The sequence below is a fragment of the Sabethes cyaneus genome, chromosome 3, assembly GCF_943734655.1.
Source record: "Sabethes cyaneus chromosome 3, idSabCyanKW18_F2, whole genome shotgun sequence".
Classification (NCBI taxonomy): Eukaryota; Metazoa; Arthropoda; class Insecta; order Diptera; family Culicidae; genus Sabethes; species Sabethes cyaneus.
In genome coordinates, this window is record NC_071355.1 from 63,016,754 (window position 1) to 63,160,932 (window position 144,179).

At 39.4% G+C, this 144,179-nt stretch overlaps 2 protein-coding genes across 2 annotated transcripts in view; both read left to right on the forward strand.

Annotated features, from left to right (window-relative positions):
• Positions 1–7,305, forward strand: part of LOC128739648 (solute carrier family 26 member 6-like) — a 19,941-nt gene extending 12,636 nt beyond the window's left edge. Inside the window, exons 2-3 of the mRNA XM_053835144.1 lie at positions 6,205–6,809; positions 6,871–7,305. Coding sequence (XP_053691119.1) covers positions 6,205–6,809; positions 6,871–7,305 — 1,040 coding nt within the window. The remainder of the gene's footprint in view (positions 1–6,204; positions 6,810–6,870) is intronic.
• A 17,339-nt stretch (positions 7,306–24,644) lies between these two features.
• Positions 24,645–106,865, forward strand: LOC128744651 (D(2)-like dopamine receptor). The gene is made up of 9 exons (XM_053841809.1): positions 24,645–25,681; positions 73,137–73,628; positions 89,751–90,487; positions 102,997–103,221; positions 103,354–103,552; positions 103,625–103,834; positions 104,101–104,497; positions 104,608–104,831; positions 106,357–106,865. The coding sequence occupies exons 2-9, from the start codon at positions 73,234–73,236 to the stop codon at positions 106,541–106,543; spliced, it is 2,574 nt and encodes an 857-aa protein (XP_053697784.1). The 5' UTR covers positions 24,645–25,681; positions 73,137–73,233; the 3' UTR covers positions 106,544–106,865.
• Positions 106,866–144,179: the final 37,314 nt, after the last annotated feature.

Here is a 144,179-nt window from a genome sequence, read left to right on the forward strand (position 1 = left end):
CGTGTCGAGTTTCTCGCATTTTTGCTTATACGAACATTTCCATCTATTACAACGGAATACTCCGCAGCATTTCCGTGAAATCTTGTCTTTTCACCGCTTTTGCGTTTTAGAGCACTACCAGCGCCACCAGAAGACACATTGTCAGAGCTTAGTGGTGCTACCGTTTGAATTGTTCGACATTTTCTTGCTTGCAAAGATTTATGAACTCCTATCCAACAATTATCCAACAGACGCACTTCTCTGTAGCAACAAAAAATTAACTTCAAACAACGCTAGAGTCGCTATATGTATGCTGGACCCTAAATTAGAAACTAACTGAAACGTCACGCGTGAAGCAAATTGAATGATTTTCCAATGATTCGGAGCCAATTTTATTGAATACAGACAATAAGCTTACGAATGTTTTTTAATGGTACGAAATTATTTTTATCAGCTACGAATTTAGCTTTACGAATGTTTTTGACGTAGGACTACGTCTTACGGCAAGTTTTGAGATAGGGTGTCATTCCAAAAAATCGAAAAATGCGAGCGTCACGAAAAATGAAAGGTTTTGAGCGCTAATAGCTCAGTGGTTTTCCGATCGATTTTCAATATTCTTACATCAATCGATCGGAAAATCTTCTAAGAACTGACCCAAATGAAGAAAAGTATGGATTTTTGATGTTGAACTATTGAAAAATTGAAATTATTAAACCTATGTTTTACCGGAATTCTCGCTTCGTGATTGGTTGGAAGATTCTTTACGATGATCTAAACCTATACCAATTTGATATCTGTGCTTGGGAAGTAAGCCAAAACAAGTGACAAAGTTTCCTCATATCAATAAGATTTCTTAACACCGCGGTTCAACCTAGACCATTTTGATGTCCTTGCTTGGGAAGTACGCCAGAGAGAGAGTGACAAATCCCCCTCGAGCCAACAGATTTCTTACGAACGCGATTAAACCTAGTCCAATTTGATGTCTGTGTTAGGGAAGTGTGCCAGAAAAAATGACACAAGTTCATTGTCCCAACAGATCGCAAATTCTTTACTGCGAGACGATTAAACCTCGGCGAATTTGATATGTGTGTTGGAAAAATGTGCTACAGCTGTAGTGTTCGATTATAATATGACTCTGTATGAATACGCATGCATGTGTTCGCATGTTTCATTAGAAGTGTAGTGAAAAGATGTGCTGTTGATAAAATAGGATTGAATTGGTAAAATCTCTTCAACGTGGGAAACCATGGATAATAAAAACAATCTTTAATTTCAGTAAGGTAGCAGGAAAGTAATAGTTTGTGTTCTTGATTTTGTTTTTGTTGATTTCAAATTCACAATCTTTTTAGAATTGAACGTATGCAATATTACTACTTTGATAAATTTTACATACAACGCATGTAGCATGTATATATGTTGCATATAGCATGTATACATGAAGAATCGAATCATTACAAGCATGAATACATGCTACTATCACTACAAAGAGACTTACGTAGTCCTTCGTCACCTATATATGCGGTCGTGTCTTGTACACAACCTCTCTGATTTTTTTCAAAAAAAAAACTGCAAGGTATACAGCCCTAAGGGTTATACGAAAGGGTGACGTAGGACTATATCAGATCATTAGATCAAAGACTAATGTAAACTGCATTTCTGGCACATGTATGTTTATAAGAATCTGTGAGTGCCATTGTTTAAGTGAATGTTTAAAAGAGAAGAGCTGAATATTTCAGATTCAATGCAGAATGCAATGAGGGCTTTGAAAATACGTATACGAAGGTTCATTAGTACAACGCCTGCAACCATTGAGACATTAAGATTTCTTTCAAAAATCACTTGTGTGCATCATAAAGGTTGAAATAGTAATGAATGACCAGCCAACAGATTATTATATTAAATATTATTATACGTAGCTTGACATGTTTCAATAATCATACTTTGACTCGCTGTGGCCTTTAAAAGCGCCATTGGTTACAAATAACATTAAAGCCAAAGCACGTTCATCGCAAATATGATGTGCCATTCGAATGTCCTACTCTTTTGGCATGAATGGCAACAGGCACGTAAGTTAGCGGCGTCGATTCGCTGTCTTTTGCTTCGACAAGGTTTTACTAGTTTACCTTCACAGCTTACCGCTTGTTACATAGCAGAAAATATGGCACATACGCAAAAATTTCTATTTTGTTTGCATGAGGGTCCTTATCCTCCTACCACAGGGGTAAGGGTTTCAAACCGTCATAAAATAAATTCATGCCTCCAAAAAAAGCTCACATGCCAAATTTGGTTGCATTTGCTTGATTAGTTCCCGAGTTATAAGGAAATTTGTGTTTCATATGTGTGGGAGCCACCCCCCCCCCCCCCCCCTGTTAAAAGACTGATGGGCTTCAGTAACCCATAAAAAAATTCCTGGCTTCTAAAGCCCCCAAATGCCAAATTTGGTTCCTTTTGCTTGATTAGTTTTCGAGTTATGAGGAAATTTGTATACTATTTGTGTGGGAGCCCCCTCTTAAAGAGGGGAGGAGTCTCATTTCACATGCCAAATTTGGTTCCATGATTAGTTCTCTAGTTTAGAGGAAATTTATGTTTCATTTGTATAGGAGCCCCCCCTTCTTACGCCCTCCCTAAAATTGATCTCTTACCTCCCATAAAATTGCTGGTCAATTTATATATCCAACGGTATAAAAATTGTTCAGTTTCGTTAAGTAGTTTAGTAGTTATTAGCATTTGAAATCTTTCATTCAAACGTTACACTTCTATTTTCGTTTTCACAAAGTGCTACCCAGTCCCAGTATAGTAAACAAAGACGTAGTCCTACGTCAAAAAAAAAATACGAAATTATATTCTCAGTGTAGAGCTGTACTACCGGTGAGCTCTACAGGGTGTATAAAACTGCTTTAGCCAGCTCTACGTGAGATATTTCTCTAGCTCTACCTGGAAAACTCTATAGTGGATACATGGCTTAAGACCAAGCCAGCGCACTAGAGAGAGAAAAAAGACGAAGCAAAATTTTCAATGAGAGTGCGCTTTTATTAGGTGGTTTTGAATACTCAACTGTAGTGACATATCATATCAGGTACGGGTTTTACACACAATGGTGTTTTCGAAAAACTATGTTGTTGCGTTATTTAAAAAATATTTAAGATTTTCAAAATGCTATCTTTCTCGATCGCACCAACGCTATTTGATGCTTGCGCTGCTTCGGCCTTAAGAAGTAGTTAGTTCAGTATGTGTCTATATACCAACCTATGATTGTACAACTTTTTGAAGTAGGACTACGGTTTTTTTATTATTTCTAGTAGCACTTTGTGAAAACGAAAATAAAAGTGTAAAATATTTGAATGAAAAATTTCAAATGCTACGCACTTAAAAAATAACAGCGAGTTCTGCAAAATTTTGTCGAAATCTCAACAGCCAAACGTTCGGTAAAAATGTTGATGGTTTATATCGACGTTTACGGATCTTTAGTGACGTTTGGCGACATAAAAAATTTTACCAAATGGTCGGCTGTTGAGATTTCGGCAAAATTTCCCGAGCTCGGTGGTTTTATTGAAGTGTGTAATAGTGAAAATGTATGTATAGTTTTAAGTTCAAATTTCTCCATATCTTTTCTTCATGATTGCCTTGCTTCACAAGCAGGGACGACAGTTAAACACGCCATCTGTTTAGTGTGGTTTCCTTTCACAAAAAAGCAACGAAACTTCCCGTCCCATCAGGTTGAAGATTATTTATGTCGTTTAAACCTATACCAACATTTAAACATTTAACCTAGTCCAATTTGATGTCCTGAAAGTAAATAATTATGTTAAAGTGTAAAATCTTCCCTCTCCTTCAACCGATTTTATTTTCGAACTGAACTAGATTCAATAGTCCAATTTGATGTTCTGAAAGTAAAACGTTACAGAAAATTGAGCGGTCACCCTTTATTTCTGCCAGATTGCATCCATACACTGTAAGAATTTGATTGGAACTGTTGTCTTGCACGGTAGCAGAGCTAAAGAGATATTTGTTTCAATTGTATTTCTGTCAAGTATGCAAATAGCTGTAAAGTAGAGCGTTGAAAGAAACTAGTAAGATGCGTAAGACGTCAGTTAATTGATATTTTAACTGGCTGTCCACATGTTAGTTGTAAAACAATTAAGTATACTTCAAATCAATCTATCAACAGTTTCGTGGAAATTGACGAATGCGAACCAGTGTTGTAAATGATAACCCAGATTTTTTACAATCTATACCTATAGAAGGATTACCTTACCTAAGAAGGATTTCTGTCTGTCTGTATGTTCCTTATAGAATCGAAAACTACTGAACCAATCGGCATGAAAATATGCATGTAGAGGTTTTTGAGGCCAGGAAAGGTTTTAGTGATGGTTAGACACCCCTCCCCCCCACTAAGAGGGGGGGCTCCCATACAAATGAAACACAAATTTCTGCATAACTCGACAACTAATCAAGCAAATAGAACAAAATTTTGCATGTGGGTGTTTTCGGTGACAAGAATTTATTCTATGGTAAATTGAGACCCCTCCCCTCTTTATAAGGGGAATTATAACTCCTCTCCTCTTTAAAAGGGGGGGCTTCCATACAAATTTCCTCATAACTCGAGAACTAATCAAGCAAATGGAACCAAATTTGGCATGTGAAGGTTTTCGAGGGCAAGAATATTTTCTATAGTAAATTAGGACCCCTCCCCACTTTAAGAGGGGGGCTCCTGTACCAAAGAAGCACAATTTTCCTCATAACTCGAGAAGTAATCAAGTAAATAGAACCAAATTTGGCATGTGGGTGTTTTTGGAGACAAAAACTTTTTCTATGATGAATTGGGACCCCTTCCCGTTTTAGGAGGAGGGGATCCTATACACATGAAATACAAATTTCCTCATAACTGAAGAACTAATCAAGCAAATGGAACAAAATTTGGCATGTGAAAGTTGTCTAGGGCAAGAATATTTTCTATGGTGAATAAGGACCCCTCCCCACTTTAAGAGGGGGGGCTCCTATACAAACGAAATACAAATTTCCTCATAACTCGAGAACTAATCAAACAAATGGAACCAAATTTGACACGTGGGTGTTTTTAGAGACAAAAATTTTTTATATGATGAACTGGGACCCCTCCTCACTTTAGGAGGGGGGGCTCCCATACAAATGAACAACAAATTTCCTCATAACTCGAGAGCTAATCAAGCAAATGAAACCAAATTTGTCATGTGAAAGTTTTCGAGGGCAAGAATATTTTCTATGGTGAATTAGGACCCCTCCCAACTTTAAGAGGGGGCTCCTATACAAACGAAATACAAATTTCCTCATAACTCTAGAACTAATCAAGCAAATGGAACCAAATTTATCATGTGGCTGTTTTTGTAGGCAAGAATATTTTCTATGGTATATTTTCTATGGATTTCCCCACTTTAAGAGGGGGGGGGGGTTCCTATACAAATGAAAGACAAATTTCCTCATAACTCGAGAACTAATCATGCAAATGGAACCAAATTTGGCATGTGGGAGTTTTAGATGGCAGAAATTTTTTCTATGGTGAATTACGACCCCTTCCCCTTTTAAGAGGGGAGCTCCCATATAAACGAAATTCAAATTTCCTTATAACTTGAGAACTAATCAAGCAAATGGAACCAAATTTGGCATGTGGGAGATTTTGGAGTCTTGAATTTATTTTACGATAGTTAGAGACCTCTCACCCCTGTGGTAGGGGGATATGGACTCTCATACAAATAAAACAGAAATTTTTGCGAAACTCAAAAACTAATCAAACTCGAGAAATTCGAGACTCTTCCATAAAACATTAGTTAATACCACAAAAACTACCTATAGTAACACTAGATCATTCAGGACGAGACGGTCGCGAGTGTTGCCGGTGACCCGCCGTCGGAAGCGCCGCCCACTGGGGGGCTTGCAAAACTCGAGATTGTGACAAAGATCATCCGAGATTCATGATTTATGTACAACACAGGTTAATTTGTGGCAATACGAAGTTTGTCGGGTCAGCTAGTAAAACTATAAAAAAAATCTTTCTTTTGTGTGAAAGTACCTAAATTCTAGTTCGTAATTAACATAACAGTTTTTCTTCTATTGCTAAATGGAGTAAGCATTATGCCTGCATAGGCCCCACAAGGATTTTATGGTTGTATTGTCAAGTTTAATGTTTGTTTAATTTTTAAGATTGAGACATTGAGATGTGCATTATATTTCATACTCGTTAATTTTCAGCACTTACTCTGCCGAACTGGAACCTATTGCAGTCGATGGTCCTGGACGGTTTCATAGTGGCAATCGTGTCGTACGCGGCCACCGTTTCGATGGGAACCATCTACGCTCAGCGAGAAAAGTACGAACTGGACTTCAACCAGGAACTGCTAGCGATGGCCGCATGCAATCTTTTCGGTTGCTTTTGCTCCTGCATGCCCATAGCTTCGTCGTTGCTGCGTTCGACTGTGCAGTGTCTAACAGGCGGAAAGTCCCAACTGGCCTCTATCATTTCCTGCTGCTTCATGGCCGTGATTTTGCTGTACATCGGACCGTTCTTTGAACCGCTGCCGGCTTGCATTCTGTGCGGAATAATATTGACCGGCATGAGGCGCTTGCTGCTACAGGTGACAGAGTTTATCGACTTCTGGAAGCTAAGCAGCATTGACGGAATGGTCTGGATGGGGACTTTTGTGACCGTGGTGTTGATCGGTATCGACACTGGTTTGCTCGTGGGCATCGGATTGAGCTTTTGTTCTATTTTCGTCCGAGGTTTAAAGTCCTATACTTGCTTGCTGGAAAATGTTCCCGATACCGACCTGTACTTGGATTTCAATAGATACAATGGAGTTAGTTAAACATTTCTTCATATTTAAAACAACATACAAAATTTATTTCATTTTTTTTCAGACAGTAAGCATTCCAGGAATTAAGATATTCCATTACAGTGGCAGCTTGAACTTTGTCACTAGATCTGTTTACAAGACAAGTCTCTGCAAGGCACTCAACATAACGCGAGAACTGAAACAGCACGAAAATAATGTAGACAGTCGTCGTCTGAACTTGCGCTACCTGGTGTTGGATTGTACGCGAATCAGTGACATCGACTTATCCGCAGTTTTTTCACTTAAGTTGCTGATTAACGAGTTGGAAAATCTAGCGATTACCGTACTGATAGCTGGACCGACTTGTTCGGTTTACAATACAATGCGAAAATGTAAGCTCGTTGGTACGGAAGAAGACACCAGAGAGGTTTTTCCGACGGTACATGATGCGGTCATTTGGGCAAAGAACTGCATGGTTCCACGACCGGCTCGGATCAGTGTCGATGTAACGAGGTTCTAGAAGCTAATGCTACAACTAGATTTCAACTTTTAAAATCGAAGAAAAACATTTTATGAACTTCTAGCTTAAAAAAAAGCATTTTGTGCTACATTTCGCTTTCGAACTAGTATATAAATGTCCGATATTTGTAGCAACGTACGGACCAGCTTTTTGAAGACAAATTTTAGAAAATTCTGTTCAAGTGTTTTCCTTTCGTAGAGGGAGAGAATGGTAAAATTATATTAATTACAACAGATGAGCATATCAAATATCTACTACTATAATATAACTTAGTTTTTCCGCAATTAGTAACCATGAACAAACATTGCTTGAAGTAAATATCCAAAACGTGTACTTAGAAACAAATACCTACAGAGTAAACAAATGTAAATGCAGATTTCTTAAAATATTGTTGTTTGGTTCAAGTGAGAATATCAGTTTTATAATGATTGTTGTTTGAATAGCAAAATAAATCATTTATAATAGGTAACAGCTGCATCTTTGTTTAGACATAGACATAGTGATCATTCTGTTAACTGTCGTCACCATCGACGGGCTTTAATGTTCCACTGGATTCTTTTTCCTAAGCGCGGTTATTTTTCGGACGATATAACAGAATTAAAATCGATCATGGTTACTGCATTTCACAGTACCGCGTAATAAAGACGGTTATTTTAACAAGTGTCCCAAGACATCCTATCTTGAAGTAAATGCATACTCACCTTTCCCTAACTAAAACTTGCCCAGACATGCTTGTTAGCTGGAGCAATTAAGTTCTTTATGAGAACATGGAACACGAACATAGATCAACTGAGGGGTAGGTATCTAACGACAAGTACCGTTGGCTGGCTGCTGTCACATTTTACAGAACCCTTCCTGTCCTAAATTTAATTCATTCAATAGTTCCATACAACTAGCAAGAACAAAATAACTTTCGACGAGGTTAAGTATGATGGAATGGTGATGAGTTGATTGGACTGATTAATTACGTTCACCCTAGCAAGCAAGTGCATGGCAGTTGTCGTTGTAACATAAAAGTAATGCCGCTGGGAAAGTGTCCACATCTTTACAGTTTTCCGGGACGGGAACAGTGAGCAATGGTGCGATGAGTGTCGTAAATTAATCAAGAACATTAGAGTCCCAGCCAGCCGGCGTCGTTACCGTCTGTCGTTTGGTTCAATCTTCCGTCACGACTGACTGAATTTTCTGAGTAGTTTGTCCGAAGGCACAACGCGTTGATTTGACACGAAATGAATTGAAGCTTTCAGTAAGGGAAAGCTGTAGTTTACTCTAGATAACAGTTGTTCTAAATTTTCAAGCTAGCTTTGAGTCTCATTCGAGACCATTTTTTAGATGTCCCAAAACTAATACTCTATAGAGTAGGGCGGGGCATAAGTGCGATGTTTGAAGTTGTCATCAATTTTCGCGAGATATAAAGAAGGACAACAACAAAATATATTTTATTGTGATGCAGCTACTCAATGTCTTTACATTCAACTATAAATCATCTGGAATAATAGTGTTGTTGAAAATAAATTCTTCATTCTTCTGATCAAGTGCCGATTCGCACTTTTACCCCACTAGCGGGGTAAAAGTTCGAATACCGCGGGGCAAAAGTGCGAAGCTCGAATCCATGAAATTAGCACAGCAGTATCTAACAAAACCATATTATCGTCAATCTGTGGTATGTTTCGGTAAGGAATGTTCTCAATTTACACCTTTCCTATTTTGCGCTGGTGTATTGCAGCCTCCGATAGATTGAAACTTTCCCAAACGTTTGTTTTTTATTTCATCAGCGGAAAAACATTGTTTTCCATCGACTAACATCTGTAGAGCACAGTTTTCTGCAGATCTTCCATTTCTAGTATATGTAATATAGGGCCAAAAGCTGTATATAAGCTATACATTTTTGTCTCGTCCGTGAATCGCAATTTTGCCCCGTCTGTGAATCGCACCTTTACTCCACTAGGCGCTTGACGGGGTTTGATTAAATTATGGAAAAGCGAAATATATTTTGTAAACTCTTTTCACTGTATTTTCAAAACAGATATGCGAGTGATGTAAAACACTGCTACAAATTTTCAACAAGTAATATCCTCCTGTTGATATCGTATTACCCGTATAACAAAAACTTACATCAAAACCGCCCTAAAATAACATTTGCACATAACTCAGCCCATATGCTCCGTAAGCAACCAAAGTTTATGCGTTAGATTCAAGCTGTCAAAGTAGTCACGCATCCATGCCAATGTAGTCAATTTACTCGGAATTTGCACCGATAAATCATCAAATCGCATCCTTACTCTATAACAAAGGTAAAAATGAAGTTTCAACCACATTTATGGTTGTTTTACGCACAAACAGCAATTTCATTTCGTTTCAAATGGATATGTATGATTGAAATAGAAATATTTACATCGAAAACTCAATTTGACAATACTTTATTTTTAATTCAAAACTGTTATTTTCTTGATTCAAATAGAATTTCGTTTTGAAACAAAAATATTTTTAGGTTGTTATAAAAATTTCGTTTGAAACAAACTGGATTTTTTTCGCTCCGTGATAGAAACGAAACCTTTCCCCGAACAACCTCGTTAAGAATCGCGGCTATAACACTGACGGACGAACAGCATCGCGCGCAGTACCTTACAAGTCGCAAGGACTTGCATAGTGTCGTCGTCCCGTCAGTAAAATGAGTTAGATTCTCGAAACATGAATCGAACTTTTACCCCGTCAAGAAATCGAACTTTTGCCCCGCTAGGCGCTTGACGGGGTTTGATTAAATTATGGAAAAGCAAACTATATTTCGTAAATTCTTCTTACCGCAATTTCAAGAGAGATATCTGAGTGATGTAAAACGTTGCTACAATTTGTCAATAAGTAATATCCTCCTGTTGATATCGTATTTGCCGTAAAACGAAATATTACATCAAAACCGTTCTAAAATAACATTTACCCATAACTCAGTAACTATGATTCGTAAACAACAAATGTTTATGATAGATTTAAGCTGTCAAAGTACTCACCCATCCATGCCAATATAGTCAATTTACTCGGAATCCGCACTGATAAGACATTGAATCGCACTTTTACCCGCATCGCACTTTTACCCCTCCTTACTCTATATGTCACAAATATAAGGTAGTCATGTGTTATTTTTTCAGCCAAACCGTTTATGTGACCTATACAGTGCCGTGGCATGCAGTTGGGCAAACTGGCACCCGCCAAGGGCACTAGCTGTAAGGGACGCCAACACCGGCCTCAGTAAGGCACTTTCGAGTGTAGGATACTGGGAATTGTACGCATCATCTTTGCCAAGGCGCTCATAATGTCGTGCTAAGACGCACTGGAAGGCGTTTAGAATCTGATTTAAAACTTGATACAAAATGTGGACTAAAACATGGTCCACAATCTTGTCCAAATCTGTTCTAAAATTGGATAAAAAAAATGTCGAGCACGATATAGTCCAGGGTCAAAATATGGTCCCGGTCCAAAATCTAGTTCATAATCTTGTCCAGTATGAGAGTCTGGTCTAAAATTGGATCCAAAGTCTGGACCAAATCTGATTAAAAATATGCTTCACAATCTGGTCTAGTCTCAAAATCCGAACTTGTTCTAGTATGTGGTTCAAAATTTGGTCCCACATCCGATCCAAAATCTGCTAAAAAATGTGGTCCAAAATAATATCCAAAACCTGGTCCAAATTTGATAAAAATGTGTCCCAAAATCTGACCCAGAACTTTGCGGAGGTCCAACATTCAAATCAAGTCCAAAATGTTGTCCAAAATATCGCCATAATCTGATATTTGACAAAATTTGATAAAAAAAAGAGGCCCGCAATGTAGTCCAGGTCCAAAATTTGGTCCAGATCCAGAGTCTGGTACATCACCGATTCAAATCTGATAAAAAATGTGGCCCAAATCTGATTTATAATCCTTACTAGTTCCAGAATCTGAACTGAAGAAATTTGATGCAAAATCTGGTCCAATATCTGATAAAAAATGTGTTCCAGAATCGGGGTAAGTTATACAATCAGGGCCTGGTCCAGAGCCTCGTCTAAAATTTGATAAAAAATATGCTCAAAAATAACATAACTCAAAAATCCAAATCTGATGAAAATGTTGTCTAAAATCTGATCTAGAATCTGGTGCAATTCCAAGATCTTGTTAAGGTCCAGAATCTGAATCTGATTAAAATGAGGTCCAAAAAGTGATAAAAAATGTGCTTCAAAATCTTATTCAATATCTGATCCAAATCTGATAAAAATGTTATCCAAAATTTGTACATAATCTGATGCAGGTCCAGAATGTGGACCAGACCAGGTTTAGAATCCGGGTCTAATATCTAATCCAAAATATGATATCTAGTCCTGGTCCGGAATCTAGTCGAGAATTTGTTCCAAAATTTATTACAAAACTTGAAGCAAAATCTAATGAAAATTGTAGTCCAGAATTTAGTGCAGGTTCAGAATCTGGTTGGTGGCTTATAATCTTCTCGGAAAGAACACGGAATTTATGATGATGATGATGATGATCCCGCCATATACCCTCACAAAGGTTTGAGCAAGACGATTTATCTATAAGAGAATTAATATTATGACAATTGAACCAGCTATGAGATCGTTTTGTAAGTAAACATTGTCAGTTACAATCTTCGAGTAAATTAAATAAATAAATTATTAAGTATATAAAACAATTGAGTCATTGCAAATTATTTTCAAAGTTTTTGTCGAGTTTTTGTGCACGAATCATCTCGAAGGGCCGTATGAGACCCGCGGGGCACTATTCCTGGTGCCGTTGGGGTTTTTGAAGAGAACGGAATTCACTACACAGTCGTCCGGCATCCTTGCGATGTGACCGGTCCATTGTAGTCTGCTAACTTTCGCCAGATGAGAATCTCTCCAAGTAGTACCTGCAACTCATACGTCTGCGCGGCTTTCCGCTATTCGTTTGTACTCCGCCAAAAATAGTCCGCAACACCTTTCGTTCAAATATGGCAATATGGCGCGTTGTACACTTTTATGAACTGCCACAAAAATCTCGGCAAAAAGTATACGGTACAACATTTAAAAAGCATATCTTCGACAACTATTCGCAAGCAAGGTAGTGGAAGACTAGCCAAAATTAAGGACGCAGAAGGACAATGTTCTCTTTCTTGTGCCTTCAACAACAAGCCCTCTGGTTTGGCTATCAATTAAGATGTGTCAGATGACCGTTGCTAGTGGTTCTTGGCTAGAGTTCTGCCGAGAGTTGGTCCTTTTCGACGGCTGTATCATTCATCAGCAGGCCAATTTATTGTCGGATTTCTTGGATAATAAAGGCAAAAAAATGTTTATGATTCCATTAAATTTTACTGTTGTTTTATCACCATTTAATTCTCTACTACTACCGCTACTGCCACTTTACTAGAGAAAAATTTACCCCCGATAAATCAGGAATCGCTGATCAAATACCGAACCGGTTAATTGTTACCAAAGTTTGTTTTATTCTCAATTTCTTAATCGTCTTTTATTTTCCTTCGTGTGGTTTTTCAATTCGGTGGTTCGGGTTTTTCAACACCTGCCTTTCTGTCATCTTTATATTGTCTTTTTTGTCTATTTCCAGTGATTTTTTTTTGTTATTTTTATTATCTTTTGTTGCGTTTTTGGATTGCTCTCTATTGAGTTTTTTGTCCTCATCGACTGTTCGGTATTTATTTTTAGTCTTTTAGATGTTTTGACTTTTATTGTAATTTCTTTGTAATTTTTCCGGCGTCTTCATTGTATTCATTTATTTATTTAATTCAACATCAACAGACTACAGTTGTCCTAATGATGGTTTCTTATACTACTAACTGTGCTACTTCCTTTTTAGTGTAGAATAACAAGCTTTCCACAGTGCAATGACACAATCCACTTGACAAAAGAAATATTTTGCTGTGAATAGTTAAATTGTAACCAATGTTAAACATGTATAACTTTACAAAAAATTTTTGTTAATCAATAGCTCTCCTGAAGATGAGGAGATATCCCTCGAAACGTCGACTGTAAACGGAAAATAAATATTTTCGCACGTAACCCGTGACCGAAAGCCAACCAAAAAATTTTATACTATTAACTATCGCACAGTCAAAAAAATACAATTATTTTCTTAAACGTCATTGATAGGAAACCACAGAGAAGTTTCGGCGGATAGTTTCACGTGACAGATTAAAATCAAAAAACAGCTGCAACTTTTTTGAAGACTCGCTGTACTCCGGTCATAGCACTGTTTTGTCCGTAGTTGGTGCGTTGAAAGGGTATTCGCATTTGGTATGTTTGTCAGCTTTTGTCTTTTATTGCCATCAGCTTTTCACCTACTAATCATCACTTTTTCGTCGTCTTTTTGTCATCTATTTACTGTGTTTGCATCTTCCTGATGCTGTCTTTTCGTTAAATTGTTGTTTTTTTTTCGATTCGTTGTCGCCATCTTTGCGTTATCTCGCTATCGTAATTCTGTCGTCTTTTCATGGTCGTTTTGGCATCTTTGCATCACATTTCCGTCGTCTGTTCATTAGTTTTTCACTCCGTTTTTGCATTTTTCGTCGGTATCGTAACGGCTTCATACCGTTGTTGTCATCTTTGTTGTTGCTGTTTTGGTACCTTAATTTTGGCATCAACATTTTGTCGATTTTCTTTACTGTCGGTTCGTTGTTCTTTTATCGTTTTTCTGTCCTTTATTCGTCGTCTTTTTGTTTGCGTATCTTGTCGTCTTTCTGACGCTTTTAAATGTTTTTTGTCGTGTTTCTTATTTGTGTTGGATTTTGACGAGTTTTTACCATTTTTGACGCTGTTTTTGAGTTTTTTCATCGATATTTAGTCGACTTCCTGTCGTATATTCGACGTATTTCTGCATATTTTATTGCGTTTTTGACGTGTTTTAAACGTTGTTTTATCGTTTGAATTAGAACTACGTCTTACCGCATAATGTCAATCCAAAATTTAGATTCAGGCCGGCGTCACGAAAGTATGATAGATTTTGATCGTTAATAGCTCTTCAATTTCAGAACGGATTTTGCTGGTTCGCATACCATTCGATTCATAAAAGATACAGCAATTGTGTGCTTTGCTTGAAAAGATTATTTTCCAATCGCTAGATAGTGAAAATCTACGCAAACTTTCAAGGTCACAGTTTCTGTGCGATCACTTTGCTTCGCAGGCATGAACGACTACTACATACACTAAGCGTACAGCTGCTGTTGTTGTTTCAAGAAGAAGAAAGAAGAAGAATAAACTGGGTTTCTCGACTAGATTACTCGACCGGACTGTTCAACTGGATTGCTCGACTGGAAGGCAGATTTCTATTTTGTCATACTTTAATATTGGTAATGGCAAACATATTTGCAAAATATAACTAAATAACTTACCTACTAGAGATACAATTTGCATAGTTATTATACATAATAATGTTTGTCTTACTTTGTGCGGTTTTAGAGTTGTTCATATTCAAGCTTTCATCACAAAACCCGTAGTTCTACGCCAACCGGTCCTGTCTGCTACACTACCCTTGTGATTTTTTGCCGTTGTTTTGGTTTCTTTTCGTCGTTTGCATCATATTTTCATGTTGTTTTGGTCGTCCGCTCGTCCGTCGTTTCTTGACCGTCCTTTTTTGGTATTCTTCTTTGCAATTTTTGGCGGCTTTTTAACGTTTTTGTTGTTATTTTTGTTGCTGTTTATTTCCAACTTTTATCAATTTTTCGTCATCTTTTGTCATCGTTCCACCATTTTTCATTGTCTCTTCGTTCATTTTTTATGCAATTTTCTCATTCTGTTTGTTGTCAAGACATAACCTGTCTTTTTACTGTCTTTTCCGCGTCTTTCTGTCGTATATTCGCCATCTTTTCGTTGTCTTTTGAATGATTTGTCGCCTTTCTGAAGTTTTTTAATTATTTTTGTAATGCTGGTTTTTGTCCCAGTTTTTCCGTCTTCATTGCCTATACTACAGGTATACCTCGATAGTACGTACACCTTCGCTTCATACGTACTAGCGGCGGTACGTTTTATCGAGGTATACCTGTATAGCCATTTTATCGTTTTGTATTGTCTTGTTTGCTGTTACTTAGGCGTTTTTCTCACTGTCTTTTTATCATATTCTTGCCATATCCTGTCTTTCTTCATCTTTTCGCCGCTTCTACATATTGCTGTTTTTCGACGTCATTTTGTCATCTCTCTGTAGTATTTTTGTTCGTGTTTTGTGCTGTTTTTGTCACTGTTTTGGCATCTTTTTGACGTCATTTAACCGTTTTTTTCGTTTTTTTGTCATCTTTTTATCGTGTTTTGCCATCATTTCACCGTTTATTTTTGTCGTCTCTTCGTCACTTTTCGTCATTCTGTTTGTTGTCAAGACAACAAATAGGTTAACTTTTCTACTCACTTTTTATCGTTGTTCTTAGCATATTTCGTCGTTCATTTGACATTTTTAAACCTCTTTTTGTTGAGTTTTTGTCAATTTTCCATCGTATTTTCGCCATCTCCTAATCACTTTTTCATTTTTTTTATCACATTTTGTTGGTCTCTTCGTTGTCTTTTCTTCGTATTTTAGACTTATTTTGGATGCCTTACTGTTATGTTTTCCGAAGGTTCAAATGTTCAACAGTTTTTGGTTTTTGCTTGAAAACAGTAATGCTAATTTTTTTTTTTTTTTTTTATAATGGCCCACCACTACCCCCACACCAAAAAGCTCTAAGGACGAGCCCCCTGGTAATGGACTCATCTAATGAAAAAGAAAGCAACTAATGAACAAAAAAACCGAGCAGTGTAAATTATTGGTGTGTTTGGAAGTGATGTATACTGAACAAAACTAACATCAAAAAGGGATTCCCAGTGGAAGTTCATTCCTTTGAAGGGATCCCCATTTGAAGGGAATTAATGTGAATAGAACAAAAAAATCAGCTTTCTTCTATCTATGTATCTATCTATCTATATACTAGCTGACCCGACAAACTTCGTATTGCCACAAATTAACCTGTGTTGTACATAAATCATGAATCTCGGATGATCTTTGTCACTTCTCGAGTTTTGCAAGCCCCCCAGTGGGCGGCGCTTCCGACGGCGGGTCACCGGCAACACTCGCGACCGGCTCGTCCTGAATGATCTAGTGTTACTACTTACTATAGATAGTTTTTGTGGTCTTGTTATTGATTAATGTTTTATGGAAGAGTCTCGAATTTCTCGAGTTTGATTAGTTTTTGAGTTTCGCAAAAATTTCTGTTTTATTTGTATGAGAGTCCATATCCCCCTACCACAGGGGTGAGAGGTCTCTAACTATCATAAAATAAATTCAAGAAGCAAAAATCTCCTACATGTTAAATTTGGTTCCATTTGCTTGATTAGTTCTCGAGTTATGAGGAAATTTGTATTTCATTTGTACAGGAGCCCCTCCTCTTAAAGTGGGGAGGGGTCCTAATTCACCATAGAAAATTTTCTTGCTCTCGAAAACCTTCACCTGCCAAATTTGGTTGCATTTGCTTGATTAGTTCTCGAGTTATGAGGAAATTTGAATGGAAGTCCCCCCTCTTAAAGGGGAGAGGAGTTATAATTCCTCTTATAAAGAGGGGAGGGGTCTCAATTCACCATAGAATAAATTCTTGTCACCAAAAAAAAACACCCACATGCCAAATGTTGTTCTATTTGCTTGATTAGTTCTCGAGTTATGAGGAAATTGATGATGATGATGATGATGGTCCCACCTCATACCCCTACAACGGTTTGAGCGGGACGATTTATCTAATTAAGATATTTATGATATAACAATGTAGCCAGGTGATAAAAACAAATAGCGAACTGGCTTCTAATACAGACATATCAAACTTTCAAGTGAATATCAAAATTTCAAAAAATGTCCAAGGCTAGTCCAAAACGTTTCCAACCCGAAAATTATCTGGACTTGATTAGGAATCGAACCTAATATTTTGAGCTACAGCTGGTCAGAATTGGTTCTAGATAACGATCTAGAACTACGAGGGAGATCCTGCAGTCTTTTGGTACTCGGTACCGCCGTGAGCGATGGTATACGAGTTCCAAAGTCCACAAGCGAACCCAAGCCTGTCCAGCTGCTGCTCCGAACCCTTTGTTCAGGACTTTAACCTGATCATTCAATTTCAAGATTATCTATGTCTGTTCTCGCGCGCGTGGCTCAAACATGTGTAGTCTTCTCTATACTTTTTAAATTAATAATAATAACAATTTTAAATCCATCATCATCAGTGAACATGATAACTTAATATATCCAAAAAATATACAAAAATTAAAAAATATACAATCTTCTTGAATCAATACAAAAAATAAATCAAATTACGTCTATAAAGTAGCTTTAATGTGTAAAATACATAGCCTTTTGAATTCTGCCATTGTTGCTGCACGTTTTATTTGTCGCGGCATCGAATTAAAAAAGTTAATTCCTTTGTACAACAGAGAGTTCTGTGATCTTCCAAACAAAAAATTTGGTGTTCTCGCATCTTCCGCGTTTCTAGTGTTGTACGTATGCAAATCACTTCCCCTTTCAATTCGATCACACAAATATCGAGGCAGCATTCCATTAAGAATTTTATAAAGAAACACCATTGTCAAAAAATAAACTCTTTGCTTCACAGAAAGCCATTGCAATGCGTCCAGCATAATATGTGAGGAAGTGTATCTATTACATCTTAAAATTAATCGCATAACTTTATTTTGTAAGCGCTGCAACTTCAATATTTGTGTTTCGTTTGCAAGGAACAAGATGGATGAACAAAAATCTATATGCGGTGAAATGATTGACTTATATAAAAGAATTTTACTACTAATTGTCAATTCATTTTTTAAGCGGCACAAAACACCGTACTTTTTCGCCATTTTCTTGATGACATTATCGATGTGAGACTTAAAATTTAACTTGTCATCAATGATTACTCCAAGATACTTTAGTTCATTTACGCGATCAATTGCCTCACCATCAATTACAACGTTTACGTCTGGTCTGGAGTTGGCTGAAATAATCATATATTTTGTCTTGGTAATGTTGAGTTTAAGCTGTTTAAACTTTAACCAATCCGAAAGATAATGTAAATCTTGGTTCAGAAGTGTTACAATTTCATTGGGATCCTTAGCCGCAATGAATAAAACAGTGTCGTCAGCAAATAAATTCATGTCGCAGAACCGTAAAACTCGTTTCATGTCATTTATATAAATTATGAACAAAAGCGGCCCTAATACACTCCCTTGCGGTACACCAAGTGTATTAGCTATGGACTCAGAATTAAAATTATCAAAGCGAGTCTTCTGAGTTCTATCACATAAATAGCTTTCAAACCATTTATATGCTAGCCCTCCAATACCAAATCGCTTCAAGGTTTGTAACAATAAGGGCCTGGAGATTGTCTCAAACGCGCGTTTTAGATCCAAAAATACAGCAAGAATAGTTTCTTTAGCTTCGATTTTTTCTTTCCATTTTGCTAGTACCAGATTTAATGCAGTTTCGCAAGAGTGTCCCTCTCGATACCCTGATTGCTCTGGAATTAACAAATGATGACTGTTTAAATAATTCATTAGCTGGCCTTTGACAACAAGTTCTAGGATTTTCTCTAATGTGTGCAATATGTTAATAGGACGGTACTCTTCGGCTTTATCCGTTCCATTAACTTTGGGAATAGGAATCACAAGCGATTCTTTCCAAACTTTAGGCACGTGCCCAGTTTGCAACGATTCATTAACAAGATCCAGCAAGTCGCGTCCGATGACATGAAAGCAATCTTGTATTACTTTTGCGTTGACATTGTCGATACCAGCCGATTTCTCTAAAGAAAAACAAATATCCTTCAACTCTGCAAAAGTAATAGGGCGAAATCCATCAAATCTGATATTAGAAATCGGCTGTATTATTTCGTGAGGTTCACTGACCAAATCAATACTTTGATTGATCAGCTGAACACTATCAACGAAATAACTGTTAAATTTATTCGCTATTACTCGACTCGATTGTTCTTCAGTGCCATTGAAAGTTATGGAGCGCGGGGAGTTATCTTTACATTTTATTAACTGTTTTAAAATTTTCCATAACTCTTTGCTGTTGTTTTGATGGTGATTAATCTTCCGTTGTATATAATCACATCGAGCCTTTTTCAAGGCTCGTGAATATACGTTACGCGCGACTGTGTATCTACTCCAATCATCACTACTATTACTTCTACGAAACTTCTTGTACTTTTTATCTCTTTCCCGTTTCAAACGTGTCAGATCTAAAGAGTACCAGTTGTTCGTATTATGTAGTTCCACATATTTTTCAATAACAAGCTTATTGGTACACTCTTTCAGCGTGTTGGTAAGAACAGCTGCCTTGTGGTCCACATCACCAGTTATTGGAAGAAAATCCAAGCTTCTCGAAACAAGCTGAGACACTGCCTGCTTCGAATATCTATTCCAGCACTTTATCTTTACTTTATCATCACGGGTTTGGTCATTCTTGATCAAAATAAAAATTGTCTCATGATCTGAAATTTTGTAATCGGCCTCTGTAACAGAATGTACCATGTCAAAGTTCGAAAACACGTGATCAATTAACGTTCGACTGTGTCTGGAAATTCTTGTAAATTGGCAAACTGTTTGTCTAAAGTTGTAAAAATCTGCTAACTGCTTTAATTGATTCGAATTTTGTCCACTAAGCCAATCAATATTAAAATCACCAGCAATAATATTTAGTTTATTTAAGTCTATAAAATTATCCCACCAGTTGTCTAAAATTTCTAAAAAGCGCTGGTCACTTGAGCTAGGGGAATGATATATTATTCCATAATTTCCAATCGTCATGCCTCTTTCAACTGAAATCCCTAGAAACCAATTATTCTCAACAGATTCGTTTGTACGAATGTTGAATTTAATTGATTCCCTGGCGTAAATAGCAACACCACCAGTATGCCTGGAATGCGAAAGGCAAAAAGCAACTTTATAACCCGGTATAATATATTGGTTAAAGGCATTAGCGTCCACTATATGAGTTTCAGCTAGTGCTACCAACATTGGACGTTTTATTTCTACAAGATGTCGCAAAGCAACATAATTTGTAGATAAACCAGCAATATTCAGATAGACTATTTCTAATTTCCCATCGCATTGCAATTCCTTTTGTTGCTATTTACTTGACAATATGTTGCTCTTTCTTTTTTCATACAGTCTCCGATAAACCGGACACTGTGAGCTAGATGCTGGATGTTTTACGTCCAAATTCATATTAAGTTCTTTATTTGATTTTATACAATTGACGCAATTAAATTCAGTTGAAGAGCAATCGGATGTTTTATGATTTCCACTACACTTAGAACATGTTTCAGTATTAACACACTCCGTGCTTTTGTGGCCAAATTCTCCACATTTAAAGCAACGCAAAACATTAACGGCCTCTTTAACAGGACACTTATCCCACCCGATGCCTACTTTACCAGCATTCATCAAACTTTTATAAGTGTCTTTGTCAACTTCAATTACTACATTATATTTGTTATATTTGAAGCGTGGATTTTCATATTGCGCAATTATTTTTACTTCATTAATGCCGATGTTCTCGTTTTGACTCTTAAGCAAGTCAACGAAAACATCGGGGGAATACTGATCACTCATTCCTACAATTTTAACCTTCGGTTTAGCAATTGTAGGAATAACAGCGTTAAATTGTTCACCCAGATTGCTTTGAATGTCATTTTTCACGACTTCAATGTCATCCCCTATTGCACACTCAGCAATAATCGAACCATTTTTCCCGTTTCTAAAGTTACTAATTTTGTGTTTTTTTGGATCTAATGTTCTTTTTAAAAAAGATCTAGTATCTTCATTAGATTGAGAAGACTCAACCGGTTTAATTACAATGACTGGTCGAGCCTTACGCTTCTCTTTTTGCTGGACTTTATTTACCGTATTCCCGGATGAACTCGCTAACACACTCGCGTAAGTTTTATTATTACTAGAAAAAACCTCGTCATCAGATCTATAATTGTCAATAATCGGCTTATCACGAATAATTAAAATTTTCTTACTGGGATTTGAGTCCGATTCAGAGTGAACCGTTCGCTCATTTCGCGTTCTTTTCCTACTCATTGCGGCTACACTAATATCCCGACTCATGTTATCAATAATAGTTTTTTTGAAATCATCCAGCTTTTTGGCAACACTGGCTTCAATGTTTACCATACTCTCACGAAGAGATTCACTGATAGATTTCAAAATACTATCGATACCATTAGAAATTGCACTATTTATCTGGCTTTCAATTTCGCTTTGGCTGTGTGCAAGCGACTGAGAGACAGATGATAATTTACCTATCATCTCAGTCAGCTCACTACAGACAGCGTCATTTTTGCCACCGTTATCTTGGGCTGATAAACATGATGCACACTTAAAGACAACATTTTCATTATCATTTACGATTTTCGCAGCAATTTTTGTTAGGGGCGTACAAACTCTGCAAAATACAGATTTGCATTTACCTACGCAAACAACTGGATCGTCGCTGGCCCGAATTACATTACCACATGCTGCACAATCCATCCCGACTTGCATACACACGCACGCCGGCTGGACTCGTCCAGCAGCAACGGCAGACACTCAAGGCAGTGAACAATGAAAAAAAACACAACAATGAAATTTCAAGCAGCCGCCGGCCGTAGCGTCTACTTTCATAGGCACTATGTACGGCGCTGGTTTAGAATTAAACCGTTGATAAACAGAATAAATCAAAAGTATGCAAAGAAACTTTTACTTATCTGTTAATATCACTAAAATTGCCGTCAGATCACTGCAACAGATCACTAATAGCACTTGTTTTCACACAATAAAGCTACTTTTAAACTAGACACAAATGATACACAAGCTACCATGTTCACCGTATCATCTTTTTTTTTGGTATTTCATTTGTACAGGAGCCCCCCTCTTAAAGTGAGGAGGGGTCCTAATTCAACATAGAAAATTTTCTTGCCCTCGAAAACCTTCACATGCCAAATTTGGTTCCATTTGCTTGATTAGTTCTCGAGTTATGAGGAAATTTGTATGGAAACCCCCCCTCTTAAAGGGGAGAGGAGTTATAATTCCCCTTATAACGAGGGGAGGGGTCTCAAATTACCCTAGAATAAATTCTTGTCACCGAAAACACCCACATGCCAAATTTGGTTCTATTTGCTTGATTAGTTCTCGAGTTATGCAGAAATTTGTGTTTCATTTGTATGGGAGCCCCCCCTCTTAGTGGGGGAGGGGTCTCTAACCATCACTAAAACCTTTCCTGGCCCCAAAAACCTCTACATGCAAATTTTCACGCCGATTGGTTCAGTAATTTTTGATTCTATAAGGAACACAGGACAGACAGACAGACAGACAGACAGACAGACAGACAGACAGACAGAAATCCTTCTTTATAGGTATAGATATAAAAGTGAGCGTGAGTATGTTTGTATGTTTATATGTTTTTATGTATGTTTGTATGTTCCACCATAACTCCAGAACGCCTTGACAGATCTCCACCAAACTTGGCACACATGTTCCTCGACATAAGAGAATCAGCACTGGGGGATTAACAAAAACGAGAGGGGAGGTTCCCTGCCAGGGGGAGGGTCCCTAATAGGGAGGAGACCATAACTCCGAAACGCCATGACAGTTCTTTCTCAAACTTGGCACACATGTTCTTTGACATAAGGGAATCAGCACCGGGGATTAACAAAGGGGGGTGGGACTAATGGGGGGGGGACGATAATTCCGAAATGCCATGATCGTTCTTTATCAAACTTTCATACGTGTTCCTTGGTATAAGGGAATCAGAACTAAAGGGGTTGACAAAAGAAGGGGGAGTAATAGGGGGAAGACTCCGAAATTTTTGGACGGTTCTTCCTTAAGTGACGGTGGGACAAAACAGGGAACTGATGACAGGAGGTTGCTGATAGGAAGGGGAAAGTAACGCCCACATGACTGTAATAATTTATCCGTACAAAAGAAAAAATCAAAATACGATACACTAAACGGCAATGCTCGCAGGTGTAGATTTGTCAAGTGTAATTATGCGCCGAATCAAAGTGACCCATATCACAGGGGCAATCATTTAAACAGTGTGGAGTTGATCTGAGAACACCACGTTTTTCCTATGGTCAAGTTGAAGTGGCATGTTCCAGAGTGGGCTCGGCCAATAATTTGTGCATACTTGCTCCTGGTGGTGAAACTAAAAACATTGTTTACAAACATGTTTTGTCTTGAAGTGACATGAAAGGAATGACAGGTTTTTTGTATCCACGGAAGAAACACTGTTCTAGCTTCTACTTTTTTTTTTCAAAAGTACGATAACAAAACTATTCATTACCTATGGGTGGGGTGGCCATTGTTCGCGGAAGATGCAAATAGGATAAATGTCTTTGTTTCTCTTTCTTTATAGGGTTTTATAGGGATTTCCATAAAGAAACCAGACGTGTAAGTGGCCGGGTAAACAAAAGAAGGGGTGCTGACAAATGGCAAGGAACATCCAAGAGAGGAACAAGCGTTATATTTTTGCATTATAAGCATTTCGGTTACAATAACTGATGTACAAGTGGCTGTGAGATAAAGGCGCCCCGAGTAAGACCGGGCACCCAGCTAGTTACGTTATAAAGAAGAACAGTAGTGAAGGATTTTAAAGTTCTATCGCACTACAGAAATTATATGGGGAACTATCAAAATGTACGGAAAAATTGCAATGAAAATGTTTCGCGTTTTGTCATACTCCAGCAGGGAAAATATAAGTGTGAATAAACTACGGTCAGAGAGGTAAAGCCTGCAAGTGAGGAATATTATGCTATCAATGCATAAAATGGCGAGAGTTTTATTTGTCGTTAAAGTGAAAAGTACAGGTTCTCATTAACAGAAACGTAACATTAAAGTAAATTTTTCTTTTTTAATTCCTTACTTATTACTCAGTAAACCCTCTTTAGTATTCTGTTTGTTTCTTTCTGTCAGAGGAACTCTATAAGAAACTGTCATTATTATTCACTTGTATGTAGCATACTCGTGAGTTTTGTAACTGAAAGAAATTTTCAACCATTTCCGTGAGGGTTATGATAATCCGTAGTTACGAGCACTTGATCCGTAGATCCACAAACCAACCGGCCGATCTCGTTGAATGCTTCTTTCGAATTCACCATGAACACCAGTATTGCACGCGAACAACCATCTAAGAGAGTGAGCTCCCACGGGGGGTTCATTCACTCAACTGGTAACCACACGCGCGAGCAGAACCAATTCAATCCTTGCCGTACAGTGGGTTGGCTTGGGGATGTTTCACATTGACAGCGTGCCGTTGCCGGTCGGTGCCGTACAGCGTTTGGTGTTTCATCGCCAGTCACAGACGCGCACTCGTACGATTCGCACGTGCGACTTAAGTGGTGGTTCAAAGTTCGGACTTTATCGACATTGGTTGACCGGTTGGATACTCGGCTTGCGAACTTTGCTTCTTAAAAGCTCAGAGGAAACCAACCAAAACGTGTGGTATTAAGTTTTTTTTTCATTGTGTTTGAAGGACAAGGCGGTTGCATACGAAAGAAAAGGATCAACGGACAGCGCCGACCGATCAGGGTTGCAACTTCGGATCTGGCGCCAATTTATATTAGACGTGCATTGGGAATACTATTGGCAGTGAAAGATGCACCTGCTCAAACAAGATTGGAAAATTCACTCGTCGAGCTTCGCGAAGTGGTTGTGCGACGTACCCGAATAGAATCTGGTTGGCACCAGTTTATCAGGATGCAATTGCAATCCGGAGCTGCAATGCGGTTGTGTGTGAGGCGAACTGAACGCAGGATGAAAGCAGGAAAATCCAATCCGCGATGAAGTGATGAGAAACCGCAAGTTTACAGCGTTGTGAAGTGTTATGTGGGGATTGGTGAAAAAAGAAGAAAAAAAAATCTCCCGATAATGGAGTTGTCGACTTGAAATCAATCGGTAAAACCAGTGAAAGGAAAATGAAACATTTCATACGCTGTGAGCAATAGTTTGACAAGTGATTGAAAATACTGTTACAAAGAATGAAATTTCAAGTGCAATGTTTTAAAACGAATTCAGAAGGAAACACGCAAAATTTCCAAAAAAAAAAGTGAGACCAAATAATAAAAGTGAGATTACAGTCGATGCAACTAGTTGAGTCCTACCTATGCTTGTTTCGTGTGCAGAAGTGTTATGAAAGTGATTAAAAAACACTGTGTAAAGTTTGCGTGACAATTACGCTTGTTCAGTTGTGAGTAAACCGAGACCGAGAATATCCAACGACGCAGTGGAGAAACCCGTGCCTGCGCCTGCACTTCAACAGAGTAGTATTAATTTGAAATGTAAAACATTTGTTCGTAAATGCAACTATCGGTTCATTACCACAATCGGTGTAATTTATTTGATTCAGCCGATGACATTAAGGTAATTATGATTATGATTGTTAAATTTTTAATGCTTTGTGATCATCATAAAGCTGGTCAGCAATGTTAATTAGCTTAGTTATTTCCAATTTATTTCATCCGATTGATCAACAGAATTTTAATGGTTTGAATGCTTCAATGTTTTACATCAAAAATAGTCAAATTAATTATATTTTCCTTGCTTATTTTTGTTTCGTCACTGTGTGTTGATTTATATTCAATATCATACGGGCTCGAAATAATTTTTAAACCCATAGAATTAACCTTTAATTTAACTGGACCACGAAGCTACTGCAGCGCTTGGCCTTTTTTCAATAATGAGCACATAATAAGAAGTTTTCTTCGTCGATGTAAGAACTTTTCATCTTATGCTCCGCAACACGCGATTCTTGTTAAGTGCAACATTTCCCATTTCGTGTTTTTCCTAGATTGTTCAGTTTTTCTTAGTCTGTGAGACCGCGCAAGGTTTTTCATTAGTTTCGCATCCTGAACACGGAATTTTGCTTCAAGCATACTGTTCCCAAAACCGCCGAACATATGCCGAATTCCTGATAAGACCAGCAGCCAGTACCTCGGCTTCAGGTTAAAAGTTGCTGAATGGTATACTGCCGTACGTTGGACGGAAATATGCGGCAATATTTTTGCAATCTTATTGAGGTACGGGTGAATCGCAAAAATGACAGCTGCTGACTCTGGGAAGGTTTTTCTATGTTTCGCTTGAACGAGCAAGCAAATGGTGTGCTGCTGATGTCTTCTAGAAATCTGATGGTCAGCAGAGCATTGCATTTATGAACTGGAAAATGGAGGTTTAGGCCACCACCCAGCGTGAGTGGGTTGCCCGGTAGGAACTCTGGTTGGCTGGCCATGCTAGATGAAGCTTCCGAATAATATTTTTAAGACAACCGCTATCTTCTGCATAGTTTGAACTATATATCTACATCAGTCGAGACGCTTTTTTATTGTATCGTTCTACTTCTAGTTGAATTTTTCTCTTGTTTATCTCCTCCAGTTTGGAAACCAATGTTTATCGTGCGTGTTTTGAAGACATTGAATAACACGTCCGGAGTTCAGAAAATCTAGCTTCTTGAGATGTCGAATACAGCCATCAAGAAGTCCCATATTTATGCCACCGTCAGAATGAGTGGACTGTCACAAACAGTTTCTCAAGTATACAAGTAGAGACACGTGCCTTTCGCGAGTGGTTACTGCTATGGTAAAGAGAAAGAGGTTTTACCGCTGTGTCTAGGATAACGTGCTTGTTTTTAGTTTCGGCGAAAGACAGCGGGGTAAATGTTGAATTTGCTAATGTGCCCTAAACACTTGCATTCTGCGAGAGTGTGACGTTTTTAAATTTTTAATTTTAAACGAAAGAAGAAAAATGAAGGAAGAAAGTGCAGGTGGTAGACATTATCATGATAGACCACACAAAAAGGAGGAAATTCACGAGAAAACTGTGCGGTGTTTAAATTTTTCGACCATTAAGTTTGGTTGACATCGCGTACAATTCGTAGAAAAATATTATGTATATAGTAGATACATATATCCGTTTCTTAGAGTTTGTAGTTCCACTAAGAGATTCATCAGGCCACAATTACACTTCTTTTGGAGATTGGTGAAATTTGTGTGTGACTTGTAGCTCATACATATAGTTTATTAGGGAGACATGTAATCTACTGTATTGTAATGGATTCTTAGACAAGTTTCCAATCGATTGATACCAATATCTCTAGAGTCTTTTGAGGGATGACTGAGTTAGAAGCGTTCAAACTATAACCACTTTTCGATATATGTTCCTTTTTAGTTTTTAAAAAGTGCACCCCAATATAGAAATCAAAGAGGCATTCCTACGTCAGCAACACGACCGAAAGTGAAACTTGTACGATAAATTTCCAAACGATGATATCCAAGTTTAGATTGAAGGGGAAAGTTGCAGTGATCAGCTTGGAAGACGTGCAGCGAATGAATGATGATAATGACTCTGCTTCCTTTTTATGTCATTACATGCCAAGGCGGCAGAACACGCAACCGAGTTTATTTTGCATCGTTGTCTCGAAGCAGTAGTAGCAGCAGCCACAAGCTTGGTGTATGTAATGGTTGTCCGTGCCAGGGAAGTAAGATTATCCTACGGAAATTGTACGGTGAAATTTTAGCTTGAAAGTTTTCGTTAAATTTCACCATTTATCGATTAGGAAATAATCTTTTCAAGAAAACCATGCAATTGCTGCAGCTTTCATGAATCGAATGGTATGCAAACCATTAAAATCTATTTTTAAGCGAAAGAGCTATTAGCGTTCAAAATCTTTCGTTCTTTCGTAACGCTGGCTTGACTCCAAATTTGTGATTGACACCCTGCCATAAGCCGTAGTTCTACGTCAAAAACTGAAACCTCACAGAATTCTGGGAAATGGGCGACGAGATCGAGTTGAATGGTTAGCTGCTTAGCTGCTGTTGACGTAAATTTTGTTGTGAAATTTCAAACTTGAAATTGCAGTACAAATTTTCCTCTGGGGAGATAAGTTTTCATAACGTCTCTCTTGATCCATTGCGATTTGATACGCGGATGGTCCGCGGATGAAATACGCAATTATTTTTTGCTAAATAAATCTGAGCAGCTGTAGACCATTTGGCCCAACATGCAACATGGGATGATGCCTAATTGCTGTTTCAACTTCACAGTTGAACTCTACTGAGACTCTATGATTTTAGCCTCGATTCTACTTGATCAAATCCATTCTGATCAAAATTCCTGTTCTGATCTGAGACCTGGTTGTGTTAAATCATCCAGTTTGATCAGAATTTAGTAGGTCTGAAGGAAAGGGGTGTAAGTGAAAAAAAGTAAATTTCGAGAAAATCAGATCCAAAGTTAACATCGTCTAGAAAATTCGTCAGATTATATAATAGAAAACTAATGACGCACTATGGTTGTGTTAGCTTTACTTTATTAAATTCTATTGAAATCTTGGAAAACCACTTTGATTTTTGGGATTTATAAGATAGTTTTGAAAATGTTATTTGCACTTACACCCCTTTCCTTCTCAGTTATGCACTTGTACCCCTTTCATTCCTAGCGATTATAGGGAATTACTACTTGGAGTGAAAAGGGTACAAGTGCAAATCTTGGAATCATATTACAATCGTCTTCATTGAAAGGTAGGTTAGCGGGTAGGCAGCAGTAGTTCAGCATTTTCTCGCTACGTGGCGCTAGTGCAGATGTAATATTCTTGTATAGGCTGTATCTTACGCTACTGACTATTTAGAAAGTTGCAGTCTTCGGGAAGGTTGTTCAAATGACTATCATCTCGGAGATGGCACTGAAAATAATTCAGAATATTATCACCGTGCAGCGCTAGTGTATATGCGAACTCGTTTTATTTGCTATAGATTAATATTCATGTAACCTAAGGTATTACTTTCTTAGGCAAAGTTGTTTGAGTAATAACAGCCTTGCAGACGGTATAGAAAATAGTGCAGAATTGCCTCACTACGTGGCGCTACCGTATATGTAATATTACAGTATACGCTGTAACTTACGCTACTGATTACCTAGAAAGTAGTGGTCTTCGAGATGTTTATACAAGTGATTGTCACCTTCAAGATGGTATGAAAAATAGTTCAGAATTTTGTCCTCGGCGGGGCTAGCGTATATGCGTATAAGTTATATATCATGATATGAGTAACTATAAATATTACTTTCTTCTGGAAAACGGTTTTAGTAATAGCAGCCTTGCTGATAATAGGGAAAATAGTACAGAAAAGTCTCACTGCGTGGCGACAGCGTACATGTAATGTACTTGTGTAGGCTGTATGTTACGCTACTCATAGCTCATGATCTTAGTAATCTAAGAATTTTTTTTCGGAAATGGAAACATCGTTAGTCATTGATTTTCCTAGAATTCTAATTGTATGTAATCCCAGATTTGCCTGATTAAAAAAATCTCATTGTTTGTTTCTCGCTCCCCCCCCCCCCCTTCCCCTTCAGTGGCCTGACATCTTAAAATCGAAATCTTCATAAAATATTTGTAATGGCCTAACTTCAGAACGGCTGAACCTAAGAAATAAGTTTATATGGCGTAATTTGTTCAATTATTCTCGGCTATAGTGGTAGCCTGCTTAGAGCACTCTAAATTGTTCAATTTGTTATGCGAAGATTTTGATCTTTTTTTTTAATTTTACAAAAATAAGTAAAATTTGGAAATTTTTGAAAAATTGTCAGAATAAAACAAAAAATCCGATAGAGTGCCCATTAGTAGCTCTTCGCCAGATTTTAGAACATGTTTTAACTTATCATTAATAAAGATGAGACGAATCTGAGGGGACATGTTTTGAGATAATTCACGTTTTATGCTTTTTATTTTGATTTTGCAAAGTTTTTTCTTTTAGTGTATTTTTTCGAAAATACGCTTAATTTCCTTCAACTTTTCCGTTGACGTCATTTTTAACAAATAAAGTAGTTTTCAAGATATATTTTTTAAAAAAATTTATTTATAAATACGCCTTTTTGAAAAGTGACTCCAGACGAAAATAATTATGTTTCATGGAAAATGAATCCTTGCGTAGCGTCCAACATATCAGCAAAATTTCATCCCAATAAAAAATATTCAAGACAAACCGTTTTGTTAATTGAGCTGGCATTGCTCATATAGTGCACTTACACCCCTTTCCTTCCAAGTGAAAACCAACTTTTATTTTGTTGTTTTTTTTCATGATTCTAAAAAAAGTCATTAAACGGTAAAATTTTGACATGAATTTTCTAGCATGCATAAACCCATGCTCAAAGTATCGTTTCCTACCATTATCTCGATTTTTTCAATTTTGTCACTTACAGCCCTTCCTTCTCACCCCCTCAATTCAGAATTGACATTCTGCTCAGAGTGGTTTCGATAGAAATGGAGAATCGATGCGTTTCTTGAGTCTGCAAAAATAAAAAAAAAATCGTGCGGATTGTGCGATTTTTATTCAATGATAGGGGGAGTTAACGTTTAGTTAACGTTACGTAATTTAAAGGGGGGGGGGGGGGTAATGCCAAGCATTACTAATTGTTACATAGGGGTGGGAGGGGGTCAAAAAACTATAATTTTTGAGTTACGTAATTAGTGTACCACGCCTATGGTTGTCGAAATATAATGATTTGTTTGTTAGAAGCACCTTAAAAGCACTTTTTAAAATAGCTGTAACTTTTGAGGTTACACACATACAGACAACAAAAAGACGTATAACAATGTTTCATTAAAACATGGATTTGAGTAAGATAAATAACTTTCTAGAACGCTATGAACTTGTGAAAAACGACCAGAATAATTCAGAGACAAAAGACTGTTTATAAGGCTTTGTCCATAAATAACCACATGGAAGCTCTTGCTATTATAAAAGCTTGTTCCACTTAAAAACGACAAGGTACCCAAGCAACAATTTGGGTTTTATTAAACTCTTATGATAGCTTTTAAGACCAAAATTGGTCATGAAAACCGCTATAAGAGTACAATAAAACTCACATTGTTGCTTGGGTAATAATTATCGCCTGTTTCTCAGATATATGGCCAAACCGATTAATGCGCTACTAGTTTCGTTCGGAGGGTAATATATCCGGATAGGACTTGTTTTCGATTGGATGTTTAATTTGAAAGTTGTGAGCCTATGTGTACAACACATGAAATTTTACAATAATTACAGTAAGGCCATTACAAATATTTTATAAAGTTATTGTCCTTCCGGTGTTGGGCCACTGGAGGGGGGGGGGGGCGAAAAAAAAACAAAGATTTTTTTAATCGAGCAAAAAAAAATTGATTTGAGGCATTTTTACTTGAAGTTTAAACGTGAAAACCAAATCTATTTTTGCTTTTAATATATACGTTATTATTTTCCATGCGAAAATCTACGAAAAAAGACAAAAACGAAAGAAAAATTTTTCGGCCGATTTTCGGAAATTCCGTTGTTCGAATTTTCATTCATGACTTTTGAAATTATTTGCAATGGCCTAATTTATGACGATATTTACCACATAATTCATCAGATTTTAGTATCAAACGAGCGGCCTTAACACTCTGAATACATCTGCTAAATTTGATAAGAAATCAGATCAGAGATTAATCAGATATAGTGCATCTTTTTGCACTATTAGGGTGACCGTGAATCTACTTATTAGGGTGGTACAAGTTTTTGTTTTTTCAAATGCGTACAAAAAAAAAATACAGGGGTACCTCGCTATAAGACAACCACGTTATAGAACAACCTCGATATAAGATAATTTTTACCTCGATATAAGACAAATTCCTTTGATATAGTTGGTAATGACACCTCAGTCAATTTTCCAATCCAAAAGCGGCGCCATAAAGATGTTCATTATTTCTAAATAATACTAAAAATTGTAAAAAACTAATAGCTCAAACAATAATAAACACTTCAAAAAACGTAAACACACAACACAGAGCAAAATTGGCAAGTGCTAATGCAAAAATACTTGACAAAACCATGTTTCGATATTAAACAATTTCGATATAAGACAACTTTTTGAAATTATAAATTGTCTTATATCGAAGTATCCCTGTATATTGTTGTTTTTTAATATCATTTATTTGATTTGGCTCGCTTGCGGTAGCTTAGAGGAGCCGTAAGGCTTCTATAAAATAGTACACGAGGAGAACTGCTTACATCTATGTTAGGAGGTATGATCGATACACTCGATTTACTGGGGTTAGTAGGTACTTACAGTTTTCTCAATATTGAGCGGAGGGGCTAGGAAAGGTGGATTAAGGGAAAAATATAATGTGTACACAAAAGTTGTAGAACATAATAAAATAAACAACTTTGCTGTAGATAATGATTTGCTTAATAAAGCAGTTAAGAAGGGATCCTATTCTGGTCGAAAAATAATAGATTTTGGTTAAGAATTGGGATATTTTGGATATTGATTAAGGTATAATTAAAGATATTATATATTTTTGCATGCAAAAAATGCAAAAAATAGTGATAATTATGCTTTAAGTGCTGCTGGGCGCGTGGATGTTCTTTAGAAAACAATTAATTGCATGCCGCACGTGCCGGGAACCAACAGAGTATCGATGAACGGATTTCAGTGATGATTTTGAACTTTTAGGTCTATATCTAAATTGCTACATGGGGGGTTTTGGAGATTTTAAAAGTTATTATCAGTGGCAGGGGGTAGCGGGGTCTCCCAAACATCGTTCTCAGGCAAGTAGGTATGCGTACGTTAGTAACATTCATTTGTCTGATCAACATCCGTGTTCCAGCGAACCGTCTACTAATCTACCAAATAACAAGGTCGGATTGGGAGTACTGAGATGCAACAGTCCGGGACGCACGACACAAAGTGTTCTGGTAGACCTGGATCCACTTAGCTCATCCTCGCCCGATGCCGGATTCACACATTCACAGTTAAATCGTTCCTGCCATCATAGTCGTCCCGGCTCTAAGTCTAGTGCTGGGGTCAGGGCTTACCAAGCTTGCTGCACGACGTTGCTCGACCTGATATCGCTTCCACTTCCAGCTCGACGTCAGCAGTCCTACCAGCCACCACATCGCAAGTTCTTCTATACTACCAGAATATTGGTAGTATTAACAGTTCTCTCTCTGAGTACCAGCTAGCTTGCAGTGACACATGCTACGATATCTACGCTTTCACGGAAACTTGGAAGAAGAACAGCACACCATCGAAGCAACTGTTCGACGATACGTACTCGGTTTATCGGAACGATCGTACAGCCTTAAATAGAAACAAAAGCTCTGGCAGCGGAGTTCTTTTGGCCGTGCGCTCCTGCGTCAAATCCTGGTAATTGAAACCTCCCGAAATAACGACTGTCGAGCATCTGTGGGTAGCGATAGCGACTTAATCTGGAACGGTTTTTATCTGAGTCGTATATTTTCCACCTGACCGCATCAATGACAAGAGCGTAATCGACAAACATGAACTTTCCCTCGGGTTGTCTCTCAAATGGAAGCTAATGATAGCATTTTTATTGTAGGCGATTTCATCCTCTGCACAGTTTCGTGGCTTAGCGATACAAATAATTTCCGCTTTCCTGACTTTGCTCATTTCTCGTTTCGTCCAGCTTCACTGTCCTTGCTTGATACCTATTCAACAGCCGGACTGAGACAGCTGAATGGCATTTTGAATGCAAATAACCGTTTGCTTGATCTGTGCTTCGTACGCGAAGAAGTAGGGCAACGTTGTTCTATTCTGCAAGCCCTAACACCACTCGTCAAGCATTGCAGGCATTATTCATCTCTATTGTTGACACTGGATTTAAAACTCGAATATTGCTTCTTAGACCATGCTGCAACCGTCTATTACGACTTTTACAGAGCAGATTTTGAGTCTATGAACAGTTTTTTGGCTAACTTGGACTGGAATTCGTTACTCGCTAGTCACGACGTGAACTCTGTTGCTTCGACCGTTTGCGACATCATAATTTACGCGATCGATCAGTTTACAGCCAAAAAATTCAAACGCAAGCGTGTTAACCCGGCATGGTCTAACTCGGAACTTAAACGCCTGAAACGACTGAAAAGAGCTGCCCTTAGGAAATACTGCAAATATCGCACGGACTGTAGCAAAGTTGATTATGCACATGCTAACACCAATTACAAACGCCTAAATAACAATTTGTTTATTGCCCATAATTCGCATCTGCAGAGCTGTCTTAGAGCGAATTCCAAGAAGTTTTGGAACTTTGTTAACGAACAACGGAAAGAATCTGGACTACTTTCCAATATGACTGACGGCGTTAAAGTAGCGTATTCAGTCGCAGATATTGCCGACTTGTTTCGCACGCAATTCAGTAGCGTTTATTCTGATGAGATCGCCAATGCTCATGACATTGTGGCCGCCACAAGTAACGTTACTCACTTAACTGTTTCTAGTTTCCCGTTCAACTTAACTAGTGATGTGGTGATCTTTGCTGGGAAACATTTGAAATCCTCAACTGGATACGGCTCAGGTGGTATTCCTTTCATAGTCTTGAAACGCTGTCTAAATACTCTTGCATCACCCTTAGCTAAGGTTTTCGATACATCATTGACGATGGTAGTTTTCCCCGAGTGCTGGAAGGATTCCTTTGTTTTCCCTGTCTTTTTGTGCACAAAGTGCAAAAGAACCTTTGCTAAATACCGTGAAATTGCTGCCTTAAGTGCTGTCTCTAAGCTATTTGAGCTAATCGTTCTGGAAAAGCGGATGTAAGATTGCCTACACTGCATCTCTCTGCATCTTTACACCGTTCATCGCATTACAACTGCTCAAAAGTTATTGATATAGGGTAATTTGGGGGAATTTGGACACCCTAAGCAAATCACCTATTATCTCAAAATAGGTGCATCAAAACTCCAAAAAGTTGAATCGCTTACTGAGATTTACTTGTTTTCTGTTTACCAGCGGAGTTTAACAATTGTATCTAGCTCAGGGCCTTTAATGATCACCGAATTTCAAACAAAACAGAAAATCTTTTTTCTTAGCATACATTGTTTTTTATGCCTCTGAGTTTCGTATGTACAACTGCACAGTGATTTTCATCATAGTATACAAGTTCAATATATGGTGAAAATAGAACAGCAGAAAGTGATTTTCAAACCCAGAAGGTGATATTCACTTCAGGAAAAAAAACAATTTTAAATGCAGTAAATGAAAAGAAAAATCTTATGTCCAACAGCTGAACGCAATAGATGCTAAATAACAACATAAATTTTTTTTATTGATTTTCACTGCTCAAACGTGAATATCAGTTTGTTACAATATCACAGGGCGCTGATATTCTATATTCTCGTGCATGAAGTTCATGCTTGCTGTATATAGTTATTATGTACGTTTGATCAAAGCAAGCAGATTTTCAATGCAAGGTAGACTGATAATCCAGAAGTTTGAACGTTATGCTGATGAATATTAACAGCACTGATCTAGCTTAGTTTTGCTAAAATATGTTAAAATAAAAATAATGATTTTTTGGCATCCAAATTTTGTTCGGGGTAATATGGACACCCACTGGGGTGAAATGGACAATGTATAAAAAAACTGTTGTTTTTAACGAAATAACATATTGTGGCTCATAGCAGATAACTTAGGAACACATATTAACTAGTAATAGTGTTTCGAGCTCAATTCCGTCTATCTGAGTGGAAGAGCCAGTTCATAATTTATATTGATATCACTTTAGTTTTTTCGCATCTAAACAAAACCATACTTTGATGAATCTAGATCTTATTTAAAGTCTTATTCCACATTTGGCACATGCAAATGCTCCTGCATTAGTTTCTGGTGGCTAAGAGAGGGTGGTCAAATCTAAAGCTGAAGATATAATGACAGTTCGACATATTGATTGAGATAAAATAACTACAAAAAAAAACGAATGTGAAATTGCATTTTGCACAACCATAGACATTCAGGGATTAGCCCCGAGTGCCCCAAAATTCACAAATTTCAATATGAATCTGAGTATAAGGAAAAAAGACCAGAGAAATACTTAATTCAGTTTGTTCTCAAACACTTCGAAACCCGATTACTAAAACTGACTTTTGTTGCGAATGTTCCCTTTGGCGATCATACGTTATTGGCGGGATTGCAAATACTTTCAAATACTCAACATTCATTCTTGATTTTCTATAATGGTCTTTTCGGTGGATTCTTGTTTTAACATCACATGCACATCTTTTTTGTACTTTTACGGTATCTAGAATTAATGAGACCGAAGAAATGGCTTAAAATCAACTGAAACATTTCACTCCAAAAAATTCTCCATTTCTTCCCACACAGCATACAACAATATGAGTTTAAAAAAATTGGTTTTATTTTTATTCAATCTAGCTATAATTTTCTATCAAACAGTTTCTCTTATGTAGCCAAACAGAACTGCACTGCATAATAACTTGAAAAGTTTGTTAAATCACTGAAAAAACCTTAAAACCTAGAGCATAAAAGTTATATCTGGTGTCGTTTGAGGCAGTTGTGTTGTTTACATTTACATTTGGCAACACCTGTCAAAGTTAAGCCCAATATGTTTACGTTAATAATGGTGTAAGAAGATAAGGAAGAAGTTGAGAATAATGTGAAAGCAGAGAAACTGGTACTTTCCGAGATAAAGCCCCTGTCCATTTTACCCCAGGTGTCCAAATCACCCCAAACGACCCTACTCCACTATAGTATCTCGAGACATCAATCCCATTGAAAACCTTTTGGAATATCCCGACAAAAAAGTTAGAAACCATCAAATTTCTAACAAAAACGATCTTAGCAAGCACTTGATGGACGAATGGGGCAAAATTCCCCCCGAATACACGAAAAAACTCATAGACAGCATTCCAAAACGACTAAAAGCAGTTGCAATGAGCAAGGGATACCATACTAAAAACTAATCCTTGAAATTGAACCATATATGCGAAATCAAAACTGTTAATTCGAATCCCGTACGAAATTTCAGTAGATTTTTGTATGTGCTAATTTATAATTTTTTTTCTGGTTAATAAAAACCATTTTTTCAAAACCAGATATCATACTTCAGTATTAACATTTGACACGATAATTATACCTAAATATTATGCCCCTAAAACTTCTGTTCAACTTGCAAATGTAGAAAGACGAATTCTGCATGTTGGTGTACGAATACGAGTTTGTGTCAGTGTATGGCAAAATAGCCTCGCATAAAAAAATGATTTCGGTGTTGAACTGTAGTATTTTTCATAATAGGCGCAATAAATCTAATTGGTCATGTTGTTAACGTTTTAATAGCTCTATATAATTACAGATTTATTGCGGTTTGACAAGCAACCGTAATAAGATCAATTTTGATTGGTGCGCCATATTGTATTGATACGCCACGTATGGTAAGTTTGAAAGAGACGTGCTGCAACCAATAAGTTTTAACGTGGTAATATAAGGAACCACAATAAATTTGATTTATTAAGAGTTTTATTATGGATTTCTAGGTTTTCTTACAAGTGTGTTTGGACTTGTATCTTCATGGTATTGCGCAATACCACAATAAAACCAGAGATAATGATTAATACCGCAATAAAACCTTTATAAAATTCAAGTAAAACCAAGAGGATTTAGAATTGTTACTTGTGATGGCTTAAAAAAAACCCGAATTAATCCACCTAGCGGTGTGACCTAGCCTTTCTACTGTCGCAATAATTATTTTTTAATTTCTCAGGAACATCTAGGTATAATTAACTGGACATTTTTAAATATAAGAAAAAAGATAATATCTGAATTTGAAAAAAATAACTGAGTAGAGCATTAGATATGAAAAACGAAAAAGAGAAATTGGACGTTTTCTTAGTTGGCGCTCTTTCAGTTAATTATTTTAGCATAAAAATCAAAACTTGAGCTTCTTTTGAATAAACTTTAATGAAAAAATAGTCATTAGCTTGATCGTATCGTTTATGCGATATTGCCCGTTAGATGTTTTAGGAAACGATGAGATCAAAGAAAGAAAAGCAGCGCCATAAATATGCTTGAGGATGGAAAATATGATCGATATAATTTTCGACGCTTGTTATTTTCGCTGGTATGAGTGGACCCATATTTAGGCCATTGCAAATCATATTTAAAGTTTTTGTCACCCCCCCCCCCCTTGGAAATTGGCTTTAAAAATCGGGGGGGCAAAAAAATAATTTGTAGGATGAGTCAAATTTCTTTTCATAAAATCAATTGTCTGTGGGCTCTACAGGCTGAAAAACTCAAAAAATGAGTCTCCGAGTTGAATTAACGCTTCTAGCACGAAACAGAAATGAAAATTCGAACAATGGAATTTCCGAAAATCGTGCAAAAAAATTTCCTTCGTTATTGTCTTTTTTCGTATATTTTTGCATAGAAAATAATAACGTATATATTATAAGCAAGAATAGATTCGGTTTTCACGTTTAAACCTTAAATTAATGCTTATATGCAACAAAAAGCAGTTTTAAATACATTTTTCCAGATTTCTTTATGTAACTTTCAAACCACAAGCCCATTCGTCATGAAATTTTGAAGCTAAGGTTTTGAAAGACTCCTCTTTCATATGCAATCAATTTGGTTCAAATCGCTTAAGGGACCTATGAGATAATGAAGACCCATATTTTTCGTATTTTTATACATAACTTTTGAACTCGAAGTCCGATCAGTAAGAAATTAAATAGCGAACAATGGGACACACTTTCATTTCACACTAAGATCATTTCAATCGGTTCAGCCATCTTCGAGAAATGTTGGCTCAATCAAAAGCGTTCCACACACACACACACACACACACACACACACACACACACACACACACACACACACACACACACACACACACACACACACACACACACACACACACACACACACACACACACACACACACACACACACACACACACACACACACACACACACACACACACACACACACACACACACACACACACACACACACACACACACACACACACACACACACACACACACACACACACACACACACACACACACACACACACACACACACACACACACACACACACACACACACACACACACACACACACACACACACACACACACACACACACACACACACACACACACACACACACACACACACACACACACACACACACACACACACACACACACACACACACACACACACACACACACACACACACACACACACACACACACACACACACACACACACACACACACACACACACACACACACACACACACACACACACACACACACACACACACACACACACACACACACACACACACACACACACACACACACACACACACACACACACACACACACACACACACACACACACACACACACACACACACACACACACACACACACACACACACACACACACACACACACACACACACACACACACACACACACACACACACACACACACACACACACACACACACACACACACACACACACACTCACTATATTTTCATATAGTAGAAAGGCAATATATTTTCATATAGTAGAAAGGCAAAACATTCAAATAGTTAAATTATGTTTGAAGATATGTCGAATTCTGTTTCAAATGACAAATAATATGGTTTAACAAAGGTTCCTTTCTTCAATAGGTGGATTAAATCGGGTTTTTGATGCAGACCTAGCTAGCAAATGGGTCAATACATTTTCAGCCGAAATGGAAAAGATGGTTTCGAGTCGAGTTACAAGCTGGTCAGTAAGTGCTAGGTCACAAAGCGACAAAGTTCCCTTACAGTTCTAATTATCTACTGCCTGAGAAAATTTCCGCGGTGATAATAGGTGATAATATGAATTAGTTAATTGCACTCTCCTGGTGATGTGGTGATTCATTTAATGATTCTGAGAGTTATTTTTACAATCATTGTTTGTTCAGCAAAAATAGAGCAGCTTCGCTGATTCGTTGAAAAGCAACGCAATACCTATTCTGTTTGGTTCCAAACTGGTTTTAGGATGATTCAGTGTCACCACTACAGTACAGGTGAACGCTTTTTACATTTATAAAATAAAAACCACGGAGTGTTGTCATTGAATTCAGTTCAGATTCTTTCACAGTGACTCCTTACAACTCATGTATTCTAGGATTATTCAAAATATTGATATTTTATTGACGTTACCCATTAATGTAGCCAAAATGAACAAGACAAAATGCCATTACATATATACAACTAGTCACTGTTTAGGTTGGAATGGCATGTCCCATAAACACAATATCGTATAAATGAATTTGATTATTTTTGGCATGTTTCAGATACTTTTCAAATCCCGCTCCAAAAGTTGCATTTTAAATTCACATTCTAGATATAAATTCGTCCATGATTTCCCAGCTGGCTGCTAGCTAACAACTGTTAAAGCGAACATAAAATTTTACTGAATGACTGAATGGCATTATGCGCATTGTGATATAATTCTTCTCCGAGTCTAGAAAAGTGGAAACTAGCGTTTAATATCGACTTTTAATGGGTGCCATAAATCTGAAGCGCAAATTACTGTTTTTTTGCATTAAACCTAGTTAGGTTTCTATAGGTATCGCAAATGCACTTACCCATACCAGCGGATGATGCCGCTTTTGGTTGGCTTCATCCATATACCATCGTATCGGATTACTGCAGCTGATCCTTTTCCGTAAAATAGGTTCTAACTTGCAAAGAGGGCCTATATTGACAATGTACCCAACTCATGCATGAGGACCAGATAGGGTAGATTAAAATATTACACCCAAAGGAATTGACCAGCACAGAAGCATTCCTTTAAGGTTCATTAAAGTTCCATGGAACGGACTATCTATAAATCGGATGAAATCCATTTCCTCAATTTAAGAATGTTATATAAAATACATAACATTAACTTTTAGTTTCGTTTTGTTTTGATCTTTGTATGTTCTGCTAAAAAGCATCTTTCAGTCTTAAAGGGTTAACTCAACGAAACATCGTGCATGCAAAGGTAAATCCTTTCGCTCAGCACGACATTAGGTCTGCAAACGTCTGAAGTCATTCATTTTCTAGCTGTTGGTTCTGTGGCTTTTGTCGGTGGAAAGTGTTTAATTGGACTCCCAGCTGAACCGGAGATGGTGGCACTCCATATGGATGCTAAAATCTTACCACAATCAGATTGCACACATTTTACTCGCTGTCATAATTTATCATTCAGGTGATATATCACGATACGACAATTGTCGTAACAAGGAGTAGATATCAGCACTGTGCATTCTGTCTAAGAAACATCCCAGATAGTTCATTTTACCTTAGCTAAGAGTATGGAAATCAGGCTGGTTTTAAAACAGTCAATATATTCGAATAAAAATTATAATTATAAGTAATTCTCTCAAAGGCAATACACTTTTTACTATTTCAAAAATTTTTGTAATAATGGGCAAAAACCAGGGGGGATCTATTGCTGTCAAATTCCATACATGTGTGCGTTACCGCAGATGGTGTTTGGTCCATGACGTTTGTACTGTCATGGACCAAACGGCGTGTGATTAATTTCGAGCCAGGGGACTCGCAACTCTATTTTTGTCTGCTGCAATTGACAGAAACTCAAACCCAAACACGCAGTGCAGTTGTCGTTTGTATTGTTTTGATCCCGATAATGCATTTATCTGATTTTTAGCGTAAAAAAAACAAACTAAGAAACTTTTCGGAAGCTGCATATACAGGCAAGAGCAGCAAATCGGTAAGAAAAAAAGTAGCAAGAGCGGCATTGAAAATTATGATCACCTGCCTGCCCCTTCACATGTGAGTTTCACAATTCCTTACCAATAGATCCCCCCTGGCAAAAACGCTATTGCCATGAATCTGTCAATTTGACCTATGCTCCGATGTTATATCAGAAGTCCCTTTCCCACTGTTAAGTAGATGTTGTGAGTTCAGTATGTTTGCTGCAAACTGTTTCCCTTCAAAATCGCTTCGTTGGAATTAATTGGGAGCAGCCCATTGTTGACCTAAGATGCACCTTTGATTCGATAAGGGTACAATAATAAAACATCCATCGTATCAGCTGCTTCGGATCTAACCTACTACACCGGTAGAACATCTTGCCGTGCCGGCGCGGCAATATGATCCACTCCAACCAGTCAATGGTGATGTAACACACTGATGTAGTACCATCTGCATATAAGAAGAAGATTATTAAGAGCAAACACAGGATAAGCTTAGTTGTTCTTCCGTGAAAATGCGTCTCAACAAGCGAATCGACTTTGTTTCTGCTGCTACTATTCTGTGTTATGCTTTGTTCTTAACATGGGCATTTGAACAACGCCAGCTCATTCATCTTCTCTCGACCCAGTGGGCTGACAACATAGGAGAACGCAACTGTCTGGCATGTCTGAATATTGTGCTTCCTATCATAATGCATCCGGAAAAGCGAACATTTTGCTTGTCGATTGATCAAGCCGATTGTTGACGGTAGTTTCGAGAGGATAAGGGATTATGTGTATATAATCAGGTGACTCTAAAAATTAATTACTCAATAATATTTCTTGGGATGAACAATATATCTAGACCAATTTGATATCCGTGTTGGGAAAGTGCGCTACAGCTACAGTGTTCGGTTATAATTAAGCCCATGTGTATGTGCATGTTGCCATTTCATTGGAAGAGTAGTGAAAACCCAATGTATTATTATGTAGCAACGATGGGTTACTGAGAACATGGGATCGAGTTGGTGAAATGTCTTCAACGTGGGGAAAGTTTTAGTAATAAAAACAATCCTTGATTTCTGTAAGGCACACAGCAGTAGTATTGTTCTTGATTTGGTTATCCTGTTTCCAAATGCCCAGTTCGCCAGGTAAACTATGCTGTTATCTCGTGGTTTGGTTTAAATATCTATATGCGTTAAGGCTCAGTAGCGCGCGATTCAAATCAACAAATCCAATACATGCCATGATCTCCACGAGAAATAATTCGAAAACATCAACTGAAAGCTGTTTCCCTGCTACTACTGGGCTGTAAACAGCAAGTTTGGAAGACGTCAATACACAGTGATTAATATCTTTTCTCTTCTGCTGGGTTTACGTTAAAACGTTTTTTTTTGCTTTTTTGAAAGGCAGAAGGAGAAGTTAGTTAGATTATGTGCTCTAAATGCTCACAAACTTCTTCAAGGCTGTTGAATCGCAACATTCAGTTGAGTACCTTTTTTACGTTAAAGTTTTCAACGTCGCTATTTCAAGACTTGTCACTGAAACTGCGTGGTGACTACAGCTTGATTATAAAACTTGACGGACAATATTATCAAAACAGAGCTTGCATTAAATCTATCAAAATTTTGTAATAATCTCAACGCAGGAACTCAAATTGCATCCTGGATAGATTGTGTGTGCTCTCCGTGAACCTTGTCATCCTGTCGAGGATGATTCTTTCCAACTGTGTTTCGAGTGTATCGAGCAGACAGATTGATCTATACGATGCCGGATTTTCCGGAGCTTCTGCATCTTCGACATATCCGGGAAGTGATCTTCCTATGGACATAAAGTATACATAAGGTGGGTCCGGTGAAAACCGACTTCTCCATATTTCCTGTTCAGTGAGGCGATAGAACTAATATGAGCCGGTGCGTCCATCTACCGTTCTCGGCTTCGTCCCAGTCTTGCTACCACTTAGCCAGAGTTTCCTCTCTCACTAACTTCCGACCTCCTCTGATGGTTATCTATCCGTAACACTCGTTTTATTCAACAAGAATGATGCAAAGCGGGATTATTTCAGTGATGACGCATACTGCCTCCGACGATACTGTTCTGTACGCACTAGCGAGCTTGGGATGGGAACTATCATTAAAAATTGTTACTGATAGCTATCAGTAGTTTCAGTACGTTACTGATAACTATCAGTAAATATCAGTAATTTTACCCATCACGGCTTTGTAGCAAAAAAAATAGGAAATTGTAATACCGGCATTATTTTTTGTAATTTTACATTGTAATTTATCAGGTGGACTTCCTAGGGTCTCGCGCAACTACCGACCAGATTTTTACCATCCGACAGATCTTGCCGAAATGTTGAGGGTACATCGTGTCCTTGCATCACATCTTTATTGATTTCAAAGCAACATACGATACAGTCCATCAAGACCAGCTATGGCACATAATGCACGAAACCGGTTTTCCGGATAAACTGTCGCGACTAATCAGAGCTACATTAGAACGAGTAATGTGTTTCGCACGTCTCGGGGACACACTCGAGTCCCTTCGAGACGCGGCGCGGGTTGGGACAAGGTGACAGCTTATCCAGTATACTGTTCAACATCACTCTTGAGACGGTGTTCCGACCAGCGGGTATCGAAACGAGAGGCATGATTTGCATCAAAGGTAGAAGTATATGAATCACGACATACTTTTACTGCTTGAGAATCCCAGAGACTCTTATCTACATCTGACGAAAGTCGGTAGGCTACGGTGGGCCGGGCACGTCGTAAGGATGCCGGACGGCAGAGCAACGACAACAGTTCTTTTCAGCAACCCCACCGGCACCGGAAACACGAAGACTCAACATGCAAGATGGCTTGACCAAGTCGAAAGTGATTTATGACTTTTGAGACGACTGTTAAATTTGTGACGAATGACCCTAGATCGAGTTAAATAGAGTCGACTGCATGAAACAGCACGAGCCACCCCGGCTCGAAGCTGCTGACTACAACGACAACATATTGTGTCACTCTCGTCTATGGTACGCAACTACCGACCATTAACTTTAATCCAAATGATTTTTCTAACGGGACGACGTAACTGTATCAGAAAGCATCAATAACTGTGATATTATTGCTTACTGATCACTCTCAGTAATTAATGATAGTTTTCCCATCCCTACTAGCAACCCATGCAAGGTTCACCATTTTCATATAATTATTGTGGGATTTCCAAAAATTGGTATGAAACAAACTACAAAAGACACGGTTTTGTAGAGAGGAGAGATATGGCTTATAAACGAAGTGAAAAAAAGTCGGCGCCAATCTTGGATTTGGCCGCCATGTTGGATTTTATCAAATAATCGCCATTTTCGCCATGATACCCTCTACCGATTTTAATTTTAAGACCACCATCGGAATGCTGAGAAAAAATGCTATAAGAAATATTCATCAAATTCCATGTGTAGTGGCATTAAATAAACGAAACAATTTATTATCTGTATCATCTGTATCACTCTCATATAATGGAATATCTTGCTACAGAAAATTGTTTTATTTAGTTAGTGCCATTGCACACCTAACTCGATAAACGTTTTAGAGCATTTTTTCTAAGCTTTCCGATGGTGGTCTTGGAATTAAAATCGGTTCTTGGCATCAAGGCGAAAACGGCGATTTTTTTTTATAAAATCCAACATGGCGGCCAAATCCAATACCATGCGGTATCGCAATCCGTACAGCTTCGAAATCCGTACACCTAATACAATTTGCTTGATTATATGTATTAAACAGTCTAAATTCAAAATATTAATAATAGGCCTAGACCCGTAGTTTATTAGCATTACGTCAAGTTTGTTTCTGCATTGAAATAATATTTATTCATCATAATTAGTACTGTACGGATTTTGATTCAGTTTTACTAGTTGAATCTAAATCCGTACACCTGTGCAGTATCCTTAGCGATCCAACTTTATTCTATGTTTTGCCAAACAAAATGGAAATAACTAAAGTTAAATATATGTCGATAAACTGGAAGATGCCAATTACGATAATATATGGTGAATAATCCATTAATAAAGCATCGAGATAGTTTAAGTTCCGGTCACTACGATAAGAGCTACTATATTGAATTGGTACTCTCGAAATACCGGAGTCTCTTCTGCAATTTTTCAGCTTTCCGTATAATTTGCAACAAAAACCAAGAAAAAATGTTATATATTGTTTATAAGTGAAGTTAATTTACTCTAAAATGTTAAAAAAGTTTGTTTCTAAGCCTAATATTTCCTGAGGCATAAGGAAAAGAATGTAAGAACATTTAACACAAGCGAGGTTTTGTTACAAGTGGGTGGTCCCATGGATAGAGGCAATATTTAATCAGTACCAAACCTGACCAACTTTCCGACAGTAAATGAACAATTACCCATAATTTGGCTTAAAAACAAAAAGATTGATTCCTTGTGTTCCTACTGTGCGTGTGAACGACTCTTAGATGAACAGGACTAAAATACAATGCGTCAATTATCGAGAAAAGCATATTTTATAAAGCAACTAGCTGACCCGATAAACTTCGTATTGCCACAAATTAACCTGTGTTGTACATAAATCATGAATCTCGGATGATCTTTGTCACAATCTCGAGTTTTGCAAGCCCCCCAGTGGGCGGCGCTTCCGACGGCGGGTCACCGGCAACACTCGCGACCGTCTCGTCCTGAATGATCTAGTGTTACTATAGATAGTTTTTGTGGTCTTGTATTGACTAATGTTTTATGGTAGAGTCTCGAATTTCTCGAGTTCGATTAGTTTTTGAGTTTCGCAAAAATTTCTGTTTTATTTGTATGAGAGTCCATATCCCCCTACCACAGGGGTGAGAGGTCTCTAACTATCGTAAAATAAATTCAAGACTCCAAAATCTCCCACATGTCAAATTTGGTTCCATTTGCTTGATTAGTTCTCAAGTTATAAGGAAATTTGAATTTCATTTGTATGGGAGCTTCCCTCTTAAAAGGGGAAGGGGTCGTAATTCACCATAGAAAAAATTTCTGCCTCTAAAACTCCCACATGCCAAATTTGGTTCCATTTGATTGATTAGTTCTCGAGATAAGAGGAAATTTGCATGTCATTTGTATGGAAGCCCACCCTCTTAAAGGGGAGATGGGCCATAACTCGCTTTTTAAAGAAGAGAGGGGTCTCAACTCACCATAGAAAAAAATCTTGCGTCCAAAACCACTTACATGTCAAATTTGGTTCAATTTGCTTGATTAGTTTTAGAGTTATGAGGAAATTTGTTTTTCATTTGTATAGGAGCCCCCCCCCTCTTAAAGTGGGGAAATCCATAGAAAATATACCATAGAAAATATTCTTGCCTCCAAAAACACCCACATGCCAAATATGGTTCCATTTGCTTGATTAGTTCTCGAATTATGAGGAAATTTGTATTTCATTTGTGTAGAAGCATCCCCTCTTAAAGTTGGGAGGGGTCCTAATTCACCATAGAAAATATTTTTGCCTCCAGAAACCTCCACATGCCAAATTTGGTTCTATTTGCTTGATTAGTTCTCGAGTTATGAGGAAATTTGAATTTCATTTGTATAGGAGCCCCCCTCTCCTAAAGTGGGTAGGGGTCCCAATTCATCATAGAAAAAAATTTTGTCTCCAAAAACACCCACGTGCCAAATTTGGTTCCATTTGCTTGATTAGTTCTCGAGTTATGAGGAAATTTGTATTTCGTTTGTATGGGAGCCCCCCCTCTTAAAGTTGGGAGGGGTCCTAATTCACCATAGAAAATATTCTTGCCCTCGAAAACTTTCACATGCCAAATTTGGTTCCATTTGCTTGATTAATTCTCGAGTTATGAGGAAATTTGCATTTCATTTGTATAGGAGCCCCCCTTCCTAAAGTGGGGAGGGATCCCAATTCATCATAGAAAAAAATTTTGTCTCCAAAAACACCCACGTGTCAAATTTTGTTCCATTTGCTTGATTAGTTCTCGAGTTATGAGAAAATTTGTATTTCATTTGTACAGGAGCCCCCCTCTTAAAGTGGCGAGGGGTCCTAATTCATCATAAAAAATATTCTTGCCTTCGAAAACCTTCACATGCCAAATTTGGTTCCATTTGCTTGGTTAGTTCTCGAGTTATGAGGAAATTTGTATTTCGCTTGTATATGAGCCCCCCCTCCTAAAGTGGGGAGGGGTCCCAATTCATCATAGAAAATATTCTTGCCTTCGAAAACCTTCACATGCCAAATTTGGTTCCATTTGCTTGATTAGTTCTCGAGTTATGAGGAAATTTGTATTTCGCTTGTATAGGAGCCCCCCCTCCTAAAGTGGGGAGGGGTCCCAATTCATCATAGAAAAAATTTTGGTCTCCAAAAACACACACATGCCAAATTTGGTTCCATTTGCTTGATTAGTTCTCGAGTTATGAGGAAATTTGTATGGAAGCCCCCCCTCTTAAAGGGGAGAGGAGTTATAATTCCCCTTATAAAGAGGGAAGGGGTCTCAAATTACCCTAGAATAAATTCTTGTTACCGAAAACACCCACATGCCAAATTTGGTTCTATTTACTTGATTAGTTCTCGAGTTTTGCAGAAATTTGTGTTTCATTTGTATGGGAGCCCCCCCTCTTAGTAGGGGGAGGGGTCTCTAACCATCACTAAAACCTTTCCTGGCCCCAAAAACCTCTACATGCAAATTTTCACGCCGATTGGTTCAGTAGTTTTCGATTCTATAAGGAACATGGGACAGACAGACAGACAGACAGACAGACAGACAGACAGACAGAAATCCTTCTTTATAGGTATAGATTAGTCAAATAAAGAAAAACAACTTAGCCACAAACTTTAAACTCATTTCGATCAAGCTTCCACGGATTTAGATTCAAAATTATGCGGACTTTAATTGATTTTTAACATGGTGTACGGATTTTGAGTCACAGGTGTACGGATTTTGAATCAGGCATAAAAAAGTGTACGGATTTTGAATCAAGAGCTGCACATTTTGATCTCGATTTTTTTATAACTAGGATTAATTTTAGCTTCCTGTTATTCCAAATAACTTTAAAATAAGCATTATACTGTCAAAAGAAAACATGACGAATTGCTTATTACAATATCATAATTTTATATTGACCATTTAAAATTGTCTAGTTCTTAGGTGTACGGATTTCGATACGGCACGGTATAGCCGCCAATTTTTTTTCACTTCGTTTATAAGTCCTATCTCTCCTCTTTACAAAACCATGTCGTTTGTAGTTTGTTTCATACTAATTTTTGGAGATATCAATATGAAGATTGTGAATCTTGCCATAAATAACTGGTTGTTTTATTCAGTTAATGCCATTGCACCCCTAATTTTAGCCTTCCAATGGTCTTAAAATGAAAATCGGTTGGGGGCTCATGGTGAAAACGACGATTTTTTGATAAAATCTAATATGGCGAACAAATCCAAGATGGCGACCAAATTCAAGATGGCCGCCAAAAAAAATTATGCTCCATTTGAAAGCCCTGTTCCTCTTCTTTACAAAACCGGCCCATTTGTTAGTGGTTTTTTGGCAAATTTATAAAATTTCACATGGTATAGATTTCAAGGTTTGCTGAAAATTCAACTTTTTTCGAAACTGTTAGGCCCCTTGGCGAATGAGGGGTCCACTATTTCGAGGTATTAAAAATGTAATTCTTATTTTTTCCCCTTTTTCTACCAATTAAGCGCAAAAGTTCCAATATTTGAAGACCTCGTGTCAGTAGTGGTTCCGTTTCAGTGAGAATTACTCAATGGGCAGTTTATAGCTTTGCCACCTGCAGCCAGTTCTCGATCTTTCCAATCACCTCTATCACCAGCATTTCCACCTCTTCCAGTGATTCGCCGGCCACCGATAACACGATGTCGTCTCGTCCTCAAAATCAAAGATTTCTACACCTCTGGGCAGCTTCAAGTCAGTACACTATTGTACATCCCGTTCCAAAGCGTAGGTCCAAGGAAGGAGCCTTACGGAGTACTCGACGTAATGTTCGTCGTCTTACGCCCATTGGAGGTCTCATAGACAAGCACCCGATCCCGGGACTAACACTCCAGAATTCCGCATAGATATTCTGGGAACTGCATTCTGTACAGCGAGTCGATAATGTTGAAGGCGTTTTTACGTCGATGGTTACAACTGCGCAAAAACGATTTCCTTTCGCTTCTGTTTGGACGACATCGCGGCTCGCTCGACGGCTGTCCGGATTGCATTTACAGTACACTTCCCTTTCCGGAACCCGAGCAACATATTCGACAGACCGTATTCACTTTCCGTGTACCATGTCAGCCTGTTCAGGAGAATCCACTCCAGGATTTTACCACAAAATTTGTCCATTTGTCCATTTGTCCATTAATGTCCATCGAGCATATCGGCGCCATCTTGGTCTTTAGTGTTCTAGTTTGTCGTTAGAGACTTGCAGACCGTCAGCGTTGTCCCTCTCTTCTGCACCGTACGATCAAATACGCCATTTCCCAAAGAATCAACAAACAGCAAGTAGGTCTCGACTACTATGCAATATTTTGACAATAATTGTATGTTGTCTTGTAGTGTAGAATCTGCGCGAAATGCCCCATGAGAGATTTACACTCTGCTTATCTTGCTTCAATATATCCATAAGGTATATCCGCTTTACATATTCTTCAGCTTTTATATATAATCAGCAATTGGATATTTCCTATTCAAATTGTGAATATGATCCCTTGGTCTTATTCTTGACTATAATAACCGTGAGATTCTCCACAGTTGGCTTCGATAGTAGCCAGCTTCCTCAACCACCATCCAGAAGGAAAGGGTAAACGACGTATTTCCCTAATGTACTGAATATGATGAACGGCACTCTCGAAGACAATAAAAAACACCCTCATTAATCATTATCCTTTCGATCCGTGACTCCGTGGGCAACCAGTTTCTACCCGGTCGGTCAGGTTGTCGAATCGAATTTATATGAATATAAATTGAATATAATGCAAAAAGCGGCACGCTGAAATACCAGTCTCATTGTTCGTCTGAAAACTGATTGCCATCCTGCCTTTGTGCATCAGTTTTTCGTACCCCTTTTAATATAGGGTACACACAAATGTCTCTGGTAGGTAGGTATATGTATGAATAGAAAGCTTAGTTCACAACACAGGATGACGAACCCGAGAGCCATCCCCCCGCCCTTGGGCTTGGTTGGATGAGTTTTACCGAGAAAAACAACCAAAAACCAACCCGAATCGGTACGGAGCGTAAGAGCGTTTGATGTCAATAATTTCCTTCTTTGTTTTGATTCGTTCAATCTTTTCCCGCCCGTTATTGACTTAGCACTGGCACATTATTATCAATGGCGAAAATAATCCCACCAACTGAAACGATCATAATGTACTTGTTGTTGTTGTTGTTGTTGTTGTCGTTAGTGGTGTTGTTGCCATCAACCAGCAGCTTTGGAACAGTGCCGATAGCTGCCGTAATTAGCAAGTCACGCTGAATTGGCCGTCAAATTTGGGCATGATGTGGCATAAAGTGTGTACTTTATGAGTCTTTTGTCTATACAGAAGCCAATCAACGAACGGAGTTCACCTTCCTTTGCTTTTTGGTAGGTGAGACGATGGGTGCTTTCAAATCTTTTTATTGTGTCCGATAGCATTTGGTTGTGGTTTAATTACGGTACTGCGTTTGTGTCGTAAACTAGTATGGTGAATTTTGGTGAATTTTATGGTGATATCGGCCGTATTGCCAACTAACAGCCCTAAATCTAAATTTTCGTTGTTGACCTAGTTCCTTCGATTAACAATATCGTTACACAAAGTGGTGTCAAAAGGTTCCTTGATTATTCCAACATCTCATCTCAATTGACACAAGCATAGCCGTCTTATATACTTTGTAGGTCGTTTAAGTGTTGGCCTGCACAATTGTGAACAATCGTGACCGTTGAAGGCCCATGTTTTGAAGCTGCGTTATTCTAAGATATGTCCACATACCTTTAAAATGAACGAGTTTTAATACTTTAAGGATTTTTTATCGTTATTCATGGATCTCATCAGTGCTAACTACACAGTTCATAGTTCAAACACAAATCAATTATTAATTATTAATTGGCAAACACAAGCTGTTAATTAATTGGCATCCAGTAGATTTGATAAAAAAAAGCTCTGATCCTAAAATAATTTAATAATAACATTTGCTTGCCGACACAAACATAACATAGTATGAAAATACTTTCAGTGATGCGCAGTAAAAAAATATACAGTTGATGCTCCTGTGAGTGAAATTGGAATCATGATGCATTGCTGCATCATCAGGGCGACACACAGCGATTCATCTGATGCACCAATAAGTCCAATATAAATCGTGGAATTTTTACCGATGTGGTATTACTGAGAGATTGTCATCTGAGCAGATGATATCTGTGAAACCGCACCATTCGAGGACGGTAAGCAACAGGACAGGCCCGCATTGGATTATTTCGTAAATGGATTTCATTTGTTTGTGTTGATTTTGATCAACAGAACACAAACTCGATTTAATGAGCCAATCTTTAGCAAGCAGCCTGTGTTTTCGACAGACGTAAAGATGTTATATTTCTTTGGAAAGAAGTTTTTTGTTATTGTGTCGAAAAGATTTCCATTGAAATAACGCAATTGAAAATAAATTCTGATTTTCAACTTCGTTACTTATTTTGTACCGCCCGGTTAGCTTCGAGGTACGATGCTTGTCTAACAAGCCAGTCGTCGTATGTTCAAATGTCGGCTAGGCGGCACTAGCTTCGTAACTGTCCGGTACTCTAACAGCCGGCTGCAAAGTTTGTCGATAAAGAAGGGTAATGTCTAAAGCGGTTATGCCCAAGGCTCGGCTTTTTAATTGTAACCAAAAAACCGATTTATTCCATCTGGTGATAAAAGGTTATACACGGTACCGTTACCTAAAAAAAGCAAAGCCTTGGATTTATACCGCCTTTAGACATTACCCTTCTTTATCGACAGACTTCGCAGCCGGCTGTTAGAGTACAGGAAAATGACGGGGCCAGTGCAACGATCCTACTGACTCTATTTAGCAAGCACCGTCTACCCGAGATTCGAACACACGACGACTGGTTTGTTAGACCAGCATCGTACCTCGAAGCTAACTGGGCGGTACAAAATAAGTAATGATGTTGTAAGTTACTTGTTGCGGGGATACTTGCAACACGGGGTTACTTGCAATACAATCGGTATTTAAAACTACATATTTCAACTCATATTATTTGTTTATTTGTTTATTTGGTGTATAAAAATCATCTGACATAGTGTTTGTCTGAATGATAAAACTAAATTAACATAACTAACGGTACAATAGATACAAGCAATATAAAAATACACGAGAATACAGTTATCTACGAAGCCGTTCTTTAAATGATGATGTGGTGATGTTGAAGTCGAACAAATCTACCACCGCGTTGAAGCTTGCCGACATATATCGAATGGGATCATGTTGCCCATACGAAACACTTCGATGAGGTAGAAACAGAAGATTCCTGGGCCTCAAATGCCTTTCCGGAGCGTACAAAATTATACTGGATATGAACCAGTGATTATATAACTACAATACTAACCACTATACAAGTTTTACTTACTTACACTTGGACCTCAACGATAAACTTCGAAAGTTATGCCTAAGTCTAAGTTTAAAAATGTTGCGTGTATCCCCGGATGACGGTATACAAATCGACACGTCTTCGGTACATAAATCAACTGCTGCTTAACGCTGACTGTGTTAGTTAGTTTAGATCATTCTTACTGTTTATTTATTTTCCTAGATCTACTCACCTCTATTACTTTCCTTCAGTTGGGTGATCCTTGCGAAATGGTACTTTCTACGAAAAGATTTTCCGTGAAATGGTACATCCCGCGTAAGGTTTTTCGCGAAACGGTATTCTGCGAAACTCTATATTCCACGTTATGGTCATTCGAGAATTGGTGATCCGCAAAATGGTATTCGGCGAAATGGTTTGTAATGATGGCGAATATTTCAATGCTATCCGCTTTCTTTTATCAGGTCAAGCAATGGGGGGAGTTGTTTTCTATTTTACTGTGAGGAAATTTGTACATTAAAACATCCATGTACTCCTCAGAAACTTGCAAAACTCGAGATTGTGATAAAGGTCATCCGAGATTCAGGATTTATGTACAACACAGTTTTATTTGTGGCAATACGAAGTTTGTCGGGTCAGCTTGAAACTCATAAAAATCGGTTCAGTCGTTTAAAAGTTATGACTTAATGCTGCGCGACAAATTCTTGGATTAAATGTTGAAGGATTCAGAATTTAGGAAGTATGTATGTAAAACATAGCATTTCAATTTACAGAAACATTTACCGAACGTTCATCTGTTACGATTCCATTAAAATTTTACTGATTTGGGGATATATTTTAAGTGTGTAAGAGAGTCTAGTCGAAAAGTTTACAGCAATAACAAACTATGCATAATTCATGGCAATAACGTATTCTTAATTTCATAAAAATTTTATATGATTTGATATAAAAAGCTATATTATCTTTCAAATAAGACTAAAGTAGCATAAATCGGATTAACCGTCTCTGACAAACGTTCGATTAACTGAAACCTGAAACCAAAACACATCTCTAAGCACACGTTTTTATTTGTTATTTGTTATTTATTTGTATAATTCATCCGACAGAAATGTCTTAATGAATAATGTTGTTGATTGGGAAAATCCGCCTTGAAATGCACACATGGCAGTTTACAAGCCGGCACGAAAACCCAACATCTTTTCGTAAAAGATTGTAAAACTTTGTATCAGTGATGCCAGGTTTTGCTGAAGAAAAATCCGTAGCTTTACCATCTGTGTTTTAATTACAGAGGAAAGGGTTATAAATTATAAAACTTAATCAAATTTGAAATCAAACTTTTTATTTAAATGGAAATTTGGCTGACATTTGTTCTTCATATAAAGTGTTTCTCAGTTTTGCTAAAAAATAACATTTTTTATCGCATAGGTATTCTTGATTGCATTTGAAACAAACTAATACTTTTTTGAATCGAATCAGTTTATGATACATTTCAAATTTCCTCTATATTAATCAAGAACGCATAAACTTGGCTTTCGTCTTTCGCCTTTTTCCAAATTCTTAAACTTTTCGTCGTTTGGTCATTTTGTATTTTGTGTTTAATTTTTCGTTTTTCTGTTTTGCTAAGTGAACTCCGTCAACTTTTCCGCCGTTATTGTCATCTTCTTGTCGTTTTTTTGTTTATTTTAATGTGAGCTGTGTGACAGCTTGGGTCATTCGTGGTTTCTGTGGGATTGTAATTTGAACAAAAGTCCTCGGCGTGAGAGATGTGAATGCTAACAACTACACTGCGTTAACCCCTCGTTTTGTTTGTTTCCTTTTAACGGTTGTTGGTCGTTTTCCGTTATTTTTAACATCTGGTATTCTATCATCGTCTTTTGCCTTTTTCAAGTGATTTGGTCGTCATTGTTTATTGCTTCTTGTGGCGTTTTTAGTTTGATGGCATCGTCACTAGTGTCTTTTTTGGCATAGCTTGTCACTGTTTTGTTGCCTTTTATTTGTTTCTCCAATACCTTTAGCCAAAGGCTACATCTATTTACAGTATTTTCGTTGCTTTGTATGGCTTATTTGGCATTTTTATCGCTGTTTGTTACGTTTTTTTGGCGTCTTTTAGTCGTCTTTCAACTTTTCGCCTATTTGTCTCCACTTCTTCGTCATACCGTCTGTTCGTCATATTATCGTTGCTTTTTCGGAACCATTTAGTCGTCTTTTTGTAATCTCTTTACTTCCCTTTCTCCGTATTCGTCTCATTGTCATTTCTCTGTTACATTTTTATCATCTTTTTATGGTTTTTTCCCATCTTTCCATCGCATTTATAAAATAACTTATAAAATAAATAATTATCTTAGTAGACAGTATGTACAAAGTAAGTTTGCATCTGTACTCTGTACTTTTCTGTTCTCTTCTGCCATCTACAGAAAAATTGAAAATTGTGAAATTTTTATCATCTTTTTATGGTTTTTTCCCATCTTTCCATCGTATTTTCGTTTTATGACATTTTACCGCCTTTTCTTCGTTTTCATTGCCATCTTTCTATCATCTTTCGTCCTGTTTGTTTCCAAGACTACAAAATTGTTGTAATTTTTTTGTCTTTTCGTTATTCTTTCGGCGTCTTTTTGATGACGTATATTCACAATCTTTTCGTAGCCTTTTTTGCATGTTTTATCGACTGTTTGACAGTTTTTAAATGTCTCTTTCCGATTTTTTGTCGTGTTTTGTTGCAGTTTTTTGTCGCCTTTTTAACGCATTTTTGTCATCTTTTCAGCGCAGTTCCATTGACTTCTATTCACATAGAGATTGAGAGATTGTCATCTGAGCAGATGATATCTGTGAAACCGCACCATTCGAGGACGGTAAGCAACAGGACAGGCCCGCATACGAGGATGCTGGTAGCCAATCCGCCATTGGATTATTTCGTAAATGGATTTCATTTGTTTGTGTTGATTTTGATCAACAGAACACAAACTCGATTTAATGAGCCAATCTTTAGCAAGCAGCCTGTGTTTTCGACAGACGTAAAGATGTTATATTTCTTTGGAAAGAAGTTTTTTTTATTATGGTAAATGTATTATATTTCGCCCCCTAGAACCTAATTTACAATTAGTTAGTCAGCTTAGTTTGGATTTTTTCAAATATTTATTTCCAATTATGGCCAATCATTGTTTTCTCTAGAAGAATTTATGATTTTTATCATTAAACGGTTACGTTTTATTATTGGAATTGGGCATTTAAAATCTTCAGAAATGATTTAATATTCGCCCCCCACCCCCTTTATTCAATTTTACGCCCCCTTCTTCTTCTTCAGCAGCATAGAGCCGGGATGGCTCGTGCTGTTTCAAGCACTCGTCTCCATTCAACTCGGTCTTGGGTCATTCGTCGCCAATTTCCTAGTTGTCTCAGAAGTCGCAAATCGCTTTTGACCTGGTCGAGCCATCGTGCACGTTGGGCCCCCCTGTTCCTGGTGCCGGTGGGGTTGTTGAAGAGGACTATTTTCGCCGCACTGTCGTCCGGCATCCTTACGACGTGTCCGGCCCACCGTAGCCTGCTAACTTTCGCTAGATGTACGATGGGAGTCTCCCCAAGCAGTGTCTGTAGCTCGTGATTCATACGCCTCCGCTACTCTCCGCTTTCAGTTTGTACTCCGTCAAATATCGTCCGCAGCACTTTCCGCTCGAACACGGCAAGGGCGCATATGTCCTCCGTGAGCAGCGTCACGGCTTCAAGTCCATAAAGAACTACCGGTCTAATAAGAGTTCTGTACATTGTTAACTTCGTGCGGCGGCGTACGCTTCCTGATCGTAGCGTTTTACGAAGGGCAAAGTAGGCCCGATTTCTCGCTTGGATGCGCCGCAGGATCTCCTTGCTAGTGTTGTTGTCCGCGGTCACCAGCGATCCCAAATACACGAATTCCTCTACCACTTCTGGTTCGTCGCCGTCAACGGTTACCGTCCATGGGAGACGCGCGTTTGTTTCCTTTGAGCCTCTTCCTTCCATGTATTTGGTCTTCGACTAGGGATGCTTTACCGGTTTTATCGAAACCGGTTTTACCGGTATTACCGTGTTATTTTTCAATACCGAAATACCGGTTTTTACGTGATCAAAAACCGGTATTTTCGGTTTTTTTTTTCATGGTAAATTTAATGAAAAAATAACTCAAGAAGCTTCCATTGCCGTTCAGATTGTTAACGTACAGGGCGAATTCAATTCAAAGATTCGAGGTTCTGAAAATAACAGCTCAATTATATAATTTTAACAAACGGAAAATATTCATCTAAATCTAAAGATAGTTGAATTAAGAATACAATTAAGAATATTGCGCAACAGTAAAAATGTGCAATACACATTGTAGCTCTTCAGAAAATCTTCAGTGAAAAATTACGGAGTGCTTTAAAAAATGTTATAGCATATCACGGAAGAGGAGTTCGGTTATTGACTCGTTGTTGGCAATCCTCAACGGATAGACAATATGACTGTTTTCTGAAACCACTATCAAAGATTGCATCGCTGTGAGCGTAGACTGACTTGTAAGAACCATACTGCGAGCCGCGTGAAACGAGCTATGTAATGCAGTTTTTTCCGACCATGTTCAGTTCCTGATTAATTATTTATCCTCCGCCTTAAAATGCGTGTCTCAAAATTGTCGCATAACTTTTCAAAAGGACCTAAGTAACAATGAGAGATTCTCTTTGTGCCTCTTCTCTTTCACCACCCACGGCAATGCAAATGCACTTTAAAACCCCAGCTTTGCATGAATCGGTTACTACCGTCACTATCTAGCTAAACGTGAAGAAATTTTTTGTTGGAATGCATTTATGTCACCGTAATAATCAAAAGAGAGGGACGCCAAAGAGAGTCTCTCAATGTTACTTAGGTCCTTTTGAAAAGTTACGCGAGAATTCACTAATGCTCTATGTCACTCAAAATAATTCGAAAAACCTGTAAATATTTCAATTACCTGGCATCACAGATGTTTCCGCAAGAACAAGGCTTTACTAACATTAGTAGGAAAATAAGCTGTCAATTTGGACCACAAGACCATATATTTTGGTATTACTCAAATTGTATGCAGTTTCCCAGTAAAGCCTGTCTCGTTTTATAGTTGACACGATAAACACTTTTCCGTACTTATTACTTTTTAAGAGATTAGCTGTTCCAAAAAAATTGAGTACCATTGATTAATGGAAACATTTTCTACAAATTTTACAATTTTTTAATTTATTTTTCTAGTATTGGCTTTTACCGGTTTTACCGGTATTGAATTTATCAATACCGAAAAACCGGTTTTCGAAATACCCCCTCGGTATTGGCATCTCTATCTTCGACGCATTTAGTTTTAGCCCAATTCTCCTAGACTCTGCTTTCAGTCTGGCGTAGATTACCTCCGCCGTCGCAAAGTTCCTGGCTATGATATCGAAGTCATCTGTAAAACCTAGAAGTTGGCTACTCTTGGTAAAAATCGTGCCTCTCGTTTCGCTGCCCGCTAGTCGGATCACCCCCTCAAAAGCGATGTTGAACAGCATGCAGGATAAACCGTCACCTTGTCCCAACCCTCGCCGCGTCTCGAAGGGACTCGAGAGTGTTCCAGAGATGCGTACGAAACACATCACTCGATCCAATGTAGCTCTGATCAGTTGCGTCAGTTTGTCCGGAAAACCGTGATAGCTTGTCTCGATCGACTGTATCGTACGCTGCTTTGAAATCAATAAAGATGTGATGCGTGGGCACGTTGTACTCCCGACATTTCTGCAAGATCTGTCGGATAATAAAAATTTGGTCCGTAGTTGCACGAGCCCCCATGAAACCCGCCTAATAATTCCCTACGAAACCTTGTGCTATCGGTGACAACCGACGTAACAGGACCTAAGAGTAAGTCAGTAAGTAAGAGTACCTTGCAGACGGCCTTTACCAGCGTAATACTACACGATAGTTGCAGCAGTCTAGCCGATCACCCTTTTTGTAGATGGGACAAACCACTCCTTCCATCCATTCCTCCGGTAGCTTTTTCTCCTCCCAGATCCTCGAAATAACCCAGTGTAGAGCCTTTGCTAGCGTTTCTCCGCCATGTTTATAAATCTCTGCCGGTAGGCGGTTCCTTCAAACCCCCCAGATGAAAATTTGTTCTACACTTTGAAGCTTGAAATTTCTGCTACCAATTGCTTAGAGCACAGGAAAATTTACGGGACTAGTTGTACGATCCTCGTTGTTGTCGTCAGTAGCATAGACCTCGTGCTGCTTCAACTAGTCGACTGCATATGCAACTCAATCTTGGGTGACTCGTCGCCGATTTTCCAGGCGCTTCAGAAGGCGCAAATCGCAAGACCAAGTTAAGCCATCTCGCACGTAGAGCCGCTCTGTTCTGGGTGCCCGTGGGGTTGTTAAATCGAAGCATTTTCCTTATGACTGTCCGGTCCACCGCAGTTTACCGTTTGCTTCACCAGATGTCCGATGGTAATCTCCCCAAGTTGTGTCTGCTGCTCGTGATTCATATACACGCAAATTTCGTTTTACGTCCACTATTATGGGACGTAAGAACAATCGGTCGAAAAAGGGTGGACATTAATTCAAATTTTAGACGTACAACGAGACGACATTAATTCAAATTCCGTATGTAAAAATATTGACGCAAAAGGGTATCACGTAAAATAAATAAACGTGAAAAGAGATTCTAGTGTACCTCCGCCGCTCTTCGCTTCCAGCTTTTGCTCCGTGAAATATCGTCCGCAAGTGCGGCCTGTCCTCCCTGAGTATAGTTAAATCCATAAAAACTACCGGTCTAATAAAGGCTATGTACTTCGTCAGCATCGTACGGTGGCTATCGTTTGCTAGCGGATGGAAGCGTTTTACGTAGGGCAAAGTAGACTCGATTTTCTGCTTAAACGCGCCGCAAGATCTCCTTATTTGTGTTAATCGCGGCCACCAGCGATTCCAACGATTACCGTCCACGAAAAGTGCACGTTCGTCTTTTTGAGCCTCTACCAATCATGTATTTGGTCTGCGACGCATTTACTTTTAGCCCAATCCTACTAACCTTCGCTTTCAGTCTAGCACAGATGGCCTCCGCCGTTGCGAAGTTCTGGCCTACAATATCAAATTCATCTGCGTAGCCAAGAAGTTCCTATCTTTTGTCCAATGTTAGAAGGTGCATGGGTTGAACCAAGCTATAATCTGAAATTATAACCGGATTCGAGCCCACAACACCCGTCAGGGCATGTGGCAGAAATGTTGGAAGTACAGCGTACCCACGCATCACATCTTGATTTTAAAGCAGCATACGATGCAGTCGATCGAAACCAGCTATGCGTTTAATGCAAGAACACGGTTTCCCAGATAAACTGACGCGACTGATTAGAGCTAACATGGATCGAGTGATGTATTTGTGCGCATCTCAGGGACTCTTTCGAGTTTCTTCGAGACGCGGCGAGGGTTAAGACGAGGTGAAGATGGCTTTGATATCAAAGCTGCGAAAGCAGCAGTTTAAGAAAATCTGGCTAAAAATAAATGCGCCGTAGATCAAATGGAAAGGAACAGGTCTCCAAAGAAACAAACGCGTGCCTTCCACGGACGGTAACCGTTGATGGCGACGAATTAGAAGTGGTAGATGAGCTCGTGTATTTGGGATCGCTGGTCAGCGCGGACGACAACACTAGTAAGAAGATCCAGCAGCGCATTCAAACGGGAAATCGGGCCCATTTTGGCTTTCACAAAGCGCTGTGATCAAGAAGTAAACACCGCCGTACGAAGCTGACAATGTACAACACTTTTATTTATTTTTTTTAGCCAGTAGTTCTTTATGGGCTTGAAATCGTGAGGCTGCTCACGGAGGACATATGTGGTCTTACCATGCTCGAGCGATAGGTACTGTGGACGATATTTGGCGGAGCACAAACTGAAAGCGAAGAAGGGAAGAGATGTATAAATCAGTAACAGGTATTGTTTGCCATCGTACATATGGCGAAAGTCAATAGGCTAGGGTGTGCCGGACACGTCGTAAGGATACCGAACGAGAGTGCGAAGAAAACAGTCGTCTTCAGCAACCCCACCAGAAACAGGGGGCCTCAATGCGCAAAATGGCTCGATCAGGTCGAAAGTGCTTTACGACTTTTAAGACGACTGGGAAATTGGCGACGAGTGGTCCCAAGTTCGAGTTAAATGGAGACGACTGCTCGAAACAGCACGAGATGCCCCGGCTCTAGGCTGCTGACGATGACGACGATAAAATGTGTCATCCTTGTCTATCGTACGGAACTACCGCCCAATAAGCTTAATCTAACTATTTTTTGTAACGGGACGACGCAACTGTATCAGTAAATATCGATAACCGCGAAACTTTACTGATACTTAGTCATAGTATTGCTTACTGATAACTATCAGTAGTTAATGATAGTTTTCCCATCCCTAGACTGCGTGTGACGTTGTTCGTGTGTCAGCTCACAAATCGACAAATTGCCAAGTACTTGGTATGGCAGGCGATCTGTGGGTGCAGCAAATTCAGCAAGCCGTACACAAAAATATACATAAAGAAGAATTCCTCCAGTAGCGCATACTGCCCTTCCTTCGTTCCCACAAGGGTGACACTCTATTATGGCCAGATCTGGTATCGTGCGAAACTGGTGATAAAGTGGTATGAAGCCTACGATGTTGGTTTTGTGCCGAAGGAGCCAAATCTACCAAACTCGCCAGAACTTCGCCCAATAGAAAAATGCTGGGCGATTATGAAAGGCAAGCTCCGGAGAACAGGGAAGGTCTTCAAAAATGCCCAGGATATGAAAAAAGAATGAATAAAAGTGTATAAGAGACATAGCGCAAGTGTTGCATAGGATTTGATAGGAGACGAGGTTGAACTTTGCAAAAACATAGCTTATTGGTTATATATTCCCTGAGAGTTTCAAAAATATCCGACTTAAAATTAATTTTTGGAGGCTTTTGTCTGTTGCATCTCGAATCGAGTACAGTCTTTAAGGCGATGGGTGACTCTAAGTTGATTTTTGGTAGTTGACAAGTTTATAGTAGATACTAACAATGTATCAAAAAAGTAGCTGAAAGAACAACATTAGAATTGAAGATTTATATTAAAAATGTCACGGAATAAAATGGTTTAATGGATGACAGTAGTCACAAGTACAATATGGGAAACTGGAAAAAATAACAAGTTGCATTTCTCATTCCAACAAGTATGAAACGTTACAATAGCTATCTGCTGCTGTGACAAATGACCACTTGACGTAACGCCGGTGGCACTACCATCCACGGTAGGATGATTCACTTCACGTGACGCGTAGGTAGCGGACGCTTCACACCCGAAAGATTTTTCTGTCTATTTCGCAACTGCACGTTCCTACAAAACGTGTAAAACATGGACATAGGGAAACTGTCTCCGCCATATGGAGCGCTGGGAAAACAGTTGCAAACGAGCAGTGTCGGCAAAAAATGGAGGAGAAATATTCTGCTACCGATTGTGCCGAAAGGTCTTCGGTATCCAAATTTTTCCCTAATAGGGCAACAACAAGCAAATGGATGTCGAGCAGACCGACAGCATCCAGCATCCACGGAACGATGGAACATGTAGCAACCGAATCTCGTTACCGATTTTGGGGTTTTTGATTTATGTACCATTTTATTGGATGCTCCGAGTGCGGGTTTTAGGGTAAATTATGAAAATTGTGCCCAGCGTACCAATATGCGAGACGATAGAGAATTTCCCGACTCAGCGCTTTGTCTTCGGATTCAACATGTTGATTGAATATTTAGTAGTATCGTTTCTCGTGCGAACCAATTGTTCTCTGCTTCGTTATCAGGATGAATTATTTTATTTTGATGGTCGGCTCAGTGTGATTATGTCAGCGAGATTACCACAACGTATTGGCCAATAACGGTGAAAAATGGGTGGATGGCTCGGATGGAGCACATTCGAGTCAGACCAGCATCGCATGGTGAACGCTGCAGGGTAACCAATCATTCGCATGCGTCGGCAGAAGAATTATTGAAACCTCTAATTGAATCGTCAATTGGTTCATTTTCACCTGCAGAAAATACCTATCCGAAATACTGGTTATGTTTTTACCGTTTTATTTATTTACGTTGTTTTGAAGTGCTGATTTTTCGTTTCGTACCTGTCAAGTGAAAATTTTTTGCACCATTGTTTCAGAGTCTAAGCTTGTAGAACATTAAAAAGTTCAGAATACAAAAGGAATGCATTCTACCCTTTTACCTTGTCATTATCAACATAGCTATCGCATATGACAAATATTCTGAATATAAATTCAAATTGTACAGCCATCTTGAATAGCACCCCATTAATTTCCATCTCTTAACCACCATTACCAGTCGAACTGTTGCGCTGGTTGCACCATAATTCTCAATAGAAGCATCATTACTGTTTGACTACTGGTAATAAACGTAATTTATAACCTCTCTAATGGTTGATGCCAATATGCCATACAGTAGCCTTTTAAACCACATTATGGTTTTTTCATTCAGTGAAGCAGCGACCGATTTCTGTACCTTCTACCGCAGCATACCACGGACTGTCTTGTAGTGTAGGTATGTCCTTACCTACTCGTATTTAGCCACAAGACAGTGAATGTGTACAGCAGGTTTGAATTACGCTCAACATCAAATGAGCTGGTCGGAGCTGGTTGTCTTAAATCACCTAAGTAGATGTATATTGCGGTGATTTCAGATGTGCGAATACTACTGTTTAGATTTGTAAATGAAAATGAAAATCAATACCAAATGTATATTGGTATCAACCGTTTCTATTGATATTAATTTTATAATTGCTTCCTGAAGGACTGAAATGACTTGGTAAAATGGAAAGTTCCGAAGTGAGTGAATAACGCATCACATCGAATGCATACCCAAATAGTTGAAGCAGAAATTTGAACCACAAATTGTCGAAAAGGAATGTATTAATCATTCCAGTCATATTTATCATGAAACGAGTGTGGTGAGCATAAAACCACGGGTGGAAAATGTTCGAACAATCGAGGCTGTGGTTTCTGTTGATGCAATAATTGGGAAGGAATTGTTCGCAATTGACTCCAGCAGAGGTAACGTGACCACATCGTATGTATCGTTCGGAGTTGCGACAAATGGCTGAACAAGAAGGAAAACCACAGAAAATGTGTATGGTTGATACACACAGAAGGAAGAATTATCCAAGAATCGTGGCATTTGCCTTTGATGTGTAACCAAATTGCATGCTCTGTGCTAAATTTAGAGTTAGCCGTAGAGCTTATCCTGTTAAATTGATCAATCGGCTACGCATTTTATATTTTAGGTTCCGGTTGCGACCTAGGTAAAGTTTTGGTAACCAAAAGGTATTTTGGGAAAAAATTTTTCTTGTTTTTGTTTCAGAGCATAAAAGCCTAGAAAGTTTTTTGTAATTCCCTTTTGGCACAGATCATAGGTGTTCCATAAAGCCAAAAAGTTATGTGTATGAGTGGCGTTTATAGTGCCGCAATATACAGTGTAACAGATATATATTCGAACAATAATCATTTTATGGTTGCAATGGCATATATAATTAATACAATCAAACTAATACCATGTGTGTGTGTCATCATGACTTCAGTCTTACTTGACGTAGTTTTATTTTCGTATTGTGTCTCGTTCGCTGTACACGTACCAATGTTTGAGCTACGGTCGTTGATAATAAATAAATTCCCAAACGGTGCAGTATGCAGCTTTATTTTTCGTGATCTCAAACATATCGGCATAAAAAGAGGATTTGCATATTACTGTAAAAAGATTACAGTAAAAAGATTTGTCGAGATAGGATCTATTGTAAACCTAAAAAACCCGGAGGAAAACGAAGTGTTAGAACTGTAGAGGTCATAAAGGTTGTCTGAGAACGAATTTGTCGCAGTTGCGACCAGGCCGTATGGAAAATGGCAGTTGAGCTGAATACCAACAGGGAATCTCTTCGTCGAATTTGAAAATGGATATGGATGTGAAAGCATTCAAAAAACGTTAAATCCATAAATTAACGGAAACAACAAAATAAAAACGGCAGAAAAGGTGCAAACTGCTGCTCCGTCGGCACGGTGATTCCGAAGTGATCTCTTCTGACGAGAAGTTGTTTGTTCTTCAAATCCCTCATCATGCTCTAAATGATCGGTTGTAGTCGGTTTCGAACAACGACGTTCCAAAGCACAAACGAAATGTACCACGATACCAAAATTCGTCAACGGTCATAGTGTGAGGAGGCATTTCTAAGAAAGGGAAACTTCCTCTTGTATTTAATGAAAAGTTAATGCAAAATACTATCTACAAATGGCCTTAGAACAAAATTTGATGTCTTACATTCGGGGAATGTATGGTGAAGAAGATTACGACTTTCAATAGGATGGAACCACACTGCAAATCTTGTGAAGACGTGGTGTAAAGCCAATCCGACGGATTTCATATCGAAAAAGGAATGACCTCCAAGTTCTCCTGATTTAAACCCATTGGATTTTTGTAAATGGCGGTACATGCAGCAGAAGCTCAAGGATTATAATTAGCATAATTTGGATAAATTGAAGTTAATTATCAACAAGACATGGAAGATGACATTTCGAAGGAAGTAGTGTGTGCGGCATCAAAAAGCGTTTGAAGCGTGTTATCCAGGCAAAAGACGATTCAATAGATTTTCAAAAATATATGACATTGTTTTTGTTCGAATATATAAGTACCACACTGTACTTTCGCTCTGACAAAATCTACGAACACGAGCAAAATTTAAGCATTTTTTTACTATTCTCAACCATAACGATGGTTATTAATAGTGGTGGTTGGTAAACAGTTGGATAATGCGTAAAATGATTCTCAGCCACTTATCCAGAAACTGCCATCCTTACCTTCTCGTGGCACCAGTCGAGATATGAGCAACCTTATTTGTGATCATGTACCCAACCCCGATGCACATGTCCCTGTGGAACGCTCAACAGTACTGTCACGATGGTTCTTTCGAGGACAGCTGGGATAGTGTTAAAGCCGCCATCCACAGCGTAGTGGCAAGTGCCATTGCGTTTATTGAAAGAGATTGACGTGACGACTGATTCAATGAGAAAAGTCAGGGCTTGTTAGAGAAGAATGTAGTGCGGGCATCGATGGTGCAGCAGGGGACCCAAAACAAGGAACAATATAGACAGAAACGAAGACAGCAAACCTAGTTTTCCCGGGATAAGAGGCGCTGCCTGGAAGAAATGGAGTGGGAGGGCATAAAACAGCTGTGTCGTTCTCAGGAAACGCGTAAATTGTACCAGAAAATGAACGTTTTCCGCAAAGGCTAGGCACAACGAGCCGAAATTTGTCGGGATAACGATGGAGGAATCTTGTCGGATGAACATGAGGTGATCGAAAAGTGGGAGCAGTACTACAATGAGGACCTGAATGGCATGGAGTCGGAGTATCATGACAGCAGCGGTAATGACGTGATAACAGGCCAAATTTTCTTATAAACACATCCAAGAGCCTTTGAAGCCGGATACAATCATCTATTGAACGCACTACTGCGTCCAAGTCATCAACATACATCAGGGTGCATCTAACTCCAAGCAATATCAAGGCTATATATCGTTCACAAACAGCAAAAACAGAAAAGGTCCCGTGCTGCTCCCTTGAATTACACCCGAGAGGTTGGTAAACCAGGAATAAACGCAAGAGTCAAACTGTACACGTAGAACTCTGCCACATTGTCTGGAATTGAGTCATTTCGTAAAATTCCGAGATGCGTCAAGCCGGGCCAAATTTCTGTAGCAGTATTTTATGGTCTATACAATCGAACGCAGCCTTTAAATCCGTGTAGATCCCATCAATTTGTGCCTTTTGTTCCATGTGGGATACACAAGTAGACGTGAAATCCAGGTGAAGTAAATCCAGGCTATTTGTTCGTTGACTTCAAAGCTGCATATGATACCACTGGCCGGAAAGAAATCTAGTCAATTCGTTTGCTTTGCCGATGACATGGAGCTTATCGGAAGAACGTCCGCGGCGGTGGCTGAACAGTACACCGGACTATAGCGCGAAGCAGACAAGATTGAGTTAAAGGTAAATACATCTAAAACAGAATACATGCCGGCTAGCTGAACCGAGTTTCATCGACGATGTGCTGCTTGTGACAAAGATGCTGATACCTCATCGACGCCGCTTGGGTAGTAGTATAATGATCGACGGCGATGAGTTTGAGGTAGTCGAAGAATTTATCTACCGTGGCTTACTGGTAACGGTGGTCATTGACTACAGCCGTGAGAATCAGAGGCGTAATATCAGCGGAAGTCGTGCTCACTATTGGCTTCACAAGCAATTACAGTCAAGCAGTCTAAGCCCCCGTAAAATGTATCCTATACAACACGCTTATTACACCGGTTGTTTTCTACGGGCATGAAACATGAACAATGCTCGAGGAGGACCTGCGAGTGCTCGGAGTTTTCGAAAGACGCGTACTAAGAACGATCTTCGGCGGCGTACAGTAGAGCGGAGAATTGAGGCGGCCGATAAACCGTGAATTCGTACAGCTCTATGGCGAACCCAGTATCCAGAGGTGCCTAAATTTGGACGGATACAATGGGTAGGGCATGTTGCAAGAATCCCGGACAACTGCCCTGCAAAGATGGCGTTTGCCTCAATTCCGGAGGGAACAAATGAACAGGAGCGCAGCGAGCAAGATGGATAGACCAGGTGTAGCGAAAGCTGACGGAGAGTACTCGGTGTCCGAGGAATTGGAAAGCGGCAGACCACAACCGAGTTAACTTGAAAAACCTTGATCAATAGGCTTTGTCTGAGGACAGCAAACCTCTTGAGTAAGTAAGTAAATGACGTACAGCACAGCCCCTTCCCTTGCCGCAACCATCTGCGCGATTCGGATGCACTCGAGAGTGCGTCCGAAATACGCACGTCGTTGTCCGGAAAATCGTTTTCGTGCATTATCTGCCATAGTTGTTCGCGCTCGACTGTATCATATGCTGCCGTGAAATCCACGAAATTATGATGCGTGGGCCTGGGCACGTTGTGCCATATTTTAATATCCTCTCCTTTACTCGCAGTTTCAGATATCTGTGGTATCCGGTTTTTATACTATATCGTAAGATTTTGCCTGTAGTGTGTAAAGGGATGTTTGACACGATACTTGAGAAATAAGCGGGAGCGTGTAACTGGACGGTTGACGGAATGTGGTCAATGCAGTCAAGTGATTGGTTGGTAGTATTGGTCAGATATCACATTGGCGATTAAGCAAAATTGTGTTGGTACATGATATTGCATGGTTTTACATAGTAGATAAAAATTAGATATTTATCCGTGAAATTTCCGGAGTAGTAGTAGCCGGAAGAACTTGCTTTGGAGTTGATTTAGAAGTAAAGTGTATCCGCAAAGCAGTGATAAAGGTACGTGCTTTTCATGACGTCACATTTTAGTTGCTTACAAAAAGGTGGCAAACGCGAAAAGCTTTTACAAAATGAAATTACCTAAGCATCTTCACAATTTCGCATCAATTGCCTACCTTGCATCGGCTGTATGATGCTAAAAACCAATCAAAAATTAGTTTGCATAGAGCTTAGCTCATAGCCAAACAAACAAAACAAAAGAAAATCTGAATAGGAAATAGTTTGTTCAGAGTGTAGCTCTTAGCCCAACAAATAAACAAAAAAATCTAAATAAGAAATAGTTTGCACAGGATTTTAGCACATAGCCAAACAAAAACAAAAGTACACGCTTATAAAGATTGCACCGGAAAGGGCCAAAGGTCAACGCTTATTAAGGTCCCGTCGGGAAAAGCCCAAGACTAAGGCTTATTAACGTTCGGTCGGGAAGAGACCAAGGCCAACGCTTAAGAGTCCGAATAACTCGAGCACCAACACGTCAGTTCAAAAACAGTTTACTGGAATTGGGTACTGAAATGACTATGCGTCACATAACAAAACGGTGAAGCGTATGAGAGTAAGCCAGCTTCAATAAGAAAAATAAGATTAATTAAACTACTGCATCAATACATAAATAATATAATCTTCATAATTGATCTGAAACTACAACTTTAATATTAATTGTTTATTTTGCGCCAGGGGAGGATGTAGCGTCCTGTTATTTATACTATATCGTAAGGTTTTGCCTGAAATGTGTAAAGGGATGTTTGACACGATGCTTGGGATATAAGCGGATATTTGGTCAGATGTCACAATAACTTCCTATATTTTTATCATTTCATTGTTTTCTTTACTAATTTTATTTGTTTGTTTTTTCGCCAGTATTTCAAATTTCCTGTATCGACGCAGGACTCTGTTTACAGGAAGGAAGGGGGTCATTTCAAAAAGTCTAAAAACGAACGTGTCTAAAAGTGGCCAGGTTTGGCCTCCCAGTTGGCTTCGAGGTATGATGCTGGCCTAATAAACCAGTCATCGTATGTTCGAATCTCGACTGGGAGAGGCTGTTAGAGTCAATAGTATCGTAGCAACTGGCCCTGCAATTATCCTGCACTCTGACAGCTGGCTGCGAAGTCTGTCGTATAAAAAACAGAAGGTCCAGCTTCGATAACGGAGTGTAGCACCTAGGCTTTGCTTTGCTTTGCTTAGTAGTATGGTTGCACTAGCCCCGTAATTGTCTTGTATTCTAACAGCCGGCTGAGAAGTCCGTCGATAATGTATGGTTAAGTATTTTTAGCTTCTCCCATAAGATTTACACGGGAAAAGAAAAGCATACTGCTTTCCTACTTTCTATTTTCCTTCTCTTACTTATTTATTTCTCTTACCTAGCCTTGTTTGGTTTTTATTGCATTCTTGTTTTCATTTTTTCTGTTTCATATGAACTTTTTTATCTTTCGTTATTATTATATTTGTGTTTACATTTATGTGTTCCATATAGCTTTATCATTTTCCTTCCATTGTATTTGTGATACCTTTTTAATTCCACTGATATGTGACAAAACATAAATAATAATTAAAATAATTAATGCAATGGATAAAGAGAATATAGAAATTAACTGGAAATTCAAAAATGGGGAAGAAAATAAAACAAATAAAGTTTATTTTCTTGTTTTTGTGTATCTTTTCTTATTTAGCAGCTAATTTTTGTTTTATCTCTATTCTCACCCCGAACGAATCATAAAGATTCGTACAGTGTCTCTGGGATTCCTCGCATTGGAATTGTGTGAAGGAATTCTGCAGAGGATTCGCACAGAATGCCTTGCTCAGAGAACTAGGATTCTCATATGAGAATCCAAGACTTGAATCTCCGGGATACCTATAACTCGGTAAGGGAATCGCCTGTATTTTGAAATATGAATCCTCTGTATTGTAAAAGCAGGAATCCTGGTGTGTTAGTTAGGGACCTACCAAAGAATTGGTATATAGGGTATGTTGCTGCTTCGTCGTAATTGCCTATTCCCGTCCTATCCAACACAAATTATTAAAAATGTCAGCATTTTTATGACACACAATGCAAAAATAGTTCTTCCCTAATATTTTAGTCATACGCGATCAATCAAAGTAAGCTGAGAGCTTTTTATCATTAAAGAAGTCCTACCAGCCAAATTTCCTATGTTTTTCGTGCGACGAAGAAGAAAATGTCGACTAATCGTTTTAATTTCCGTCATTCATCAATGAAAATAACTCACGCAAGGCACTGTCGTTATTCTGCAGCCAGGAAAACTTGCCTGACCTGCAGAAATTTTGCAGAATAACATTTGTCATGCCGTCCTACACAAATACATGCGCGTAAGCTTCGTAAACACTGTCGTGATTTTTAGTTTGGACGATGAAAAATTTTGATGGACGGATCTTAAAACGGTACGACGAATTTAAGAAATAATGTCAGTTGCGTAATGTCAATAATATGCTTCAATAATCGCTTTTCAGTGATTTCAAAGTTCACGGATCGGAAGATAAGTGTATTTTAGTCAAATCAGCACAAGAACTTTTGGAGTATTTATTAAATCCATCCAACAAATGATGAAAATTAGAATGGCTTTACTTACTACGACGGGAATTAGAAATAAACATTGCTGTATAACATTGCTTTTTTGCTGCCTGCGCATCCTTCTACATTGGCTAGACGTGATTCATATTAACGCGATAGAGTCCTGCAAATCAAGTTGAAATCTACTGTTTCATCTGTGTTTGTATATTAGTCTTGTGTTCCTCATGGAAGCAATATGGGTCCCTTGCTGTTCGTATTATTCTTCAACGATGTAGTTATGCTACTAGAAGCCGCAAGCACACTTATCTTCACTGACAATCTCAAATTATTTCTCACCGTGCCACCAGTATTCTCCATCAGTATGAATCCAAATTTATCGACGATTTTCGTTGGCTCCAAGGATTGTTAGATGCCTTTGTGAATTGGTGCACTTTCAACAACTAGATAGTAAACACAGAAAAATGTGAAGTAATTATGTCCCTTCGCACCCAGAACCCTTAGCGCTAACCCACATTACTAGACTTTAAACCTAAGTTTAACACTCACCGTTCTGCTATTATTTCCAAAGCATCTTGACAGCTGCCCAAGTAGCACACTTATGGTCCATTTAGTTGAAGCAACCGGATTACGACTGAAATTAGTCATAATTCGGTTACCACAACTACTTTGTAACAACCGTGCTAGTAGGGTGGGATTTATCGCTAAAGTCGGAAGAGATTTTAAGGACCGTTACTGCTTGAAAGCTATATGCTGTGCATTATTAGTCTGTCGTTTGCTCGAAAACACCTCAGCAACTCGCCTGGATTCTAACAACTGAACGTATCCAAAGACGATTCATCCGTATTGCCCTTAGATCGATAACACATAACTAATGCCTGTTTTTCAATTATCTCGCTCATTTGGCATGCAGTTTCAATTGTTAATATTCCTTAATTTTTCATACTTTTGTTGTTTTTCTACTATCTTAAAATAGTTTTTTTTGTTTGTTTAGACCGTTGTATTGATTGTCTTTTTTAGTTCGGTGTTTTCATTCATTTTCACAATAATTATCTTAACTTATTTCGCATCTACTCATTGAGCACAGAAACTCATGTTGACAATGAGCTGAGAGGCACCACCCTTCAAGGTGTGAGGTGCTTTTCTAAAACTGATTTTCAAAGTTGGCACCATACATTTCTTAGAGCTTTATTTCTTTTGCTTTGAATATTTATTATTATTTTATGTAGTTTAACCGATCCTTTTCTCGATATTCCAATTTTTGTTATTTAGAGGAGATTTAAGACAATTTGTTCACGTAATGAACTGATTTTCATGTTATATGTTGTTCATGTTGTTGAATATTAGCTAATTTTATTTTCTAATTTCTTAAAGGAGGATGCATCAAACAAAAGATATTTAGTTTAGGCCCGAAATTTGACAATTTTCAAACTACTTTTTTTCGAAATCTAAATATTCAAAGCTTTGCTGCAATAGGCAGGATGTGACATGAAGAGCTTCTCGTTTCACAGAAATTTGTGCATGTGGTTTATCACAAAATCGAGATACGGTTCAGGAGGAACAGATACGAACATGCTGTACAGGATCTGCGCCAATCCCGGTAAACATCCTTTATGTCTAACACTATTATCTTTTCCCCTTTTGGCACCGGATGAGAATGACAAGCTGGAAACCGTCCCTGCCTGCAACCAAATAGATGTAATCGTGAATTTGATATGAATATAAATGAAAAATTATAACATCTGATATTAAATTTAAATACTGCACATTTAGAACCATCGAAATTCATTGTTCACGGCTAATCGATCGACCTACCGGTCAAATTATATTTACAACCATAATACCGATTTGCACACACCTCCTAAATTGGAAATGAATAATTTATTCCCTCATATATTGCAGGTCGATTAAACATGATAACGAATAGGGCACGATTCGAGCAAACCGGGCGCTCGCTGCCGGCTGCTGACGAGTAGCGTGCCTGGTTGTTCACCCCACCATGGACGAGAACCCACTGTGGTCGGCTGACTGGTGCTTAGGAAATTACTGGCCAACGCTTCGATATTTGGTGTCGTGCACCAACTACAACAACACCTGGACATCGTACTGGGGACCGGACATCATTTGCGAGTACAGCAGTACTCTTTCCGGTTCCTTTTCGGTGTCGACAAAGCCGAACTCGCACCCGGCGGCGGTAGGCGGCGTGTTGTCCGCAACGGCCAACCGCAATCCGCTTCGAAGTGGCACAATCCACGGAGTACCCACTGCCGGCGAGGCACTCAAATCCAGCCCATCGCTTATCGATCAGAGCTCCGCTTTCGGAACCGTTGCGGTGCAGTGCTATCAGAACTTCAAGTGCGTGCTTAAATCAATTATCAGCAGCGATACGTCCCGGTAAGTGCTCGGCAATATAGTGAGTGGGTCGGTTGAATTTCATGTTTGAACTCTGTTTCACGTCTGTTAGCCGTGGTGCAAACTTATGTGGATTTCGAATGGCATATTTTGATAACCAGACTGATAAACGGTAGTTTCACTGAGCTATTATTTTCTGCTAGACATCAAAGAATGAACTACAATGCACAATTATTACATCAAACGTTATTCTACGAGTACACTGTAGTGCATTGTAATATTCTAATTTCACCTTCTTGTTGATCCCAAATCTCATATTAGCTGAAAACATCCCGTTTTGCATATTCTATAACACCACAAAACATTTACATTCCAACTGGATTTAAACTTTGAGTGCATGCAAAATGCAAAATACAAACGCATTGATGTACTGTATATTTCAAACATTCCACAAACACTAATAAATCTTTAGTCAAACAATATTACATTATTATAACCTAATAGTTGGAAGTACGAGGACAGTCAGTGGATGGTGTCGTATGTCAATGAAGGAAATCAAGTACATCGGGGCTACCCCAAATGCGGAATTAGTTGTAGAAAAATTGTATCTCCGGTCAGCAGTTAGTTTTTGCAGTTGTGACTTTTTTGTGGCATGATGAAGATCTAGATAATTCCATCTTGTTTGGTAAATATCGTTTATTTTAACTTGTTTGTTTTATTAATTTGATTAATAGATTTACAAATTAAGACGACTTGAATTTGATAAATTATTTCACAATAAAAAATGTTCCACAAAGCACCTGGAAAATGATAAACAATACTCCGGAAAGCAGATGAAAAAGATGATGAGAAGACTAAGAAAACAATTACAGCCAGTAGTTAGATTAAAATTCCTCTTTCAAGCGTGCATCTTACCCTGGTGAACCCCTTACCATTATGTAAAACAGATTAAACAGAGCGAATTGTGGTTACTAGTCAACATGCATATTATGTCGAGTCGGTGGCTGCGGTTTCATCAGATCAAATTTGCATCTTGCTGTAGCTATTTATTACGCATATTAGATTCAAGAGCGATTGCAGCTCGTGGCGCCACATGACAAACGGTAATGTGTTGCAAATTAAATGTCTACACGTTCGTGATTGATACTGGAAATAATTACAGAAAAGTTAATAATAACGCGCTAATTCAAATATTATTTTTTATTTAAGTGTTTTTAAATGCTCCAAAGATTTTAACAGTTTTAATGACAGAACCAAATTTTATAAGAAAACTTTTATAAGAAAAATTTCACATTTATTAAAACATACAAACATTGTTTTTTATTATTTTCAAGGTGGACGAGAAACTGGAAGTGGTTTTATTGGGTCGAAAATAGATTAGATTTGTACAGGGATATGAAAAAGCAGAAAAATAAGAAAAATATTTTAAGGAAAATATGGGATGGGAAAATAAAATGAAACGGAAAATAAATATGCTGAATAGAAATGAAAACAGGAAAGAAATATGGACGAAGCCTAGCCCAGGTGCTACATTCCGTTATCGAAACTTGACCTTCTGTTTTTATACGACAGACTTTGCAGCCAGCTGTTAGAATACAGGACAATTGCAGGGCCAGTTGCTACGATCCTATTGACTCTAACAGCCTCTCTCAGTCGAGATATATAGACGAAATGCAACGTAAAACGAATGGGAGATTGAAAATTGAAAAAGAGCAATGGAAACGTCAAATGAAAAATAATTATTACTTAAAGAACCACAGATGGACTAAATGAATAAAAAATAAACGGAAATATCTTACCTGAGAATTAAAATAAGTGAAATGACAAAGACAGCTGAACGGAACAACGAATGCTCTCAGTCTCAGGACAGGGCACACAATTTTCACCACTCTCACTTCATGGCAGTGCTCGAAAAAATTGACAGCCCTGCATGAAGTCGAATATAAAACACATTCAGCGCATACAGTTTTACCCCTGCTAGTATTCTTGTATCTGTCAGTCCATGGACATGACTGCTGAACGACTGTCAGTGTTTGTCTCTATCAGTTCTCAGTTCTCATTCAATTTTAGTTTCAGTGATGAACCTGTCAGTCAGTTTTCTTGACTCTTGACTCATATTTTAGATCTCAGTTCAGTTTTTATACTACCTGCTTTTTAAAATGAACAAAAATCTAGCTGAAGGAAATTAATTAAAACTTCTGGGCAATGTTCACGTTTATTGTAATTTCTTTTGCCGTAGCCAACCCCTGTAATAAACCTATGTAGAAACTAAGGTCGTATACCGACAGGGAAGTGGACACTGTGTTGTCTAGCCACTTGAGATGGTAGCTCCATCACGAGACTCGATAGCATAACACTAGTGAGGAAACCTATCTACTACGAGTATTCAAGCAAATACGGCTCGGATTATTCGGCTTCGACCAAGGCGACGAAACAAGGACGACGAATGAATACTCGGTACTTAGAGTTGAAGATTGCTAAATTTTGCAGGTGGCGACCGGGTGCTGCCCTACTAGCACAGTTGTTATAAACTAGTTGTGGTAACCGATTATTGACTTATTTCAGTCATAAATAGGTTACAGCAACCAGAAACGACAAAAGTGTGCTACTTGGGTGCTCGAATAGCTTGTACCCCGTAAACCAGGCATCGTAGCTCTGCAGAAAACCTATCGCAAAAGGGAGAAGGGTTGCAAGAATCGCAGCGGAAAGGTCCAGTTTTACCAGAGCGGTGGCACTTCCTACGAACTGGGAACGGGTTTTGTAGTGTTGGGTAGAATGGCTAGATCACATGATAGATTGGAGGGCCATTAACAAGAGAATGTGTCTAATGAAAATGAAGGGCAGTTTATTTTCAACGTGCACTGTCCGCACGAAGGTAGATCCGCCGATGAGAAGGAAGCGTTCTACGCGAGGCAGGAGGTAACGTACGACATCTGCTCGCAACGGTACATCGGTACAATCGGTACGGTACAAGATCGTCATCGGGGATATGAACGCCCAGGTCGGCAGGGAATATATGTATAGACCAGTGATAGCACCCTATAGCCTGCACACTGGCACGGACAATAATTACCAACGATGCACAGAGGAGTATTTGGACCAAAAAGCTAGTCAAAATGAGGAAAGTTGAAACTCGTTCAACCCCCTCCAATTAAACCTCGCTGTCTTCCCAGATACCTATCACACAATGTAACGTTAATTTTGAAACCATTTGTCTTGTTTACATCTTGCATAGAGCTGTCAAACTCCGAGTAAAAATGGGCCATATATTTTCGCTCATGTAGGTAAGGATGTTGCCTTTCACATTTCTTAGGCTAAATATATACTATCGACCAGCTGTAAAAAGGTTTTTGAAACTCAAAGATTTTACAATTATTTGTTGAGATAGACTTTAGATTTCAATCAATATAATGATGATTGATGACAAACGAGCAGTATTTATTATATCAAATTAGCACAAATATGTTGCTACTTTAAAGTGATATTTGTTTATGTTCTCATCTTTTCTCATCACAATCTTTGATGCCATTTGATAGCTTAGAGTCCCAGGAAGAGCGTTGTGAGTGAAATTTTTGCAACTTTTTGCAATTTCATGAAATAAAATTTTTTTACTAAATGATGAAATATTCAATTTCGCAGCATTTTTCTTATGGTAAATAATACTATCATGAAATTTCAAGCATTTGAAGGATAAATTTTATGTCATTGTGCTTGTAAGACACCAGAGGAATGCTCTATAAAGTAATTGAACAAGAAATTTTAGGTATTAATAAGAAAATCGCTAAATTTCTTTAATTTCAACCAATTTTGCGCATGCTTTGAGTCTCTTCATTACACAAATCATTCGATAAGCGTGTTATCATTCAAAACGTCTGTTTTGTAAGAAGAATAAGTACATCCTGGATCTGGATTAGGTTTTCCTGTGATAATTTGCGGAGGGTCACCCATCGAAGGGACTCAATAATGGACCGAGAGAGAAGCATGCGCAGGAAAACGAAGGCAAGTGTTTAAGATCTCATCTCATCTCATATCTCTCTCTCTCTCTCTCTCTCTCTCTCTCTCTCTCTCTCTCTCTCTCTCTCTCTCTCTCTCTCTCTCTCTCTCTCCACAACTCTCCACACACCTTTATTTCACACCTCTCTCTAATACACACTTGTCTTTCTCACCTCTCTCCCTCTCACCTCTCTCCCTCTCACCTCTCTCCCTCTCACCTCTCTCCCTCTCACCTCTCTCTCTATCTTACCTCTCTCTCATATATATCTCTCCCTTTATTCACACAATTTATAAAAAGTTTCCTTTCTTCAATTATCAGTAAAAGCAATATCAGAAAAGTTGTGCTACACTACTAGGTAGATACAAACAAAATTCCATAAAAAAATGCTTCATAGATCTAATGATACTATTTTTCACTCATTACCGCTTGTTTACTCTACTAAAAATGATTAACAATACTTTTGACCAACTTTTCGGCTCAAATACTCCTATGTGCGATGTATAAACTTCGCAGCGTCTTGAGGCCTGTTGATCCGAAACACCTTTTTCCCACGCAAAGATATTCTCAAAGCCACCTGGAGATTACCTGACCGTTGCCTAATGAACCAGATTTACCATGGTCTCATAGAAGACCGGTTCTTCTCTAATATCACTCAGATATTGACTCATCTATCACCTGGTAACAGAATATGTGTGCTCAAAGCTTGTTAACCGATACGCCAAAGCCGTCCTCCTCGGCTGAACATCAGGCAGCTAGCTAAACCGCAATCTGTCAAGAACTACGCATGAATACTGGAAGCCCAGGTAGAAATTCCAAAGCCACTTGGTTGTACTTAGATTTTATAAAGGTTTTATTGCGGTATTACATCTTTATTGACTTCAAAGTAACATACGATACCACCGATCGAGGCCAGCAATAGCAAATAATACACGAACATTGTTTGCCCGTTTGCCGGACAAACTGACGCGGCCAAGGGGCTGACAACCCTATCCTTACTCTATGTGTTTGACAGTAGCCAACATCTACTGCCGGCGTGGGTATTATTTGCAAAAATCTGTCTAATAGAGAATTTGTTTATTCAATCCGGATTAATTTTTTGTGACAGATAAAATTCATCCAGTTCCAACCCGGACTGAATAAACAGCGTTCTCCTTTCCTAGTTTTCTTTTTGACGTAGAACTACGTCTTACGGCAAGGTTTGGCCGGGCAGGGTGTCATTCCAAAAAATCTTTCTCGAAAAGTTGTCAGGTTTTGCGCGCTAATAGCTTAGCGGTTTCCCGATCGATTTGCAATATTTCGCATCAATCGATCGGAACATCTTCTAAGAACTAGCTCAAATGAAGAACGTTATTATTTCGTAAGTGTACACTATTGAAAAACTGAAAATAAAGAAGCATTATCCAACTAGAAATCCTCGCACTCTGATTGGTCGAAGAAAAGACGTCATCATGGTTTACACCTGTTTTTTGCAAAAAACCGATGTTATCGTTTCAGCATTAAACCTAGTCCAATGTGATGCCCTGAAGGTAAACAATTTTCTTAAATTAATATTTTTTGAAACGATGGTTCTACAATTGATGAAGGGACGGTAGGGGACCTTCCAGCACTGGATAAAAGGTAGGAGTCAAAATGACTACTTGTCAAGCGTAGCTACCAATATCCGCCCCCCCCCTCCTTTCCTTTCCGCTCTTCGCCTCCTTCGCCAAAAATTTTCATTTCTTTCCCCTACCGGCCCTTCATCAATTGTAGAACCATCGTTTCAAAAAATATTAATATATATGTATGACCGCATTTCAAGGCCAAGACTAAAAACTTGAGATTAGCCAATTTTCCTAAAGCATAAAATAGTTTTTTTTACATTGATTTATTTTACTACTAGTTGAGCCCGAATCTCAGGATCCGGAAAATATAAATATCTGTTCAGAATTCAGAAAGCTGCGGATACATTCTATTGGCCAGTGTTTGCGAAGATGTTTAATCTTTGTATTAGTTCTTTGATTTCTTATATTGCATAAGGCCATTACAAATATTTGTTAAAGCTTCTGTCCTTTCGATGCTAGACAACTAAAGGGGGGGAGGGGGGTGAGTTGAAAAAAACAAAGATTTTTTATCACGCAAAAAAAAATTAATATTTTTATTTTCTATGCAAAAATCTTCCAAAATAAAGTGAAAATCGAAAAAAAATTTTTTTTGGCGGTTTTCGGAAGCTACATTATTTGTACTTCCATTTTTGTTTCGTGCTAGAAGCGTTAACACTCCGTACACTCTTTTTTCGAGTTCTTTAGGCTGTAAATTTTATACAAAAATTTTGTACTCAATCTTAAAATTTTTTTTGTCCTCCGATTCTTAGAGCCAATTTTGAAGGGCGGGGGAACAAAAACTTTGAAAATAATTTGCAATGGCCTAATATAGCTCTAAGATGTTGTACATAAAAGAGTCATAGCCAAAAACTGAAACAAATAGTTTTATGGTCGTATTGGATTTTATTTAACTGAAAAAAACATTATCTCCACTGTGCTGATTCTATAAGCGGGCAATATGGTTCTTTTGTGTGAGGGGCTCTGAACCGTCTATTGTCTGCCGCAAACTGATTCATATGGTCGGTGTTAAGTCAGACAGAGCCGAGTGGCAAAATTCTGACTTCGAGAAAAGGCATTCAAAGTTTGCATGCATCATCTTCTAACTTTGGCTGTTTGCAACATTTATGTAGTCTGATTAGAGTAAAATGTTGCTTAGAAAATTCTTGATCGTTTGCTATCATTAACTCATTTTTTAAAATTTTACGACTTGGTCCGGTCTGATTTAACACCGACCATATGATATCGCGACAAGCAACTCGAGTCGAGCAGTCGAATCAAGCAGTTGAATCGATTGGTCGAGTCGAGCAGTCAAGTCGAGCAGTTAAATCGAGCAGTCCAGTCGAACAGTTTTCTTAGTAGTCGAGTAGTCTAGTCGAGCAGTCGAATCGAATGGTTTAGTCAAACAGTCGGGTCAAGCGGTCAAGTCGAACAGTTGAGTCGAGCAGTTGAGTAGAGCAGTCGTGTCGAGCAGTTAAGTCGAGCAGTTGAGTCGAGTAGTCCAGTCGGACAGTTTATTCAAGCAGTTGAGTCGAGTAGTCCAGTTGAGCAGCTGAGTCGAGCAGTCGTGTCTAGAAGTCCAGTTGAGCAGTCGAGTCGAGTAGTCAAGTCGATCTGTCGAGTTGAGCAGTTGAACCGAGCAGTTTAATCGAGCAGTTCAGTCGAGCAGTTTAATCGAGTGGTTAAGTCCAGTAGTCCAGTCGAGCAACTGAATTGGGTAGTTTAGTCGAGCAGTTGAGTCGAGCAGTTGAGTCGAGCACTCGAATCGAACAGTTTACTCAAGCAGTCAGGTCAATCGGTTCAGTCGAGCAGTTAAGTCGAACAGTTGAGTCGAGTAGTCCAGTCGAACAGTTTATTCAAGCAGTTGAGTCGAGTAGTGCAGATGAGCATCTGAGTTGAGCAGTCGAGTCGAGTAGTCGAGTGGAGTAGTCAAGTCGAGTAGTCCAGTCGAGCAGTTAAATCGAGCTATTCAGTCAAGCAGTCAAGTCGGTCTGTCGAGTTGGGCAGTTGAACCGAGCAGTTTAATCGAGCGGTTAAGTCCAGTAGTCCAGTCGAGCAATTGAATCGGGTAGTCTAGTCGAGTATTCTAATCGAACAGTTTAGTCAAGCAGTCAGGTCAATCGGTTCAGTCGAGCAGTTAAGTCGAACAATTGAGTCGAGCAGTTGAGTCGTGTAGTCCAGTCGAGCAGTTGAATCGAGAAGTTGAGTCGAGCTGTCGAATCAAACAGAAGTCAAGCAGTTGAGTCGAGCAGTTTAATCGAGCAGTCGGGTTGAGTGGCTAAGTCGTGCAGTCTAGTCGAGCTGGTGAATCAAGCTGTCAGTCGAGTCGAGCAATCAAATCGTGTAGTCTAGTCGAGCAGTTGAATCGAGCAATCGGGTTGAGCAGTTGAGTTAAGCAGCCGATTCGAACAGTCCAATCGAGTAGTTGAATCAAGCAGTTCATTCGAGCAGTCGAGACGAGTAGTTCAGTCGATCAGTGGAATCAAGCCGTTGAATCGAGCAGTCGAGTCGAGTGTCGAATCGAACAGTTGAGTCGAGCAGTCTAGTCAAGCAGATGAATCATGCTGTCCAGTCAAGCAGTCCAGTCGAGCAGTCCAATCGAATAATTCAGTCGAGCAGTTGAATCGTGCAGTTAAGTCGAGCAGTCGGGTCGAGTAGTAAGTTAAGCAAACGTGCCAAGCAGTCGAATCGAGTAGTTCAGTCAAGCAGTCAAGTCGATCTGTCCAATCAAGCAGTTGAGTCGAGCAGTCGAATCGAACAGTTCAGTCGAGCAGTACAGTTAAGCAGTCCAAATCAAATCGAGCAGTCTAGTCAACCAGTTGAGCAATCGAGCGGTCCAGCAGTCGACCTGTGAGCTGACTGAGAATACAACCCATTGCTACGAAAGCGTTAGTTACCGATAAGCCTCTTATGACGTCCTGTCAGAGACCTGGTTTTCGGTGCAGACATAAGCCTCTTATATAAATAGATTATATTATTGACTATTTTCTATTTTTAATGCATAATTTTCGCTATTTATACCTGTTTTTGTATATTTAGAATATTCGCTTTCTCTTCTTTTCATTTTGATTTGTACTTTATTACATTTTCCTGTTGCGTTGTTTTATTTCCACGTCTTTCCATTCGTTATTCCTAGTTATTCTACTAATATGACTTTATTTTAACACTAGAGTTGTTGTTTTTTAAACTGCATGTTTCATACTTCTTATAGGGTACGGGTGGGTATTTCTAGCCCATTAAGCGGCAGCCTGAACTGAATATTGGAATACGGAACTACCTTGAAACTATATTTATTCGAGACAATATATTATACCAGTTGATAGAATAATGTTTACTGAATATCGGCGTGTATTTTGGTCTTAATAAAACGCTACTGAATTTGAGATATAGTCGCGAGAAATGATGAAGTCGTTGCGGCTAAATTGAGCCCATTTGCTATAGTGGTGTCTGTGTTTTTTAAATCCGACAGCCCGAAACAGCTAGCACAGCGATTAAATGCTTTTCAAATACAGATCAAAAGAGACATGAAAAGAGAGACCGATGGATAACTTCTCGCTATTGCCTACATTCCGGGTTCATTGAAGATAATTAGTTTTGCAGTGACAACAGCTTGCTGCTGGCGCTAGTGTATCATTGAATCGTTCATATACAGTAGCACCAGTTCACTCAAATACCAGATATGTCAGCACATATATTGGTAGTAGTGTAAACAACGCACTATATGCTGTAATTAAAAACAAAATGCTGCTAATGGCTAGTGAATGAAAATTGATTTATATTTTCATATCAGAGGGGAATTTTTGTGTTCTTCCGTGATAAAAAGAAGTAGAATTGTTCTGTGATAGCATATTCACAGCTGTTTAGTTTCTAGAATAAGTAAACGTGATCATAATTGTGTGTTTTCTAAACCATCATCAAGAGCGGATACGCGTAAGCGATTGCTGCTAGTTTTTTCAGCCTGGTTACGTGCTAGTGGAAAAACAGTGGTTTTGATGTTTATTGAATAAAATTAAGCAAATTACTTACATTTTTATGAAAATAGTTATAACACATTAAAGCCTATGAGTGCTACATTCGTATTGTTATATAGCGGTAGTTTTTATTTGGGAAAGTGTAGCCAAAAAAGGTAATGTATGCCGAAATTAGTAGCGTGATGGGAATACCCTCCCGTACCCTATTTTCAAATCTTAAATTTGGTTCAGTGTGATGCAGATGATTGTATGTGGACTGGATTTTCGTTTTACGATATAGATGAGAACATTTCTTAAATTCAAAGGAGTTGGGAGTTAATATTAGAGCCAGTAGTATTCACTACCCGATCAGACAAACATAACAAAATTATAACAAATCATGATATTCTGTTATGACGGGATTTCTAACATAATTTGCTATAATTTTGGTCTCGTTAGTAGTTAAAATAACAAAAATTCTATCAGAACTTCTTAGCAGCAGTAGCAGAAATGTAACAAAATTTGTTATGTTTTGAACAAAATTATATCAAAATTTGTTATGATATTTGTAACAGGTTTTGTTATAATTTTGTTAAAATATAGCAAAAACTTCTTTGCCTTCATCTGCTATATCGACATTTTATTTCGGCTAAATTGCCAAAAATAGTACAACTATTTATCAGGAGCATTCACAAATAGCACAGAAAAAAACTTTCATACATTTTTAAAAATCGTTCCGGCCTCGGCCGAGATTGAACTCACGACACATCGCACAGAATGCAACAGTCTTAACCTTTGTGCTAGAACTACTCTTGAATGAAGGTAGATTAAATGCTTATATGATTTGGCCGATAGCTCATTCGGGGTTGTCAGTTTTTGCTTCGAGCTGTCTATAAATAGAAAATAAGCGTTCAATCCAAAGCCTATCAAGAAGACGAAGAAATCGAATCATGATATGTTGCGCCACTTTAACCGTTATGTGTGCGACAAAAAAACACCTTTAGCAGGGCGAGAAGGGTACCCGGGTACACAAAATTGATATTGTTATAACATCAACAATTTTAAACCGATTTTGATGAAATAGGTGTCATTTGATTCGTTAATTTATCTAGTTTTGAATTATCTGGCCATTTGACCATTAAAAGACATACGGGCCCGAAAATCCGGAATTCCGACAGAGTGTCCGCTGTGAGGTAGAGAACTGATTGTATTGCAGAAAAATCTGTCATGCGGATATAAAAACTCTAAAAATTCATACAATGAACTATTTCATATAATGAGAAGAATCAGGTTGGCAATTTCGGAGTAGGTTCCTGTGGGGTCCTGGGTGGCCAGTCTAGGATTGGAGGTAAAACCTAGCAGTATGGGCACAGAGAACAGACATCCAAGCGAAAGGTCCCCTCTTGGATAAAACTTATGTCAAATTAGTTGGGAAACTATAGTGATGATGTCGCTAAAGGCGCATAAAATTCTCCACTAAACTCACAACAGCTAGCTTCTGGCGCTAGCATAACGCTCACAGTCCATATATACTAGCGCCAGAGGAGCCAAAGGTTGTCAGTGTACAAATCAAAAGAATCATTTAGTTGGGAAACATAGTGGTGGGGACGCTAGCATATTAGGTGATTTTAATTTGAAATTTTATCCAAGAATTCCCGAAAAAATTGTTCCTGAATGGATGTCTGTTCTCTGTGGTATGGGTATCAAAGTTCTTGGAATTAATTTGGTAGGTGATATTTTTTACATTTCGATGTATTTTGATTGGTTATTTCGAAAATGGTTTCTACGGGGTTACAGATGATACCGCAGGATTCAAGATAATGCTTAGCATTATCAGAACAGTTCAAAACGTAGAACCATCCGTTATACATTTGGAACCAGTTCCGAAATTATTAATCAGTACTAAACTGGCCAAATCAGTTCAAAACATTTAAAAGATCCGCTAAACCAATTCTAATATTGGATTAGGCACCCAACTGGTCATCTGTAACCCTACAGGAACCCAATTCTGGAATGGCCAATGCGATCTAAAGTCATCAATTTATATAAGATAAAAAAGGGCCCAAAATGTCAAGTTCAAAGCTAATGGCTTTGCTGAAAGCTGATATCCTTCAAAAACAAGCGGCTTCCCACGTTTTACCGGACGTTGCTCCGGAATTACCGATTCCCGGGAACTACATGTCATATGATGACCATATGCTTAAACTAATCAAAACTAGATAAATGTACGAATCAAATGCCACTGGTTTCATCCAAATCGGTTCAAGATAGCCAAAGTTATGAACATAGCAAATCATGGGTACCCGGGTACCCTTGTCGCCCTCCTACGTAATAAAAAAATTCAAGTGCCTCTCATTGCTAATCCCCTTTATGGATATGCACCAAAAAACTCTTAATTAATTAAGATCAACGAGTTTTACGGTGTCGAAAAATTTCAATGACTATGTTTTAAATTGAATGAGTTATAACTATTTTAAAACTGAAAAGGTACCCGGGTACCCTGTTGCACACATAACGGTTAAGAATGTTGCACGAATTGCCATTAAATATGGTCGGTGTTAAATCAGACTGGACCAAGTCGCAAATTCAAAAAATGAGTTAATGATAGCTAGCGATCAACAATTTTCTAAACTGCATTTTACTTTAATCAGACTATCATAAATATTGCAAACAGCCATAGTTATCAGATGATTTCGAACGATTGATAGGTATTAAACATACAGAGCAACAAACTTTGAACACGTTTTTCTCGAAGAGTTTTGTCACTTGGTTCGGTTTGACTTAAAGACGACCATATATGATCGGTGTTAAGTCAGACCGAACCAACTGAGTGATTTCGAGAAAAACACGTTCAAAGTTTGCTGCTGCTGTGTAGTTTAAAGCTATCAATCATTCGAAATGATTTAATATCTTTGGCTGTTTGCAACATTTATGTAATCTGATTAGAGTAAAACATAGCTTAGGAAATTATCAATCGTTTGCTGTCATTAACTTATTTTTTAAAATTTTGCGGCTTGGTCCGGTCTAGGATTGGGCGATACCGTATCGATACCCGCGATATCGATACTCGAAGGCCGATATTTCGATATATTTCATCGATACTTACGACGTCGATATTATGCTAAATCGATAATTTCATCCCGATACTGTTCTGATAAAGCGGGATATGCAGCTGAAAAAATATAGACTAAAACTAGGTCAGAAAATGCTCAAAAAAACAAAATTTTTAGGATTTTTTCTCGCACTGTTTTCTTTTCAGGTAGCTACTAAGCTTAATTCTCAAATTTACTTCATTAGAAATGACCTCGACACAGCCGTTTTTATGCTAGACGACTTGAAACGAGCCGAACTGTGCCGATTTCGGTACAAGTGCCGAACTGCAAGATTTGTTAAATTTGTTATAATCTTAACGATCTGGCAACCGTGCGAGATGATTTTGACACCTGGCAGTGCTCCCATTTCATATGTAAAATTGAACCGGAGATGTGCCGCTTGATATCTTTGAAGTGCCACGGCACAATGTGCTGAGTGTCCGACCACTTGGAATTGACTCGTATGCAACACCTTGAACAATGTCACTTACATGTTTAACACTTATTGAACAGTAAGTGCGTACGATATGCGATTTTCAGCAATTCAAAACTGACCAGAGAGCACATAGAGTAGTATTGGGCGTTGAAGGCATAAAGATTTTCAAGCTTTTTACGCGCCATAATAGCGGTGAAAGTGGCAGAGGTGGGACAGAGATCGAGCAGAGCTAGAACCGGAAAGGAGCAACTCCCGGCGGAACTCTGCAGGAATGGCCAAGAACCGCCAGCAACGACACATCACTTGATGGTTTCAGGGGTTTGGGAGAGAGCTGCCGGATGAGTGGATTGAGGGTGTGGTTTGTCCCATCTACAGAAAGGGGGATCGGATAGATTGCTGCAATTACCGCAGCATAACGCTGGTCAAAGCCACCAACAGATTTTGTTACGTCGTCTATCCCCGGTGGCTGGAGAGTTCGTAGGGTAGTACCAGGTGGGCTTTTGAAGGCCCGTGCTACTACGGATCAAATTTTTACTCTTCGGCATGTCATCTAGATGTGTCGGGAGTACAACCCATCATATTTTTGTGGATTCCAGGACAGCATACGATTCAGTCGGGCGTGAACAGCTGTGATGCGGTTTTCCGTACAAAGCGACGTGTCCGAAATAGAGATGTACTGGAGCGAGTGATGTGTTGCGTGCGTGTTTTGGGGGCACTCTCTTTGCTCAACTTGTTTTTATTGATTAATTTTTATGAATCCCTTTTTTTGAGTAGCATTTCCTAATCCCAGAATGCCGCCTTAAATAGTATCGATAAATCTAATATCGATGCTTCACGAGCGATATATCGACGGTATCGATAAAGCGGCGGATTTGATATTGATATTCAATTATCGATACTTTCGGGAATTTTGCCCAATCCTAGTCCGGTCTGATTTAACATCTACCATATAAGAAAATAATGCAATGACTCCTATGTTTCAGTTTTCGAGTCTGTAAACTTTTCTGTTCATTTTAGCAAAATTCAGCACAGAAAAGATTAAAAACAACCATGAACTTAATTATTTAAATGATGTGAACGGTTGAAAGCCTAATTAAAAAGTAAATAAATAAATAAATAAATGATGTGTAGAAGAATCTATTCCTCAGTAATTATGCGAACTATTTAGATAATTTTTTTGTTTTGTTGGTAAAGGTTTGGAGAAAATTTTAACTACTTTTGAACTTTGTAAACATACATAAACCGAGAATATAAAAGATTTTATTTGATCTCATAAACTGCATGAGGTTCCTCAAGCGCGACTTGAAAGAAGCGGCGTGTTACTGCATCGAGTATGTTTCTTAAGGTGCATTTAGATTAGGCAATTTTTTAGCAACATCTAGAATGCGACATGTTGCTAGTTCTTGTTCGCATTAATCGTGGGGAGGACCAACCAGCACCAAATTTAGGATTTTTACATTCTGACCTAAAACAAACAATCTGACAAAATTTGGTTCAAATCCGTCAAGGTCGATTACATCTCGGATACTTTGCGTAGAATTACCACAGAGAACAGACATCCATTCAGGAACAAATTTTTCGGGAATTCTTGGATAAAATTTCAAATTAAAATCACTTAATATGCTAGCGTCCCCAGCACTATAGTTTCCCAACTAAATGATTCTTTTGATTTGTACACTGACAACCTTTGGCTCCTCTGGCGCTAGTATATATAGACTGTGAGCGTTATGCTAGCGCCAGAAGCTAGCTGTTGTGAGTTTAGTGGAGAATTTTATGCGCCTTTAGCGACATCATCACTATAGTTTCCCAACTAATTTGACATAAGTTTTATCCAAGAGGGGACCTTTCGCTTGGATGTCTGTTCTCTGTGGAATTACCCTAATACGTGACTTTTAGCTTTTAAATTTGCAATAATTTGAGAACGACCTAAGAAAAAAGTTTTTATGATATAATGCGTAGAGTTTGATTTTATTTTAGTTTTACAAAAACTTGTCAATTTTCAAAGATTATAAAAATTCCGAAAGAGCTCTTTACCAGATTTTAGAGCATTATTTGCGCTTAAAAAATCTTTAAAAAAAGACATGTTTTGAGATAATTCACAATTTATGATTTTTATCGCGTATTTCAAAGTTTTTTCTTTCAGTGTAATTGTTTACTGAAAATACACTTGATACACAGTATTGCTTTGAATGCTTTCTTATTTCTAAATACGCTCTTTTTAAAAGTTACTTTTGTCGAAAAAATATATTTCATGGAAAATGATTCAGCGCGGGATTGCAATTAGCAAAACTTCATTGCAATCAAAACTAGTCGAGACAAACCGTTTGCATGCTGGAACAAGTTGAAATTGCTCTGTAACAAAATTATAACAAATTTTGATATAAGAGCAAAGCTTGTAATAATTCTGTTAGCCTCGTTATTTTGTCTGATCAAAAATATAACAACTTCTGTTATTTCTATCTAATTGAGATATTTTTTTGTTATATGTTTGTTATAATCATTTACTCGGGTATTGCCGCATCTATCCCGCACAAGAAAATCAACCTTATGAAGAACATTTTTAAATCCTCACAATATTTTTTGAAGAGTTTCTGGTTACCATAGATACTCTGTTACTACAGTTTGTTATGATTCCTTTCAAACTGGTTGTATACCTTTAAGTGTTTTTCTATCTAAGTGAAGCTCAACCCAAAAGGTACGATTCACTCTGGCAGAAAACAGAGTTTCTGTTTTAAGCGCGTTTATTGACTTTTTTCTATACTCGCCATTTAAAAATCTTACTGCTAAAAGTACATGCGTCTGCCGGTTTTTAAGAAATGTATACTTTTCACGAATACGAGATTATTTACAAATCGTAAATTAAAAATAGCATTTTCCATTCAGCTCTCGACTGACGGACACATTTTGTTGTATTTTTCGTTTTCAACAGCGAGATTCACCTATTCTAGAAAGAGCCTGTTTGTATCCATTTTGTGTTGAGTACTTGATGCACCCAACAGTCGTAATAATGCCATAAACCGACTCACCAGGCGCATAAAATGTTCACAGCAGACGTTTGAGAATAAACCCTAATGCTCTTGTTTCCACGTCTTTTCTCGTCTTGGTTTTCCACCAGATTCGACCAGGCCGGCGGTGGTGGTGCAGCAACCGGTGAAGTGAAGATCCCATGGACCGACGCCCTGTACGAATGCAGCCCGCTGAAAGTGATGGACGGCGCTGACAGCCTGCTGAAGGATTGCATCGCCAAGTACAATACCACGGTGCTGGCGCGAAACATTGCCAAACCGGTGTCGGAGCTGCTGCTAAAGCTGCCGCAACTGTCGCTGGAGATGCTGGCAGTGAATGGCAGCACGAATCCCTGCATTTCACCGACCGTCGATGGCGATGGGGATGGTGTTAATGCATCCGGCCGAATTGGTTACTACCGGCATCAGCTGGTCTGCAACAACAGTGCTGGGCAGTTCACCTTTTACGAGAATGATTCGTTTGATCTCCAAAATTCGTCCGCCAGCAGCGTGCTGGAGCCGATCCAGTGCTTGCTGAATGTAGATTACAGTGAATTTATGCGACAGTTGGCAGGCATGATTTTGGTCACCAACGGTTCGGTCAACGGCGGTGCCAGCACCAAAATGGCACTGGAAACTGACAACCCCGTACGGTACGAATGGAGTTTCCTGTTCGTAATGTTGTTTATATTTGCCGGTGGACTCGGCAATATTCTGGTTTGCCTGGCGGTGGCACTTGACCGAAAACTACAAAACGTTACCAATTACTTTCTGCTGTCGTTGGCCATTGCGGATCTGCTCGTCAGCCTGTTTGTAATGCCACTCGGTGCCATCCCTGGATTTCTCGGTAAGTACTGTCAGCTGGTATGCTTCATTTGAACCGCTTTTTCGAGCTCGCTATGTGTGCGGTGCAGGATATTGTTAAGTAATGTTTTATTTACCTCTTCTCAACTTTATTCTGAGCAGAAGAGAAATGCAAAATAATGGCATATCATGAATTTTATTTTCGGGATGGTAATAATGGTGATGAAGTAAGAGTCTGTGTGTGGCTCGGTATTTGATATTTTCCTAACAGCTGCTAGAAAAGCTAAACTAAATTAAACTAAATTCATTAGGTATTACTTTCTCAAATTTACCCTTTAAAATCTGAGAATAATTTAAGGTATCGTAATGCTTTTTTCGGTACAGGTAATTGGTATAATTGATCGCTGAACTTTTATGGTTCATCTTCAGCCACTGTCGCTGATTGTCTCAAATTATAGGGCACAGAAACACTTTGAAGGAACAATTTATCAATTAGTTCGCTGATGCGATCTACTGGCCAGGACCACACATCACTTGAGAGCAGTGCGTTAAATGCACTGCATTGCCATTAACCGTTTGTACTGGCGATAAATAATTACAAACCCAGGATATCGTAAATCATTAAGCAAATTTCTCTTCCAGCAATGGCAAGCCGGTACCATTGATGGCGACCGATTTACTTTAATTGCACAGAACGAACAACAATTGCATAATGTATCAGATACAGTGATTCAATTACAGACCGATTACCGCAGTGTGTGTGGGTCACAACATTAAACCGTAACAACATATGTAGTATCCGGACCGGATTACGATTTTCGTAAAAGTAGCAATGTCAAGAACAATGATTTATGCGCTGCAGGTTGCATGCCTGGTTTCTACATTGGTAAATATAATGCAATTGTTTCTCATTGCTGTGTTACAACGGTTATGTTTTCAGTGGATTATCAATATTTCCGTTGAAGGTCCCTTTATGTCAGATTTTATGCGATATTAATTCTATTATTTGTACATTTTTGCATCAAAGGATTGAAAATTGGAAACATGATTAATTTATAGAAATCAAACAATGATAAAACGGTTCATATCAGTCACTGCTAATAGCAATGAATCAACCAGATTACGTGTAAGCACATTCGCGGTTTTCCAAACCCTGAAGGACAAGTTTATGCATACCATACCTCTCAGCAAAATAATCAGCACCTCGTTTCAACGACACCTTCTTTAAATTTTAACTAATCGTATACCCTGTAACTAAGTTGATAATTGTGTTTTCGAACTAAATATCGATATGTTGATTAAAATTCATTCAAAACTGCAGTCTTGCCTGGAAATGTAAAATGCACAATTGAAACAAGTTTTTGATTTCCTTTGAAAAGGATTATTGCCATTGTCATTTGCAATGATTAGCGATGGATTTGTTTCAAAACAACTGAAAGGGAATTGAATTATTATATCATTGTAGGCGGATGATTTGGATTCTGTAGTTAGCAGTGTCATTCGGGTAGCTCTCACGGTAGTGATATCAGTTTCCATTTAAAAATTTTCTTGATTAGATTGATTTATCTGTTTTGAACATGCGTGTCGCGTACTTTAATTTGAACACTTTCATTTTATTTTGTCGAAATTGTCCACAATAAAGTACCAGATTTGCATTGAGCTCTCAGCTCTTCCCAAACTGGTTGAGAAGTCAATCTAAAGCCAAATTCTTTCATTCGCTGATAAGAAGGTCCTGATCAAGCTCATCTGAAGCTGTCTGGCAGAGTATTCCAGTTATCTCTGAATACTGTTTGTACGCAAATATTTAACATCCCTGCAGGTATGCCTCAAGGATGTATACTGGGATCTGTTCTGTATAACATGTATACATTTTAAATTCCTCCTCTCCCAGAGGGCGGTGCATTGCCTTAGTCAGCGGACGACACAGTTATCACATGGACAGAATTTTATTCCCCATGATTTCAGGTTTCTAGCATATGTTTTATGAAAATACACCATGAACAATAATCAAAATATCACGAACTTCGTGCAGTACAACACAACGCAAAATCATGAATGTTGGCAGTTCAGTCATGATTTGACAGCAATTCAATCTTTATGATTTCATAATTTTATTCATGGAATCTGAATCGGATTTCTTATCAGACACCTTTCTTCCCGTGCATGTATTCGAGTCATACGTGCTCTCACATGCAAGCTTCAGAGAAGTCTGGTTGATCTGACAGACTATTTTACAAGCTGGAGAATTGTGATCAATGCGGCTAAAACCTAGGCTATCTTTTTTCCACAATCGGTTGAGAACGTGAGAGTCCGTTTGGGCGACTCTATCATCCAGTGTTATAATATCCGAGCTGCACTAGATAACCTCCCTAGTAACAATTTAGGTTTTATCACGCTCTTATGATCGCATTTAAGTTTAAAATTAACCTTGAAAACCGCCATAAGAGTACAATAAAACTCACATTATTGCTTGGGCTGGAGACCAAGTGCGATGCATACAGGCTAAAATACAAAGAGGAGTTTTTCCTTTTTATTCACTTGTATACTTTGTATATGTAGTATATAGCCTTTGTTTTGCATTGTTATACTTTGTTTATTTACTCTTTACGCGGTCATGACGTAAACGTTATTTTGGAAAGGGAGGAAGTTTTTTGTTTTTTACTGGTACTGACTTTTTCGCGGTCACACGTAAACTCTTTTTTGATTAAACTTAGACTGAATACTGGGCAAGTTTCGATCTGCGGCTAAAAATATTGGGCTTAGCGTGGCACTGGGACTCCAACCCAGAATTTCTCGATTAGTACTCGAGTGCTTTACGCATTTAAACTATACCACACCCATATATTAATTCCATAAATTAATATATGGGTGTGGTATAGTTTAAATGCGTAAAGCACTCGAGTACTAATCGATCCCAAGCCCCTACCTAGCGCCTCCACGTGGCCATACCTGGAAATACTTCAATTTATCGAATTGAGTAGCCAAGCTAGGAGGTGCGGGGTCGTGCGGTTTTCAGTTCCTAACCTTACAAATGTAGTTTTAGGCGACCATTAAACCTCACGACTTTATTTTCAAGTATTATATGATTTAAACTAATATTTTTAGCAAACTAATTTATTTTCAGAGAGCGAAGTAAGGCGCTATGGTCTAAATGCCATTAGTTCATCCCTGAGGGTCCGGAGTATCACTTAACCTTTATTAGTAAAGATACTCCCAACGACTGTAAATAAATCATTATCTAATATCTATGTATATAGGAAGCGTTTGGTACGGGAGGTCCACGCTTTCTTCCTTCCCCTTGATTTCAAGGAGTTTATTGGAATTAGGTATTTTTTCTGGTTCCACTGGATTCCTTGGAATTCTCTCTGCGGTAAATGCTGCGCAGTTGGCAAGAAAAATGATTGATTCAAGTAATCGTCATTTTCCAGGATGCCTGCAAGAATTGGCTGCGTTAGTGTGAGATTAGACTAGATTAGTAAAGCACTCGAGTGCTAATCGAGAAATTCTGGGTTGGAGTCCCAGTACCACGCTAAGCCCAATATTTTTAGCCGCAGATCGAAATTTGCCCAGTATTCAGTCTAACATTTTTCGCACCAAACGCTCCTCTGCTTGAATCAAAAAAGGGAGGAAGTGTCTACAGCGAAGAATGATTAATTCGATGAACTGGAAAACTTCGATATAGGACAAAAATATATTGACAGGTGGAGAAAAATGGAGAAAAAAACCAAACTAGGTTTTAGACTACCTAATATAACGGGCGGCAGTAGTTTAGTTAGTAAAACATTCGGGTACAGACTGAAAAAGCATGGGTGCGAGCCACACCTGGCATTGCACATTGCATAATCCAATACATATATTTTTGGTCTATATCGAAATTTTCCAGTTCATCCAGTTAATCATTCTTCGCATCAGACCCTTTCTCTCTTTCCAAAAAAAAAAACAAGGAGAGCTATTCTCACTCAGTACATGAAATAATTCATGTTTTGAATGCCGCATCTCAAGCGTTACAGAGTTAATGAACATTTTTAGCTTTCGGTTCTGTTTGCCTTAAATTAGCTCTAGTAGAAAAACTATTAGCGTTTTTGTTTTTGCTTATGTGCAACTTAGGTTTGCTCTTGTTCCAATTAAACGGCTGTCAAAACGTTTGTTTTTTCACTCAGGTTGAACTTAGTTTCGCTCTGGGTTGAACTTTTTAGACGACCAACCTGAAAACATTTGTTTATTCTCCCGAAAATGTTTGTTTATTCAATGGTCGAGTTGGAACTAACCGAGCTTAAAAAACAAAAATGCTATATGATAGCTAGCTCTATTCTGTCACTTTCGTTCGAAAGATGAGAAACATTTGTATAGAAAATTGCTCTTAAACCTGCTACTTCATGAAATTTAGTAACATTTAAGAAACAAAAAGCTTTGAAACAAGTGTTTCTCAACGCGTTTTTATAAAATTTCTCCTAAAATCGTGTGGTAAAACTGATTACATTTATTCACCAATTTGAAGTTCTGTACCGTTCTATTTCTTTTAGTTTAATTGTAATTTAATTTTAAACGTATGGTTTTGGGAGTTTTGGGTGTTCTCATACATTACGCATAGCACACTAGATTACCGCATGCGACGAACACTAACTGACACGTATGAAAAGCAACAACAATGTTTTGACGTAGGACTATGTCTTACGGCAAGGCTTAAGATAAGGTGTCATTCCAAGCTTAGCGGTTTCTTGATAGATTTTCGATTTTCTTACACCAATCGATCGGAAAATCTTCTAAGAATTGACCCAAATTAAGAAAAGTATGGATTCTTGATGTTGAATTACTGAAAAATTGAAAATAATGAAGAATTGTCCAACTGTAAATCCTCGATCCATGATTGGTTGCAAAAGACGCCATCATAGTTTTAACGACGATTGAACCTAAACCAATTTGATATCTGTGCTTGGGATGTATGCCAGACAGAGTGATAAAGTGCACTCGTCCCAACAAAACTCCCTACGAATGCGATTAAACCTAGTCCCATTTGATATCTGTGCTTGGGAAGTACGCCGGATTGCGAAACCACCCCTCTTCTTCAACCGGTGTTAGCGTTAAAACACTAAAACCTAGTCTAATTTGATGTCCTGAACGCAAACAATTTTGTTGAAATGTAAAACCACCCCTTTCCTTCAACCGATATTACCTTTTAACATTAAATCTAGTCCAATTTGATGTCTTGAATGTCAAACTTCATAGGAAAGTGAGCGGTCACCATTTACTTTTGCCAGATTGCATCCATATGCTGTAAGAGTTTGTTCGGAACTGTTGCCTGGCTCGGAAACAGCCCAGGTAACCAATAAGCATCACCAATGTTACTCGAATGCAAGCCAATATGCAATTAAGTCGCCTTAAATGCTACATAAATGCCATTTTGGCAAAATATACGGCTACTTTACTGATAATCTTCTTATAGTGCTGAAAATGCTAATTTGCAGCTAACTACCGACACGAAGAATTTGCCGCAATTTACCTTTTGTTTGGCGTTTTTAGTATGTCCTTCTATTTCGTTTTTACTAGCCTGCTCAAAATTTTTCTCTCTCCCAATTTTCATCTTTACTTTGTTGATTTTGGTCAGGGTTAGTAAGATTTCTTCAATATTAAAGTTTCACATGACTTTTGCTTAGTCATAAAATCTACATTTCTTTGTCATTTATTTATTTTTCTTTTCCATTTGTCTCGCTTTTTCACTTATTTTTTGTTTTTGGTATATTTTCTCCCTTTCTCATTTTTTTCCTTTATTTCGCACTCTTGTTTTCATTTCATTTTCATTTTAATTTCTATATGAGATGTCGTTTTTACATTGAGTTCTTCTAGTTTTCTCTTCTTTTTCAGTTATCTATGCTTTTTTGTGTGCCGTCATAATTAGTTTTCTTATCCTTTTTTTCTTTATTTGGAATTTACCACAATTATTTTATATTTTTTTTTATCTTACCTAATTTCTAATTCCCCAGTTTCTAATTACCTAGTTTTTAATTTTGTGCTGTCACAATTTACGCTCCTTTTTCATTCTTTATGTTTCTGCCTGTAATCACGAATAATTTTGTTTATCTTTTTGTTTACTGTCTGCCTCTTATACTCCGCTGAATCACTTTGTGGTCTTCTAATAATTTCATCTATTTTTTCTTTCTTATCGCAGCCGCAGGTAGAGGAGAGAGATAGGTAGAAAGAGAGAGGGAACGAGATTTATGAAGAAGAAGTGGGAGAGATTAAAGGTCGGCAGGGAGAATAACGTAGAGACGTAGAGAGACGAAGAAATACAAAGAGAGAGGAAGAGATATTGAGTAAGGTGGAGATTCAGGATAATCAAAAGAGAGATAAAGAGTACGAAATGCAGTAAGAGAGAAAAAAACGAGATAGTCTATGAAAGAACGTGGCATGGACAGTGAGAAGCAAGTTAGAGAGAAATGAAAGAGCGGAAAGAAGTGAGAGATAGTTAGAGAGAGGAGAAGAGAAGAAGTGAGAAGAAGTGAGAGGTAGTTAGGGAGATGAGAAAAAGTGTGTGTGTGCGTATGTGTGTATGTGTGAATGCGTGGGAGAGAGAGAGAGGGAGAGATGGTGACCCTGCTATCATTTTCATATATATTAAGAATACGAATGAGAATATAGGGTACGGGAGGGTATTTCCAGCCCATTAAGCGGTAGTATTGAAACTATATTTATTCGAGACAAGATGTTTATACTTGTTGATAGAATATTATTTACCGAATATTGGTGTGTATTTTGGTTTTAATGAAACGCTACTAAATTTGAGTTATAGTCGCGAGAAATGATGAAGTCGCTGCGGCTAAATTGAGCCCATTTTCTATAGTGGTGTCTGTGTTTTTTAAATCCGACCGGCCGAAATAGCCTGCACATGGATTAGATGCTTGGTAAACGGCTAGATAATGCGGAATATAGACCCCATAGTGGTCGTTAGCCTCTTATCCAGCAACTCCGATCCCGACCTCCTCGTGGTACCAGCCGGAATACGAGCAACCTTAGCGGAGATCGGGTAACCAACCCCGGTGGAAACTAAGGTCGTATACTAACCGGGAAGGAGGTATAGTGCGTCTCGGCACTATGAGATGGCAGCCCCATCGCGAGACTCGGTAGTGTTGCCCCAGTACGGCTACACACCTAAAATAAACTTAAACTAACAACATTCAAGCATATTCGGAGCGGAATATTCGGCATCGACCTAGGCGACGAAATAAGGACGACGAATGGAGACTCGGGACTTGGAACTGCAGATCGCTAAATTTCGCAGGTTGCGAGCGGGTGTTGATTGAACAGCTGGAACCCCGCAAACTCGGCATCGTAGCTCTGCAGGAAATCTGTCGCAAAGGAGAGAAGGTATGGAAGATCCGTGGCGGAAAGGCCCAGTTTTACCAGAGCGGTGGCGCTACCAACAAACTGGGAACGGGCTTTGTAGTGCTGGGCGGAATGCAGGATCGCGTGATAGATTGGAAGGCGATCAACGAGAGAATGTGTGTATTGAGGAAGGCCGTTTCTTCAATTATAGCATCATTAACGTGCACTGCCCGCACGAAGGTAGACCCGACGATGAGAAAGAAGCGTTCTACGCGAGGCTGGAGGCAACGTACGACAGCTGCTCGTCACGGGACATCAAGATCGTCATCGGGGATATGAACGCCCAGGTCGGTAGGGAAGAAATGTATAGACCGGTGGTAGGACCCCATAGCTTGCACACCGACACAAACGATAACGGCCAACGATGTATAAACTTCGCAGCTTCCCGAGGCCTGGTGATCCGAAGCACATTTTTCCCGCGCAAGGATATCCACAAAGCCACCTGGAGATCACCTAACCAACGTACAATGAACCAAATTGACCACGTTCTCATAGAGAGCCGGTTCTTCTCTAACATCACGAACGTACGCTCCCGTCGGGGTGCGGATATTGATTCTGACCATTACCTAGTAGCAGTACATGTGCGCTCAAAGCTGTCCACCGTATACCGGACACGTCAAAGCCGCCCTCCTCGGCTGAACATCAGGCAGCTAGATAACCCACAAGCTGCCGAGAACTACGCGCGAGTACTGAATGAGGCACTGCCTTCTTCCGAGGAGTTAGGTGCTTCAAACCTCGAAGACGGTTGGGGCAGAATACGCTCGGCCATCGGAGAGGCCGCTACCGCGGCACTAGATATTGAGCCTCGGAGTACACAAAATTATTGGTTTGATGGGGAATGCCAACAAGCGGTGGAGGAGAAAAAAAATGCTTGGAAAAATTATCTAAGTATTGCCACTAGAGAGAACCTGGCCAAATACCGACGAGCTAGGAACCAGTTGACCACGATCCTGAGGAGAAAAAAGCGCCAAAAGGAGGACAGAGATCGTGAAGAATTAGAGCAACTATTCCGAGTTAATGACACGCGCAAGTTTTATGAGAAGGTGAACCAAACTCGGAAGGGCTACACACCGAAACCTGACATGTGTAGGGACGAGGGAGGGAATCTAATTACAAACGAGCGTGAGGTGGTCGACAGGTGGAAGCAGTTCTTCGATGAACACCTCAATGGCGAAGTCGCAGAAGGAGGCGGAACGGAAATTAACCTAGGAGCGCTCATGGAAGATAGTGATGTCCTAGCACCTGATCTCCAAGAAGTCAAACGAGAAATCAGGTTGCTGAAGACCAATAAAGCCGCTGGGAAGGACCGCCTACCGGCAGAGCTTTATAAACATGGCGGGGAAACGCTAGCAAAGGCTCTACACTGGGTTATTTCGAGGATTTGGGAGGAGGAAAAGCTACCGGAGGAATGGATGGAAGGAGTGGTTTGTCCCATCTACAAAAAGGGTGATCGGCTAGACTGCTGCAACTATCGTGGTATTACGCTGGTAAACGCCGCCTACAAGGTACTCTCCCAGATCCTGTTACGCCGGCTGTCACCGATAGCACAAGGTTTCGTAGGGAATTATCAGGCAGGTTTCATGGGGGCTCGCGCAACTACGGACCAAATGTTTACTATCCGACAGATCTTGCAGAAATGTCGGGAGTACAACGTGCCCACGCATCACATCTTTATCGATTTCAAAGCAGCATACGATACAGTCGATCGAGACAAGCTATGGCAGATAATGCACGAATACGGTTTTCCGGACAAACTGACGCGACTGATCAGAGCTACATTGGATCGAGTGATGTATTTCGTACGCATCTCTGGGACACTCCCGAGTCCCTTCGAGACGCGACGAGGGTTGAGACAAGGTGACGGTCTATCCTGCATGCTGTTCAACATCGCTCTTGAGGGGGTGATCCGACGAGCGGGTATCGAAACGAGAGGCACGATGTTTACCAAGAGTAACCAACTTCTAGGCTTTGCAGATGACTTCGATATCATTGCCAGGAACTTTGCGACGGCGGAGGCAATCTACGCCAAACTGAAAGCGGAGTCTAGGAGAATTGGGCTAAAAATAAATGCGTCGAAGACCAAATACATGAAAGGAAGAGGCTCATAGGAAACAAATGCGTGGTAGAGGAGTTCGTGTATTTGGGATCGCTGGTGACCGCGGACAACAACACTAGTAAGGAGATCCAGCGGCGCATCCAAGCGGGAAATCGGGCCTACTTTGCCCTTCGTAAAACGCTACGATCAGGAAGCATACGCCGCCGCACGAAGCTAACAATGTACAAAACCATTATTAGACCGGTAGTTCTTTATGGACTTGAAGCCGTGACGCTGCTTACGGAGGACATACGCGCCCTTGCCGTGTTTGAGCGGAAAGTGCTGCGGACGATATTTGGCGGAGTACAAACTGAAAGCGGAGAGTGGCGGAGGCGTATGAATCACGAGCTACAGGCACTGCTTGGGGAGACTCCCATCGTACATCTAGCGAAAGTTAGCAGGCTACGGTGGGCCGGACACGTCGTAAGGATGCCGGACGACAGTGCGACGAAAACGGTCCTCTTCAACAACCCCACCGGCACCAGGAACAGGGGGGCCCAACGTGCACGATGGCTCGACCAGGTCGAAAGTGATTTGCGACTTCTGAGACGACTGGGAAATTGGCGACGAGTGGCCCAAGACCGAGTTGAATGGAGACGAGTGCTTGAAACAGCACGAGCCACCCCGGCTCTATGCTGCTGAAGAAGAAGAAGAAGAAGAAGAAGGGAATAGATGCTTTGCAAAAACAGATCAAAAGAGACCGAAGGATAACGTGTCGGTATTGCCTACATTACGGGCTCATTCAAGATAATTAGTTTTGCAGTGACAACAGCTTGCTGCTTATATTGGTAGTAGTGTGTATAACGCACCATGTGCAGGAATTAAAAACAAAATGCTGCTAATGGCTAGTGAATGAAAATTGATTTATATTTTCATATCAGAGGGGAATTTTTGTGTTCTTCCGTGATAAAAAGAAGTAGAATTGTTCTGTGGTAGCATATTCACAGCTGTTTAGTTTCTAGAATAAGTAAACGTGATCATAATTGTGTGTTTTCCAAACCAAGAGCGGATACGCATAAGCGATTGCTGCAAGATTTTTCAACCTGGTTACGTGCTAGTGGAAAAACAGTGGTTTTGACGTTTATTGAATCAAATTTAGCAAATTACTTACATTTTTATGAAAATAGTTATAACACATTAAAGCCTATGAGTGGTACATTCGTTTCAGTATTGTTATATAGCGGCAAAGTTTTTATTTGGAAAAGTGTAGCCAAAAAAGGTAATGTATGCCGAAATTAGTTGCGTGTTGGGAATACCCTCCCGTACCTTATTAAGAATATGAAAGCATATGGCGACAGCTTATCAGGGTTTTTCCATGGTAATGTACGGCATATAGCCTACGAACTGTTTTTGTACGCGTTCAATTTAACGCGCCAGCGAGCAGGATTAAACCTAGGATTAAACCAAGTTCTCGGTTTGCTTTATTGACAATCATAGAGTAATGTTTGCTTCGAGGTATGACGCTGGCCTAATTAGCCGGTGGTCGTATGTTCGAATTTCGACTGGGAGAGACTGTTAGAGTCAATAGGATTGTAGCAACTGGCCCTGCAATTGTCCTGCACTCTAACAGCTGGCTGCGAACTCTGTCGTATAGAGTATTGTATTCAACACAACACCGAGATCAGGGACAACTTCGCAATGTTGAACCACTAGCCCAGTAATACGGTAATTAAACATTAAAGGTTGTTTTTTATTCCATCGTAAAAAATTGCAGTTACTTGGGAATACTTAAAGTCATGTAGTTGCGGCAGCATCAATTAGGAACAATCGATCGATCACCGTTTGAAGTCTAGTGAGTCGTCATACGAAGTAATAAGCTGATATAACGTAGTGTCATTCACGTTTAATAGTCGTATGCGAGGTGGTAATATTTTAGTGATATCATTAATAAACAATGAAAACAGAAAGGATCCCAAGATGCTACCATCGCAAAAGAGGCTTCCAATTTATCAAATTTAGCACAAAGTATTCTAAATGCAGCCTTCAGATCGGTATAAATAGCGTCAATCTGATGAAGGTTTCGATTCATGCCACGCAATCAAAAAGGAGTGAATTCTAGTAACTTTGTAGACACAAACTTGCATGGGGAAAAGTCAGATAATAGCTTCAAAGACTTTCGAACAGACACACAAACAGGGGATTGAACAATAGATAGAACGAAACAGCGAGAAAGAGTGACGACACTACAGTGGAGACACCGCCATTAGTTTCGAGTACAGAAGATAGAAATATATTAAAAATAATTTCTTATGGACAGTTCTGCGAGTGGAAAAGAGATCGTCTGGTGCCAGCATAGCGAATAAAGTTGTGCGAAAAATTATACCTAAATTCTTGAAACAGTTGTTCAGTTGATCAAACCCGTTGTAGGTTCTAATTTAAGCTTTTGGAAAAGCCCGCATTAAAAACAATAAATCGAAATCAATTTAGAGAATTTCTTAATCAACGAGATGGTAAAGAAAAATCCATTTAATTTTTTACATTTAATTCCAAATGTGAAGTTCGAACTGTCCATACTGAAAAAGACAAGTAGTAGCTGAAATACGCGTAGCTTTGAAGATTACCTTATGTAGGTAGTAGAATTAAATGGAATCAGGTTTATGCCTTGCTCTAAAAATATTTTCAATTTTTAGCCTTTTACAGCAATGCGCCGAATTGATTTGCCGAATGCTGTGGAATGCTATCTTCTCCTAAAAGTGAGGAGAATTTTTCCTTTTGAAATGCTTTGCTACTTTGGATATATTAATAAAAACTAATAAAGAAAAATAATTGCTGTTTACGAATCTAGGTAGAAATATATATTCAGAAAAATTTTGGTTTCATTTTTTTATGGAAAACCTTGATCATATCAGTAGATTTTTCTTCGACATTTATCAATAGACACATTTAAATAATAATGGGTTTTAATTCTACGGCCTTAAGATTTGGTAGTCGAAGCAAGTGAAAAGACAACTTTATAAACAATCAAAGCTTATTGCTGCTAAACTTAACTTTGCTTACACCACAGAGACCATAAAAAGAAATTTAATTATACCTTTTTTTTTAAACAACACTTCTCCTTTTCTCCTTCCAATCCACAGGGTACTGGCCGTTCGGTGTAACGTGGTGCAACATCTACGTGACCTGCGACGTGTTGGCCTGTTCGGCAAGCATTCTACACATGTGCTTCATCAGTCTTGGCCGCTATCTGGGCATCCGGAACCCCCTCGGGAGTCGCCATCATTCGACCAAGCGGCTGACCGGGATCAAAATTGCGCTGGTATGGCTGCTGGCGATGCTAGTTTCCAGTTCTATTACCGTTTTAGGTGAGTACCGGCGGTGCTGTGGGTTGGCCGATGCGCCAGCTTCCCATAGATTCGTGTTAGCGATAATGATCCTTTCACACGAAAACTGGTCAAAGTAAAGTTTTAATTTTTATTTTTGAAACTTTTTTTTAGGTATGATTAATAAGAACAACATAATGCCCGGCCCACGAGAGTGTGTTATTAACAACCGGGCGTTCTTCGTGTTCGGCTCTCTGGTAGCCTTCTATATCCCTATGGTGATGATGGTTATTACTTATGCTCTCACGGTGCAGCTTCTGCGGAAGAAAGCCCGATTTTTAGCACAGCATCCGGAAGGGGAATTGTTTCGACGGTTCGTACTCCGTATAGTGTTTGATTGATAGGAACGTATGAGTATGCGTGCATTTCCTTTCATATTTCACAGGCTCGGTGGCCGAATGGTCGCTTCCAAGCAATCGTCGATGATGGATGGCGGTGGAGTTGGCTTGGCAGGCCAAGCTGACACATCATGTACGAGCAGTTCGCAGGACGCACTGGAACAGCTACGAAGCAATAGTTTAGACAATAACAACTGCAAGCAATCGCTCCAAAGTGGGACAGGCCCTTGGCGGCTTCACGGCTCCAACCTGGACAGGTAGGTAGGTACTCGTTTCTGTAGGGAACGATGGGCTTATTGCGTGGATTGCCAGTTTTAAATTATTTTAATTATTAAGATGCCAAGGCTAAAGTATTTAATTTAATTTAAAATGCACACGGACGCCAAAGTGCAGCTCGTAGCGATTGTTTGAGCGTAAAGATAAATTCCGTTTTAAATATTGTTCAACATTTAAATGAATATATGATTAAGTCTTCAGGCCAGCCAGCAGGATTTTAAAATACACGCTGTTGCTTCGCTTTCAGAATCGGTATCATCTCGTCATCACATGCTGGCGCTGTCTATAGTAATGGCGATCCCTCCGCTCCGAACGGTGGCTCGTCGGGCCGGAAGGTGCTGAAACGGAACCAGAAAATGTTACACCAGTATCATCCACAGCACCAGCAGCGGCCGCAGCACACTAACCACCGCCAACATCGCCGTCATCAGCACCCACTGCAGCTGGGCGGCACCTGCGATCAGAGCACTCAGACGCCCGAAAGCATCGAGCGAGAAACACGACGGCAGCGGTTCTGCTCCTTCAGGCTCAACTTCAACAGCGTGCCGACGCCCAATATCAATTTCAATTTGAAGTTTCTGGCCAACAAAAAACGAAACAGCCTATCAGCGAATGCCGTTGCAAACGAGCAGAAAGCAACCAAGGTAGGGGAAGCCGTTGTACCTGGACCAGAGATTTCTTTTCAATCAGACTTTTTTTAATTGTTTTTATATGGCTAATGCAAGTGAATAAATTTAGTTTTTTTTAATTTCAGGTTCTTGGTTTGGTGTTCTTCACGTTCGTTTTCTGCTGGGCGCCGTTTTTCATTCTAAACATTATTTTTGCGGCGTGTCCTGAAATAAAAGTTCCCGAACGAGTGGTCAATATCTGTCTCTGGCTGGGTTATGTTTCATCAACGATTAATCCGATCATTTATACGATCTTCAACAAAACGTTCAGAGCTGCTTTTATACGTTTGCTGCGGTGTAGCTGTGAAAGGTAAGTTTTCAAAATTTATCACTTTTAATTTTTATTTTTTATTCTTCATTATTCATCTTTAATTCTTTATTTTGCTATTTGCCCCATTTGCTATTTGTCCCATTTGCCCAATTCGCCACTTGCCATTTGTCATTCACCTCATTTGCCATTTCCTATTTCTCATTTGTCATTTGCCCCATATGCCATTTGTCATTTGCCATTTGCCATTTACCAATTTGTTATTTGCCATGCCTTTTGCTTCATTTGTTATGTGCCATTTGCCCCTATTGCTCCATTTTCCACATTTGCCATTTGCCCCATTTGTTATTTGCTATTTGCCTCATTTGCTCCGTTTGCCATTTGCCCTATTTACCATTTACCCCATTTACCATTTGCCATTTGCCATTTACCAATTGCCTTTTGCTCCATTTGTTATTTGCCATTTACCCCATTTGCCCCATTTGTCATTTGCTATTTGCCTCATTTGCACCGTTTGCCATTTGCCCCATTTATCATTTGCCAGTTGTCATTTGCCATTTGTCCTTTGTCTTTTGCCCTATTCAATTTCTAATTTTCAATTTTCAACTTTCAATTTTCAAATTTCAATTTTCAATTTTCATTTTCAATTTTCAATTTTCAATTTTCAATTTTCAATTTTCAATTTTCAATTTTCAATTTTCAATTTTCAATTTTCAATTTTCATCTTTCATCTTTCATCTTTCATCTTTCATCTTTCATCTTTCATCTTTCATCTTTCATCTTTCATCTTTCATCTTTCATCTTTCATCTTTCATCTTTCATCTTTCATCTTTCATCTTTCATCTTTCATCTTTCATCTTTCATCTTTCATCTTTCATCTTTCATCTTTCATCTTTCATCTTTCATCTTTCATCTTTCATCTTTCATCTTTCATCTTTCATCTTTCATCTTTCATCTTTCATCTTTCATCTTTCATCTTTCATCTTTCATCTTTCATCTTTCATCTTTCATCTTTCATCTTTCATCTTTCATCTTTCATCTTTCATCTTTCATCTTTCATCTTTCATCTTTCATCTTTCATCTTTCATCTTTCATCTTTCATCTTTCATCTTTCATCTTTCATCTTTCATCTTTCATCTTTCATCTTTCATCTTTCATCTTTCATCTTTCATCTTTCATCTTTCATCTTTCATCTTTCATCTTTCATCTTTCATCTTTCATCTTTCATCTTTCATCTTTCATCTTTCATCTTTCATCTTTCATCTTTCATCTTTCATCTTTCATTTTTCATCTTTCATCATCTCATCGTTCATCATCTCATCGTTCATCATCTCATCTTTCTTCATCTCATCTTTCATCGTCTCATCGTTCATCACCTCATCTTTCATCATCTCATCTTTAATCATCTCAACTTTCATCATCTCATCGTTTCACAACTCATCGTCATCTTTCGTTTCTCATGGTTTGTATTTTGTCTCTTGTACCTATATTATGCTTCGTTGCTTCGTAAAATTATAATAATCTACTTCGTTTTCTGCATAACTTAATTTCGTTCATTACATTCCAGATCCGGTCGTCCCTCACGATACCGCTCAGTGACGGACAGCCGAGGAACGGTCAGCCTCTGCACGCCGTCTGCCCTTCCGTTGGCCATCTCGATGCAGGGAGCTCCCCTGCTGACGCCATCCAGCACTCAAGTGACCCCGCTCGGAGACTTTCGTGGAAGCTACGAAATAACCGACGACGATTGCTAGAGTCCCTCACCTTAGTACCTGTTCGAAAACTAATTTAGCATTGGAGGAATCATTCTCAATAAAATGGGCCAGAGGCCACTGGTATTGATAGGTTTTAGTTTCTTTTTTTCTGTGGAAATTACGGCATAATGTAGCTAGCCTTTAAGTGTATCGTACTCGCACAAATATCTATGTACAAGCGTAAAGCCCATTCAACTAGTCAGATGTGTGGAGGAAAGCGCAAATTTGAGCAATAGAAAACGAAACTTGTCACAATTAACGAACTGTACTCAACAATCTTATTGTAAAGTCGATGTTAGATTGATAGGATGGTAATAAAATAAAAAACTATAAATTACAAAAGAGAGTTAAAACTTTAATTGGTGTAATCATGGTGTAAGTTTGTTATCCAAAATTTTCGACGTAATCGTTTTATATCGTCTAGTAAGTTTATTTTATGTATATAACTAGATCGCAATATAATTGTCTGATTTTTCTAAACCGATATAAGCTGATATATCGGTGTTCTATCGGTTACAATCTGGGCTCACCAACGAGTAAAATATTTATTTCTTTACTTGTTTTAGCTAGATTATCCAAATTTCACTTACTATTTGACCCCTAATTCATTTAAATCGATCGGTTGTATAGGTTTGCGCTTTTTATTTGCTATTTTGTGAAGCAGATAATTAATTGAATTTATGTGTTCTATTCTAGTTCTGTTACTATTTATATAGGACCACTATTATTTATAGGAAATTTGCACTTTATTTGGCTCGTAACGGCTAGTAACCGAACGCTTTCTTACCGAATGCTAGAGAGCATAAATCGAATATTTCCCGCCAAAATGGATTATCCAAACACCAATTCTGAAAGCACAAAACAGTGAGCTTCACTGATTTTGATTGGCAAACATGGGGAAAAGTTTATCCGATGCAAAATTGAGGTTTTGAACTGCGCAAACTCGCAGCTCCTCTCCTCGAAAGCTACATCTTAACGTGGAAACCACATTCGATGTTACGTGAACATAGTACCTAAAGGAAGTTTTGTTGCATTTTCACATCAGATTTTGGCGGTTACCGGTTCAAGTGTAGCGGTGGATTGCGAGCACATGACCCAAGTAACACACTGTAAGTCCATTTAGTTGAAGCAACCGGATTACGCCTGAAATTAGTTATAATTCGGTTACCACAACTACTTTGTAACAACCGTGCTAGTAGGGGAGAGACTGGTGAAGATTTCTACAATATGGATCAACAACGATCCAGAGCTTTTCAAAGTATATTAAGGATTCTGTATGCTTCCGGTAAAAGCAATTGCATATTAAATATCTTTGGAAGCGTTTCATGAAAATGGCGATTTTTACAGATGTTATGGTCCAAAACTTTTACCTAAGAGATTCATTCGAGCGATCATTCCTTCTAATTAGACAATTTATGCTTAAATACATTTCCATAGACAAATAACTTGTATCGATCCCTGATATTGTATTATCAATAAAAATTTTTCGCATGCCAATTTGTTAAACATGCTATATTAATTTTATTAATATTCATAAATTCAAAGCTCTGATATTAGGGACCCGATCTGTACAATTTGGACACCTAAAGCAAAATCAAATGGAAATAAGCATAAGCATAACTAGGATACCGCCCGTGTGCTGCTACTCCGTTATTGACCAGAACCGATGAAAATTGCAAAACGATGGCTGGAAAAAGTATACTTGTGACAGCATACAGTTATGCATTATGCAACCTTATTAGGTTCCCGCATGCTGTTCAATATCGACGCCGGCCACGTCCGAATGCGGGTCCTGGTGGGATGGGAAGGAATGTTAGTCCAATACTTGTTCCTACTAAAGCCCATGGTCCCTGCAGGGAACCCTCAGCATCTTCACAAGCATTTCGGGATAGGAATTGTATTGGTAGAAGGGGGAGCTAGATACAGATCCATCTTAATGGATAATGTTGTCTGTCTCGTGTGGTTTCATTAAAACGCCCGCAAAGTCTCTGAGCACCGACTAACTCGGATGTTCGATTAGTCGATTAGTTCGATTAGATCTATCCCGATGAATGAGTTACTTATTCATGTCAGTACATGACGTGTTGTCTTAAAATGCCATCGAGACATATTAGAATACCAGACTCTTCTTTTATAAACCCAGTTTACTGGTAGCGAAAGCTATCAAGCATTGCCTATTCATCAGTATAAAGATCCGTATAGTATCACAAAATAACGCGTGCGAGGCTGTGATATCATCGTGAGTTTAATGCATTGACAAGAAGAACTATCCGAGAACGAGAACGAATTCGAAGGCCACCTGCCCGAAACAACACATCTCTCATAGAATCGAATAAATGCTATATCCACGCAACTAACATGAACTATATCAATATACCTTAATACAGCCTGACATAATACACAAATGAAAAATCAAATACCTATTTTAGGCTCCTGTTAGATTTCAATACTAATGTCAAGTCAGTAGGTATTTCATGAAATTGGTATTTTCAATTGTTTTGCGTTCCAATAAGAATGAAACACAGCTAGTGTAAAACAACACTTCAAGCGACTGCGCTTACGCATATACAAACTAACGCATTTTATTTATAGCAAAATTCAATAGTAATCTTCAAATTATGTACAGAGGTAGATGATGTCCAAAATAAGTTGGTTACCCTACTTAAAAACATATACCGTGAAATACGGTGCAAGAGCACAATGTTTTCTCATTTGTTGGGAAGTGAAAAAGCGTATAGTGCGAACAATGATAAATTGGATGAACTGAAAAATTAAGATCAATGGATGTCGGCAAAGACAGCCTTTCTATTGCACTCTAACCTGAGGAAGCATGTGGTACACATATGGAAAGATAGAATTTGGGGAACAAAATTGGATATTGGACTACCAATATATGTATAATGGGTGGCAGTAGCTTAACGCAAAAAGCCTTCGGGTACTAAGTACCAACCGAAAGATTGTGAGTTGAAATCCCATCTGTCATTGCACTTCGGATATATTTTTGGTCCACATATCGAAACATGGAGATCGTGAGAAAACAGAACAACTATTCCGAGTCAGGGTTGCCACATGCACAGATTATTCTGTGTTTAACAGATATTTGAAAGAAATCGCCTGTACAGAATCTGTATGCATAGAATACAGATTTTCGCCAAATTACACAGATTAAACCGATTTTTGAGCTTTTACATGAAAGTGAAAGAGACAAAAATAATCAGCAAAATGACTCTCTATCTCATCCACTTTCATTGTTTTGCATTGGACAGATTTTTGCACAGATATTTTTCCTCGCCGTATAGATTGTCAGATTTTTCCAACAAAAAACACGGAATTATATGTGGCATCCCTGTTTCGAGTTAATGATTCGTAATTATTTACAAGTTTTACGTGACGCTGAACCAGTGTTATAAGGGCTACACACCGAAACGTGACGAATCTAACCACAACCGACTCTGACGTGGTCGATAGACAGGGTGAAGTAGTCCTTCGGTGAACACCTTATTAACAAAGTTGCAGAAAGAGGCCGATTGAAAGGAATGCCCATGGAAGATAATGAGGCACCAGCCCCTGATCTCCAAGTGGTCAAACGACAAAGCGAGTTGCTGCAGATCAACAAAGCCGAAGGTAAGAATTGCTTAACAGGAGAGCTTTATAAACAAGGCCGAGAAAGCCTGCAATGACTCTTACTGAGTTATTTCCAAGTATTTAGGGAATTAGATTTCATGGAAACATGCGCCTCCGAGGACGAATTTATTTTCTATTCAGGTTAAGGAATGTCGGCAGTATAACGTACCCATGCATTACATTTTATTGATTTCAAAGCAGCATACGATTCAGTTGATCCAGACCAGCTATGGCAGATAACCCAGTAAACCATTTAGTTTGTATATCTCGATTGCAACTGAGATATACGAAATCATATCTGAACGAAAAAGTTATATTTCACGCCATATAAGAACATATATGTACCAAAGTGGAGGCGCTATAAGTGCGAAAGCTTTGACAATTATTTGTAATTCTTTTTTGCGTAGTTTTTATAACACGCAACTAAATACTCCTGAATATATGATTAAGATATAATCAAATATTGCAATCGTCACAGTCATGAATTGTATATGAAGGCACGCACAACTGCAAAACAACTTATTGTTCACTTCGATTTGACATACTCTAATTATTAAACAATTCCAATGTGAAATTGACATGAAAACGATTTATTATGAACTTTCTATTACGATTTTATGTTATCTGGGAATATACGATCACGGTTTGTCGGACATACTGATGCGACTGATTAGACCTACATTAGAGCAGTTCCACGCCAAATCGTCCAAAAAAAGCTGAAATCTAAAATGAACCTCTTTGAGGTGGATGAAACTTTACAAACGTTTTTGTTAGGAGGAAATATGCACCTTCCACAGGTTTTGTCGCCATTTTAATTCAAGACTCATCTTTAAAAAAGGCGTGTTTATTTTCATGTGTGCTATGTTTGCTAAGATTTTACAAAAATAATGTCTAAGCAGAAGTTGTAGAAAATTGATTTCTGAACAAATCTGAAAAAATATGCACTAAAAAAATATGTTACCAATTTTTCAAAAATTTTAAAATAAAACTTCATATCAAGATATCAAACATATACTATTTTTGAAAATTTAGAAATTTATTTTGGAAAAAAAGAAGTAATTTGGAAACTTTTAAAAGTTATCCTGAGATGGAGCAACTTTCATGGACGGGCTTCGTAGAACAACGACTTTCATGATTTTTTTCCAACTTGGGAATTTCAAGTAATACATATATGAATTTGTAATACAAATAACAATTCTTTTCGTCATTTACAACAAAATTGGTCATAATAATTATTTTTCTAATTTTTCTCATAATTGAAAGCTACTAAATAAGTTAAAGTTGTTTGCAAAATGTTTTGTACCTTACTGCCTTATAGGTATATGGATACAATCTGGCAAAAGGAAAGGATGACCGCTCACTTTTCGATGACATTTCTGATATCAAATTGATATAGGTTTAAGCGCCGTAAAGAATCTTCGACCTATTGCAACGACGAGTTTCTGTCACTTTTTTGCAAAAAAACCTGCAAACCATGATCACGTCTTTTCTTCGACCAATCAGGATACGAGGATTTCTAGTTGGTCAATGCGTCATTATTTTCATTTTTTCAATAGTGTAACACACAAAACAAATTGGAAAATATTGCTCTTTGCATTGAAAGTTGGATTTTGAAGTTTGAACACACTTGTTCAGTTACACATTTTGTAGGTGAGAAAAGTTGCCAAAATTTCGTGGGAAAAACCATGAATCTTGGTTGATTCCTATTTGAATTCTAATGCTTACGTAGAGTTGTTATCGACGCTCAGAATAATATAAAAATAGTTTCTAAATACATAATTCCACGCATAATTCATAACTTGAACAAATATGTAGCATATCTATACCTATAAAGAAGGATTTCTGTCTGTCTGTCTGTCTGTCTGTCTGTCTGTCTGTCTGTCTGTCTGTCTGTCTGTCTGTCTGTCTGTCTGTCTGTCTGTCTGTCTGTCTGTCTGTCTGTCTGTCTGTCTGTCTGTCTGTCTGTCTGTCTGTCTGTCTGTCTGTCTGTCTGTCTGTCTGTCTGTCTGTCTGTCTGTCTGTCTGTCTGTCTGTCTGTCTGTCTGTCTGTCTGTCTGTCTGTCTGTCTGTCTGTCTGTCTGTCTGTCTGTCTGTCTGTCTGTCTGTCTGTCTGTCTGTCTGTCTGTCTGTCTGTCTGTCTGTCTGTCTGTCTGTCTGTCTGTCTGTCTGTCTGTCTGTCTGTCTGTCTGTCTGTCTGTCTGTCTGTCTGTCTGTCTGTCTGTCTGTCTGTCTGTCTGTCTGTCTGTCTGTCTGTCTGTCTGTCTGTCTGTCTGTCTGTCTGTCTGTCTGTCTGTCTGTCTGTCTGTCTGTCTGTCTGTCTGTCTGTCTGTCTGTCTGTCTGTCTGTCTGTCTGTCTGTCTGTCTGTCTGTCTGTCTGTCTGTCTGTCTGTCTGTCTGTCTGTCTGTCTGTCTGTCTGTCTGTCTGTCTGTCTGTCTGTCTGTCTGTCTGTCTGTCTGTCTGTCTGTCTGTCTGTCTGTCTGTCTGTCTGTCTGTCTGTCTGTCTGTCTGTCTGTCTGTCTGTCTGTCTGTCTGTCTGTCTGTCTGTCTGTCTGTCTGTCTGTCTGTCTGTCTGTCTGTCTGTCTGTCTGTCTGTCTGTCTGTCTGTCTGTCTGTCTGTCTGTCTGTCTGTCTGTCTGTCTGTCTGTCTGTCTGTCTGTCTGTCTGTCTGTCTGTCTGTCTGTCTGTCTGTCTGTCTGTCTGTCTGTCTGTCTGTCTGTCTGTCTGTCTGTCTGTCTGTCTGTCTGTCTGTCTGTCTGTCTGTCTGTCTGTCTGTCTGTCTGTCTGTCTGTCTGTCTGTCTGTCTGTCTGTCTGTCTGTCTGTCTGTCTGTCTGTCTGTCTGTCTGTCTGTCTGTCTGTCTGTCTGTCTGTCTGTCTGTCTGTCTGTCTGTCTGTCTGTCTGTCTGTCTGTCTGTCTGTCTGTCTGTCTGTCTGTCTGTCTGTCTGTCTGTCTGTCTGTCTGTCTGTCTGTCTGTCTGTCTGTCTGTCTGTCTGTCTGTCTGTCTGTCTGTCTGTCTGTCTGTCTGTCTGTCTGTCTGTCTGTCTGTCTGTCTGTCTGTCTGTCTGTCTGTCTGTCTGTCTGTCTGTCTGTCTGTCTGTCTGTCTGTCTGTCTGTCTGTCTGTCTGTCTGTCTGTCTGTCTGTCTGTCTGTCTGTCTGTCTGTCTGTCTGTCTGTCTGTCTGTCTGTCTGTCTGTCTGTCTGTCTGTCTGTCTGTCTGTCTGTCTGTCTGTCTGTCTGTCTGTCTGTCTGTCTGTCTGTCTGTCTGTCTGTCTGTCTGTCTGTCTGTCTGTCTGTCTGTCTGTCTGTCTGTCTGTCTGTCTGTCTGTCTGTCTGTCTGTCTGTCTGTCTGTCTGTCTGTCTGTCTGTCTGTCTGTCTGTCTGTCTGTCTGTCTGTCTGTCTGTCTGTCTGTCTGTCTGTCTGTCTGTCTGTCTGTCTGTCTGTCTGTCTGTCTGTCTGTCTGTCTGTCTGTCTGTCTGTCTGTCTGTCTGTCTGTCTGTCTGTCTGTCTGTCTGTCTGTCTGTCTGTCTGTCTGTCTGTCTGTCTGTCTGTCTGTCTGTCTGTCTGTCTGTCTGTCTGTCTGTCTGTCTGTCTGTCTGTCTGTCTGTCTGTCTGTCTGTCTGTCTGTCTGTCTGTCTGTCTGTCTGTCTGTCTGTCTGTCTGTCTGTCTGTCTGTCTGTCTGTCTGTCTGTCTGTCTGTCTGTCTGTCTGTCTGTCTGTCTGTCTGTCTGTCTGTCTGTCTGTCTGTCTGTCTGTCTGTCTGTCTGTCTGTCTGTCTGTCTGTCTGTCTGTCTGTCTGTCTGTCTGTCTGTCTGTCTGTCTGTCTGTCTGTCTGTCTGTCTGTCTGTCTGTCTGTCTGTCTGTCTGTCTGTCTGTCTGTCTGTCTGTCTGTCTGTCTGTCTGTCTGTCTGTCTGTCTGTCTGTCTGTCTGTCTGTCTGTCTGTCTGTCTGTCTGTCTGTCTGTCTGTCTGTCTGTCTGTCTGTCTGTCTGTCTGTCTGTCTGTCTGTCTGTCTGTCTGTCTGTCTGTCTGTCTGTCTGTCTGTCTGTCTGTCTGTCTGTCTGTCTGTCTGTCTGTCTGTCTGTCTGTCTGTCTGTCTGTCTGTCTGTCTGTCTGTCTGTCTGTCTGTCTGTCTGTCTGTCTGTCTGTCTGTCTGTCTGTCTGTCTGTCTGTCTGTCTGTCTGTCTGTCTGTCTGTCTGTCTGTCTGTCTGTCTGTCTGTCTGTCTGTCTGTCTGTCTGTCTGTCTGTCTGTCTGTCTGTCTGTCTGTCTGTCTGTCTGTCTGTCTGTCTGTCTGTCTGTCTGTCTGTCTGTCTGTCTGTCTGTCTGTCTGTCTGTCTGTCTGTCTGTCTGTCTGTCTGTCTGTCTGTCTGTCTGTCTGTCTGTCTGTCTGTCTGTCTGTCTGTCTGTCTGTCTGTCTGTCTGTCTGTCTGTCTGTCTGTCTGTCTGTCTGTCTGTCTGTCTGTCTGTCTGTCTGTCTGTCTGTCTGTCTGTCTGTCTGTCTGTCTGTCTGTCTGTCTGTCTGTCTGTCTGTCTGTCTGTCTGTCTGTCTGTCTGTCTGTCTGTCTGTCTGTCTGTCTGTCTGTCTGTCTGTCTGTCTGTCTGTCTGTCTGTCTGTCTGTCTGTCTGTCTGTCTGTCTGTCTGTCTGTCTGTCTGTCTGTCTGTCTGTCTGTCTGTCTGTCTGTCTGTCTGTCTGTCTGTCTGTCTGTCTGTCTGTCTGTCTGTCTGTCTGTCTGTCTGTCTGTCTGTCTGTCTGTCTGTCTGTCTGTCTGTCTGTCTGTCTGTCTGTCTGTCTGTCTGTCTGTCTGTCTGTCTGTCTGTCTGTCTGTCTGTCTGTCTGTCTGTCTGTCTGTCTGTCTGTCTGTCTGTCTGTCTGTCTGTCTGTCTGTCTGTCTGTCTGTCTGTCTGTCTGTCTGTCTGTCTGTCTGTCTGTCTGTCTGTCTGTCTGTCTGTCTGTCTGTCTGTCTGTCTGTCTGTCTGTCTGTCTGTCTGTCTGTCTGTCTGTCTGTCTGTCTGTCTGTCTGTCTGTCTGTCTGTCTGTCTGTCTGTCTGTCTGTCTGTCTGTCTGTCTGTCTGTCTGTCTGTCTGTCTGTCTGTCTGTCTGTCTGTCTGTCTGTCTGTCTGTCTGTCTGTCTGTCTGTCTGTCTGTCTGTCTGTCTGTCTGTCTGTCTGTCTGTCTGTCTGTCTGTCTGTCTGTCTGTCTGTCTGTCTGTCTGTCTGTCTGTCTGTCTGTCTGTCTGTCTGTCTGTCTGTCTGTCTGTCTGTCTGTCTGTCTGTCTGTCTGTCTGTCTGTCTGTCTGTCTGTCTGTCTGTCTGTCTGTCTGTCTGTCTGTCTGTCTGTCTGTCTGTCTGTCTGTCTGTCTGTCTGTCTGTCTGTCTGTCTGTCTGTCTGTCTGTCTGTCTGTCTGTCTGTCTGTCTGTCTGTCTGTCTGTCTGTCTGTCTGTCTGTCTGTCTGTCTGTCTGTCTGTCTGTCTGTCTGTCTGTCTGTCTGTCTGTCTGTCTGTCTGTCTGTCTGTCTGTCTGTCTGTCTGTCTGTCTGTCTGTCTGTCTGTCTGTCTGTCTGTCTGTCTGTCTGTCTGTCTGTCTGTCTGTCTGTCTGTCTGTCTGTCTGTCTGTCTGTCTGTCTGTCTGTCTGTCTGTCTGTCTGTCTGTCTGTCTGTCTGTCTGTCTGTCTGTCTGTCTGTCTGTCTGTCTGTCTGTCTGTCTGTCTGTCTGTCTGTCTGTCTGTCTGTCTGTCTGTCTGTCTGTCTGTCTGTCTGTCTGTCTGTCTGTCTGTCTGTCTGTCTGTCTGTCTGTCTGTCTGTCTGTCTGTCTGTCTGTCTGTCTGTCTGTCTGTCTGTCTGTCTGTCTGTCTGTCTGTCTGTCTGTCTGTCTGTCTGTCTGTCTGTCTGTCTGTCTGTCTGTCTGTCTGTCTGTCTGTCTGTCTGTCTGTCTGTCTGTCTGTCTGTCTGTCTGTCTGTCTGTCTGTCTGTCTGTCTGTCTGTCTGTCTGTCTGTCTGTCTGTCTGTCTGTCTGTCTGTCTGTCTGTCTGTCTGTCTGTCTGTCTGTCTGTCTGTCTGTCTGTCTGTCTGTCTGTCTGTCTGTCTGTCTGTCTGTCTGTCTGTCTGTCTGTCTGTCTGTCTGTCTGTCTGTCTGTCTGTCTGTCTGTCTGTCTGTCTGTCTGTCTGTCTGTCTGTCTGTCTGTCTGTCTGTCTGTCTGTCTGTCTGTCTGTCTGTCTGTCTGTCTGTCTGTCTGTCTGTCTGTCTGTCTGTCTGTCTGTCTGTCTGTCTGTCTGTCTGTCTGTCTGTCTGTCTGTCTGTCTGTCTGTCTGTCTGTCTGTCTGTCTGTCTGTCTGTCTGTCTGTCTGTCTGTCTGTCTGTCTGTCTGTCTGTCTGTCTGTCTGTCTGTCTGTCTGTCTGTCTGTCTGTCTGTCTGTCTGTCTGTCTGTCTGTCTGTCTGTCTGTCTGTCTGTCTGTCTGTCTGTCTGTCTGTCTGTCTGTCTGTCTGTCTGTCTGTCTGTCTGTCTGTCTGTCTGTCTGTCTGTCTGTCTGTCTGTCTGTCTGTCTGTCTGTCTGTCTGTCTGTCTGTCTGTCTGTCTGTCTGTCTGTCTGTCTGTCTGTCTGTCTGTCTGTCTGTCTGTCTGTCTGTCTGTCTGTCTGTCTGTCTGTCTGTCTGTCTGTCTGTCTGTCTGTCTGTCTGTCTGTCTGTCTGTCTGTCTGTCTGTCTGTCTGTCTGTCTGTCTGTCTGTCTGTCTGTCTGTCTGTCTGTCTGTCTGTCTGTCTGTCTGTCTGTCTGTCTGTCTGTCTGTCTGTCTGTCTGTCTGTCTGTCTGTCTGTCTGTCTGTCTGTCTGTCTGTCTGTCTGTCTGTCTGTCTGTCTGTCTGTCTGTCTGTCTGTCTGTCTGTCTGTCTGTCTGTCTGTCTGTCTGTCTGTCTGTCTGTCTGTCTGTCTGTCTGTCTGTCTGTCTGTCTGTCTGTCTGTCTGTCTGTCTGTCTGTCTGTCTGTCTGTCTGTCTGTCTGTCTGTCTGTCTGTCTGTCTGTCTGTCTGTCTGTCTGTCTGTCTGTCTGTCTGTCTGTCTGTCTGTCTGTCTGTCTGTCTGTCTGTCTGTCTGTCTGTCTGTCTGTCTGTCTGTCTGTCTGTCTGTCTGTCTGTCTGTCTGTCTGTCTGTCTGTCTGTCTGTCTGTCTGTCTGTCTGTCTGTCTGTCTGTCTGTCTGTCTGTCTGTCTGTCTGTCTGTCTGTCTGTCTGTCTGTCTGTCTGTCTGTCTGTCTGTCTGTCTGTCTGTCTGTCTGTCTGTCTGTCTGTCTGTCTGTCTGTCTGTCTGTCTGTCTGTCTGTCTGTCTGTCTGTCTGTCTGTCTGTCTGTCTGTCTGTCTGTCTGTCTGTCTGTCTGTCTGTCTGTCTGTCTGTCTGTCTGTCTGTCTGTCTGTCTGTCTGTCTGTCTGTCTGTCTGTCTGTCTGTCTGTCTGTCTGTCTGTCTGTCTGTCTGTCTGTCTGTCTGTCTGTCTGTCTGTCTGTCTGTCTGTCTGTCTGTCTGTCTGTCTGTCTGTCTGTCTGTCTGTCTGTCTGTCTGTCTGTCTGTCTGTCTGTCTGTCTGTCTGTCTGTCTGTCTGTCTGTCTGTCTGTCTGTCTGTCTGTCTGTCTGTCTGTCTGTCTGTCTGTCTGTCTGTCTGTCTGTCTGTCTGTCTGTCTGTCTGTCTGTCTGTCTGTCTGTCTGTCTGTCTGTCTGTCTGTCTGTCTGTCTGTCTGTCTGTCTGTCTGTCTGTCTGTCTGTCTGTCTGTCTGTCTGTCTGTCTGTCTGTCTGTCTGTCTGTCCTGTGTTCCTTATAGAATCAAAAACTACTGAACCAATCGGCGTGAAAATTTGCATGTAGAGGTTTTTGGGGCCAGGAAAGGTTTTAGTGATGGTTAGAGACCCCTCCCCCCACTAAGAGGGGGGGCTCCCATACAAATGAAACACAAATTTCTGCATAACTCGAGAACTAATCAAGCAAATAGAACCAAATTTGGCATGTGGGTGTTTTCGGTGACAAGAATTTATTCTAGGGTAATTTGAGACCCCTCCCCTCTTTATAAGGGGAATTATAACTCCTCTCCCCTTTAAGAGGGGGGGTTTCCATACAAATTTCCTCATAACTCGAGAACTAATCAAGCAAATGGAACCAAATTTGGCATGTAAAGGTTTTCGAGGGCAAGAAAATTTTAGATGTTGAATTAGGACCCATCCTCACTTTAAGAGGGGGGGCTCCTGTACAAATGAAATACCAATTTCCTCATAACTCGAGAACTAATCAAGCAAATGGAACCAAATTTGGCATGTGTGTGTTTTTGAAGACAAAATTTTTTTCTATGATGAATTGGGACCCCTCCCCACTTTAAGAGGGGGAGGGGGGCTCCTATACAAACGAAATACAAATTTCCTTATAACTCGAGAGCTAATCCAGCAAATGGAACCAAATTTGGCATGTAGGTGTTTTTGGAGGCAAGAATGTTTTCTATGATGAATAAGAAACTCTCCCCACTTTAGGAGGGGGGGCTCCTATACAAATGAAATACAAATTTCCTCATAACTCGAGAACTAATCAAGCAAATAGAACCAAATTTGGCATGTGGGTGTTTTCGGTGACAAGAATTTATTCTATGGTAAATTGAGACCCCTCCCCTCTTTATAAGGGGAATTATAACTCCTCTCCCCTTTAAGAGGGGGGGTTTCCATACAAATTTCCTCATAACTCGAGAACTAATCAAGCAAATAGAACCAAATTTGGCATGTGGGTGTTTTCGGTGACAAGAATTTATTCTATGGTAAATTGAGACCCCTCCCTCTTTATAAGGGGAATTGTAACTCCTCTCCCCTTTAAGAGGGGGGGCTTCCATTCAAATTTCCTCATAACTCGAGAACTAATCAAGCAAATGGAACCAACTTTGGCATGTGAAGGTTTTCGAGGGCAAGAAAATTTTCTACGGTAAATTAGGACCCCTCCCCACTCTAAGAGGGGGGGCTCCTGTACAAATGAAATACAAATTTCCTCCTAACTCGAGAACTAATCAAGCAAATAGAACAACATTTGGCATGTGGGTGTTTTTTTTTGGTGACAAGAATTTATTCTATGGTGAATTGAGACCCCTCCCCTCTTTATAAGAGGAATTATAACTCCTCTCCCCTTTAAGAGGGGGGACTTCCATACAAATTTCCTCATAACTCGAGAACTAATCAAGCAAATGCAACCAAATTTGGCATGTGAAGGTTTTCGAGAGCAAGAAAATTTTCTATGGTGAATTAGGACCCCTCCCCACTTTAAGAGGAGGGGCTCCTATACAAACGAAATACAAATTTCCTCATAACTCGAGAACTAATCCAGCAAATGGAACCAAATTTGGCGTGTAGGTGTTTTTTTTTCTGTGATGAATTAGGACCTTTTCCCACATTAGGAGGGGGGGCTCCAATACAAATGAAATACAAATTTCCCCATAACTCGAGAACTAATCAAGCAAATAGAACCAAATTCGGCATGTGGAGGTTTTTGGAGGCAAAAATATTTTCTACGGTGAATTAGGATCCTTCCACACTTCAAGAGGGTGGGCTCCCATACAAATGAAATACAAATTTCCTTATAATTTGAGTACTAATCAAGCAAATGGAACCAAATTTAGCATGTAGGAGATTTTTGAGTCTTGAATTTATTTTATGATAGTTAGAGACCTCTCACCCCTGTGGTAGGGGGATATGGACTCTCATACAAATAAAACAGAAATTTTTGCGAAACTCAAAAACTAATCCAACTCGAGAAATTCGAGACTCTTCCATAAAACATTAATCAATAACAAGACCACAAAAACTATCTATAGTAACACTAGATCATTCAGGACGAGCCGGTCGCGAGTGTTGCCGGTGACCCGCCGTCGGAAGCGCCGCCCACTGGGGGGCTTGCAAAACTCGAGAAGTGACAAAGATCATCCGAGATTCATGATTTATGTACAACACAGGTTAATTTGTGGCAATACGAAGTTTGTCGGGTCAGCTAGTATGAAATAAATGAAAAATTAAATACTATTTGCTTTTCCTACAACTGGTACTGGCGCCACTACTAAATCAAATGTCAGCTCAGATGGGAGAGTTGTAATGATGGGAAATGCCGATCGAAATCTATATCCATTATTGATAAAGTTTTCTTATCGTTAATAATTAATAACGATAATATGACAGTATAAGCAAAAATACGTAAGAAATAGAACAAAAATGTTATAACAAGCCAAAAAGAAGATTTAACTTTAACCCCTTCAATTTTCGATATTCTTCCGTGACGATAAAGTTTGATGGTACTATCGATATAAGATTACTAGCGATATTATCAGTAGCACACTTTTCATCACAGTTTTGAAGATTGCACTTTAAAACTGTGTAGTCCAATTGAGTGCGAAGAGCGCAATAATATTCATGGAAAGTAGTCGCTTAAGAGTACTATAAACGTACTTTGAAAACATATGTCGTTATTATTGAGGTTTTGAGATGTTTTGGGATAACATGAATTTATTTGACAGCTCATATCAAATGTATAATGTTTGTTTTGTCAACATGTCAACACGAAGTTTTTATTATGTCTCCATTACTAAATTTAAACTACTATAAAAATGTTTTGAATTGGTATGAAATATCTTGATACATACTTCTTTTAATTCTTGTTTCATTAGACTTCAATTTTTTTAGCTTTTCAGGCAATAGAGAAGTTCTGATACATGTAATACTATACTGTTCCATAACAAGCTGTGTTGCTGGGTTACAATAACAGATTTCTTCATTTGAACCAATTCTTAGAAGCTGTTTCGATCGATTGGGGCAAAAATATTGAAAATCGATCGGGAAACTGCTAAGCTATTAGCGTTCAAAACCTGACCACTTTTCGAGAAAGATTTTTTGGAATGACACCCTACCCAGCCAAACCTTGCCGTAAGACGTACTCCTACGTCAAAAACAATCGCTTGCCTTCCATGGACGGTAATCATTAACGGTGACGGAATAGAAAGAGTAATCGAGTTCGTGTATTTGGTATTGCTGGTGACCGCGGACAACAACACTAGTAAGGAGATCCAGCGGCGCATTTATGTTGGAAATTTGGCCTACGTTTTGTGAACTAACCCTGTCTCTCAACCTAGTGATCACTCAACAGTAGAAGCGGCTCACAACAGCGTCAAACCAAAGCTTAGTTTAAAATTTTTAAAACTTTCGCATACTATGCGGAGACTTTCGGGAGCAGCTTGAGGTTAAGAATATACGTGAGTACTGTTGATTGTTCGGTCGCACAGTGGGGCAGATTGACCCGGAGCTCGGACAAAACCTCATAACTTCTTTCATTTGCTTCGTAGAGCTTTATTGTCTTCAGCAACATTGTTTGTTACAAAATTTCGCATCTCTTTGTAAATTTTAGGTAGTTGTATTTTTATTCCTATAGATGGCGTTGAGATCTAACTTTTTAAATAATGACTTTAGAAATGTTGTGTCTTCAGAAAAGTTGTTTGTCCTGTAAAGTTACGTAAAATTACTGAACATACCAAAATTGTAAGACTTACAGGAATCAAGTTATAAATATTTTAAATACTCAAACACTTCTTTTCAAGTATGTAGTCGAAATTGGTAGTCTGACGACCTCCTATACAAATTATCACAATCTGTATATCCAGAGAAATTTAGTATTATTATTCTGGTATAAGGTAAATCAACCATTTGTGGACCTTTCTGTAAATTATTTTGATCTCGTAACGCTAAACACCCAACCAATGGCACTTACAATATTAGTAATTTTCGAATAAGCTTAAATATATAAATTTCTGCTGCAAATCTCTATACTTTACATATTTTTTAAAACAGATTGGAATGTCCATTTTCCTTTTATGGACCCTTGTGGTTTACAATAGAATAACGACCGGGTCCATTATAGAAATTTTAGTGTATTTTGCATAGAAAGAGTCCGGTAATGGCGACATTTTTTGCATTGTATATAATGAACCCTCACTTGTTGAAACTGTCAATTTTAAAGTATTAATAATGAAATGCAGCTAAAATTTTATAAACTCAAATGTGTATTATGTTTAGTACGTTCTGTTTCATGTCATATATCCTCAGAAATAAGAAGTATAAGCTAATAAATACCGAAATTTCATCCGAGGGTCCATTACAGGTAGAGGGTTTACTATATGGGTTAACTTACCCTACTATCTGCTTTAGTGCATTCATGCAATTTTTTCAATTCATCAGTTTGGCCATACGCAGCAAAAGGATACGAGTGGCGAGATAGGCAGTCATCGGCCTCAGCCAAATCCTGGCAGAAGGCACAAAAATAACTAGTAACTGACACAGTATTGCAATCTGTTTATCCTGCAAACACGTATCAGCATGTTCAACTCTAAATAAACAAAATGGAGGCTAGTTCAATCGAACTGAAAGTCCAACCGAACATATTCTACTGCCAATTTGACTTGAAACAGAGCTAATTGGGAAAAAACTGTTAAGTGGTCGCCTTTACAATGTGCTGAATTCCCCTAATCAACTCCAATGTATCTCATAACGATAATAAATGCTGTGTCTTACATACACAAGCACGACTAGTTACCGTACAGCAGGAATGAACTACGCACTGGCGCGCGCATTTACTAATTTGTAGCCTAAAATGCCGGAAAACATGCATTCCAAAAACTTGAAAATCTCCGAACATCGCAACTAGTAGCAGCTAATTTTTTGCTTATTACTAGTTAACACCCTGATTGTTTATTTTATGATAGTGTCATAGCGGAAATCTATGGAAATCTTTTTCTACACACTATTGAAAATTGACAAAAATTTCAATTTTTTTGTTCTAAAACACTTCGTCAGAACAAAGCCTACTAGTAAAAAATCTGTTTTAATATCACCTAAACTATGAGTTTATAATCCCTTTAATGTGAATTGTCCTTTAAAAGTATAGAATTTTAAGCAGCATAGTAGCCAGATACTAAAAGATTAAATGATATTTATTTTTTCATTTTCCAAATTTTTTTTTACACTGTGTTTTACCCTCTTGAATACCTATTGAAAAACTACTTATTAAAACAATTTATGTATATTTCTTATAGATTATGTGTCTACTATACGTAGAATATTAAGTTTGATAGAATATCTCAAATAAAAATTTTGAGGTTTTGTCCGAGCTTTTTCGGGTTTTGCCCCATAGTGGGTCGGGGTACAATTAGTATGATCGATTGATCAATAATAAAACGATATAAAAGAAAAATTGGTACAGATACGATGAATGGTTTACCAAGATTAGTGTAACGGTAGGTATGGTAGGTTGTGATATTATACACCCATATTCTGTATTTCGAACGGATTACCATTTCGAACGAAGTGGATGGTATTCTTCATTCCGCCAGCAAAATCAAATGGGCAAAAAACTCGTTCGAAACAAGTCGAACGAAATAAAGATTCGTTCGAAATACAGAATAAAGGTGTATACTTATAGCATGAATTTCATCAGCAACATGTCGGCCACTGTTTGAACCGTCCGTTTCAACCCTTATTGGCGACAGCTGTTCCTTTATCTGGTCATCTTCGTCGGGATCAAAAGGAAGAATAGCAAACTCCGTAACTGCCCTTTTATTCCGCCCATTTGCGGTCTGAATGACGATCACTCGAACTCGCCCATCCTTCGCCACCTGTGATTTCAGAAATTCACCCTGATGGTGTATTGCTCTGTCTTACAAGTACCAACTGTTCAATGTTCAGATTGGAATTTGATTATCTCCACTTTGTTCGTTGCTGTAGATGGCTATGGTAGTCTAGATGCAAGCAGTTTCAGATGTCTTCATCTGCCTTTTCATTCCCTGTAATCGTGAGAATCGATTAGGATTGCGACTGGTCAAATCGGGTTCTGTTATGGTTCGCCAACAAGGAAGTGACCAGGAGTTCGAACGGACGGATCAGAGTCTGAAAGCTGGGAGAGAGTTCGGATTCAATCCGGGCAACGACTGTCTGGAGTTGGTCTATGATGAATGAGCGGTTGGCCATGATACGACGGAAGTTGAACTTAAAAGATTTGACTCCGGCTTCCCAGATTCTGCCGAAGTGCGCACCGAGCCTGGAATATGACGGAACGTGTTTCCGTTCTCAACAATAGACTTTTCAATCCTTGGTATAAAACTGACGGAGAAACTCCTTTCGAATGTTTCGAAGCTCGCGGCTCGCCCCAACGAATGTGGTACCCGACCGCCTGGTGCCCCAATTCGCTTCACGACGTTAATACAAATGGACGACGACTGATTGGCGATTAGTTCAAGGTGCACCGAGGTAAATTTTGACCTACGAGTCCCGTCCACTCAGCGGACGTATGAAAAACGGACCACTGTAATCCAGCCTGGAATACAGAAATGGTCTAGCAGGCCTGAGGCGTACGGAGCCATCATTTGCTGTGTAGCCGTGGTTAACACCGTGAAAGCATGTCGTGCATTTGCGTACCACCGGTCGAGCTGGTTGACGACCTCGAAGTGACCAAAGCCGCGGATGCATATTAGCTAGGGTAAGGGAGGGACCTCCATGCAGAGTGCGGAGTTGGCTTCGTACCACTCCATGACATCCTTTGAATATGGGCACGAAGCTTTATCTGGCCAGCAGATCGTGGGACCCTCGTGTCGCTTCAATAGATGAAGCAGACGCTTCTGTAGATACTCCTTGAGGTAGATCTTCCCGTTTACAATCCCGGTAGTCACGAACGGCGCACTCCGTTTGCCAGATGAGCAGATCGCTTGCCAAATCATGTATTTCTTGACAAAGTTTGAAAATTTCTGCTTCCTCACTTCCTCCGGAACATTAAACTTGTGCTGGGCGATGAAGAACAGTAGCCCCGGAAGCTGCCGGGAGTCCGCCTTGACGTAAGTAAAGCTTCGGCAGCATCTTGGTGTACAGTTTCCGGGCCCGTGACTTTGTATTTTGTCGTTCGTCACGATTTGAAGCCTTCTGTACTTTGTACGTATGCAGGCCCTTCCGGTTCTTGGCTCTCTGAACGAAAGACTTGACTAATTCAACTGTATGGGCACATCCCTGACTAAAGAATTGGGATTCCGCTTAAATGCTTTTGCGACACGCACGCTTATGATCCTGATCACTAATAGAACATCCATTCTGACTGCATTTCTCCTTCCGTTCGATGCTCAGAGTTGCGTAGTAACGTTTAATGACACGACTCACCGTTGACTGCATGATTCCGAGTTGTTTTCCGATGTCCCGATCAGTGTGGAGGATTTTCCAGGTGCTTGCGCAAAATCAATTCGCGACGTTGCTTTTCGGGTGACGCCATTTTTTCAATTTTCGAAAAACTAAACTATATTCTTTAAACTACTCTACTCAAATTTTCAAGAGAAAATACCCAATGGGTAATTTTCTACAGCGTTTTTTCCGTGATGCAATTTAATGTGGAACACCCCATGGTACTGGAATCTTAAATTTGAAGGTAAATCTGTCTGCTGAGACCATAAAAGTCTCAATTTTTTTCACGGCTGACGAGCGATCTAGTTCGGGTTGTGTTGAGGTTTCCCAAAGCTTACGTGGACTTCAGAGAACGGCCGTATTATTGAGCGGCCCACTTCCAGAGCACGATACCAGCTTATTGTAGCAAGTTCATCAACTGGTAACAGGTTTCGACAAGAGTACCTAGATTATCTAGCCCGGTGAGTAGATCGTCTAAATACATTCCATTACGAATCATGGGAACCGGTTGCGGAAAATGTTTTCCTTTGTCATTTGCTAATTGATTCTCAAACATTCCTTGTATACGCGTAAGTCATGGTAATTACCAATCTATTCCCTTTTGGTCCTTTATACAAAAGCTGGTAAATGTGAGCAACACCTAATATGATGCATCTGAACTATCGGACTCCTAGAGGGTCCTAGAAATTCTAGTAACTTTTTCAGTATCAGTTCTACTTGGATAATGTCCGGCACCAGCAGCGGATCGGTCTCTCAAGGCTGCTTATTAATGCCAAGTCTCTTCATGGTGTTCTAATCGTCTTCAAAGGAATCTTTTGTTTCAAACTGAGCTTCTGGTACATTTTTCAAGGCTCCAAGCTTGCATCGAAGTCGAAGTCAGCTTCAGAGCTACATTGAATCAATTTCGCACATAAATCTCAATTAGGTAGTTAGTGTGGGAAGCATAGGAAGAACCGGCAAGTGAGCTAATTTGTCGCGAAACAGTTCCTAATTGAATACAGAATATTACTTCATAAAAATACACTTCGACTACCGTTTTTTGCTGAACTAATTCTTTCCCCGAAGTGACAAATTTATTATTACCTCTCTAAATAACTTTAAAGTTTCAAGTGTTTACTTGAAATATCGTCTTTCCTCTAAATAATTTTAACATTTATATGTTTTATCAAATCATAACGGTGTTATTGAACTCGAGTCAATGGGCAATGTCATGTGCCAGAGTGGATTCGCATGGCTTCATGAATATTAATTGTATTTTCATTATGCTTTTTACCGAGTTCAAGTTCATTCGTAGCCTGCAGCATATATGGAATAAGTTATGTACGTTCTCTCTCCTGCTATAGATTAATCGTCAAATGAACCGACGCGCGGGTGGTGGGTACAGATTATGAAATCACCTTACACCCCAGCATAGGTACACGCAGTACACGAATTTTGAATGTACAACAAACTTCGAAGATGCTCCTTGCTGCTAATCCAAAGTTTAGACACGTTTCACAGCCGGCGTAAATTCGGCCATAAAATCTGCCTGGTGCGCTTGCGGAGACGCTTCAAATCCCGGTTTATCGTTTAAATTTTATTGGTTTATGCTACTAAACGGTTTTTTATTCGGTTGTCATCTGCCGCGCTCGTTGATCTCCTAGTGGAGTTGGTCAAATTGTTGCTTTATTTAATTGTTTATTTTTAGAGTTATGTTTGCGAATTAGGGGTAAAATGCGATGATATTAGGCTAATTTATTACTGTTGAAATGGTTATTTGTTGTTTTTGAGTCACACTGTGCACGAAAAAACTATGACACTGTCCTCGCGGTAGTAAAATGCATCGTTTACCTTTCTCTTCACGACGACTGATGACGTTCATATTCAGATGCAGCATAAAGCACTGCTACAATTGGATCAATAAAAGAGTATGTTTCCCAGTAAAATATTGAATTTAGTTAATTACATGTTAAACATATTTTTTTTAAACAAAACTTTTAGGCCTTCGTTGAACGAATTTACAATTCGATCCAATGCATTGGATTGCAGTGTGTGAGCACATGAAATGTGATTTTAAGCAACTAAATAACTTGGCACTGATTTTTTGACTTGGCAAGTATGTGTATGGTCTGAATCAAATGATCAGGTATTTTGTTTTTGCATAACAGCGAGAAAAAATTGAGTGTGATTTATCTTTTCGATTTTAAATGAAAGCTAAGTTGCCCTATATGTATCTCTGACAAACGTACATCATTTAAGTGACATTTTGTTTGTTTTATACTATTACTGGCTTGTAAATGTATATGAAATTATTGGAGATTATTGAGCTTTGTTCCATCCTGACATCCATGATAAAAGCTCCCAAGGGAAAAACAAATGATGACAAGTTTAAAGCGATAACATGACCGAACACTGTATAAGTATTGAAATGCGTTAAATGTGTTGAACTGTTGTGAACAAAGAATGTCCAACAAATTTAAACGTCAATCACGCAATGTCTGGCGACTTTAAGGTTATAAGAAATTGTAAGAGCAGAGGAAACGCTACTTGCGTTTTAATAAACCTAAGGTTCAAAAGTAATATAAATCAATTCGATTAAATTTATTTAAACATCGCTGGCGGAATCGCCAAATTACGCCGTGGTTGTTTCGAAATACTTGATTGATAACAGATTGATTTAGAAAAAGAAATTCAATTTACGAAATGATTTTTTTTGTTTTAGATAGCATGCATTGCAAATGAGTCACAAACTGATGCTTTCGAGTTTGTAAAATTGTAAAATATGTTGCTACTACCCATACCTCTCAATTGGCCCCGAGGAACGATGCTGGTCTAACAAACCGGTTTACGTAAGTCAGAATCTCGGCCAGTAGAGACTGTTAGAGTCAATATCATCGTAGCACTTGCCAAACAATTGTCCTGTAGTTTAACAGCTGGTGGCGAAGTCTGTCGTTTAAAAACAAAGTGTCAAGTTTCGATAATGGAATGCAGTACGTAGACTTTGCTTTAAATTCATTTTCAATTTTAAGTCCAATTTAAAACTAAGCGATCCAGTTTAAAATTAAGGTGGAAAATTCAACGAAAACTTGAAAAATTATTTTCTGCAGTACAGAAATTTTTTGAAATATTTTTTTTTCTTGTTTGTCAACTTCTATGTTATGGCTGAAAAACTCCCTAGTTACAACGAAAAACTTTCTGAATATTAGCTAATTCAAAAATTCATATCTCATGAACCAAACAATGCAGATCGAACAGTTTCTTAGGAAATTGTAAGTACATTTTTCCAGCATATTCACAAATGAATTACCGATAGATCAAGAAGTTGGCCGTTTCCTGCTGCTCTTGGATCACACACACACACACACACACACACACACACACACACACACACACACACACACACACACACACACACACACACACACACACACACACACACACACACACACACACACACACACACACACACACACACACACACACACACACACACACACACACACACACACACACACACACACACACACACACACACACACACACACACACACACACACACACACACACACACACACACACACGCACACACACACACACACACACACACACACACACACGCACACACACACACACACACACACACACACACACACACACACACACACACACACACACACACACACACACACACACACACACACACACACACACACACACAGCAATTAGCAACCATCGTGCTAGTTTTCTCAGAGCCAGAACTGAAGCCGATCGGGAAGAACATAGGGCGGCGTTTAGAGTGTCCAGGGCTGCTTTGAAATGGGAGATAAAACAAAGCAGCAGAAATGCTTAGAATATGGTAGCTTCCCGGACCGATGGAAGATCCAGAAGCTAGTGCTGTTGCCGAGGCTAGGCAAGTCTGCGGGGGATCCAGCGTCATACAGGCCGATTTGTGTACAGGATATTTGCGGAAAACTCCTGGAGAGGATAATCCTGAATAGGCTTACGAGGTATACAGAAGGTGAACACGGTCTGTTAAACATGCAGTTTGGGTTCAGGAAAGGGAAGTCCACGGTGGATGCAATTCGGACAGTGATCGAGTGAGCCGAGAAGTCGTCCAAACAGAGGCGAAGAGGAAATCGTTTCTGTGCCGTTGTAACGATCGACGTAAAAAACGCCTTTAACAGCGCCAGTTGCGAGGCCATTGGCGAATCACTGCATAGAATGCATGTCCCGGGATATCTATGCAGAATACTGAGGAGTTACTTCAGGAATCGGACGCTTGTTTACGAGACAGCCGAGGGGCGCAAGACGATGAACATTACCTCTGGAGTCCCACAAGGCTTCATCCTTGGCCCAACGCTCTGGAACGGGATGTATAACGGTGTACTGTCTCTGAAGTTGCCTAGAGGCGCGGTGATCGTCGGCTTTACAGATGACATCGTGCTATCTGTGACAGGCGAGTCACTATAGGAGGTAGAAATGCTGGTGACAGAGGCGATTAAAACTATCGAGAACTGGATGCATGATGCAAAGCTACAAATCGCCCACCATAAAACGGAGGTTCTGCTGGTTTGCAACTGTAAGGCCGTACAACATGCAGTCGTCACCGTCGGAGAGCACATTATTACTTCAACGCGCGCGGTCAAGCATCTGGGAGTAATGAAAGACGACCGGTTGAACTTCAACTGCCACGTCGACTACGCTTGCGAAAAGGCAGCGAAGGCTATCAATGCGATAGCGAATCATGCCGAATTGTTACAGGTCGAGTAGTAGTAAGCGGAGACTGCTGGCTAGTGTGCCATCATCGATACTGCGGTATAGAGGTCCAGCCTGGATCGCAGCACTACGATCGAAGCGGAATCGCGTGAAGCTGAATAGTACCTTCCGACTCATGGCTGTAAGAGTTGCCAGTGCATATAGAACAATATCGTCGAAGGCAGTATGTGTTATCGCTGGAATGATCCCCATCAGCATCATGCTCGCGGAAGATAACGACTGCTACGGACGAAGAAACATCAGAGGAGCGCGAAAGCTGGCGAGAGAAGAGTCGCTGAGCAAATGGCAGCAAGAGTGGGATAGGGCCGAGAATAGTAGATGGACGCACCGACTCATACCGGTTTTGTAAACCTGGTTGAACAGGAAACATGGAGAAGTCGGGTTCCACTTAACGCAGTTTCTCTCGGTTCACGGTTGCTTCAGGCAATACCTGCACCGGTTCGGGCACGCTGCGACACCATTCTGCCCGGAATGCAGAGAGACGGTAGAAACACCACAGCATGTGGTCTTTGGATGTCCTCGATTTGCCGCGATACGAAGGGAGATGCCGCCCCTGACGGTGGAGAACATAGTACGCGAAATGTGTCGGGAGGAGAGCGTGTGGAATGCCGTCACCGGCGTTGTAGCACAGATTATGTTGCAACTGCAACGACAGTGGAGAAACGACCAGCGAACTAGCGAAATCCCGATTAGCAGACAATCTTGACAGACGTATCGGTGGAGTGACGAGCGTGACGGAGCAAACCAGGCTTGGACAGAAACACTACGAGGGCGGCCGTGAGAGGATAGATGTTATGTTGGTCGCTATTCCTGGATCGGTTCGCGTCTTGATAAATGAAGTGGTAGTGTGGTGGCGAAATCGACGCAGCAGTGCTGAGCCCAACAAGAAACCCTGCGAGTGTGGTCGTGAGGAGATGGAAGTCATGACGGTCGCCATCTCAGGATCGGCACACGTCTCGACAGGTGCATGAAAGTGGACGATGAAAGAGCATGTAGTAGCATCAAGGATGGCAGAACGCTGCGAGGGTGCCTGTGAAGGAGTGGACGTTATGACGGTCGCCACTTCCGGATCGGTTCACGTCTTGACAGGTGTAGCACAGATTATGTTGCAACCGCAACGACAGTGGAGAAATGCCCAGCGAACTACCAATCCCGATTAGCGTTGTCTCGACAGACGCATCGGTGGAGCGACGAGCGCGACGGAGCAAACCAAGCTTGACAGAAACAGTACGAGGGCGGCCTGTTGGTCGCTGGCGGCTGTTGGTCGGATCCCTGGATCGGTTCGCGTCTCGACAGATGAAGTGGAGGCGCAGTGGCGAACTCGACGGAGCAGTTATGAGCCTAACAAGAAACCCTACGAGGGTGGCCGTGAGGAGATGGAAGTCATGACGGTCGCCATCTCTGGATCGGTACACGTCTCGACAGACAGACAGACAGACAGACAGACAGACAGACAGACAGACAGACAGACAGACAGACAGACAGACAGACAGACAGACAGACAGACAGACAGACAGACAGACAGACAGACAGACAGACAGACAGACAGACAGACAGACAGACAGACAGACAGACAGACAGACAGACAGACAGACAGACAGACAGACAGACAGACAGACAGACAGACAGACAGACAGACAGACAGACAGACAGACAGACAGACAGACAGACAGACAGACAGACAGACAGACAGACAGACAGACAGACAGACAGACAGACAGACAGACAGACAGACAGACAGACAGACAGACAGACAGACAGACAGACAGACAGACAGACAGACAGACAGACAGACAGACAGACAGACAGACAGACAGACAGACAGACAGACAGACAGACAGACAGACAGACAGACAGACAGACAGACAGACAGACAGACAGACAGACAGACAGACAGACAGACAGACAGACAGACAGACAGACAGACAGACAGACAGACAGACAGACAGACAGACAGACAGACAGACAGACAGACAGACAGACAGACAGACAGACAGACAGACAGACAGACAGACAGACAGACAGACAGACAGACAGACAGACAGACAGACAGACAGACAGACAGACAGACAGACAGACAGACAGACAGACAGACAGACAGACAGACAGACAGACAGACAGACAGACAGACAGACAGACAGACAGACAGACAGACAGACAGACAGACAGACAGACAGACAGACAGACAGACAGACAGACAGACAGACAGACAGACAGACAGACAGACAGACAGACAGACAGACAGACAGACAGACAGACAGACAGACAGACAGACAGACAGACAGACAGACAGACAGACAGACAGACAGACAGACAGACAGACAGACAGACAGACAGACAGACAGACAGACAGACAGACAGACAGACAGACAGACAGACAGACAGACAGACAGACAGACAGACAGACAGACAGACAGACAGACAGACAGACAGACAGACAGACAGACAGACAGACAGACAGACAGACAGACAGACAGACAGACAGACAGACAGACAGACAGACAGACAGACAGACAGACAGACAGACAGACAGACAGACAGACAGACAGACAGACAGACAGACAGACAGACAGACAGACAGACAGACAGACAGACAGACAGACAGACAGACAGACAGACAGACAGACAGACAGACAGACAGACAGACAGACAGACAGACAGACAGACAGACAGACAGACAGACAGACAGACAGACAGACAGACAGACAGACAGACAGACAGACAGACAGACAGACAGACAGACAGACAGACAGACAGACAGACAGACAGACAGACAGACAGACAGACAGACAGACAGACAGACAGACAGACAGACAGACAGACAGACAGACAGACAGACAGACAGACAGACAGACAGACAGACAGACAGACAGACAGACAGACAGACAGACAGACAGACAGACAGACAGACAGACAGACAGACAGACAGACAGACAGACAGACAGACAGACAGACAGACAGACAGACAGACAGACAGACAGACAGACAGACAGACAGACAGACAGACAGACAGACAGACAGACAGACAGACAGACAGACAGACAGACAGACAGACAGACAGACAGACAGACAGACAGACAGACAGACAGACAGACAGACAGACAGACAGACAGACAGACAGACAGACAGACAGACAGACAGACAGACAGACAGACAGACAGACAGACAGACAGACAGACAGACAGACAGACAGACAGACAGACAGACAGACAGACAGACAGACAGACAGACAGACAGACAGACAGACAGACAGACAGACAGACAGACAGACAGACAGACAGACAGACAGACAGACAGACAGACAGACAGACAGACAGACAGACAGACAGACAGACAGACAGACAGACAGACAGACAGACAGACAGACAGACAGACAGACAGACAGACAGACAGACAGACAGACAGACAGACAGACAGACAGACAGACATTATACTCTGTGTAAATAAAACTGTTATGCAAAATTTTATTCAGTATGTTAAAAAACACGTTTTTACTGAAGACTATTTTACAATATGTTAATTGAAATTAATTTTAGTCAAAGGCAGTAGTTATTTCTCAAAAATTTGATAAAAAGTCTCAACAAAATTAGTTTTGGGCGACCATTTTTGTAAGTCTCTTTTCTCTACCTTTTTCTATGTAGATTAAATTCGATTAATTCGATAATTCGATTATTTGGCGAGAGATCATTAAAGTTTGCTTCGCGAGCGCAGATACTTAGAAACAAAATAGATAGCGTATTGTTCATGAAGTCTCATTCACCAATTTAGTAAATACGTGATTTTTACCGGAAAAAGGAGGTGTTTTTTAGAATTTAGTTTAAAGACAAATAGCTATTAACTGAAATTCGGCTTCACAAATTTTTCTAGAAAACCCCTTTGTAAATCTTTAAGCTGTCTAAGACACCGTTTATTCTTAAACTTCATTTCTTGAACCAGCTATCGTAGTAAAAAGGACGAAAATTCCAAAGAAAAGTCGAAAGTTATGTTATACGTCTTTTGTTGCTTTTCTATTCCGAGAAAGTTCTATTTTCGAAACGTTCACAAGTCTATAAATTATGACCGTGAACAAAATTTCATATTATGAAACTCTTCAGAGCAAACTGGCAAGATAATTTTCAAAAATCCGGCATAATAGTCAAAATTATTATTATCTCCAACTTTTCAAAACCGATAGCAAATTCCATCACGGAGTGATAATAATAGAAGGACTTTGCTGGCGACGAGGAAATGAATTTATTTTTAACGGTAGCCACGACGTAAAACAATAAAACAACTTGTCCAAATGGGTAACAGTAATAGTTTTATGGGCGAGTACTATGTACGGAATTACGCCGAAGTTGGAACGTGTTTCAATTACAGATTAGTGGTAAATTTACTGATAGAACGGGCTTCTCCTGAACCAGTCTAGTACGGTAGTGGAAAACCAGTAGCGAAACGCCGGTTTACGATTGAAAGCTCGCCCCAGAAGGAGCTTTTTCCCTGTAAGCTTTCCGATTTTCCCCTCCACCGGATGCAGCCGAACGGAGCCGAATAGGACAAAAACAATGGCGAACTTGTTGCAATCTCGCCGGGTACAATCAATGTGCGGGAAAGTCGCCGTCATGCCGCCAGCCTGATTGGATGGAATCGGAAGTCTGAACAGTTTTCGTTGGGCCGTGGTGCGTTTCGCACGCTCGTTTTACTCCCGGAGCAGCAGCTGTTTCTAGGACTCTGTGAACGGTCATCTGGTAGTCTTTTTTTAGCTCTTGTGTGCTTGAAGTTGGTTGGAAGTTGGATACGCGCTGTTTCGAGTCCGTCTCTCTTCGGGGTACCAAGTAGTGTGTCTTCGCCGCCACCAGTTAGTGAAGCTGTTACAACTGTACAACGACAGGATTATGTGGACGTGTGCTTGAAACAGTTTCCGTTTTACGCATGCCGCTGAACGGTTGCAATCGTTGAAGGGATTTCATTCGGATTTGCATAGTACATAGAGTGTAGTACAATTTTGTGGAAAAGTGCAGCTAGACCGGCAGTGATGGTTGCGTTGTTATTCTTAAGCTGTTCTGTCATGGTGCTTAATAGACCAAACGGATGTGTGGAATGAAATGCGAATTAGTTGTATATGCCAGCACTGGGACGCAGGACGTTATGCAGTTCTTGAATGCGTTGGATGTAACCGTGTAGCATAAAGTAATTGTTCAACAAACCGGTGAGATAATTTTCTTAGATTTATAGCCACGAACAAAAATACGAAGTTTATTACCTGAAGTGACATTAATGCTATTCCGTTCTTTCTTATTCTAAGATATATAATTTTAATTACTTCATTTCTAATCTGGCTGAGAAATTGCAGGTAACATACCTAACTCTATTTAGTTTATAAAGAGCTTCAGAAGCAGTGTGGTTAAATTTTAAAATAGTTTATGGAGCTGCTATTTGATGAAAGACGTTTTTATGAGATCCTAAAATGAATGTGCATCATTTGTCGACTTTTATTATGTCTATAAAAGTTTTAGTGTCAACCATAATTTGTGGTTTGGCATTGACCATTGGAGCTAAGCAAGGTTAATGTATTGTGATACAGACAAGAAAAGGTGGATTTTCTTTAATTTAGAAAAATTCGTCAGAAGTAATTCAGTTGAAAGACGTTTTAGTTATTTCTAATAATATTTTATTATTGCTTCACAGTTTTAACGGGAAGGTTAACTCTTGGATGTTTATTTTATTTAGAAACTATTCTTTTTTTTGGAAATAAATCAAGCTGAATTATATAAATATAGTGTTCTGGTGTTCGACCTCACTAGCGCACGCCTTTTAGGTCAATAATGAAATTTGTAAATGTTTCAGTATATTGAAGTAGGTAAATGTTAATGATTAGGAGCTTATTGTACTCGATTAAAATTTTGATGTCATAATAGTCCCTGTAGATCCATGTTGACAATCTCGGTTTCGGGCTGGACAATTACTACATTGGCATTGGGGAACGGTGCGTAACTAGGCTTATCCCATAACTTGCGACAGGTATCAACAAATACAATCGAAATTCTCTTAACGATTAGTTGATTGAGACTATCAGGGTAACCAACACGGACCCGTTATACAGCTGTACATAATTTTGACTTTCTTTCTTTTTACTGACTATAGCTAACTTTATTTTTCATTTTCAAGAGCGGTAGAGCGTGTTAGCTTACCCAATAACACCACTAGCCCATCTGATATCCTGTATCAAGTCCAAAATCAAGTTTTGTTGCTCTCATCCAACTTTGTCATTCCTCACACATTCACCCAACAAAAGTATTATTTGTTCGACAAATATGCGCAACTAGTTTCGTCGGAAAATTATATTCTAGTATTATCTGCCACAGCTCATTTCGCTTGACTGAATCGAACGCTGCATCAAAGTCAACAAACACATTGTGACTTTGCAAGTTGTATTCCCGGAACTTGTCAACTAGCCACAGATAATAAAAAAAATACAAATTATTCCAAATGAAACCACATAAAACTATACTTAAACTGCCCCCGGCTATCGTCTCTGTAAGAGTCATCTTTTAAAAATGTCTATGGAGATGCAAAAATCTAGCAGTTCGTAAGCGGTGTTGAACTAAGCTGTCGTATATCTTATCGGACTAAACTGACTGTAGATGATTTTTCGAGCATCAAGATGAAGGATGTTACTCGTTCGAGAAGTCCATTCTGGAGCGTACAGATTCATCTGTTCCAGGGCAGGTGGACAGACCATTTTCCCGATCGAGAGCTTAGCAACAAACACAATTTGAGCTATCGTACGCATTTTTAAAGGGTTTCTAGTCCCAGCAATTTGCACCGTGTATTATATGGAGGCAACCCGAGCAAGAGCGAAGAGCAAAATAATATAAAAACAATATCAAACTGTGTTATAATGGTATATTTTGTTATTGAATAGATATGGAGATACATTGATAACACATTTTGTTATTGAGTAGATATTTAAAACAGTGGTTCTAAGATGAGTTTAATAACTGATTTTGTTATCATATCTTATTTTGGCCTTAAAATGACATTCGATATATTTCATACAATTTTTTTAATTGATTAAAGAGATTTTAGATTATAAATATTTTATAAAACGATTTTTTAATATCTCATATACTACTGCATTTGTTATTCAATACCTTAATAATACTAAAATATGTTATTCTAAACTCTGAATACAGTCATGTTATTGCTTTGTTATTCAAATAACACAAGTAGTTATTTATTTGGTCTTTGAGAAGTAATACTTTGATATTATTTTTTGTTATTTTACCAACTATGCCATGCCAGCCAAAACAAGACCAAATTTTGATATAAGTTATTTGATTTCCAATAACACATTTTGATATTATTTTGCTCTTCGCTCCTGCTCGAGAAGTTCAACGGGTTCCTTCAGGGTGGCATCCGAAGAACATAATGAACGAACTTTTTTTGTACCGCTTCGATTTTCGTGATTCAGTTAGCTTTAAACGGGTGCTATTGAGAAGGATTCAAGTAATGAGCGTTTTAAACTGCAGCATTGCAAACGATGACAAAACAGAATCCCGGAATTCATTGGCAATTTAGAAGATGAATCCGAGTTGCCTGTTAGCTCTTGAGATGAACTCTTCAAAATGCAAACGAAAGATGACCGAACTCACTGCTGGAACACGAACATAATTAAACCGTTGCAATGCATGGCCGAGAAAAGTGTAATTGAAAGTAATCGGGTACAGTTGTTAACTGATTGTTAACAAATTATTCGTACATTATACGTCAAATATTTAGGTCAAGTAATTGCTGAAACTTCAAACAGTCAAGTGTGGTTTTCATGGATAGGTCCACAAGTTTTTACCACCGTCTACGTAAAACAGATTACATCCAGCTGGTAGCAGTATAGAGCAGCTCGTTGATGAATAGCGTGAAAAGCAGAGAGCCCAAGGGGCTCCCTTGCGGAACTCCCGATAGATTACCGATTCTTTCGGACCGATCTTGCCTCATAAATTGCTGCTTCATCCATTTGGTTACTTTCAACTTTCTCCGTTCGATTTCATGGTCAACACGATCGAAGGCAGCTTTTAAGCTTGTATATATCACGTTGCTTTTTCTCCTCCATATTGTGCAAACAGAATGAAGAAAACTTCGTTAGACTAGAAGCAACTGATCTGCACTTAAAAAGTGCGTCGTGGACTATTATTTCCAACGCTTTCGAGCCGGCAAAAAGTGCTCTACGATTTTCTTATCTGCTTTTTCATGCCCAAGAAACATGATGGATTTTTTTTATGATGTAGAAAATACATTCTGTTTCTTCAAAACACATGAAGAAATTCTATCTGACGCAGCAGCGAACAAATATTTGAGCTTTTTGGTTGCGTTTTCAACGAGTTGATCGTTTATATGGTATATTTTAAAATTTATCACATCAGATGGAGTATCACTGATTGCAGAGGCAACCTCCCAAGGAACATTTTTATTGTATAGCAGCTTATCATGTGCTTGTTCCATTGGTTTTAACTATACAATAGTTGAATAAGCTACTATAAAACAAAAATGTTTGTTAGGCTGAGCTTTCAAGGCAACAAAAGTGTCAAAAGAATTCTTGAAGTGAGTGGCGAAAACATTGCAATTTTTATGTATTTTCGTAGGGAAGATGACCTGAGGCGCTTCAAAAATTGAAAATAAGAATCCAGCAAGACGATCTCCAAGCAACCAAAAATTCGAATTTTACTTAAGGAATGAACTTGGAAGTTCATATTTGGTTCAAATTTAGTTCCGCAGAACTTTCTTGCTGAACAACCAGACACTACATTTATAAGCCGAACTTCATTCTCAATAAAGTACCATTAATATTTGTAGCAACTTGAAAGTTCAACATGCAACTTGAAAGCAATTAAGAGTTCGGATAATGATGTCTAAGGTAGGTTAACAAGCTTAATGTCTATGGATCTATAGCTTGCTAAGCAGCTTTACCTGTAACTGACCGAACTTGAAAGTTGCCTTGAGTTCGCTGCATAGAGCGCTAAGCAGCTTATAAAGAAACTTTGTCAAGAATTTATAAAATAGCACTTTAACTTCTATTTTTATACTTTTCTATTTTCTACCTCCGCCTCCTTTTAACTTCTATAAAGTCGGTTCATGCGATTAAAATAGACCATATAAAAGAACTCTAACTACCTGCCGTAGTTGGTCTTAAGTGTAAGTTCGTTTTGGGGCTGTGGTAAATGAGAAATTAGCACATCAAGTAAAATCGATGCAAATCGCATATACCAGCAACGGAGCAGTGGTATGCATCTAAGTCACCGAATGGGAGTACTCGAGTTCAAATCCCCGAGATTTGGTTGGTAGTGTGTAAGTTACAATAAATTAATATTTATAAAAAAAACAGTCGATTTTTCTTCTGATAATCTTTCATTTAATAAAATAATGTATATTGGTGATCATTATTAACCCTATTAACACTATTAAATTTAAATGCCTTAGTTTAAATGTGTGAAATGTCATGAATCTACAAAACAGAAAGAATTGTGAAAATTCTCCCAATCTTTTTTATTTTTAAGATTAATGGAGTTTCATTTTGAGCTAAACAGTGTTCTATATAGCGACTTAAGTGAGCTTTTTACGAACTTTCTAGTTCTGTTAGAAGCTGCTTTGTATCCCTTTTGAAGTTTAATCGTCAAATACGAACTTGAAAGTACGGTAAAAATTTAGCAGAATAGAGTACTATTCATGCTCATTTCGTTGGTTGATTAAGCCAAAAATCCCCTTTATCGGAACTTTAGGTTACTTGGGTCAGCTTCAGGTGAAATTACAGGATCTTCAAGGACCGAGCAAAACGAGGCTATAGATTCGTAGACCAAAACAAGATCAAGCAGGTGTGAGTTTTTTGTTGACTGCGTTAGACCTTGCAGCTATATGCAGTCTAGGAGGGCAGTGCAAACAACCGAAATGATTATGGGGAAGGAAGCGACGGATGCACTTAACCTCGTTGAGAGTCCCAACTTGAGACTTGAGCAATTCTCACACCACTACCGCGTGATTCTTTGTTCTTACGTACACTATGATCGTGAAGGTAAACTGTAAATGTTTCGCCAAACAACTGCGCTGAGTACATTTTCACTTCGAGTCATATTTCAGTAAGAACGACGATATCGAAGTTTGATTCCGCCAGTTGATTTCAGCACTAAAGAAATAGTCGATTATGGTCCGCAATCCCCTTACATTTTGATAAAAAAACAACATGTGCTCTATCACCGTGCAATACATGAGTGTGGTATGCTCTGTAAAAAATGGCAGAGGTATGAATCCGTTGGAAGTTGGAGTAATTTCAGCTAACATAACGTCGCCAGTACATGATAGCTATTTGCATGAGTTTGCAGACAGGAAGACCCCATCTACAGAGCCAGCGAGGCTCAATTGGGTCAGACGGATGAGAAGCTTTCGAAATACTCTGGAAAGTTTCCTTAGACGCTGGAGAATATTTTATGGACTAATCTAAATTTTTTTTAGTCTTGACCTTGAAATGCGGTCATACATATGTATTAATATTTTTTGAAACGATGGTTCTACAATTGATGAAGGGACGGTAGGGGAAAGAAATGAAAATTTTGGTGAAGGAGGGGAAGAGCGGAAAGGAAGGGGGGGGGGAGTATTGGTAGCTACGCTTGACAAGTAGTCATTTTGACTCCTACCTTTTGTTCAATGCTGGAAGGTGCATGAGTCGAACCAAGCTATAATCTGAGATTAAAGCACATATTGTGCCGCTTCCTACATCAATTGCAGATTACCATCGAGCGAGAAGTTTAAATTTAACTAATTTTTACTGGCAGGACGACGACACTATGCCGGCCCTTACGACTTGCAAGGTACTGCACGTGACGTTGTTCGTCTGTCAGCGTGTGTTAGCCGCATTTCTCGGCGCGGGTTTTCGAGGGAAGGCCCCGTTCCTATGTAATAGACTAATCTCAAGTTTTTAGTCTTGACCTTGAAATGCGGTCATACATATATATTAATATTTTTTGAAAAGAAACGCGGCTAACATACGCTGACAGACGAACAACGTCACGTGCAGTACCTTGCAAGTCGTAAGGGCCGGCATAGTGTCATCGTCCTGCCAGTAAAAACTAGTTAGATTTAAACTTCTCGCTCGGTGGTAATCTGCAATTGATGTAGGAAGCGGCACAATATGTGTCGGTAACCCAACCAAACGCGTCGCTATCTTGATAAGTGGATTTTGCAGTCTCCTTTTGTCCAGCGCCTCTATGGTTCAAAGGTACAAGTACCAGCGAACCACATGCCCTGGCGGGTGTGAATCCGGTTATAATCTCAGATTATAGCTTGGTTCGACTCATGCACCTTCCAGCATTGGACAAAAGGTAGGAGTCAAAATGACTACTTGTTAAGCGTAGCTACCAATATCCCCCCCTTCCTTTCCGCTCTTCCCCTCCTTCGCGAAAATTTTCATTTCATTCCCCTATCGTCCCTTCATCAATTGTAGAACCATCGTTTGAAAAAATATGAATATTTTATGGTTATCCGGAATTTGTACTTAAAGCCATACCATCCATCAATAAAAGGGGAAAACGCGGAAAAGAGCGCGGTGGAAAAGAGCGACGTGACGAAACATGAGGCAGAGAGAGAGAGGAAAGAAAAACTTGCTTAATAGACCACAGGAAAAGTCTAAACAGAATGGGGAAACCGGGACTTAAAAAGAGTAAAAAAGGTGAACAAGGAGAAGAATAAGAGGTAAAACAAAAAAAAGTGAGGACTAGTCAGAAAATGAAGCGAACCGAACAAATACGATGGAAAATGAGAATAAAGAACAATAAAGAAATGAGGACAAACTGGTCCGAAAAAGAGAAAAAGAGGAAAAGCAGAACAGAAAATAAAAATGGAGACGAAAATGAAAATGAAAGACAAAAGAGATGGAACGGAAGAGAAAAACAGAACGTGAAAGAGCAAAAGCAGGATATAATTAGAGGAAGAACGGAACAGACAAAAACGAAAAACGGGTAAAAAATAGTTAAAAATAGAAAAATACAAAAACCGGAGTTGAAACGAAAGAAAAATTCAAAACGGGACAGGAAATAACACAAACGATACAGAAGAAGAGTCGAAACGGGCATTCAGACGAAGAAACATGAACAATAAAGAGAAAAATGAGTAGCAAATCATGAAAAAAAGCAACGGAAAGAAAAGAGAAACGGAACAGAGAAACAGGAAGGGGCAGTATATAGCAAAAATGAGAGAAAAAAGGTGGAAAATGGGAGAGAAAAATAGGGAAAACAAAACAGGAAAATGAAGATGGAATAGAAAATAAGAGAATCCAAAAGGGATCGATAAAGGAAATGAAAGAAACGACAAAAAGTGGTTAAACGTCAAGGAGAAAGACCAGAAAAAACGGCAAAATGGGACATAAAAAGACAGACAGCGGAAAAGGCAGAAAATGGGAGATAAAAAAGGAAAACCGCAGAGCAACGGGAAAAAGGAGCCAAAAATAGCATAAATGTAACAGGAAAGAAGGAAAGGATGTGAAAAGGATTAGAAAAAGAATAAAGATGGAAACGAAAATAAAAAAGGAAGTAAAAAACCGGGAAAGAAACTAACAGAAAACGAGTGAAATATAAGAGATAAAATGGGTCTGAAAAAAAATTGGTCAATAAATAAGGAAACACGCGAAAGAAAAAAAAAACGATAAAAACAAGGACAACAGAAAAAAAAATAAAAATCAGAGCGCAAACCGACAAAACGATGCAGAAAAAGAGAAGATGGGACGAAAAGTAGAAAAAAGAGAAGAGAAAATACTGAAAACAAAACATAAAAGTGGTGAAACGTGAGAGAGAATAAAATGAAAGTGTCAGTCCTGTTTTCAGTAAAGCTTCGTGTCTAATTTCGTGTAAATGCCTGGTTTGAAGTAATAGTGCAACTTCAAATTAGGCCATTGCAAATAATTTCAAAAGTTTTTGTCACCCCCCCCCCCCCCTTTGAAATTGGCTTGAAAAATCGGGAGGCAAAAAAATAATTTGTAGGATATGAATTATTTTTTTCATAAAATCAATTGTCTGTGGGCTCTACAGCCTGAAAAACCTTGAATAATGAGTGTACGAGTTGATTTAATGCTTCTAGCACGAAACAAAAATGGAAATTCGAACTACGAAATTTCCGAAAATCGGTCGAAAAATTTTTCTTTTTTGTGTTTTTTCGTAGATTTTTGCATGAGAAATAATAATGTATATTTTAAAAGCAAGAATAGATTTGGTTTTCACGCTTAAACTTCAAATAAAAATGCATAAATTAAAATTTTTTTTGCTCGATTAAAAAAATCTTTGTTTTTTTTCGCCCACCTCCCCCCTCCCCCTTTCAGTGGCCCAACACCGGAAGGACAAAAACTTTATAAAATATTTGTAATGGCCTTATTCAAAATTCAAGTGAAATTTAATGTCTAATGGCAAGTTCAAGTTTAAGTCTATATGCTTGGCCGTTTATGAGCCCAATTTAGAATCTATTTCAATTTCATTTTTAAGTTCAATTGTGAGCCAAACTCTGATTTCAAGTCCCATTTCAAATGTAGTTCCAAGTCTAATATTAAGCCCAATTTAAAGCCTATTTAGTCCAATTCCATTTTTAATTCTAAGTTGAACTAAAAGATGTGGCTTTTCGGTCTCAGGTTTCTTACGAAAACTTTATTTTACGTTTTCGGCTGACGTTTCGAAGGTCTATGCGTCAGCCGAAAACGTAAAATAAAGTTTTCGTAAGAAACCTGAAACCGAAAAGCCACATCTTTTAATACAAATTCAACGGTCTATTATAATCATCATTCTAAGTTGAATTCTCGCGTAACTTTTCAAAAGGACCTAAGTAACATTGAGAGACTCTCTTTGGCGTCCCTCTCTTCTGATTATCACGGCGACATAAATGCATTCTAACAAAAAAAATCCTCACGTTTAACTAGATATTGAAGCTAGCAACCGATTCATGCAAAGCTGGTGCTTTAAAGTGCATTTGCATTGCCGTGGGAGGTGAAAGAGAAGAGGCACAAAGAGAATCTCTCAATGTTACTTAGGTCCTTTTGAAAAGTTA

Bases quoted from the DNA above. Each gene is read 5' to 3' on its own strand.
- LOC128744651 (XM_053841809.1), top strand. From the start codon at position 73,234: ATGGACGAGAACCCACTGTGGTCGGCTGACTGGTGCTTAGGAAATTAC. The intron at 90,488-102,996 runs GTAAGTACTGTC...TCCAATCCACAG, and splicing joins TGCCATCCCTGGATTTCTCG to GGTACTGGCCGTTCGGTGTA. The intron at 104,832-106,356 runs GTAAGTTTTCAA...ATTACATTCCAG, and splicing joins CTGCGGTGTAGCTGTGAAAG to ATCCGGTCGTCCCTCACGAT.